Source organism: Bicyclus anynana, chromosome 6 (genome assembly GCF_947172395.1).
Source record: "Bicyclus anynana chromosome 6, ilBicAnyn1.1, whole genome shotgun sequence".
Lineage (NCBI taxonomy): Eukaryota > Metazoa > Arthropoda > Insecta > Lepidoptera > Nymphalidae > Bicyclus > Bicyclus anynana.
In genome coordinates this window covers 10,463,265-10,607,443 of record NC_069088.1, presented here as the reverse complement: position 1 = coordinate 10,607,443, position 144,179 = coordinate 10,463,265, and the positions used below count along the sequence as shown (strand labels likewise).

The window sequence follows — 144,179 nt, the reverse complement described above, 5'->3', positions numbered from 1 at the left end:
ACGTCAGTTCACGTTGTCAAAAATGTTCCGTTCCATTTTCAGTAGTGCGTTCTTCGTGTAGTGTGTTTGTACGTATTTGATAATAAAATGGATTTTTTACGTGTTTTGAAATGTAAAGTCATATTTAGCTTAAAACATATTTCAAGTAGGTATTCCGTTTTTAATTTGAAGATTTGTTTCTTCTGTAAAACGTTGAATAAAAAGTACTATTGAATTAAGCACTGCTAAGAACGGAACGACAAGGAGGGAAAAGATCGCTTGCGATCCGTCAGAAAAAAATATTTAGATTGCAGATCGATTGCAGAGTTTGAATATTGGCACGAAGATTAGAGATCGATCGTGTAATTGGCAACAATCTAAGATTGATTTAAATATTAGATTGGAGATACATTATTAATTTCGGGCGTTAGAGCTTTAAAATGCGACATATACATTTTCTTTAAGAAAAACCAACAGCCAAACAAAGAAAAATATATGAATTGTGTGTCCAATTAATATTTCTCAAATATCCCAGTGGGAAATATTTATTTATATATACATATTACAAGGCGTATGCAGATTCACTACTTTTTAAAATCGTTTACCCTCTTTCAGTAAAGTTCTTGCACTTTTCACACGAGTAAGTTCATGCTAGCAAAATTTAACGAGGAAAGTTTTAAGAGACAAATTTTTATATAGGTGTATAATTTATTTATTAACGCATATAAACTGTCTATCATAAATAAAGGTTGCTGTAACATAGTGATTGTTCATTCTCTACTTAATACAAGTTTGTTGAGAATCTGAGGGTAGTGAGTGCATTTTGCATATATTAAATGTGCCATTGATTGGTTGTATTTTAAAAGATTAATAAATTATTGTAAAAACTGATCGTGGTTGCTTCTCTAAGAAGACTAAAGGAATGAATAATGATGCAGCGAAATCTAAAATGGTTTAAGCTATATCGAAATATCGGAGTTATTGAATCCATTGAAGCGTTTACCTCTGTAAATTTCGCCATATCGAAAGTTCATTCAGGAGGCAACAGATAATCTATCTATGTACTCTATATGAGAGTATTAATTCCACTTCGATTAACGAAAAGGCATCCATCAAACCACTTACAGTTTATGATTGAATGAATCGGCTTGTACGTGCACTGTGTTGATATTGCAGTAATAAAGTAATATTTTATTGCTTTGTCAGTGAGATAGAGGAATATGTAGATTGACTAAAAAGGAGAAGAAAGGGAGAATAACTTGCAAAAGTCCCATTGTTAAATTGCGTTATTGCGCGCATTAATTTTGGATTATGTTCTCTATCAAGTCTGTGTTTTGCAGAATTGTAAACTTCGGATTTCAACATTCGATTAATTTCTAATTCTGTCGTAATTATTGTTTTTGCTTTATACATTGCCCTGAATAGCAATCTTACACCTATCCTTAAGCGATCTACAAAGAACATGGTACATGGTACCGTAGGTTAAATATGTATTTATCAAGGTCAAAGTGTTTTTTGAAATCCCAACACAATAATATGTGGACATTAAGCTCTATATTGTTTAAAAACAGTGATTATCTATGTGGCTTTGGAACTCGAGGTCCTGTTCGTTCCGAGGGTTAAAGTCCTGGGTGAAGCTATAAAAAAAATTTTCTTTGTTCCTAGAAATTCTCGGAAACAATTGTCAGCTAGGCGTTGGGCAATTGTATGATATTTTACTTCCATGCTGCACAATTTCAAGCCGTCAGTCCAAGAAGATGTGATCACTTAAAGCCTGGTAACCGCATAGGATTACCGTCTTCTATATACAAGAAGGGAAGCTAATAGTGAGCCAGAGTCATTATGAAAAATGAGAGTAAAACTATCGTTTTAAAAAAACAAATAATCATTATTTGTATCTCTATCTAGTATCTACAAAACTTTGTTAGTGATTCAATTAATATTTTCAATAGTGATTGTCGTTTTTAATAATGGAACTGTTGACATGAATTTTACCAATCTGATTGTAGTACTTTCGACCGAGGGCAATCCATACAATTTGTATTGCGATACGAATGATTGTTTCAAATAATGATGCGTCTTTTTAGACAGAGATTTCGTTTTTGTTTTACCCGTGTGATGGTATTTGATATATTCTTCTCCACCTGGAACCAATGAATATAAAATAAATATTCATCATCACTCATCAGCTCATTTTTGGTATCATTTATCATCACTCATTAGATTATTTTTGTAAATTACAAAAGTAGGCCGAGACAAGGATAGTAGCGCTATTTTTTTAATCTTTACAATTTAGCCCTTGACTATAATCTCACCTGTGTGTGAGTGATGATGTAATTTAAGATGGAAGCGGGCTAACTTGTTTAGAGTAGGATGAAAATCCATACCCTTATCGGTTTCTACACGACATCATACCGGGACTAAATCGCTTGGCGGAACGTCGTAATCGGCCCAGCCGGGGATCGAGCCCAGGACCAGCGTCTTGTAAATCCGCCGTACCACTGCGCCATGGAGTCTGTCAAAATATTGATATTTTAACAACTCAAACGTTTGAGTCTCGAATTCGTCTGTATATGTCTCTTTTTTAGAAAGTCAAATTTTTAGTAATTCCATAACATTTATTAACAATTTGTTACTAAGTATATTACAATACATGTAGATTGATAGATAAATAACTTTTACTCGTATCGTAAAATAAACACGGTTACAACTTCTCAGTCTATTTCTCCCTTCATCAGCTAGGCTAGAGTTTATCTGTGTACAATATAACCTGTAGATAGTACTGGCAGCACAATATTAAAGCTCGTAAAAAGCGCTCAGTGGTGGGCAGGTGTAGGAAGTTTATCACGGCCGGAGACAATATTGAGCTCGGCGCGGTAAATAACACCACATCCTTCACGTCCTGTGGGAGACGGTGCTGTGAGTCGAATGAAATTTTCATATAATGTATGAAGGTACAGTCAGCAGCTAGTTTTATACGCACAGCCACAATATATTCTCTCATTGTTGGTACGCGGCGCACCAGAATGTAAATCCTACTAATATTATAAGCGCGAAAGTTTGTATGGATTTTTGTTACTCTTGAACAACAACTACTGAACCGATAAGCCTGAAATTTTAAGCGAAGATAGATATTACGAGAATTAAGATTAACACATAGGCTACTTTGTATCCCGAAAAATCCATGGTTTTTGCGAGATTTGCGATGAACTGAATTCAACGCAGACAAGGTCGCGAGCATCCACTAGTTGATGATGATAGATATTCCTACAGCAATTATATCTATGCGTATGAAACCGCGGAGCAAAGCTAGTTTTTATTGATTGTATGAAAGTACAGGTAGCGGCTAGTTTTACACACACAACCATAATATTCTCTCATCGTTTGTATGCGGCGCACCGACCAGTGTGTAAATTGGTTTTACAACTGAGTTACGAATATATAGAAAGTTTAGGATTTAGTGAACAATAATTCGAAACATAAGAGCCGTGATAGCCCAGTGGATATGACCTCTGCCTCCGATTTCGGATGGTGTGGGTTCGAATCCGGTCTGGGGCATGCACCTCCAACTTTTCAGTTGTGTGCATTTTAAGTAATTAAATATCACGTGTCTCAAACGGAAAACATCGTGAGGAAACCTGCATACCAGAAAATTTTCTTAATTCTCTGCGTGTGGGAAGTCTGCCAATCCGCATTGGGCCAGCGTGGCGGACTATTGGCCTAACCCCTCTCATTCTGAGAGGAGAGTCGAGCTCTGTAGTGAGCCGAATATGGGTTGATAAATGAATGAATGAATTTCGAAACAGTATACGCAGTATAGTGTTCACGTACTCGTAAAACAGAAATTTGTACCTGACTGTTAAGCTATGAAGAAGTTGCTATGAATACATATTTGAGCCTTACAAAACGACCCTTTGAAATGTCTGAGATATAAGGAAGGGCCAATCTAACTTTTGGAATTTGAATCCGCCACAGGAAAAATAACGAATATTTTTTCAAATTTATGAATTAATTTCAACACATTTGTTTCTAGTCCTAGGACTGATCCCAGATTGGCCGACTGGAAAAAATATTATAAGAGCCCCATTGTTTTAGTAAATATTTTCGACTGCTTGGGCTTGGTTTGGGCTCCATTCGCATCACGAAGAGCAACTTTGGCCCAATCGTAGGCATAAAGTTTTAGTTCATTTGGATGAAAGAGGAATGTTGTAGTTCATATTTGAAAAACATGGCATAAAATTCTTAATTAATATAATATAATATAAATGCAAGAAATATTACATTGCCTTTAAAGTGAAAACCTAGTTTTCAAGAATATTCTCTTTCTGGGTTGTTTAAATTGCACAGTCGTACAGTATTCTGTGAACCTTACCTACTTTAAAATTGTAAAAAAGTCAAGCCGTAATAAGGCGGTCGCATCTGCCTTGCATATTAATTTATATTATGTTAACAACACTACCTTATTAGCATATCACAGGCAAGCGAAGGATAATGCAAAAATGTAAGTTTTGTAAAATAAACGCGACAAAATCTGTTAAAATTAGAGAAAAAAGGATGTTTAATAAACAAAGTTAAAACTTCAAGCATTAATATGGACCTCGTTGTGCGAAGTTAAATTGGGAAACCTATTTTTAGTATATACCTGCAACATTCCGATGTCATTTTCAAAGGGCTTTCTTTGCAAGCGTGTTCTGAATTTTTGCTGAAAAAGAAAACAGTTAATGTTTAATATTTTGTAGGTTTAAGAAATTGTTTAACCCTTAAAAGCTACAACGGGATTTTACACACAGGTGACTTAGTTCTGTGTCTATATCTTTTTTCGTCTTAAATGCTGCGTATTAAGATTTCGTATATTCTCCCGAGTCGACAATTTCCCTCGAACACGCGGAGAAAGAGGTTTAGCGCGAGCCCTGGTTTCGAGATACACTCGCAACTCGGTGTTTTTACACCCATTGTTAGGGCTATTGACTTACAGTAAGTAATGATATTTTCATGTTTTTTTTTTATTTTTTACAAGTTAGCCCTTGACTACAATCTCACCTGATGGTAAGTGATGATGCAATCTACGATGGAAGCGGGCTAACTTGTTAGGAGGAGGATGAAAATCCACACTCGTTTCGGTTTCGTACCGCCAAGCGATTTAGCGTTCCGGTACGATTTTGTGTAGAAACCGAAAGGGATGTGGATTTTCATGCTCCTCCTAACAAGTTAGCCCGCTTACATCTTAAGATTGCATCATCACTTATCATCAGATGAGATTATACTGTAAGAATTCTATCAAATAAAAGTGACACTACATTGATAACGTTATTATCATATACGAAGTTTTCTGTAAATATATGATCTACAGACCATAAATAAAAAATGACTTACTGAGATCGTACATTTTTTTTTAATTTGAAACAAAACAATTACAAACATACTTAATTACAATTAGTTAAACGAACTAACGGAAATGCACATTCAAATTGCTCCAACTCATTAACTTTTAAATACGTGTTGCAAACTGGAATTATTCAAACGTATCAAAGAATTTCAAACGTTGTATAAATGGTACCCATTAATATAATGCTTACGATCAAAGGGCCATTAATTATCCTCAAATGTTTCACAGAAACGTGTTAGGGACTGTATAGAAGTAGGCAGGTTTGCGCCCTTGCCCGAGTTTCCAGAACATCGACAGCGAGTGAACTTATTATGAACACATCGACGGCTGAGTGAGTTACTCTTACGGTCCGCCAGCCACTTTCAAACTTCGCCCCTATCACGGGAAATGTTGCATGTAAATAAACATACATTTAGAAGCGGTAAACCAACATCTATACTAATACTAGCGGATGCTCGCGACTTTGTCCTTTGACCTCTTTAATCCGGCCCTATCGCAAAATCCGTTCTTAGCGGTTACCTACTATAGTACGCGCGTTAACAACTGAGTCTTAGGGCCATAAATCATTTCTCTATATCTATCTCGCTTGCACTTATGGGTCTTATGGAGCCGTCTAGTGAAGGGTGTAACAATGAAAGACATATTATCGATAAGTAAAGTTTATTATCGTATCTTGTTCACAAAATTAAAAAAATTAACAATATTTGATTTAATATAATACATATTTCATATTATATAATTATTAACTAAATAAAATTAATCTTCATCTGAGTCTTCATCATCAGAATCTTCGTCTTCTGCCAAATTTATTATAAGCGGCGCGTGATCTCTAATTAGAGCTTTTTGTAAATCTTTGTTTTGAAGTTCTTCGGCATGCCTAACACATTTGGCCCAGTCTTCTCGTGTGACATTTTCTATGGCTCGGTGGAGGTGATTTTCGACATCTGCTATCTTGAAGGTATTATTATTCTTCGCAACTTCTCCCTTTACTTGTGCCCAAATTAATTCTATTGGGTTATATTGACAGTGATATGGAGGGAGCCTTATTACTTCATGACCTCGTTCATTTGCCAGATGGTCTAAAGCGTAGACCTTCTGCGGGTTACTGGCTTTTACTTTTCTTATTAATTCTTCAATAATTTCGTTGCTGGAATATGGAATCTTGAAATTTAGAGAAGCCACTTTATTCGGATCACTTTTCAATTCATTGAGAAACAGGAATACGTTGTGAATCAGTGTTCGAGCTTGAGGGCTAATATCGCCATGTAATTTCTTCAGATCAACGTTAGAAAATAAAGTATCCATAGTGCGCAACGAGTAACACATGAATGTATTTATTTAATTGCAGTAAACACATTTATAGCAAAAAAAATACGCAATGCAATTACATTAGAAACCGACCAATCAGAATCGTCCAAATCATTATTGACTCATCATTAGCACGTGCGCAGGTAGCCGTTTATCGATAATTAGGGTGCGCAGGTAGGCGCGCTGCACATTCCTATCTTTTTTGACTTTTATGACCGGACGACTCAGATGATAACGCGCATACTATAACTATAAGATACCTCCTTGCTAAATTTCTATTAATTATTTTTATATTAAGGATTTTTTTTTATTTTTTATTTATTTCAAGAAATATCACGTGTCTCATACGGTTAAGAAAAAACATCGTGAGGAAAGCTGCATACCTGAGAATTTTCTTAATTTTCTAGGTGTGTGAAGTCTGCCATTCCGCATTGGGCCAGTTTGGTGGACTATTGGCTTAATCCCTCTCATTTCTGAGAGGAGTCACGTGAACAAAGAACCGAACAAGGGTAGCTAACGATGATGATGATACTAATAATATGGTGAGGTTAAAGTTTGTGATTTTGTAGGGGTACCTATTCTCTGGATCTATTGAACTGATTTTAAAAATTCTTTTACTAATAGAAAGCCATAATATTTGCGAGTGTCCTAAGCTATATTTTATCTCCGTGTACTCGTGGGAACGGGAACTATGCAGATAAAACCTCGGGGCATTTGCTAGTATAGTATACACAGAAAATAGATGTATCTTTAATTATTATAACTGGTCGTTAGTATATCTAAGGTGGAGAGAGACATATCCTTAACTTATAGTTGCTATGTTCACAAAGAAAATTATACGTACTTTCTTACCTGTTACTAAATAGGTAAGTAAGTATGATTAAAATATTATTGCAACGTTATATTTTGTTATATAATAAAAGCTTTTTTAAACTGCCAGGCCAATCAATAGTGAAAAGGTACTGCAGTAAAATGAGAATAGTATAAAAATTGAAAATTTAGAGAAACCCCCGAATGACAAGAAATTATTTATTACACTCTCGATCAAGTCATCAATATTCTTTTTCATTTGAGCGCCCACTCGAGTTTATATGCAGATATTCGGTTGTTCTTCCCTACTTTCAACCCTCACAACTTTTAAACGGCTCAACTGATGTTCATTAAATATATCTAAGAACAGTCGCCAGTAAGTCACCTTTGATACAAAAAAAAAACTAAATTGAAATCGCTTCATCCGTTCGGGAGCTATGGTGCCACAGACAGCCTGACAGACAGACAAATACCTTACCTTAAACTTATAACACCCTTCTTTTTGCGTCGGGGGTTAAAAGTGGTTCGAACGTACGATGTTCGTGCCATCGAGCTTTTAAATCAAGCCGGATACCTTTGAGTGCAGTCCGCGTCGTCTATCGAGTGTGTTGTTCAGTGAGCCGAACTGCAGGCCGGTTCACACTCCGCCCATCCGTGCGGAAAACCCTAACCTAAAGTAAAGCGCTGGTAAATAACTAAATAGGTCACAACATTTTCGTAGCTTTGAGTTGAACTACGATGAGTCTCAAGGAAATAACATGTCTTTAAGTTTTGATGGAATACCAAATCTAACTTTTATTCTATTTTTTTTAGCAAGAACCCGATTTAGGGTTCCTTACGTACAGGGTAAAACGGGACCCTATACGACTCGGCTTGTCCGTTTTCCAGTCCATCTGTCACTTCCAGGTCTCATGAGCCATGTTTAAACATTTGAAAATTTCACAGATGATGTAATTATGCCGATTGCTCAATGATAATTGTATACTATAGATCGTTTACGTCCCTACAAAATCACAGCAAAGTAATCCGAATAGGCTACAAAACTGAGCGCACACATGCACAATTATGTCTTTAAATCCATTACTTATTTATATATATATATAATTATAGATAGTTTTTACACTTCCTGAACACACAACTCGACATTGTAGACGAAATTTAAGTATAGTATTCGTTTAATTAACGTTCGTAACGTTTGTTGACCATAACTAAAATTGAGATCCGGAAATTTCCTCTTTTGAGTGCCTCAGTTTTCATATCCCTTATCCCTATTTCAATATTTCTTCTCGATAATTCCTTAATCTTAGTAGGTAGAGTAAACGTCAACTTGGGGGTAGTTATGAAAAACCTGCCTTACCGCTCGAATGCAAGCATCCGGACGGATTTGTGAGACCTGTTAGCACGTCACGGGCGGGACTTGTACGCAGTATTTCGATTGAATTCCGCCAAAAAACACGGAAACCACGCGGTGCTACGTGCTTCCTAGCCTTCTTGTGATTTAATCTAGGTGTGCAAAAGACAACAATTTCTTATTATGCGCTGCGCTGTATGTTCTTTGTTTATGGGGAGCATACAGCAATATGCTGAGCTAGGACCTTTTTCTAGGTTATGCCACATATCGCAGGGTATTATTCTTAAATAATTGTGATGTGTGGCATAATGTAGTAATAAATATATTTTCTTTTTCTTTCTTTCTTTCTTTATCGAGTCCGCAGCCCAGTACAAGTGTCTGTGAAGCCATTTTCACGATGTCCTGGCAAGGAAGTTGTCTCCAGGCGGCTAGGCGGGTAGCACCGAAAAGTAGGTGGTTTACTTTTCTACTTGTTTCGGTGGTGGAAACCTGCCCTAGATAAGTAAAGTGAACTATCGAATTCCCTAACCAGCTATACAGTCCACAGAGTTATATTCCCGTGGGAACATTCCACACGAGGTAGCTTCTTAACTTAAGTCCTAACCTATCGTTTAGGTGCAAATTGTTTAACAGATAGTTTGTTTAAATTTCGCTTTTAATATTTATTTGAAGTAACTAAGCTCATCTTGATAAATGTTTTAGCGAGCTCATAATATTCCTCCATATACAATAATCTCCTATACCAAGATAAGGCTTTAAGCTGGCAGTAAACGTTTATGATATATTCAGTCTCCTGCTGTTCAAGGCGAAGTGTAATCAAAGTTGCAAGGCCGTGGATTTAGAACCACGGTATTATGTACGACACTCTGATTACAAGTATCTACCCTACGACGTGTGGGAAAATTATGAGGATAAATACTCACAACGGGCTACCCGATACCACAGTCACTGCCAGTGGCGTAAACAAAAATTTTAACTAGGGTGCACTATACACACAAATTGTACAAAATAAAAAATTGATTCTTCAATCTAGGTTTTTATTGAATCCTTACGGTACGCAGTGCATTTTTTCACTGCATAGATAAACTTTTCAGTTAAAATATACTTTGACACTGAAGGTACATACTAGTGACTTTTATGAACCGCCTAAAATCTTCTAAACAGCTTCTAAGCTAATTTGGGTGCAATATTAATTTTTAGGTAGGTGGGTTTTAAAATTGACGCACTGTAGTTTGGAAGATGACTTGTAAAGAAAAATCCACACCACCATAGTTCGCTACGTTCATATTTTTTCCGATTCGCCATGCACAAAGTTTGAACAGTATACAGGATGTCCCGTAAATATTACATTTTCAAAGTGACCGTTAAAAGTAGTAATTAGTCCCGTTTTTTGGAAAACACTCACTTTGTAGAAGGAAAAAAACTAAAGTTTCATAAACTGAAACAATTATTTAAAAATAATTACGAATTATAAAATCAACGCTAAAGTAATTTTTCAATGGGAATTTAGTCCCAATAAAAATTACAAGATTTTTGTATTTTGTACAAATATCAATATAACTTAAAAACCGTAAAATTTCGGGACATCCTGTATAAATGTTTTGTTCTAGGGTCCAAGATATACATCGAAGAGTAGATAGCAACAGATAAAAATCCGCCAGGAAAATGTTATTTATCGTTTGGTTTAAATTCTTCCGCTTAACTACACTGAACAGGAATATTAATGAAGTTATTTTCTGCAACGAGAAATAATTGCCATAATTACGGCGCTGTTGTTACAAAATTTGCGACCTATATATTATTTTTATACTGAAAAATGTGATACTATACATTTTAAACATAAGTTAAGTTACAGTGTGTACACATTGTATTTTTTACATTGTATCAAGAGCCGTGATAGTCCAATGGATTGTTTTTTTTTATTCTTTACAAGTTAGTAGTAAATTTCTTAATTCTCTTCGTTCTAAATTGATGTGAAGTCTGCCAATCCACATTGGGCTAGCGTGGTTATTAACCATCACGACTACGAGTATCAGCTTATTGGATTATATTGGAGCACCAGTCTCCTCTCATACTGAGAAAATCTGCTCCTACCCTTCGGGGTTTTGAGTGTTCTAGCAACCAGCGGTCAGTTGTTTTCCTCACAATACGCACCATCTCAAAAATTAGTGCCTTCTGTATCCGACTCACTTTCTAACAGCCAAGCGAAAGCTTCCTAAGTTTCTTCTAAAGTCTAGATTTTTAACAGATTTCACCAGTCGTCGTCAGGTTTCGTCATGTGGGACACAAATTCAATATTAGCTCATTCATATTCTTGTCTTCCGTTGAGAACTACCGAAGTGTTATTAGTTACTCAGTTAACTGCAGCATTTGCTGAGCGTTTAAATGTAGTGTTTAAATATATCCCGTAGCTTCATGGAAATGAACCGGAGATGACGATGCTGGGGATCGGATGTGGATAGTAGAATTAGCCTCGGGCTGAGTTTCAATGTTTCCGAATGCTTGTTTAAACTGGGAACTAGCTATGCAAGCAAACAATTTATTGGATGTAATGGATCTCGCAGACGTTTTCAAGCTTTAGCTACGAATATAATGCAATAGATGGCTGCAGTTTATTGGAAATAAGCTTTTTGTTTCTTTTACTGAAAGTTTTAAGGTAAGTAGGTACATCTTAGTTTCAAATCAGAACTCAAGAGTTGTATTATACTTGGTCAAAGGAAAAAAAAGAAGCTCTTGCGTATGACTGTAGAGCCTTTGCATTCCCAATATTTTATTAATAAGTACTATGTTGATAAACCATACATGCGTCAGATGACAATGGAGAGTTAGTTAGTTAGAGTTAGAGATTGTTTTTTGGCAATAAGGCCGCCACTGCATGCTAAATTTTAGTTTTAATTATTCTTTATTTTTAATTTTCAATTTGTTTATATTGTGTGCAATGTCTTGCACGTGTCTTTGACGGCGCTACATATAGCTTCACTCCTGAACGATATGAACATTTAAACGACGGACTTTTTACACTTATTGTAGCAACTTGCCAGATTGCATTGGGACTACTCGTACATTTTTCCACAGTAGGTACGTTGACTTTAAACGCTCGATATAGCTACATTAAAAATCGACACCAATAAACATGGTTTCATTCAAGTGTTCAAATCTTTAAAGCTATATGTAGCGTCGGTATTAGAGAAATGGTGGTTTAGATATAGATGTACTATCCACGTTCAATTTTGACATTATCAATTCCTCGTATCGCTTTGTGTTGATGCAATTACTGGTCCAACAATGGCGTAACAGTTCAAAATAAAATACCTAAAGCAGGCCATTGCAATCGTTGGCCCATTGTCCATAAATACGATACAAAGAAAATCGTATTCAGCAGAAACAATTTGTGTGTTAGTGATTTAAAAGCATTTTAACTTTATCCGATGCAGCTTTGAAACATTATCCTTTAATTGGACATGGACTGATTCTTTTTTTAACTTTTATTGATGCTAGTGACCGCCTTCGACTTTGTTTGCGCGATAATGAGACAAAGCCTACATGTCGTTAGTTTAAAGAAAAATAGTTGTAAGTAATAGTTTTTTGTTTTTTGGATTCGTCGATTTTTTTTAGTTTCGTATTTATATTCGATGCTTCAATACTTTGTTTGTAATGTTTTATTATGTACGTTTATTTTATTTTGTAGTGACGTATTTATCATAGAAAAAAAACATACTTACAGCCGAACGTAGAACCTCCTCCTTTTTGGAAGTCGGTTAAAAATTGTAATACCACTACGTTGTTTGGAGATAATCATACATGAAAATACATGTTAAAAATATAATATTTTCTTATTTAATTTTCTTATTTAGTAGCGGGTTCTTATTTCCCTTTTTATTTTAAATAAATTTTCATCTATTTTTATTCAGTTTTTTTTTATAAAGAAATAATATTAGTAGCATTATCCTATACCTAGATATGACAAATATTTTTCTTCTTTCTCTCCAAATTGGCGGGAATCGAACTGTTGTGCTTCTGAGACTAAAATTATAATTAACCATCAGAAATTTAACGTTTTATAAAAGAAGATTAAATTCCAATTTTAGTACTTAGCTGCGTTTAATTAATACGTATATAGGCGACCGTTAAACGTCCTAGGTCTAGAATGTAGTGGTGGTTCACTAAAGGCTGTAATAGACTTAAAGTAATTACGATCCAGGCAGATAGCTGTTGGTTATTTATTAACGTGCAAGAAATACAGTTTCATCATCTCCTATAAGCCGTGCCACCCACAGAGCATGCTTCAGGCAAATATGTATAATATTATGATGATAGTTTGTTTTAGGTATATTACGAGTATGTAACAGGTTTCTTTACCATTCGCACATGGACGAGGACGAGCAATGTTAAACGTAGTTATGTAATATAAACACGGCTAAAACTCCCGTGATATTGTTGGAGTACAGCCGATTTGTTTGGAAACCATACGGGGTCCTTAATCATGAGCTTGGTCATGCAACGCAATATGAACTAAGCAGCGGGCGGCACGCGCGGCTAACGTACTTTGGTTTGAAACTAGTCGGGCGTACTCTGATATAAATGAGTTTTAGCTGTGTTTCATCTTCATTATCAGGCTTTGTTGGAGGGGATATGGAGCTTAGACCCACCGCACTGCTTCAATAAGGGTTGGTGGTTATAGGAGGATAAGGTGAAATTCTTCAACGATCAAAGTCAAAGTGTGCCTCGACTGGTGGTTTACGACGTATATTTACATTATTATACTTTTGTATGTGGATTTTTATCCTTAATAAAGAAATTAAAAAAAAACATCAAAATTCATTTATTTCAATTAGGCTTAGTTTACAATCATTTTTGAAACGCCAGGGATCATTATCAGATGTTTATGGTAATGATCTGGACCGACGGCTTTCTGTGCTCTCCGAGGGTCGAGGGTCTAACACCACTATCTTCAAACCCTTCTTTTCCCAAGAATATTTCTTAGAACAAATAAAAGCTATTAGGGAAACCTAGGAGCTCATGGTCTATAGGCTCTAAGGCTAAGTAAGTAGGCAGATTATTAGTGTTTATATGTCATTATTATAATATAAACACTCATTATACTCATCATGACTTATTGCCATCCATCCATAACATGCATAAAGATTAATGATAAATATAAAATCCAAAGTTTGGCGGTCAGTAAGAGAAAAACTTGCTTTTTTTCTACACTGCGATTTACTTATTTGACGTTCTACGCAGTGGTATACGCGGTGGATTTAAAAGACGGAGGTCCAGGTCTGGCTGGTGGTAGGCTTCGGCGGTGGTAAGTTACCATCCTACCGGCAAAGACGGCAAGTATGTCGTGTAGAAACCGAAAGGGGTGTGGATTTTCATCCTCCTCCTAACAAGTTAGCCCGCTTCCATAGTGCATCATCACTTGCGTCAGGTGAGATTGTCAAGGGCTAACGTAAAAGAATAAAAAAAAAAGTTGTGCGTAGTAGTCTGGTCACACTCACGTTCCAATTATAAAATTTTAAACAATATAATTCTCGTTGAATGTAACACGTATACTTTCTAATTTTAAAACCTTTTTTGGGGTATAAAGGAACACGATTGTATGTTGTAAATAATTCGAGCGCTCGCTACACCATTCACGCTGGCAATAAAAGCAACAATGCAATTAAGCTGGATCTGCATTCGATGCTCCTCACTAAAAGTTGCTAGTTCCAGCCGTCCGCCGGCAACGATTACTGACACGAACATCCATATATATAAAAAAGGATTGGTTATTTGTACACTACAAATAAATTACGCATCTGAAACGAAGTGTCGAGAATATTTTTAACCTCGTGACATATCCATACTAATACGATTTACGAGTATTATAAATGACACAGTGGATAAGTCTGTCTGTCTCTTACCTTTTTACGGTTTTACCGCTGAATGAAATTTGGTATAGAGATATATAGGAACGAAAAGTAGAACATAAGCTACTGTTTGTGCCGGAAAACCCATGGTTCCCGCGAAATTTGTAAAAAACAGAAAGAAGTCGCGGGGGTCTGCTAGTAACTTTTTGTCCTTGTACTGCCATAAAGCAACCGTGAACACCGCCACGCTGCTAGTCGCGTTAGTGATTTTGTGTTGTAATTATTGATAATGTTTTATGTTGTAATTATTGATCATATTGTTTAGTGTGGGCATGGAGAACATGTCGGGCAGGGGAGGTGAGTGCATTCTAAAGGGATCCCTTAAACCTACACCCAAGGTCACAAGTCCTGGGACTTGCTCTAGGTGTTTCCTCTACCATGAAATAATGGTACAATCACTATCGCACGTCATATTTGTTCTGCGGCCTTATTATGTATCTCAGTATACCATTCAAACAATGAGTCACTACACCGATTTTTGTCGTATTTTCGTTTTTGTTTGTTTTCGCCAATTACATGTAGCCATGAGGCTTAAGTTTAACACCTATGCCTCAGAACACAGAGCGAAACTTTATAAGACGTTTTTCTTGCATGCTCTGAGCAGTTTGCTCTATTTACAGACAATGGTTGTTCACACACCTTCAAGTAAGCTATCTGGTTGGTTCATAAATCGTAACAAAAAAAATAATCTTGTATTTTAAGTTTTTAGTCTAGGTGTAGAGCTTTTTCTCTACAAACTCTGAGTAATGGTCAATGTCAATTATCAAGTCTAGTCATTCATTTATTAAACTTTGCTTTGAGACTACACATATACAGTCTTTGGGTTGCTTCTTACGTCCCTGAAACCTACCTACTATTGCGTTGATATCTTCTATCACACAATATTTGTGTTTGGTTTTGCAATGTTTTCACATTGTATTTAAAAAAACTTCTTATAAAGTTACGTATATTAGCATTAGTTACGTATTACAATAAAGATAATTTAAATTCCACAGAAACTTCATATTAGACAACAGTTACAATGTGAATCATAATAAAAATAACACAGGCAGTGAAATATTTCAAATGAAAATAGTATTCGGTTCTTTAGCGGAATTCAAAGCCGTATAAAGTAGATTCCATAAAATGCAACGATGTCCGATTTGCGAGAATAGCGCATAAAAATTTCAAAAGTCCGCGCGTACGCGTATTTTTGCACTCCGCGTTACGAATCAGTTGCGGGTGTATAAAACATGTAAATTTCAACGGCTCTGTTGCGGTTAGGTTTTACTTTATTTTTTAGTAATCGTTAGTTACAAAAAATCAAATTTCAAATTCGTTTTATTCAGTAAAAACTTGTGTGCCTAGTGGGAGTTTTCAATATTTTTATACTGTTACTATCGCGTTGACGTAAACGCGAACTTATAAGGAATCGAAACAGTTGTGCAGGAGTGACACTAGATGGTGCTGTTTCAACTCCTTAGAAGTTCGCGTTTACGTTAACGCGACAGTAACAGTATCAAACTGTGTGCCTAGTGGGAGTTTTCAATATTTTCATACTGTTACTATCACGTTGACGTAAACGGAAATTTATATGGAATTGAAACAGTCGTGCAGTAGTGCCACTAGATGGCGGTGTTTCAATTCCTTAAAAATTCACGTTTACGTTACGTGACAGTAACAGTATCAAACTGCCACTAGGCCCCCTGATACTAGGCCCTCTGATAGTTCGTTTAGAATGGTCAATATCTACATCGTACTTTGTATTGTAATTGTTTTACCTATATCATACGGTTTCATGTCATGGTGCTGATAAATTCTTCATAACAGATATCAATGAATCTAGGTAAATTAATCAGTCACCACTAGGTGGACTGAGGACATCAAGCGGGTTGCTGGGAGCCACTGGATACTCGCAGCTCGAGACCGTTTTGTTTGGAAGTCCATGCAAGAGGCCTATGTCCAGCTGTGGACGTTCATCGGTTGTTGTTAATGATGATGATGATGAATGAATCTGCGAATCTGGTCTCAGTTTAGCTCAGTCTACGAGCAATAACCACATGAAAATCGGTCCATTCCATTTCAGTCCATGTTATAAAACGTCGTGCACGTATGTCACACGCCGTTTTATAACACATTTGCGAGGAAACACAATTTGAACACACTTTCTGAAAATGAATTTGCATGTTTATAGGTGATGTTTAAAAAAATTAAAAAAAAACAAAGGTAGTTAACAACGCTTTAAATACAACTTTGGGACTAAACGTGGCGATATAAATTAGTTGTCTAATATACCATGTCATCTACTTTGCGATGCATAAAACATTTTATACACACATTTCCACTATACCAGAGCCGTTTAAAACATGTAAATTGCACTAGTTCGCTAGAGAATTTCGGTGAAGTTTTAGACGAGACTAAAATAGAGTGCCTACGTAATTGCGACGTGAACGAGATCTATTAGTCTACTCGATTTTGGTAAAGGAATAGTATCGCACTAAATCTAAAGGCGCAAAACAGCGTCTATCTCACAGATCAGGGCCTGTAGCCAAGTGGCGTCGATTCTCTTTCTACAAACGCTAACGCTTAGAAAACTAAAATGTATGAATACAGATTCGATCGACAACTTGATCTTGTGACATGTCGATATTAAATGTCATTCCTATAAATTTTTGAATTTTGGAAGCGTTTGCGATCGTAGAAAGAGAATTGACATGCCACTTGGCTACAGGTCGAGCTCCTGTAGCCAAGTTGAACGTCAATTCTTTTTCTACGATCGCAATCGCTTCGAAAACTAGAATAATGTATGGGAATGACATTTGCTATCGACAGGTCACGTGATCAAGATCTGTCATTCCCATACATTTTTCTAGTTTTCGAAGCGTTTGCGATGGTAGAAAGAGATTCGATTCTCATGGTCTCGTATCTGCATAAGTAAGTTTTATATTATAGCACATAAAACAGTTACGCCTGCGAGATTTTCAGCGAGAAAATCGAAACTATTTTTAGACAAATTGGGTATGGAAAATTATCCTTAAAATATAGATGTTGTATATGTCATGGTGCTACTTTTAGATCTAGGTATGAAATAGATGTATGTTTTTCATATAAGAGACAGCTCCCAGGGGGCTTTTTCTGACACTTCCAACAATAATCATCATATTCCCATCTTGAATTTAAACAGTCTTGAAAAAAATGTTCCTAATAAATCTCTATCTCATGTTTAAAATCGCATGAAAATCTGATCAATAGTCTTTGAGTTTATCGCGGTGGTGTTTTATAATCTCTCTCTGATATATTATATAACATTTTTCTAGCCCCAACGCGGTATTTGTTACCAAACTTCTCTAAAACGGATGGACCGATTTTCAAGAAATATTGTGTGCATGTCGGGTAGGTCTGAGAATCGGCAAATATCTATTTTTCATACCTCTAAAATGTAAACGATAGGGGCACCTAAAAATTTAATAAAGCAAAACAACGTTTAACAACCCACTAGGTGGAACGATGACCTCCGGAATGGCTGGCATTAATTGGATGCAAAAATGCGGCTGGCGCTACTAAAAAGAGGCCTATGTCTAGCAGTGGATACATGACTGATGATGATGATGAAAACAGCGTTTGCTTGGTCAGCTATGTATGAAAATAAATGCATATGAACGACGTTCTCCAATAAAACAAGCTTCAGTTAGAACTCGAAGTTGTATATAACGTAGTTCTCATAAAATACGGCGATGTCCGATTTGCGGAATAGGGTATAAAAATTTCAAAGGCCGTCGATTCACTCGCTGTCCGCACTCCGCATCACTGGCCGCTGCATAAAACATGTAAATTGGCCCACTTCGCTGTTGTGTCTAGGCACTATCACTTATATGTATACGTATTTTTTTTCTAAAAATGGTCCAATCATATTCAAAACATAACAAGGCTACATTATTTTTTACGACTTCTCCAGCGTGAAAGATTAGGTACTTCTAGACTACAAGCCTTTGAACAAAAATTACCTGTGAAATGAACCAACGTGAATAACGCTTAAAGGCTGTTATTATATCAGAAAATATCTCTGAACACTATCCCGTCATTTCTGAGCGGTTCATGGCGTGTATGGCGGATGTGTATGGCGGCGATGTCGCAAAAAACACAGTGTTTTTTTGGTCCCAGCGCTTCTTGTGTTCAAGATATTTCATTTCATTCGCACTCTTTCACACTTATGAATACACTTATCTTGTTTCGTAATGCGTTTTAATTAACGATATGGGGACACTTTGTAGGAAATAATTATTAGAGCTAACAATGGCGTCTAAACCAAAGGATGCTGCAGTTTTTATCGTGTGGAATTTCTATAGTGGCCTTTTGTACCCTAATGAGTTTAATGACGTTTGTTATTTTTGTGATGAAAAAGTTGAATAGATGATACCGGCTATGCACTTCAATAAGATAAATTCAAAATTGCAGAAGACTGGAAAATTAATTTGTTGTCTAGGTATAGATCTAGTAGGTATATATGGATAGCAGTAGCGAAGGCTGAAATCTTGTAATAGGTAACCCGATCATGTGTTTTTTAGGCGTTTATAGTGAAGATTGTAGAAATGCTAGTAATATTATATACATATTTCTAGCATATAAAATAAATTATAATTATGAATATGTACGAATATGTATAGATTTTTAAAAGGTAAGCCGCTAGGAATCGGATTGTTTAGACTGCTTAGCTTTAGAACTTATAATATTTATCACAGACAACGTTAAAAGCTAACGCTTTAATATTTGTTCTGCGGGTTGAGGTTTTCGTTACGACAAAAATATTCGAAACAGTGACAGTCGCGACAATAAGTGTTAACTGCTTTGGTATTACTTATAGTATCATGACATTACGAGTACTTTGGTAGAAGCACCAGGCTATACATATCTGTGCTAAGAGTCCTGGGTTATCGAAATAAGCTAACCGTTGAAACAACAAGGATCAAGTATGCATAGAGTTTTCAATTAACTAGTGAAGTGAAAAGACTTATATATATTTTTTTAAATGAACTAGGCCGCTATTTTAGAAAAAAATTAAAATACATTTGTACAATTTCACGTAGTGATAACTTGTAGTTCAGCTGCTGTCAGAGGTGTCCGTCGTGGGCAACCGCGAGTTCTCACGTCGGTTTCATCAATTACCCCTGTCTCGTTCTGAGCTCTGACCGCCCCGAGGCTTGTACCGCGATCGCCTGCGGTGTACCGTTCGAATGACTCAAATGATACAAAGAGCGCAGAGTGTAGAGTGGCGTTTGATCCCTGTATTTTATTGAAGCGTATAAAATGTCTGTAGGTCGAAGAAAATCGAGATTATTTGAAGAAGTTATTTTACTTTACACGTAACTCATTTTATTTTACACGTAAAGGTAGATTTTTGAGTTAAGTTGGTTTTTTTCTTTGGCAAGGTCAAACAACGTCAGAACTGATACCCGAAAAACCTCATCGGTCTGAATGTCCTTCTAAGTTAAGATACGATTGTCATAGACGACGGGGAGAGCTACGAGTATAGCACTCGCCGAAACCATATTTTTAATTTTTAATAATTTGTTTATTTAAATTGCAATAATTATATTTCACTTCTCTTATCAGTTTTATTTTTTCAGATTTGTAATCATATGTTTAGTTAAATTATTTTACAAAATTTAACTGGTAATAAAAGTCTAAATATTACCAGTTAAATTTCGTAAATATATCATTTGTTTTGACTGGAAAACACAATTATATTGTTTTCTTGACGTTACATATTTATCAGTACTAGCGGACGGCCGCGACTTCGTCCGCGTGGAATTTAGTTTTTTACAAATCCTTTGGGAACCATGGAATTTTAATCAAGGCTATAATATACCTCAATACAGAATTTCAGGTAATTCGGTTTAGTAGTCGAGGCGTGAAAGAGTAACATTCATTCCTATTAGCAAAATCATCAGTTATCGCAAATCTCGAGAAACCATGTATTTTTCGGAATAAAAAGTAGTTTATGTGTTAATCCAGAGTAAAATCTATTTCCATTCCAAATTTCAGCCAAATCGCTTCAGTAGTAGCGGCGTTAAAGAGTAACAAACATCCAAACAAACATCCAAACATACATCTAAACATCCATACAAAGTTTCGCGTTTATATATGTAAAAAGAAAACCTCTTTAATATTATTTCTTTTTGGTAATTTACTTTTTTTTTCATGACATTGTCACATTTGAAATATTCGATAAATTGACTTAACAGCAAAACATTAAAATTTTTATTAAAATATAAAGTAAATGTAAATAATAGCTTTGAATGTTGTTTTTATATTTTATTTATAGGTAAGTTTTAGTTTAGTATTTAATTTAATAATTTAATGTAAAATATTGTAAATAACAATTATATTTTATTTATAGAAACACAAACAAGCTTTTATTACTACTATCACATTCATGTGAAATAATTATCATTATAAAACAACATTTATGCAACTATTTTACGAAAAATGGAGACTCTGAGGTTTGATTTTGAAGTAAAACCAACAAGTGATGGAAAATCAAACGCAATATGTGTAACTTCGATTGCCACACCTGATGGTAAGACTTTCAGTATACCAAAGGAATATCAGCCGGTAAATCTCCACCAAACAATTTATAATACTCCAAACTTTATTAAGGTAAAAAAATCCTTGAATAAAAGATACCAAACGAGAAAAGTCTGGATAACCTTAACTAAGGAAATAAAAGATATTTATTTGGATGCGGAGCAAAATGTACAATTTTATGATTTTTATCTCGAAGAAATGCTAAACTATTCCGAAATTATACCTAGTGGTTCACATGGAGTACTAGAAAAATTGTTAGAAAAAATGCTTGAAGAAAGACAAAACAAACCTGAAAATCAAAATTTAGGGAATATTGCAAAAGATTTCATGATTGAAAAATTCAATGGTAGAAACTCAAATGCTTATCAATGGCTAAAGGATTTTAATAAAGAATGTGAACGTTTTGACATAAAAGAAGATATAAAGAAAATTAAAGTTTTAAAAAATTTTATGGAGCAATCTAGTGTCGATTGGTATAGTTGTATGATAATGAAACATACAATAGAATCAAAATGGGACAAATGGGAAAAAAGTTTTTGTGAAACATTTGCAAACAAAGGATTGTCACCCATTAGATATGCTCTGTCCTTTAAATATCAAACAGGTTCATTACTTGCATATGGTTTAAAAAAAGAAAAACTTTTACTGGAAGTAAGGAAATCAATTGATACCGAAACACTTATTGACCTTATAGCGGTTGGATTACCGAATTATGTGGGGGATCAGATTGATCGAGCAGCTTTAAAAAGTACTGAGGATCTTTATTATGAAATTGGAAAATTGGAACACCTTGTAAGAATTAATAAATATGATAATAAAAACAGTATTTGCTCTGACACTGGAACAAACAAAACCATGCCCCATATGTGTGAAAGAAAAAAAGGGGAAACGTTACCATTTAATAGAAAATTGTTGGTTTAAGGATAAAGATAAAACAGGAGTTGTTAAAACTGTAAATAACTCTGAATTGGAAGTTGAACTGAATGAAGAGAGTCCAAAAAACTAGATGTGCCACCATTAATAAAAGTAAAGTTACTATTGAATGATACGTTAGATATTTCTGGAATTTATGATTCAGGTTCAAATGTATCATTGATTAATGCAAAATTGTTAAAAATACAGAAAAATGAAAATTCAAAGAATACACAAATAGTAAGCTTGAAAACTATTAATGGTGAGAAGAAAACAAAAGGTATAATAAAACTTAAAATAAAAATATACAATATTGAAAGAGTTATGGATATCTTCATAATAGATAATGAAAATTTTAATTATGACTTTTTGATTGGACTAGATTGTATTAAAAACTTTAAGTTGATGCAAAATGAACAACTAAAAATCGTACAATTTAATGATCCAAAAGAAAATGAAGACATAAATAAATATGAAGTGAATTTCAATGAACATATTGACACGGCAAATTTTGAAATATTGGTAAATCATCTTGATTTATCCCAACAATCAGAAATTGATAAGTTGGTAGAAAAATATAAACAAGTGTTTGCTAAGGATAAATATGATATCGGCACTGTACGGGATTATGAAGCACATATTGATTTAAGTGTAGATAAATATTGTTGCAAACGTCCTTACAGATGTACAGCTGAAGACAGAATTGAAATAGAAAGCCAGATATCAAAACTATTAAAAAATAATTTAATTGAGGAATCTTATAGCCCATTTGCTGCCCCAGTTACTTTAGCATATAAAAAGGAAGATGGTAAGAGAACAAGGCTATGTATAGATTTTAGAGAATTGAACAAAATTGTTATTCCCCAATCACAACCATTTCCGTTGATTGAAGATTTAATGATCAAAGCTGTGAATTGCGAATATTTTTCTACTTTTGACATAAATTCAGCCTTTTGGTCAATTCCTTTGAAAATAGAAGACAGGTACAAAACTGGCTTTGTTACACAAGAAGGACTTTTTCAATGGACGTGTCTTCCGTTTGGATTAAAGACTGCGTCAGCCATTTTCCAAAGAATATTGGGAAATATTATAAGAAAATACGAACTTTCTGGTTTTGCAGTAAACTTTATAGATGACATTTTAATTTTTTCTAAAACTTTTGGAGAACATATATTACATATATCTAAGTTACTTGAGGCAATACTAAAGGAAGGCTTAAAACTGAAATTTTCAAAATGTACTTTTGCGGAAAAATACGCAAAATATTTGGGTCACATAATAGAAAATAATTCAGTAAGGCCTTTGAAAGATTATTTGTCTGCTGTAAAAAACTTTCCACTTCCAAAAACAAAAAAAAATATACGCCAATTCTTAGGAAAAGTTAATTTTCATCATAAATTCATACCACACAGTGCAATTATTTTAGATCCATTACACAATTTATTAAGAAAAGATGTGAAATTCATATGGACTGCAGAATGTCAAGAAGCATTTGATAAAATAAAAACATTATTATGTTCAAAACCAGTTCTAAATATTTTTGACCCAGAACTACCAATATACATTTATACAGACGCTAGTATAAAGGGTGTAGGAGCGGTTTTGAAACAAAAAGATAAAAATGAGGATATAAGACCAGTTGCTTATTTCTCAAAAAAGTTAACTGAAACTCAAAAAAAGAAGAAAGCTATATATCTAGAGTGCCTAGCAATAAAAGAATCTATAAAATATTGGCAACACTGGCTTATGGGAAAAGAATTTATTGTATATTCAGATCATAAACCATTAGAAAACATGAACATTAAATCAAGGACTGATGAGGAACTAGGAGATTTGATGTATTATTTATCTCAATATAACTTCAAGATAAAATATAACCCAGGAAGCCGACTGCTTAAGCAGAAACCCAGTTTTAGAACCACACGAAAACAGAGATGATTGTTTAAAAGTTGTAAATTTAATAAGTCTACAAGATATAAAGAATGACCAATATAGAAATCAAGACCTACAAAAACAAAAACTTATTAACAAAAATGGAATTTACTACACAAAGAATAAAAGACGGGAAAAGATTATATTATCAGAAGAGATGAGCATAAATCTTATAAAAGATGTTCACGTTAGTTATTGTCACATTGGGAGGACCCAGATGATAAATAAATTAACACCATTTTATACAGCAAAAAATTTCATCAAAAACATTAAAGAAATGTGTGATGAATGTGAAACTTGTATTAAAAACAAATCAAGGAAGAAATCAAAATATGGTTTAATGTCTCATTTAGGTCCTGCAACACAACCTTTTCACATTGTATCAATTGATACCATTGGCGGTTTTGGAGGGTCACGATCAACAAAAAAATACTTACATCTTTTAGTTGATCATTTCACAAGATATGCTTATATTTCTACATCAAAGACACAAAGCTCCACAGATTTTATTAAACTAATGAAAAATGTTACAGAAACTTACAAAGTAGATATGGTATTAACAGACCAGTACCCTGGTATCAATTCCAAGGAATTCAAAGAATTTCTGAACCAGGAAAATATAAAAATGATTTTCACTGCTGTGGATACACCTTTTTCAAATGGACTTAATGAAAGGCTAAATCAAACATTAGTCAATAAAATAAGGTGTAAGATTAATGAAAATCAGAATAAAACAGCATGGAGTACAATTGCGCAAAAATGTGTAGAAAAATATAATGAAACAGAACACACTGTTACGAAATTTGCTCCAAAATACCTTTTAGAAGGAGAAAATGTGAATATTTTGCCAAATGAACTGAAATCAAGATACACTAAAGACGATCTAGAAAGAGACAGAAAACTAGCTCTGGAAAACACACTAAAATCTCACAATTATAATAAAAAATATTCGACCAGAATAGGCAAGAATATAGATTGAAAATAGGAGATTGAAAGTAGGAGTATATGTAGAAAACGGAAATCGTTTAAATAGAAAGAAAACCGATGAATTAAGAATTGGACCGTTCAAAATTGTACAAAGGATTTCCAATTCAATCTATGAAGTTGATACCGGCCACAAAAAAGCGGAATCAAACTTTTATCATATCACAAAACTGTATCCTGTTCTTAATGAGAGAACAATTATAAATTAGAGAACATTATTTAGATAAAGTTCTTTTTTAAGGGGGGAGATGTAAAAAGAAAACCTCTTTAATATTATTTCTTTTTGGTAATTTACTTTTTTTTTCATGACATTGTCACATTTGAAATATTCGATAAATTGACTTAACAGCAAAACATTAAAATTTTTATTAAAATATAAAGTAAATGTAAATAATAGCTTTGAATGTTGTTTTTATATTTTATTTATAGGTAAGTTTTAGTTTAGTATTTAATTTAATAATTTAATGTAAAATATTGTAAATAACAATTATATTTTATTTATAGAAACACAAACAAGCTTTTATTACTACTATCACATTCATGTGAAATAATTATCATTATATATATATTAGTAGGATGGAAAATCAGTCATCATCATTATCAACCCATATTCGGCTCACTGCTGAGCTCGAGTCTCCTCTCAGAATGAGAGGGGTTAGGCCAATAGTCAACCACGCTGGCCCAATGCGGATTGGCAGACTTCACAACCGAACCGGATTCGAACCCAAACCCTCCGGAATCGGAGGCAGAGGTCATATCCACGCGGATATCACGGCTCTCAGAAAATCAGTACCTGCACGGCTATTCTCTAACGATGTTTTGTAAAACTCGCAAGTGCGAGTTTCGAATTCACCACTATCTTTCTCATTTTATAGTATCGTGTTAAATAGTGACAGATAGAGGTGAATTCGAAATTCGCACTTGCGAGTTATAAAAATATCGTTACAGAATAGCCTAGCTGAACTAAAACGTAGGTAGGTGCAACGTTGTATCATCGGTGAATGTGCTCCTCTATAAGAACTTGTAAAAAGTCAGCAGCATTTATATCTAAACGTAAAAGATTCGATTGCCCTCAGAAGTGTCCGGGGCGGCGAACCGCGGGGTCACGTAGTTTTCATCAATTACCCGCCGCTCTGTGACTGCCCGATGCGCCTCGGGCGACCGCGGTCTCCTGGGGGCAAACGTTTAACTTAAAACTCACAAGAGATGGCAATACAACTATTTATTTTTGCTTACAAACTTAAATGAAGCATCACTGATATCACTGTTCAAAGTTATACCTGTTCAAGTTTTCTAGTAGATAAATATTCGTAGTAGTTGACTGGTATACAATATTATATTATTAAGCTTGTGTTTTAATTTTAATGATTTTCACCAACTTTCTGGCAACATTTTTATTTATTACTATAGGAGAAATTAAACTTAAAAGCTCGCAAAAATATCACTACTTTTATTTTGCTTACAAACTTATCTGAACTTGAGTGAAGCGTCGCTCTTATGTACCTACATAGAAATACTAAATTAATAAATAATCGTTTATAACTACTAATACTAGTATTTATCTCTAATTCTAGAATTTATAGTATCTTTCATCATTATGAATATCTTTCGCATGAAAATCCGTTTTGTACTTTCGGAGATTACAATAATCGCTGATAGATAGATACAAAAAAGTACTGTAGTAGACAAACAAGCTAGTTACTCAGGTGTGTTGTGTTGTAAAACTATAACATGTGTGCTTAATTTAATACAAATTTGTTCAGACATTTTGCGTGATTTAGTAAAAAGTAAGCCCGAGTTAAAAATCTTGCATATTTATATTTTTAAAAGTCAAAAGTCAAAATTTATTTATTTCAATTAGGCTTAGTTTACAAGCACTTTTGAAAGGTCCAGATGTCATAGTTTAATTAAATCTAATAGTGGTAATAATAGTCGAAAACATAAAACAAAAGTTACGAGGGTTCCAAACGTGCCTTGGTCCGAGAAGAGCCCACAACAAACTCAGCCAAGGTTTTTTTTTGTTTACCACCATTTTACAAACTTATTTAAAACTAAGCACACAGTCGTAAATTACAGTTTAATGCCAAGCTTTTTTATCATTAATATAATCATTAACACTATAATAAGCCTTTCCCAAAAGCTTGCGTTTAATAAACACTTTGAACTTTTTGAAAGTAATTCGAGTAGCTTCATGTGGTAGTTTATTATAAAAACGTATGCAATTGCCCTTTTTTGTTATCTATTTACCTCTGAATATATCTGCTAAATGATGGAATATAATATTGCAGAATAATTGGCATCTGCGATTGTGTGGAAAGACACTGAACTAAATAAACATTGCGATATAAGCGTGACTACTGGGAACTGTAAGCAACGTTTGCAGATGCAAAAGCAATTTTATTACAGATCATTGTTTACCATTCGCCCATCCAATCATAATAAAGCCTGATAAAGCCCCGTTCCAACGCTACTTATTTGATTTGTGCACTATCCTTTGCACGAAGTAGTTTTAACCTTGTTTGTTTTGTTTATAATACGCAGATCTTCTACTAGGTCGCCATCACTTATTTTATTAGAAATAGTTGTATACTTTTCGTAAACGTAGAGATTCAGTTTCGAGTATTTGAATTTTCTTAGCTAACCAATATTAGCTAGCGCAAATCTTAGCCTGGCTGTCCACCATACCACGAATAAATGTTTTGTGGTAGTTATAAAGAAGGTTAGCTTAAGTTCCCTAATGTATTCTTACTCAATAAAAAAAAAGATGTAAATCTAAATATAAATTACGCAAATTTCATTATATGTAAGTATCTAGAATATTTTAACTTGGCATAATATGCTACTTATAAAATAATAAATAATTTGTACATGGAATAAAGTATTAGTAATTGCTTATAATAGGTACTTATTTACTATTTATTTATCTCAATAAACATGTATAGGTATTAGTTAATTGAAAACCGCATACAGTAGAGAAATACAGAAAGCATACTTTTATACTTATTAATAAATATTTATGAGCGTAATTGCCGGCAAAATATAACGTAGAAATAATTTGCGGTAAATACTAACAGGGAAATGCTTAGTATTGTATGCAGTGGTAATGCAGTAAGTTTACGAAGTGCAGCAGCGATCATTGTTGCATTGTTTATCATTGCACTATTATGTCGAGGTTATGGAGCCGGCGCGCAAAGTCACTGAAAACAAATTGAATGTATTAAGCTCCGTAGAACTTTATATTCCATTTATATTGTGCGCTTTACGACTGAACGTGCGTGTTATTTTGTTTTACGGTGGAATTATTGTACTCCACTGGTACTAAAACGAATACGACACTGCAACGCCGAAAGAAAATTACGGTCGATGCAGGCCAAGGGTTATGTAAAGATGGGTAGAAGGCGGACGTAAAAAGACTCCTACTATATTCAGTCACGAGCATCGAGTCCGCTAATGTTGGCTATTGAATTTCAAACAGTGCTATTGGCTTGAACAAACCGTCACGACATTTAAAACAAGTTCATCTGTTCTATATTTGATATCTATGTGCAGCGCCGGACCGAGGTAAATTTTAGAATGGAGCGAGATCCAATTATGGCGCCTTTCCTGTTTGCTCCTAACATTATATACTAAGGACGTTTGAAAAGTTCGTAGCCTAACGTATATCGGAATGTCAAGAAAAAAGAAATATAGCCCCCTAGGATTTGGTGCCTGGAGCGACCGCTCTGTTCGCCGTATGGACGGTCCGGCCCTGTCTATGAGTCTCAGATCCCAGTACATATGGCAACCTTCAATGAGCTGGTTATTTAATGTAAAGTATTTTGTGTCATTTTAAATATGTTTATTGATATATTTCATTTCATATAAAAAGCTTTTCTAATAAAAGACGACCTTCATCGAGCTTTTCATTCATAATATAACCATAATATTAGATGAAAAGCTCGGTGGAGGTCGTCTTAAATTGGGATCCTCTACCGTAAGAGTCTATTCTTGCAATAAAGCCAACAGTATACGCTGTGGTAAAATGTACTGTCTACCCTCAGAAATCATTGTGAACCTATATAGAGAAGGATATTTTGATTTATTTATATTTCGCGGGCTACCTTAGTTAAGAGCCGTATAGTGGCTACCTTAGTTAAGAGCCGTATTCACGCCACTGAGTATACGCCAGACTTCTGACTTCTTCAGACTTCTGATTTCTGACTGAGAATTTTCTCTGATTTAGTAACACGCCAAGTCCTTAAAAAATACATGGGTTCCGTAGGATTTGTGAAAAATTGAATTTTACGCGTACGAAGATGCGGGCGTTCTTATATACATACAAGAAGGTGTAAGTAATATAAGTTAAAAAGTATTTTATTTTCATCTTAAATGAGAAAAGTTTAATAGTAATTTCTCCATTATTGGAAAACATCTTGTGATCCAACAAAACTGACGAATAAAATATTAAAACTCGAGTGGTGGATGGGCCGCCGGTGCCGACTCGACGAATGAGCTACGACCTTTTTCTTAAAAACATTCTCGGTTCCACCTGAAAAATCCTCTTACTTGTTGTAAGAGTAGAAAGGTCATGTCTGTTCATTTTTATAAAGGCGATTGGATATGTTTTTATGAAGCGAATTTTTTTCTAAGCGAAGGTCAATCAATGAACTTTCTAAAATTGATCAGAAAGAATTGAATTTTCAGTTCAAATTTTTAACGTTAGTAGGTACACGTACCTTGTACTATGTTTATTATTTATAACCCCTGATGGCAGATCTCTTTTAGGAAGTACCTCCTCGATGTTTGTTTGTGTCAATTACAGGTAAATACTATAAAAGTCAAAGTCAAAGTCAAGATTCATTGATTTCAATTAGGCTTATTTTACAAGTATTGTCAAAAAGTCAGGTAATGTTATTAGATAATGATAATAATTAATCGAATGCTTAAAATTAAAGTTACGAGGGTTCCAAAAGCGCCTTGGTCCGAGAAGAGACCACAACAAACTCAGTCAGGTTTTTTTTTAAATTATTTAACAATATTTAATTATACACATGGCCTAGTCTAGTATAGAGATTGATAGACACAGCAGTGTCTTACAGAAACTGTTCCGCTGTTATAGGCAATAGCTTTCCACTAACACCACGTTTACGATCTGTTTGTTCCGTTAAATATTCTTTAAAAAAACAAAAACTCATAGAAGAAGTTATTTGAGATCGTATAATACTTACACAATGTAGAAATATAGAAATGCAAGTAAAATCGCGCGAAACTGTTAGATTGTAAAATAAATGAATCCATACCGTATGTAAATCGCATCGTCGTAAGTTTTTATTGAAAAACTTGAAAGCTGATGAAAATGGAATGCGATGGCAAAGATCCCACCGTTATCTTAAAAATGTGATATGATATTGGAATTTCTCTGTTTGTATACCTACAAAAATATTTTTTTAAAGAAAATTTGTCATATCTTTTTAGAAATTACCAATATTCCCGTTTCAACAAGTCGGAAAAAGCTGTGTTAGGAGTGGGCACGATAATAGAACCGACCTCTTGGCGTGGAGTCCGACCCATTTACCGTTGAGCTATGAAAGCTCAATAAGCTTTAATAGCTTAACGATCAAAATATTACGAATTATATGAGTATTAACGAGAACCATTATTATCAGCCTATTTTAACGTCCCATTTGCCAAGGCCAGGCCTCCCTCTTTATAGGAGGGGATATGGAACTTAGACCCATCACGGTGGTCCAGTGGTTAGCCCAGTCAGTCAAGACCCTAAAATGGAAGCGGACTAACTTGTTAGGAGGAGAATGAAAATCCACACCACTTTCGGTTTCTACACGATATCGTATTGGAACGCTAAATTTTGGCGGTACGTATTTGTCGGTAGGGTGGTAACTAGCCACTACCGAAGCCTCCCACCAGCCAGACCGGGACCAATTAAGAAAACCTGAACCCGCCAGGGATCGCACCCAGGACCTCCATTTTATAAATCCATGGCGCATACCACTGCGCCACGGAGGCCGTCGATTAATTCAAAGATATTTATATTATCATAAGAATTAAAGGAGAAAGAGAACTATTGTTATGTAAGTAAATCTAATAACAGTTTATTTTTAATTTAACGTTGTATTGGAAGATCGCTTCAAGTGATAAGAGCACCCTAACCCTCAACACTATTTTTTGTTTGATCTTTGTTTTGTTAGTAGCAATAAGGGTTTTCTATCTATTCACGACGGAACTGAGTGGGTTTATTTATGCGTTTGGGGTAAGTTGTTTGTATGTTATAAATTTTCAACGCCTTGCTGTATGCATCGATTTTGATTTTTTTGATAAGTGCCGATGGTTCCATGTGGGTCCACTACGGCGACACCGGGGGTTTGGGCGAGCGCAGAAGCATCGCCTGATGAGACCCGAAGGCTGAAATAAAGATAGAGGACGGAATGACTCTCTAGGGGCGTCTCCTATGAGACTCGGACCTCGGCTTAGAGGGCCATTTGGGAAGGGTTAATCGTGAACTGAGTGAATCAGTCCGGACGCCCCCAAGATCGTGAGTTAGAATACCCACGTCCGGGTGACGTTAGATATTGGGGACCTCGTCTTCGCCGGCGAAGACGCTTTTGTAGCTTGTGATTGTGTTGCCCGGGAAGAATTCTCGGTCGTCATGTCATCGTCTAGATGGTAAAGGACGTTTTTGGAACGCCTCTGCTTGAAGTTAGCGTTAAGGTTGGGAGTGTAGTTGCAGGCTACAACCACTAGTTGGTTGGGATGTCGATTTTGATGCAGTTTCTTGCACTACCACACGGAAGGAATTTTTTATTGCCCGTAATCATTGCAAGTATTACAGATTTTATACCGTCTAGAAAACTTTATAAACAAGAGACTTTATGAGAAGGTTATCAATTTGATGGACTTTATGTGTAACAATATAAACAAGTACCTACAATTAAAATTAATCAACTATATAAATATAGTGATCCAGGAAATTATCACTCCAACACTTTGTTTTGAAATTAGTTTTACAATTTCTGTCATGGTCATGATTTTCATGACCATTCTACTGCATCCAAATATGTCAAGTGGCTTATTATATAGGCATTCTTAAAACGTCAAGATTTATTGGTTAGGTTTAGAGAACCGATTCTAAAAGCGAAAAATATATTCATAATTTTTTGAAATCCGCTCATTCAACGTTGATCAAGTTCCAACATCTCAGTATCGTTATAATGATATGTCAGATCAATTTACAACAAGCGGATAATTTTACAGGCTGCAAATGTGGGCCACTGTAAGCCTTTCAAAAATTACCCTGACCTGGTCAAGGTAATGTACCTTATGTACGATATACCCAGGCTGTTAAATAATGTACTGTTAGAACTAGAGCGTGCTGATAAGCATGTGATAGCCAGACAAATCACATTATTATGATGGCTAAAGGATGTCAGCTAATGTTCCTATTATAATTCATTGGTCCCGTGGTTAGCTGGTTCAGCTATTGTCCAAGGTTCAAATCCCGGGTCAGGCCAATAAAAAATACGTTACCTATTAGGATTTTTCTTACAAGTCAATTCAAAACTCAAATCAATATTTCAATTAGACTTAGATTAGGTACAAGCACTTTCGAAACGTCATCATATTATAAGATAATGGTGATAATAATATGTCAAAAACTTAAAATCAAAGTTATGAGGGTTCCAAACGCTTGGTCCAAGAAAAATCTTAATAGCAGAATGCAGTTGGGAAGTTGGCGGTGTTGATGCACCCCCGAGCCTTAGAGAGCGCGTAAACCGTCAGACCTGCGCCTGATCTTTCACCGGTCGTGTCGGTCTACCGTTCCATCGGACTATGAGACATTTGTGCGCTACTATGGACACTTGTGCGCAATAATATATCCTGCGTACATGGTTAATCTCAATATGAGATTAGCCGCCGTGGACGGAAAATACCATTCGTCCGGGAGCATACAGCCTATATTTATTATTAGGGAAATTTGATCCGTGGTGGCTTTGGAAGATAGCAGGTTTCTCATCTTCATTTCTCCACTTAAAGTTGATGCTGAGTTAATTCAACTTTTCTTTGAAGCTTGGTAAGAGTCACAGGACGCATTAGGCGCTTTTTGTGATTTATCCAAGGCATATGAGTGTCTGCAACATGAAATGTTGGTCAGGTCATTACTACGGAATTACTGATAAATCCCTAAACTGGCTTAGTTCTTATTTGATGAATAGAATTCAGAAAGTAGATATCAATGAAAAGCGGTCTACCAGATCTGTTGTAAAAATGGGGGTTCCTCAAGGATCTGTACTAGGGCCATTTCTTTTTCTCATTTATATTAATAACCTTTCTTATGTTGATAAAGATAATCATGAGATAGTTTTATTTGCAGATGATATAAACATACTTACCTAAGTAACGTACCTATGTACGGTAGGAGCAAAGCATGAATAATTATGAATATTTTAATTCTTTATAATTTAGCTCTTGACTACAATCTCATCTGATTGTAAGTGATGATGCAATCTAAGATGGAAGCGGGCTAATTTGTTAGGAGTAAGATGAAAATATTATATTATAAAATAAGGTATGTCTGGTCCTCTCAGGCTCTTTGTTCATGTCTAGTTATAATGAAGTTATTTAAGATTAAGGATAATTAAGCGGATATTCGCAGGGTCAGAGGCCGAGGGTTCACTCCAGGGAGAGAGAACGACTCATTGACGATAATGCGTTCCCTACTATGTCTAATCTCGGACAGTTTAATATTAAATGGGCGAAGGTAAAATTTATTTTCCTTAATAAGATAAAAGGTAAATAATTCGCGAGATTTTTCTCTACGCTACACCACGGAGTAGAACACTTAAGATGTTCTTGCCAAGAACAAAATAATCTCGGAACAAGCGCAAAATGTTATATTGAAATAAATTGGACTTACCATTACATAATACCAATTATTATTATACTTGTGTGTTTAAGAGTATTACAACTTAAAATATTTAGATAAGATATTTTCTAGTTTACTATAGATACTATGGCCAGTTTTCCTAGTAATTGATAACTATATAGATTTCCAAAATGGTTCCATAGAAACGTATTTCGTAAAATTTTACTAACTCTACTAGTATTAGAAAACTCCAAGTATACTACTAAACAACTGTTGACACACTACTGTAAGTAGAAAATAATCGGAAACCTGGAAGCTGTAATTAAAAACGTGAACCGTTTTTGATTTGTAGCAATTTATCATGAGCATACTGATGGATATAGTTGTTAACATTAGTAATAGTTAGAAATAGACTAAGTCATTGGAAACACTGAACAACCACATCCTAATCTTTCGTTCAAGCTTCGTTCGCTTATCCTAGCGAATAAGATTCAAACAGCGGTATTCAGTCTTTAATTAATAACATGATCACAAGCCACGACGACAGATTTAGTGACAAGTCATTTACTCCATATTATCTTGTCCACAGTAAATTGTAACATTAGACAAATAAATTAGGCGGCGCTATGCCGTCGATGACGTTGCAACGACCTGTTTTGAATTCCCTCGGTAATTTACGGTACACACATGTCTAGCCTCGTGACTCATACATTCTAGCCCGCTTATTAATAAACATATATAAAGGAAAAAATAAACTGCTTACTTCCTTTTGCGTGCCTACGGACATAAAACTTTTTCGTGCGTATCCTAACGAAAACATAAATTAGGTAAATTTACTACGCTTTATAGAGAAGCATCCCCTTCGTTACAATATGTTCGTAACGACACCGAGGGTCACTGGGTAGTCAAATCTCCCCTACACGAATTCGGCTGGATCGGCGAAATTATCAAAACTTTTTAACTTCCAACTTTTCCTTAAACGCATAAGGCTAGCTAGTCGATTCTTTCCGCCAGTGTGTGCCTTCCTTGTCCCACGTTAAGGATGGGACACACGGGACTGAAGCGAGGCCGGTGAGAGCGTTGTCTCGATCAGCCGGTGTACACTGTGCTTGTGCTGGTTTCGGGGCAGACGCGACGTTTTAGTTCTCGTTGTTGCGATGACGGCGGCGCACGTCACCTCGCCTGCCCCGCTCCGCTACGTACCGACGATCGCGATACACAACTAATAAATCACGGGGACTGAACAAAGTAAAATCCTGACGGAGAGATTATAACTCGATATGAGATAACAACGCACGACTACGGTGATTAATTGCCAAAAGTCCGTTCAACTCCGATGATTCGAATTTCGAACGGAAGCGTAATCTCGCCGGGACTAGATTTAGATGCGTAATGTAAACAGATAAACATTGTTGAAGATTTCCGGAGATGATTGTTTGATTTAACGCATACTGTACAGATAGAGTTAGGTAGTGTGTGTGTGGATGTGAGCGGGTAGGTAGGACTGGTCAGGATGACCGGGCAGGGGCAGTGGATTTCGGGGCTGGTATGGGTTGTGCTGGCGACGGCACTGGCTGACTCCTGGACAGCTTACCAGGAGCAACCCTGCTGCAGACCGGTGTCGCACCACCGCATCCGACACCATAGAGGTGAGAAACTATTTATCAAATACTTATTAGTTATCTAATTAGGTCCTGCCTAGTTGATTAGATTCTTGCAAGACGTTTCATTGTAGGTAGATAACCATTGAATATTTTTAAAGTAAGTATAAAGGAGGTAGTCTTAAATTTTTACCGTTACAAAACTTTTTAGTTTAGAGTTATGTGTGACTTTGTTATGATTGACACTTGACTGATGACTCATGTTAGTATTTTTTCATCACAAATAAAAAATTGGGATTTGTTAAAGAACTCACATGTGATTCATCATCATAAGCCATGGATCTCCAATCATAAGCAGCGAATTTTTCATGAACCTGAAGGGTACGTTCTCTTTCCCTTAATTTGTAGGTACCCGCAAAATATATGATTTAGTGGGTACAAATTATTCTTTTGCGGTTGTAAATAAAATACAATATTCCAAATACAAACTGGGAAAATATTCGCTCGTAGATATTCACAACTTTAAGTCAACATTTAGAACTTATTTGGTTCAGATAAGACCGCACAACGGTGCTCAGTTCGTTATCATATAAGGCCACTCGAGGGAGGTGTTCAGTCGTTCGTAACACGTTATCTGGCGTCCATTAGTCATAGGTAAATATTTATTTTGAGAAACGAAAGCAAAGGCGATGTACTTAGGACTTATGTATTAAATGCATATGCAAGATAAGAAACTAAGATACCTATATAAAGACTAATTGATAAGTAAAAACTGTAAATTAATTGAAAATAAATTCTATTATCATCTTTGAAAAGCCAGGCAAAAATGGCAATTCTTCTTAGCTTCCTATATCTGAATAAAAGTTCGCAAAAATACCTACCTACGGTCTACATCATTATATAATTTTGATGTATGTTTCTAATGTTTATAAAAATGACAAAACTGATTAGGTAAGTACCGAATTATATATGTAAAATTGGGGTTTTCTAAGGTTTTCATCAATCTGAAAGTCTGACCTGAATAAGTTACTAAACGACTCTACGGATTTTGATTTAAATTTATTTGAGTAAAAGAAGAAATTTAGTGTAAGTAAATACTGTGATGTTGATTTAGAATATAATATTTCTAATAAACGCTTATAAAGCTTAAGAAGATTAGACCCGTAAAAACTTAAGCTTATTAGTATTACTGACATTTTGTGGGTATTATGACCAAGATGCGCATATGGAATTAGATTTTAACCTTACGGGAGAAGTAATGGAAACGAAGTAACGTAACCCAAGCCCGCGGTTCACTTACAAAATAATATATTCGAGGTTCTGACGATCTCTTTAGGAAATCATAAATGTACAAATAATTTGTGTTGGGTAGAAAAGTTTTACTAAAGCAAACTACTTTACCCATTTCATTTCAAAGGAACAAAAGTGGGAGTTTGGTTTTTGTTAGGGCAACATGTTTCAGTGTTTAGTTAAATATAGAACACCTGCGGGTAGGACTTAACCCACGTTTAGTGATTGTTCCAAATGTGCTGTTTATTCTATTTAAATGTGTAATATTTAAGTGGGATTTCTTTAATCTATTTGTTTTATAAAGAGGTAAAGTTTGTGGGGTAATTTCTGTATCTACTGAACAGATTTTGAAAATTCTTTTACCATTAAAAAGCCACGTTATTTGGCATATTATTTCAGCGTCATAGGCTATATTTTATCCCTCTATTCTCACCTTCCAAACAACAAAAAAAAATCCCAATTTTGCAAATATACCTAATAATAGGACTTTTTTTATTTGTCGCATTAACTATCAGAGATTAATGATATATTAATTATTATTAGAATTCCAGCAAATCAATCCAGCGTTTCGCTGGACGCTGGCTCAGTATCGTGATGTTTGGAAGTCCCTACAAAAGGCCTATGTCTTGCTGTGGACGTCCATCGGCTGATATGATGATGATAATGATGTTGAACTTGCCTAAATATTTATTGCACTTAGGTAATTATAGACCGATAGATATAGGTGTTTATGTAAAACCTGCAGGCTGTTCGTATAAATTGTTGACTAATACTCTTAATTATTTTATTGCAGTAAGCAAGTAAGTAATTATAATTTATGTTGTTCATAATTAGTAAATGCCCGTGCGTCATTTCGTTTCATTACTGCCTAATAAATAATTGCGTGTAGTTCTGTGTTAGTAGAGAACCTCGTAATGTTTCTTACTTTTATGAAGTTATTATAAAAATAATAATCATCAGCTTATATATTTCAAACATTATAATATGAAGAATAGCATTACTTTTAGAATAAAATAAAATAAATAAATTTCTCATTCTTGTTTTCACAATTTTCTCCAAATGGGTATCAAATAATAGTTTTTGTTACTAGTAGAACAAACATACATCATACATTACATATTCTAAAAAAAATGAAAAAATTACAAACGATAGATCAAAATTAACAATTCAATTGCTAATTATACCTATGTATGGGAATTGCCGCTACAGTACGTCTAGATGTAAAGTTATGTAAGTTTAATGACTTAGCTCATCTATTAATAACAATGAAATGTATTGTTATATATATTTAAAATAAAACATGTTACAAAATGTGCATACATTAAATTACTTTACAATAAAATTAAATTATGAGACCTTACCTAATATAATTTTACCACTATTTTCCTTATTGACAATTGATATAAAACTTGGAAAATTAATAAGATTGGGGTGGATTAGAAGTTCGCCTACTATGTTAATCACTAAAACGTTTAATTATACACATTTAACTATATTAATGCAATTAATTTAATGTAGTAGGTAGGTACAATATACTTACATAAAAACAAAATTTAATTATACTTATAAAATTATTACAAGCTATATGACATTATAAAAGATCCGGAAGCTAATTATTCATTATAACATTTCTCCCCTAACATAAAAACGGTAATCAAATAATATTTGAGGACGCTTTTACTAGCTATAATAAAGCATGCGGTAAGGCCTCACGCAAACTGCGTGTTCGTCCACTGTCGGGCCGGCAGTCTGCGGGGGGCCTGCACGAAACTGCTAAACGAATACTAGATCGCTTGTACCTAAATTGGGTTACTAACATTTTTTGGAAAAAAATAGTGTATTGACTACTAATCTAACTAATTTATAGTTACCTTGAATTTCTGGTTTTCAGTAGATGATTATATAATGATTTATTTATTTTGCTATCATCCGCGAAAAGTCGACGAACCCATGCGACAACGTCACCCAGGTCCGACAAAACACTCTCTACGTACGTACGTGCTACGTACGTGCAATTGCAAAGTACTTTGCAATTGCACGTTGTAGAGTCAACATCTCCTGAGGATGCTCCGGTTTCGGGGTGAAACGTACGTAGAGAGTGTTTTGTCGGACCTGGGTGACGTTGTCGCATGGGTTCGTCGACTTTTCGCGGATGATAGCGAAATAAATAAATCATTATATAATCATGATGAACTTCCGCAAAGTAACGCCTGCTTCTATCCAATATTCAGTAGATGAGGTATAAGTTAGAACGCCCTAGAAAATGCCGATTGACTCTTGCCAATGTAATTAACGATGAGCAATAATAAAATAATGGTAATAGGATACTAGGTGGACTGTATGGATCGAGGACATCAAGCGAATTACAGGGAGCTGCTGGAATCTGATTGCTTGCGGCTTGAGACCGTGGTGTTTGAAAGTCCATGCAAGAGGCCTATGTCCAGCAGTGGTCGTCCATCAGCTGTTAATGATCATGATGATAAGGAAGGGAATTCTGTAAATCAGCTGTTCGAGTTGAAATTCTTGAAAAAAAATAGGGTTTGCTTTATGGCCATATGTGTGTGTAAAACAGAAGTTTTAAAGTAAAACGACTAAGCAGAAAATACGTTTTTGTCACCATCATCATTACTATCATTATATCAGCCGTTGGACGTCCACTGCAGGATATAAGCTTTATAAAAGGACTTCCAAACATCATGATCCTAAGCCGCCTGCATCCAGCGAATCCCTGCAACTCGACCTTTTAAGTTTAGCTTATAACAAAAATTATAATTTATTTAGTTAGTATAGAATTTAATTCATTAATATTAGAAGCGGGAAAAGTTAGAAAAAAGTTACCAGAGGATAAATCGAATATCACGCGCATGAAGTCGTCTAGTTCACTGTAAACTAGAAACTATTTAGAATTCGTTACGGATATTTATTAGGTGATCATAGATAATAAAAACTGCTTGAAAAACTATAAACTGTTCTTACATCGCTGTACGTAAATATTTTAGTAGTTTCAACCAGATTAAATGCTATCATTTACTTAGTCGTAAAAGAGGATTGCCTCTATTAGCCGCGCTTGCTTCTAGTGATTTGTTGTTTTATTTCTATGGAATATCCCGAGCCACTGTCATATAGATTGGAGTAATTTTTCGTGCGACATTAAACGCATTTTTATGTCGCTGTAATGTTTAATTTAAGCGACGCATAGCCCGGCCCGAATTCTTTTCGGACATCTATAGGCGAGACGGGAACAATTTTCCATCATTAGCAAGTAACAGGCATTCTCGTGCCTGTAGCGTCCGGACAAAAAACGTTCCATATTAAAATATCTTCCGCCGAGTCAGTCTGGTAATCATTTTTCATATCTAGCTCCAATTTTATTACTTTTATTATAATAACAAGTTGACAAGAGACATTCCAAGGTACGTTATTTAAGTTAAGGTAATTTCCAGTTTTATTCGCATATTTACAAGCATCGTTCTTTATTTGCTTAAGTAGGTATTTTTATTAGCTCTACTTTCTTTAGACTTGTGACATATTGTGTGTATTTTGTATAAGCTCGCAACTACTTAGAAAGTAATGATTTATTATTTTTATTGGGATCACTGATACATAATATCATTTATTGAATTAAGATTACATGATTGTTTCGTAATAAGCTTCTAATAATTAAAGTTTCTTCGTTCGGAAGATGAATAGTCCTTTGACGTAAAAACATCTTCCTTTGATTTGAATATTTTTGCAGGTGTTAAATTATATTCATATAATCTTTGATCCATGTTTTTATTTTTAAAACTTCAGTTCATTAAACATAATTTAATTCTACATTGTAAATGTTGTCTACGTTTGTCTTACTTAAAAACAAAACAATGAATCTCGTCGAGTCACACTCTTCACCTTATTCTAACAAGGATTCGTTAAGGAGTCGGTTTGTAAGAAGTCACGAGGAAGAAAAAAAAGGCTTTGAATGCCCGATCGGTTCCAGTTGCCGGGGCAAGCGGTTAGGGGAGAAGGGGGGGGGGGGGAGAGGATCATGCAAACCGGATTCGTGCTCTCGCGCAGGTAATTGACTCCGAGCCGGCGCGGCGGCTAAATTAAGCCATAACAGAGCTAGACATATACTTAATCGAACTATAAACGATGTATAGTTTTATTATGATGTTAACGCTACATCATTAATAATGGAATTCCCATTATGGATGTTTCCCAACACAATGTTGAGATGTGTTAGATATTGTACGTTACTTTTATTTATTGTAATTTTATTTACGGCTTAGATAATTACAGCTTAATTTTCTATAACTCAAGTTGTATTTGATACAACGTTTTGAAAATATGTAAATGTTTATTTTAATTACTCAAACTTTTAGTAGGAGAAAGTTTTTGAGTAATCTACAGCTTTGATATAGGCACCAAATGTCTACAGTTTTGTGGGAAAGTTATTGCATCGATAGAGAGATCAATTTTAGAAATCTCTTGTAATATAAGACATTACTTGTATAAAGCAGCTTTTAATACAAAGGTATAAAATGTTACGCATTTAGTTTCATAGTACCTCGTGATGTGCTCATATATTTAATTAATTTGAGCAAACAAATTGTTCAAATAATTAATCTAATTAAGTAGCTTGCGGACAGAGGCTGCCCATGTCAGAGTGGTAATTTAGGCGATTACCACATGTCACCGACGGGCGACGTGATAGGTTAATCGCGACCAAGCAGTGATTCAGACCCCTAGTTACTACACGTATGGCCCGTTTGTTTATTTTTATAAAACCGGCGCTACATATTATAGCGTCAAACAATGATGTTAAAAAAAAGAGGTAAGTAGGTTACATAAACCACATTCGATGTTTACAACTGGCACGCAAAAAATATTTCACCGGCGTTGTCAACGGTGCGGTGACAGTGCTGCGACTGAGCTCAAGTTTGCTAATTAGCATAGTTTTAATGTGCCTTTTGCGGTCCACGTATCTACCTCTATAATATCTACCTCTTCTTAAATAAGGATAATTCTTTCGACCGTATATTTTATTTTTTTATGTGTGTGTTTATGGACCAATTCTGACAATTCTTTTGTACACTTATTGAAGCAACTGCTTTGTAACCACATCTTTCCAAAGTACCTACCTTGATTTTGAACGCTTTGACATACGCTAAAAAATTCTATTGGTAAAAGATTTTTCAAATCTGTTCAGTAGATCCAGAGATTACCCCCTAAAGTCACCAACTTTACCTCTAATATCTATAGATATTTACGTAGCATAGAAGTATAGATTACATTCATCTACGAATATGTAGTCTAGAAGCAACAAAAGCGTACGAAGCGTGTGGTCCGCTTATACAGACTGACCAATCGATCTGACACTACGACCACTCGATCTTATCTCATGTGGACTATGTGAGCTGCCAGTTGCTATAAGATGCCACAATTTAAAAAACAACGTACAAAACGATACGTTTACAACGTACATTCCATGCTTCATTCAAAGATAAGCAAAAAATAACAAAAACCGGATAAGTGCGAGTTGAATCCCGCTATAAAAATATAGACCCCCTGTTTTCTAAGATTTAATTAAGTACAAATGTATTTGTGGTCTTAATAACGATGTTACTCGTCAAATTTCATAGTTTTAGAGTATCATGCTACGAGCAACAGAAGTGGATCAATGAAAAGTATGACAAAAACGGGAAAAAATATTCCTTTTAAAAGCTTCCGTTGCGTTCACTGCGTAAACGGCTTAAAAACTTTCGGGAAAAAGTAAACGTAATTTTAATTTTTTCTAAAAGTTCTTAAAAAAAAATGTTGATGTTGCAGGCGTTCGAGTATGAACCTATTACTATCAAGATTCACAATAATAATGTAATGTTCATGAGTAACCAACCTACGGAACACTTTTTGTTGACTTCAATCAGGTTTGAAGCATTATACAAACAATAATAATAACACATCATTAAGTTAAAATGTACGCGGGTGGCGCAGCGTTTCATAATAATTCTTATGTGCATTTAACATTTACTTTAACTGTACACTAAATTGGTACCTAACAATTTAAATAAATGTTAAAAGCACTCGTATTCCACTTTCGAGCGAGAAGCTCGTAAATGAAGAGTTCTGTTGCCCGCAATAATTTTAAAGGAGGCGTCAGAATTTCCACATTTCCCCGCAGCAAAAAACGTCCACTTTTTCGTGATACAGAATGTTACATGAATATTATGCTTATGAAATGCAATTGTAACAAACGGAGAGATGTTCTGGAATAACCGTAACAAGCACCGGGCGCATTAAGCATTACAAATCATGTCACAATCTTTGCATTGTTGTTCCATCTATTCATTTGCTTTTCTGTGCTCCGTCATCGTTAATCAAGCGGCTTTAGAACTGTTGAACGGGAACTTTAACAATTACATTGATGTACTAGTACATAGGTCTATTATGATCTTGTGGGGATATTTACCGGCCTCTTCGGTGTAGTGGTTACATTATGTGGCTTCGGATTACGAAGTTCTGGGTTCTGGGTTCAGGTTTATTGGGCTATAGAACAGTTTTTCTTACTTCTTATGAAAGTTTCACAATTTTTTTAGCCCAGAAATGGGTAGTTGATGGTGTTACACCCCATGCTTCGGAGAGCACGGTAAGATAATATAATAGATAGGTATGTACTAAGCAGAAACTTTCATATGATTTTATTATAATAATAATAAAAAAAAGAAATACCGGCCGAATTGAGAACCGAGAGAGAAAGAAGAATTTTTGAAGTCGGTTAAAAATAAGAGTTTAATAATGATTCTACTACTCTCTCTACTATCTCTATATATATCTACTTGTACAAGTACTTGTAATTAACCTAATAAACGTTAAAAATAATATGAATGTTCCAAGAAAATATGATCAAAGAAAATTGCCCAAGATGAGTAATTTTTATATTATTTTATTATTACAAAAAGCTTTTTATTTATTTTATACTAAAGTTACCCTTACGTTTGATGTACATATGTAACTAACTACTTATCTATTTCAATACTAGTTAATGTTTTTTAGAAATTAAAATTTGATAGTCACAGAATCACATATTATCACTTATTACTCTATCCGCCAACATGCATTTGAACAGCTTATACTATGTGCGCTGTAGCATGGTGCGGGTGACAGTTGCCTTATGACGTTCATAATATGTACTATTATCGTGAATCGCGACAAACTTTCAAGAGTGAAACGAACTGTCACCCGCACCATGCTATAGCGCATGAACTGTAGTGGATCTATGCTCCATATCCCCTTATCTATAAAGAAGGCTGGCCCTTAAAATATGCGGTTAATGATGTCATTAAACACTGAAACAGAAAAGTGACTAGTCATTTTGAAATGAAAATCATACTAACAACTATCAACTGTGTTTTGTTTCAAAGGGCTATGTCGAAAGTTCAATTTAAACGCCTTAGTTTGAAAGCCGTGTTACAATTTCCAGAGTTAGAGGCTCTATATTGGGCGTGTAGCTTAGCTCACAACCAGTCTCACTGTCTGTAAATCGAACTGACAGACATGCACCTCAGAGTGACAGACGCGCTTGAACCCTACCATCAGAGATAAATCACCCGTAGGTGTAGGTCGCGGCCTGTAACGTGAACCTTGCGCAGTACCTAACTCGTTTTTGGGTGTTGACTGCTGATACGTAATGATACACGACTCGACTTTGATGCCATTACGATTACGTATAATTATTTAGACATTCTATTTCTCTAAATTTCATTAAATTTTAATTTCAAGAAAATCAAACTATTTTAAATAAAGCAAGAAGAACAATGTTTAATTTTTTTTAAAGAAAATAATATAACTGATTTTTTAATAAAACATAGAAAGCTACAAAAAAGTCTCTAACAACTGTTAACATAATTGTAAAACAAAGTAGGTAATCGTATTGAAAAGATGATTAAAGTCCCAGCAAAGTCATCAGTGTTATTCCAAATCACCGAATCTCAATACAATCAATCAATACAATCAAGAACATGTACGTAACCTCTATTATATGCTATATTATAACGTTTTTCATTATAATATAGCACGTCACTGTTATTTAAGTATGTACTTAATAGCTTTAATTTATTTTTACTCATAGCATACTTTAACACTTGTCTACAAAATTGTACCTGCGCAGATGACCGCCATTTTTGTTCAACTTACTTGCCGGGACCTATACGAAGACTATGTAATTTGAAACACGTGCGCCTCAAAACAAGAATAAAATTAGACTATGCTTTCTAAAGTTGAAAGTCACATTTAGTTTAATTGGAGATGACATTAAAACTGTGTTTACAAAGAGAAACATGATAGCTGCTATTGTGACAACAAAATCGAAACATTACTGTCTCGGTGGCGGTTTTATGTGTTTATTTCTATAGGAGTTAAATTAAACTACAGATTTATATCTTTAAAAAATTTATTACTTTATTTTTAATTTTGTCTGTCTTATTTAATTTATTTGTAGGTACAGAATAAAGACAATACCATTTCTGACAAAAAATTGAATACATTAGTGTCGACGTGGGGTTTTTATTCGATTTTTAATGAGTTAAATCAAACGAATTAAACTTAACATGAACATATGTTTTATATTTTTAATATACTCATTACTTAACAGTTTTCAAAGTGGTTTCTTCTTAGAATCCGTGTATTTTCAATATTAAGTCAGCCACTGACGATCAAGTAAGCTCACATGCCTGCACCGCTAACGGCTTGACAGCCGATAAAACTGATCGTGTGGCCAACACACGATCAGTTTTATCGTACGGAGTTTATCGGATGGTGAGTGACTAGCATTAGGTAGTATTATTACTGATTAAGAAGATGCTCCACGTTTTTCATGTGAGAGTTAAGTACGATACTTCAACACTTTTAACCGCTAATGATCTGTACGACATGGGATGTTGAGGATCGTCGAGGATTGTTAAAATGCTGAGTAAAAAGTTATTGTATCAGCCGATGGATGTCCATTGTCCACTGCAGGACAAAGGCCTTTTGTAGGGACTTCCAGACACCACGATTCTGAATCCCTGAATCACTGCGACTTGCTGGATGTCGTCAGTCCACCTGGCGGGTGGTTGGTCAACACTGCGTTTTCTAGTGCGGGGTCGCCAATTCAGCACCTTGGGAACCCAACGTCCATCGAACTATGTGCCCCGTTCATTGCCACTTCTTCGCGACTCGTTGAGCTATGTCGGTGACTTTGGTTCTTCTGCGGAATGAAATGAGAAAAAGAAGTTGCGATGTAGTTGCGAAGGTACATATGAAATGATTGGATCAAAGAGCATTAATTGTGAATTGAACTGGATCCTCTGTAGAAAATTGAACTACTATGAAATGCCAAGTTATCTAGTAGGTGCTATGATTTATATGTATAAAGCTGGTAGGTATAACCAAATCGTAATCAGTGTCAGTATGTTAACAATAAAGGCTGTGGTTTGTTGAACTGGCGTGAATCGTGTTATTTGTGGGATTTGGCAGTTCTTCAAAATAGTTTCCAGTCATTGAAGCAGACTTTTTTCATTACAAAAGCTATAAGTAGATTTATTTCAATGATGTTTGTTATTTTACTATTGAATAATATTGTTCAGCAATTAAACGGATGCGGTATTAACGACGACTAATAACTATTGTAAAGGATTTACAAAGTTAGTAGAAAAAACCAGATTTTTTGGGCTAGATGTCATTGTGGTTTTTGGCCTTAAATTGGAGTATTCAAGGTTACACAAAATCTTAGGGCTCCCACACACGGGCCACCGGCCACAACCACAAAACGCCGGCACATTTCCTCTAGTTTTCATACATTTTATATAGACTCGCCGCACACGGTTGACGTCGGTGCCCGCCACAAGCTAAAATCGTCGCTGCTCGCTTCTTGTTGCCCGCACCGGCCACTAAACGCTAAACGAAGAGCTCTGAATTGTTTGTGTCGAACACCGGCCACAAATGGCTGTCGCACGCTTCAGCTACTTTTGTAGTCCCTTCTTGCTTCTTGTAGCGGTGTTTGTGGTTGTCGCGTGTGGCCCGTGTGCGGAGACACTTAGTCTGAATATCTTACGCGCCGTATGATAGGTAAATCGCATTCAACACAAAAGGTTCAATGTTAAGTTGTCATAACAGTACATAACTTATCATACTCGTATTTGTTAGGTATCTACTTAAAACACGACCCAGGAATAATCTATACATCCTGCTTACATCGTTAGCAATAGAATAGGTATGTGTATTATGTAAGCTTCATAAATGACTAGGTATTGTCTTCAGCGAACATTAGCCCGGTGCCTGTCGATAAGACCCGCAACATGACACTCATTCAAGTATATGACCTAGGCTCCGATATCTGAGAACAACTGGAGGAAATGTCAAAGATACCCTTGTACTTGGTTATATCTAACGTTGGAAATGTTTAGTGAACATTACAGTCCTTGTGTATTGTCAATGAAACTATAATATTGTACCAATTGATAGCTTTTATAAAGTTTTGGCTTTGAGAACCGGGTTGGGCTGGGAAAAGTTGGGCTTCGTCAAAATTGTAAAATTTCTTGGAATTACAATACAATTCCAAGAAATTCGTAGTATTCACCTGGTTTTGGGCAGTTCTTGGTTTTACATCGTGCCTTGGTTCATATGTTAAACCAGTTTGTCACGGTTCTGAAATCAGTCTTTTTAAAAACTATCAGTTTTTGATAATTCTCGTGTAATTGATAATGCTGAAAGCTCGATGACCTTTAAGCATCTTGTCGTAGGGAAATTCATCAATCGTATAGTAACCTCTACTTAATAAATTAACATATTGTTTGAACTTACACTTATTTGAAAACCTCAAAATTCAATCCATCGAAAGTGTCCATGATAGATATATACGAGTATAAGGTACGTAATTCCGGAAGAAATATGCATTTTAAGTCCATTTTTACGATGTCTAATAGTTTACCCCTTTATTTGTTTATAGAAGCTAATAAATAAATTGACTTACAGAGACAATACTTAAACGTATTGTTAAAATAAGTACATACTACAATGGGCATTTACAACACGTTAATGTACCCGTAACATTTAATATCACAAGAGATGATTCACACCCATAGTTACAGTGTTTTGTCTATAATTTTACGGCACAGTCGTTTATCCTAAAGACAAGCCTATAATTTGGTAATAAATTATAATACTGTTTATGAAGTACTTCTAAACTGTTTTGTAATTATTTATAGGTAACTTGGCAAGGAGATTGTAAAGGCGTAATCTGAAAGGAATTTCCGTTGAACGAAAAATGTTTTCAAAACATTTTGTAGATGTATATTAGAGATTTGTTAGAGTGAATTTGCTGTGTGTGTTGTAGTTGCTTTTTGTATAAACCATCTACCATACTTGACTCAACCGGTACAAAGATGCTAGTTGGAGCTTATTTGGAGTTGATTTTATAATCTACTAGCTGACGCCGCGCGGTTTCACCCGCGTGGTTCCCGTTCCCGTAAGTATACGGGGATAATATATAGTCTATAGCCTTCCTCGATATATGGGCTATCTAACAGTTGAAGAATTTTTCAAATCGGACCAGTAGTTCCTGAGATTAGCGCGTTCAATCAAACAAACAAACAAACAAACTCTTTAGCTTTATAATATTAGTATAGATTGTAGCAACATATAATTTTGCGATAACTGAAACTTGCTGCTGAAGTACTACGCCAGAATAGTTCAGCAAAAATTGGCTCAAGTCTAGTCTGTTCTGGTCGTGGTTATTTGCCATCCTGCCGGACAAGAGATTTTAAGCTTTTCTGTACGATGCCGAGCATAAACTACAGGTATGTGTAGATTGCATTGTCACTTAACATCAGGTGATGTCGCAGTCAAGGGCTATCATGCCATATTTTTTAATTAAGTAAAAAAAAAATTAAACAGCATAAACAACTCAACTTACGAGTTACCGGCTGTCGCACAAAACAAGGGACAAAGGAAAAACACTATTGGCAGCTTTTTTTTTTAATAAAATAAGCTTGCACTTGCCTACGGTCTTATCGGATGGTAAGTAACTTATTATATGTGGAGTAAAATAGAACACAATTGTTACAAAATATCCCTATTTTTAAGAATTCAGGAAAATCAAGGTCTATCTTGGAAATTTCATCAGTTCTATGGGAAAAACATACATCAGAAAGACAGGCACGCAAAGCTAGACCTCGCCCCATTGACCTCTTATAATAAAAGGATGCACAATCATGTTGAAAATTTCACATAAAATCTGGCCAATTTTGCTATGACAGTTATAGAATTATTGGTAAAGAAAATTATACCTAAAGGCCTTTAAATATAATCCAATATTCAATAAAATCTCAAATTCAGAGTAGATTCAACCTTTAAGGGATTGAGTTTAAGGTTAAATTTGCAAATGCGACTTGTTGAATTGAGTGCCAAGAAATTGTGTTTGGCACTCATTGAATGGGGACGTTTTTTGGTCGCTGATTGTGCATCCACTTTTTAATAGGAGATCAATGCCAAGCACTAACAAAAGATGACATAACATTTTATACTTCAAGTCAAAGAATCCAATGTCAATCGTGACCGCTTTAAACTTGCTTGCATCAATTCATCAACTTCCAAACGGTTGGCCCGATGTCAGTATCTCCCATCAATGTTTCGATTCAATGCGCTGAATCAAAAGTTGATACGACTAAAAAGCAACCTGATACAGCGTCGGGCCAATTACTTACTCTGATTTTTTTCGCGACTCATACATGCCGCGCTGTGTTTATGGCTACGCTTAGTCGAGTGGAATGATTTTGTAAAACCGTTGGACAGACTCCAAAAGTCTCGAGAGAACAAACGATACAAATAAAGTCAAATGAGTGAATCTACTTCAGCGGGCGGAAATCAAATTATGCTGCCTAATCCTGAAACAGACACGACTGTGTATCTATTTAACTGAAATTCAGATTTTAATGCATCATTTCACGCCTATAATTTGTATTATTATCATACTTACCTATGATTATAGCAACGCTTAGTCGAGGGGAATGATTTTGTAAAACCGTTTGTAAAAGCGTCAGACCAAAAGCCCACCACGATGGTCCAATGCGGACTGGCAGACTTCACACACCTTATTTTACACACAGAATTAAGAAAATTCTCAGGTTTACTCACGAAGTTTTCCTTCACCGTTTGAGACACGTGATATTTAATTTCTTAAAATGCACATAACTGAAAAGTTGGAGATGCATGCCCCGGACCGGATTCGAACCTACGCCCTCCGAATCGAAGGCAGACATGATATCCACTGTGCTATCACGGCTCTCTTAGCTTACAACCGTTAAAATAAACTGATAATGATGACGTGATTATCACCTACGTAAAGTTACATACTTTCTATGTATGTATTCCACGATATGTAGATAGATTCAATGAAATAGACAATAGTCCATAGTTGTTGTTGGTCTATACTCTATAGGATCAGTATAGAGTTGAAACTATGTTTGGGAAAGTGCTAAATAACATCGGCGTTCTATTGTTATCGTTTGCGAGTATTTTGTATTGAATTTCCTCGAGGCGGGTCCGCGGTAATCTAACGGAAGTGATTTAAACTGAACCCGAAGATATTTTGTGTTTGACAACCGTATATTTTTAGCCCTCATTCGCACTAGAGTTTTTTTAACGGACGTTGAAAAAGCGTTCAAATTAGCATGAAGTTAAATGAAGATTTATATCCAACGCCCAAAATTGAAAATGCAACACTGCACGAAAAAAAGCGTTGTGTTTTAAAAACGCTGTCGTGTGAATATATACTTGGGAATGCATTTGTTGTATTTGAATGGTTTTTTAACATCCTTTAAAAAAACTTAGTCTTTTATTTACATCATAGAAAATACGAGTAAACTTTATTTAATTTGATTTATTTTGTGTTTATTTCTAAGCAATCCGACGCGCCGTGGTTTGATCCGCTTAGATCCCGTTTCCTTTAGAATACGGGGATAAAATATAGTCTATAACACTCACAAATAACATGGCTTTCTATTGATAAAAGAAATTTCAAATACGGTTCAGTAGATCTAGAGATTACTCCCCCACAATACCACAAACTTTACCTCTTTAAAATATTAGTACAGAAGTAGGTATGTATATGATAAATTGTACACAAATATACGTTTAAATACCACTAATACATGTTAAATTAATGTCAAATTAACATCAGATTCAAAAGTCAGATATAACAAACGAACAACAAATCAAAGTTAAGCAAAAAAACATAACGAAACTTTTATTATGCCATTTCCCTGCTTTTACAGTGCCTAATTTTACGCCTTAATAGAATACCGACAATAGTAAATTACGTGTTGGCTGTGGGCTGGCAGTGCTCCAGTCGTTTCAATTTTATCCCGCGGGACGCTGTTTTGTAAACATCCCTAAATGATAAACGCATAATTTAACGCCCCAAAACATGAAAAATTGTTCACCCATTTATTTTCTCGATCATAAGACCGTGAAGACGTTCATTCTAGTAATTTATGAGTTCACATATAGCTCGATATTCTCGCTATGAAAATGTATCGGTCTTAAATTTATGTTCGTATAAAATTTATTGTGTGAAACGCCTTATTGCTGTTGCTCTCGAGGCTTTATTGAAATGTTGCATGTAGGGAACTGAGAGTGCATGGAATTTATCACACGTTTTCTAACACACTAAAGTAGTTTACTCGCTGAAAGCACGGAAAGGTACAATATTTATATTAGGTATTACGAATTTAATATTAGGCATATTATTAGAGCCATGACATGACCTCTGTCTCCAATTCCGGAGGGTGTAGGTTCGAATGCGGTGCGTGTGTGAAGACTGCTAATGCGCATTGGGATGCGTGGTGGACTAAGACCTAACTCCTCTCATTCTGAGAGGAGACTCGAGCTCGGCAGTGAGCCGAGTATGGGTTTATTTGCTATTGCATAGCATTTTTTATCATCTTAAGCAATCATAATTATTTATTTAAGCAGTATTTTTTTTCTTTAGAAAAGAATAAAAAAGAAATAAAAAAAATGTGTTTACGTTGATCTGTAATCGAACTCTGGCTTAATAAGTTTTGCCCTTTAGTTTCACACCACTTGTCCAGTCGAGTCGATATGATAACGTCGAAATGTGTTAACTTGATGCACGGCTTGGGTGTTAGGTTTATTTTTGTTATAGAATTTCTAGATTCGGTCGCCGGGTTCAAAGCCCGCAATAAAATAGCTTAAAAAATACGAGAGATATTTTATTAATAATATTTACTAGTTTGAATCAGCATTTAGCGTAACGATCCTAGGGGTACTGACTGAGAGACTGAGAAGAAAATCTTACTGTTCTGTGTACTTACTTAACAACCACACCACACAATAAAGAACAAAGGGTACAAAAATAACCTCAAAGATACTTATGTCTATTTCAAATAATAAAAACAAAATATTTTTAAACACATTGGTAGCCCCATACCATTTTCTTATACACAATACAGACCGGTTAGTGGGCCGATACTCCCGAGATTTTTGTTTTTAAATTTCTATCTCACAATACGATCTAATTCCTGTACTTTCGAGCGTGAAAATATACAATACAATGAGGCGTTCCCGCAGCTATGTTGTTGTCAGATTTGACATGTCGAGGCACAAAATCCAATTCCCACGGAGCAACAATACATGAGAGCAGAATTCGCGATAGCATCGCAGCCTTCGTCGCCGCTGCACATAAATCTGGCTTTGATACATTTTGGTAGGAAGCCAAGTGAGGCGCATCGTACCGCACACGCCTCACATTTCGTTCCCGGCTCTGAAAAATAATATTTAATAAGTTTTTATAAATACATATTTCCTGCAGGTGTTTTGATACTGTACACTTACAATTTGACGGCCTCCGCCAGACTCAGTCTGTTCGATTTTTTTTATTAATTGATAATATTTTACTTAGGGTTTAATTTATAAAATTTTACATGCAAACAAATCATGAGTGTCGAATAGAAGCAGGCGTGTTATTGCAGAAGTTGCATTAAAGATGAATTGATTTACTTTTCTATTATCCGCATATCTGCGAGAAACCGACGAATCTAAGCAACAAAGTCATCCAGATCTGACAGAAAATCTTCTACGCACGTTTCATATCGAAAACCGAAAACAAGAGATGTTGACTCTTCGACGTTCACGTCCAATCGTTTGCGTACCTTCTAGCAAAATAATAAGTGTACTAGCAATAAAACAAACAACATACAAAATAATAAAAGAACTTTTAAAGATTTTAACTATTGTAAATTATAAAAATGTATGATTTTTAAAAGAGCTACTGCCGAGTCTCTTGCCGGCTCTTTTCAATAGAATATTTACTAATTACTTGAAATATTTATTAAAATAATTTTCACCCCCGAGAAGGGGTGACACCCCCACGCAAGTGTGCACTAGGTCACTTTTGTTTCTTATCCCTACATATCCCTACCTACTCACCAATTTTCATTAAAATCGATGGATGTTTAACGAAATCTGAGGTGAAAACCTTCAATAACTGTACTTGAAATAAATGAATTTTGATTTTGAAGTCACGATTTACTCATTTTTGCGCTTTCCGGTGCGGGGTCTCCATTCCAGCACCTTGGGACCCCAACGTTCATCGGATCTTCGAACTATGTGGCCGGCCCATTGCAACTTCAGCTTCACGACTCGCTGAGCTATGTCAGTGATTTAAGACTTTGGTTCGTCTGCGGATCTCCTCATTCCTGATTCGATCACACAGAGAAACTCCAAGCATAGCTCGCTCCATCGCCCGCTGAGAGACTTTGAGCCTTCTTATGAGGCCCGTAGTCCATAGCCCATGAGGGGACTTATTTTTGTTTAAAGCTTATAAAATATTTTATTAAAAACATTGAGAAATATCTGTGAAACCATATTTTTTAAACATCAATTGCAACAGACCAACTGCCAGAAAGTTATTGTAAGATTATTATAATAATAATAGTCATTGATCTCTTGGCATTGCGTCATAAATTTTAGGTCATTTCAACAGAGATGTTTTGTGTACGAATCGCTGAGCAAAGTAACTCAGCGGTCTTTATTATGCAAATCCCATTGAATCATTTATCTTATGCAACAGCTATTGTCTTGGGGGTCTTACTGGTATCGATTCAGTGTGATTTGACAACGTCTGGGATTGACGATGGGAACGGTCTGAGACCGCATTATAAATGGATTAGGTCATCTTTTACAGTTGAATAACATCTATCTAGGCTAGAGCTCTTCACTTTGTTTGAACAGATGTTTCGAGTACTACTACTAATATTATAAACCCATGTGAATATATTTAACACACATTTACAGCAGTTACGAATTGCAATCGATCCGAATCCGTGAAAAGAGGGTTTCGATCTCTTATTTATATCCAAGTTATTCAAGAAACATCTTTAGGTATCCGCCCTGTTGTCAAGCTGCGTCGATATATCCGAATCCGAAATATTTAAAATATTAAAACACATCGGGAGTATTCTCACGGATGATGGAAGTCGGATCTAGTGCGTAAGCTACCAAACAAGCAGTTTTTTTTTTAACTTTTTTTCTATAACTACGAGTACTTTCGAACGTATGTTCACGGATTTGCATCGAATGCAGTGCGTTACCGCTTTTACTTATATTGAAATTTTGTAAGTAAGTAGGTATATGTTGTATTTGAAACAGAGAAGTTCTTCTAAAATAATCCGTGGTATTAGTAATATTATGTTAAAATAAATCATGACATAACTTGACGCTTGAAAACTAAGCCTAATTGAAATAAATGGATTTTGATTTCGTTTTGATTTTTATGTAAATAAAATAAAAGTTCTATGTCTCACTGGTACCGTGGCAAGTCAGAGATAGCCTTTAGTTATACAATATAACTAAAGGCTATACCGATTTTTTGTTTCCCTAGCCTGTGTAGTCCTGTATAACTTGCGAAATATAAATTTAACCGCGAATTCCATCCATACGTCTTACCCATTCATTCAGATATACATCGTAATTTTTTTACCATTCAACAAAGAAAACTGAAGCGTTTTGTTGGATTGTAAAAGCATTTGGCTTTCTAAATAGTCTTTACATAGTTCGTCTGCGCGCGACGGCGAGCAAGCGGCGTGGTCAGCGCAAAAACTACTTTGAAATGTTAATGGTCAAGGGGTTTGAAGCGTATAATGAATGGGTAGTATTACGTCATTGCAAATCCGCCCGACGTAGAACTATGAGATCGCTTCGATGTGAAACGGATTTTCTATGCAAAGATTACAGTGTATTATTGGAAATTGTTTGTTTCTATGCTCCTAGTTTGATTTTCGTTATACTAGTGCAATCTACGCCTTTATCTCTATCAATCTCTGAACTATTTATTTACCTATACATTTTATTTATTTTAAGAATGTTGATATTTAAAAAACTATTATTTTTTTTGACGTGATAACGTCTTATAATTCGATGAAGCCGGCCGATCCGAAAAAAGATGACGTCATGCGTTGTTACTCTTAGGGTTGACAACTTTTTTTACAAGAAATAAAGTATATTCTGGTGTATGAAGATTATTAAACAGTAATTTAGAAAAAGGAACATTTTCTTTTGAAAAATGCAGTATTCGATAAAAACTTTTTTCTTCGCTTGCGGGGCTTTTGAATGCTGAAGCAACAAGCGGTCAGGGCTCAGGAGTGGGGAGCTTCCTGATAAAGTTTCAGGGACTGTTGCCTTCTGTATCCGATATATGCCAGCCCAGTAGCCAAGTGAAAGCTTCTTAAGCCATTAACCAAAAAAACATTATTAGTTGTTAGTTTCTTTATACTTTCGCTTATTACCTGATAATCCAAAACTGACTTTTCCATATATGTAATAAAAAATTAAAGTTTAAAATCTATCACCTGACTACGTAAAAAAGAGTTATAAAAAGGACGAAGGAAAGGACGAACAAGAAAGTATCACACTATGACACTAATATTATAAAGGCGAAAGTTTGTGTGTTTGTTCCTCTTTTACGCTGCGTCTACTGAAGTGATTTGGCTGAAATTTGGAATGTAAATAGATTTTACTCTGGATTAACACATAGGCTACTTATAATCCTCGAAAAATCCATGGTTCCCGCGAGATTTGTGAAAAACTGAATTCCACGCGGACGAAGTCGCGGGCGTCCGCTAGTTTCAGATAAAAGCACAGGTACCAAATGGCCAAGTTAGAGTCGCACCCATTATAATATTTACAATGTATTTATTAAATGGAGGCGTTCCTGGCATAATCACAGTAGGTATGCAGTAGGTGCGACCACGGCATTTCTAGAGAATGTTATACGGAAAGCACTTGCAGTTGTTTCAGTCCGACGTTGATATATCAGTCAATCGGGACATCAGTCTATCTGTATAGAAGGAGCCACATAAAGGATAGACAGCGTTACGTTAGTGTGGATATTTCTATCGGCCGCCATCACAAGTAATCACTGACATCAATCTACGCTATACCTTCATCGCTCCACTGTGGAACATAGTGCCTGCCTAGTTAGTGAACTTGCTTCTTCTCGTAATACGATATAAGCTGTTTTTAGGTTTTTTTTTCTGATTGTGTAAGTGCTGTAGGTAGTGCTCCTTATGGGACTTCAGCGGCATCACCGGGGGGTTTGGGCGAGCGCAGAAGCATCGCCTGATGGGGCCCGAAGGCAGAAGCAGAGTAGATGGTGGAACGACTTTCTAAGGGCGTCTCCTCTGAGACTCGGACCTCGGCTTAGAGGGCCATTCGGGAAGGGTGTTAGTTAAAAAGTCCACGTCTGGGTGACGTCAGATATCGTTGACCTCGTCTTGGGTACAGTACCAGAATGTTTAGGTACATGATCACATCGTTGTCCGTTCGTCTGTCTTTTATTTATCATCATTAGCATCCCATATTCGGCTCACTCATTGAGCACGAGTTTCCTCTCAGACTGAGAAGGGTTGGGCCTGTCCACCACGCTGGCCCAATGCGGATTGGCAGACTTAAATTATCAGGTGTGCAGGTTTCTTCACGATGTTTTTCCCGCATCGTTTGAGACAAGTGATATTTACTTTCGTATAATAAATTTTATATTATTTTTATATTATTTTAAAAGTACAATGTTTGCACTAGTAGGTTAATTTTTCGGACCAAGGAATTCATAATCTATAGCCACCAAGGATATTAAATAAAATATAGGCTATATTAATTTACCCACGTATTCTCACAGGAACGGGAACTACGCAGATGAAACCGCGGGGCATCCACTAGTAAGAGATATCATAATTATACTAGCTGACGCCACGCGGTTTCACCCGCGTAGTTCCCGTTCCTGTGAGAATACGTGGGTAAATTAATATAGCCTATATTTTATTTAATATCCTTGGTGGCTATAGATTATGAATTCCTTGGTCCGAAAAATTAACCTACTAGTGCAAACATTGTACTTTTTGGTTTCCGTTCCCGTAAGAATAGGGGAATAATATATAGCCTATAGCCTTCCTCGATAAATGGGCTATCTAACACTGAAAAAATTTTTCAAATCGGACCAGTAGTTCCTGAGATTAGCGCGTTCAATCAAACAAACAAACAAACTTTTCAGCTTTATATTATTAGTCTAGTATAGATTGTTATAATTATATTGTAAAATTAATATAGCTTATCATACCCTATCTGTAAGCGCTTTCGTTCGCCACCGTCCGGAAAAGCAGTTCGTAGTGATTGTTTTTGATATGATAAACAGGGAAAGATTAAGCCAGGAGCCACATCATTTTTCATCAGCGTGTATTAATCATACTGTTTAGAACGTTATTTTTTGAAAGGAATAACCAATATTAATGTAACTCATTAATTTTCTTACTGATTAGGTACGAGTAGGTGCTAGGTGGAGGTGCCTAATACTTTACTATGAATATTTAAGCTTGCAATTATTTATTAGTTTTTAGAGATCCATAAATCCATACCTCAAAAGGGAAACGCTTATAGGATCGCTCTGTTGTCTGTCTGCGTGTCTCTCAGTCTGTCTAGACCATTTATCTCGGAAACGCGTGAAAGTAGCGTGAATGTGAAATGAAAGGGCATTGGCGCAAAGTTAAATATATTATTAATTATTATTTTTATGAACTACTTTTCGCTTTATGATGAATCTGTACGGAACTCTCAGTGGGCGAGGCCCGACACCGGTATTTTAGTTACGATTTATTAATAATGACAATTTTGTTTAAATATCCATGATTTCACAGAGTTCTTGTAAAAAAAATCGCAGCTCGCAGTGAAAACAAAATTAATAATGTCACAAACCATTTCCCGTTATGATATTGATATTGAAAAATGAGCCACTAAGGTAAATTTTGGCTAGCGTGGGCAAATAATACACTAAAGCATTTTGATTGAAATAAATCGAGTAATATTCATTTATCATATTTGCGAGTACGAACGCATTTATCATTACAATTATAATTATTTGTTTGACATGTCAATTGAAATACAAAATAATTGGAATTAATTAAGAATTCGTTTTAATTACGGTCAACGTCGAATTGTTCGATTATTTTAATTAATAGATACGCTTCGCCCGGAGCGGAGCTTACACCGGTTTGGGATACGAGGCCGAGATATGACTGATATGGTAAGTTTAACGGTTCGTCGAGCACAGCTTGATATTAATTTAGATTTAAGGCTGACGGCGAGAGAACACGCTCTGTATCGACGTATTTGCGATGCGGCGACTTGTATTCATAAGCACATCCCAGGCCGACGCACCGCCTAGCCGGAATTGATCTGTAAAATTGATTTCCATTCACCACCGACGAGCAAAGGCCCGGGCGACAGCCTTCAGGCGAACGCTCTGCCGTTCAAACGGTTTTCGATTGTGTTAGCCACTCGACAAATTAGGTGGCGGACAAAACATAAAGTGCGTTTAGCCGAACGATCTCATTTAATCGGCATTAAATTGCCTATCTGAGTCCTTTTGTTTGGCATTTTTTTCCCTAAAATAAGGAAACGACAAATGGAAATTTCCCGTCTATATATATTTCGAGGGTCCTCACTAGAATCGTTTTTATTTCTTTGTGATCTTGTTTAGTATATATTTCATAAGGCCGACGGCTGTGGAATACAGGCAAATTGAATTTCATAGGAATATTTTCGCCGATACATATTTGAAAGTCTGTGAAGCAAATTGTCATAGAAAAATTGGATGTTGAATGGAGTGCGACGCAATTTTAGAACAATGAGCTGGGAAATTGTATTTGGACCAATGTAAGGGCAACCGTGCTCGAAAGTAATTTTAAATCTCTTCTTGGTAAACACAAAATATTTTTATCCGACTGCGTTAGAAGATGGGAATGTTTTTCTTACCTATATGTATATTTGTAAGTTTTTATGTACCTATATGTATTGTCCTTCCTTCTTTGTCACGCCCAAACGGCTGGACGGTTTTTGACATACTTACTTACTTACGTGTTGTTAAATTCATCACAATGATGGTAATCATAGGTTATATATAAATTTTCTAAATGGCGCCCACAAATGTTTCATTTCGGTTTTAAGCTGTCGGGTTATTTGTTTTTATAATAATATATTTTTTAAGTAGGTATCTATAAGAAACACTGTATTTATCAGAAACTAGTTAGCTATTAAATCCATATAAATTAGAGCTTTGAATTTTATTGACACGATTGTACAAACCGCATGCAATCGCATTTACCTAATCATTACGTTATCAAACGGCATGCACGTTCATTACCTACCTGGGAATAAACATTGGAACTTGAGTCAACTATTCTTTGATTAATTATGAACTAAGCTTAACTAACTAGGTATTTATATTATTTTACCTATCGATAGAATTATATTACCTTAATTAATTTCCTTTCATTAAGCATTTATGTAATCCAATCAAAATAGATGGATTTTATTACTATTATTATTTATAAAAAAAACTGGACAAGTGCGAGCGAACTAGCTCACCGAGGGTTCCGTACGTAGGAATCATCTTCTATATAATATTGTTAGTTACAAGAACGGCTTTTTGTTTATAAATCAAAAACGGCTAGACCGATTTTGGGCGTCTGCTAGTTATAAATAGTTCAGGAATATAATCGCACAGATTTTGCCGAGCTATTCGCGAATTTAAAAGATCTCTTGCTTTTTTTAGGATTTAATTAAAAATGTGAATTTTGAGTTTTATTTTTGTTTTTGTGGGTTATAACGATGTTACTTGTATTTCATAATTGTCAAAGTCAACGGGAAGCACCCTAGAAGTTTTAATTCCATTGAGAGTGTCGAAATGCGTTTCATGCTAAATAAACGGCAGTATCTTTTTTTACGTAAACTTGTAAGTTTGATTTTCACAAACTTTTCGGGACCGTAGTCCTGAGTAAACAGTTTAAATTTCAACTTGAATCCTCCATACATTCCCGAAATAAAGGGGCAGACAGACAAGAAGGACAACAAAGTAATCATATATCATCATCATCATCATTATCAATCTATATTCGGCTCACTACTGAGCTCGAGTCTCCTCTCACAATGAGAGGGGTTAGGCCAAATAGTCCACCACGCTGGCCCAATGCGGATTGTCAGACTTCGCACACCTAAAGAATTAAAAAAAAATCTCAGGTATGCAGGTTTCCTTACGATGTTTACATTTACCGTTTGAGACACGTGACATTTAATTATTTAACAAGCTGTCAAAGCCCGGTGGATATGACCTCTGTCTCCGATTCCGGATGGTGTAGGTTTAAATCCGGTCCGGGGCAAGCACCTCCAACTTTACAGTATTTTAAGAAATTAAATATCACATGTCTCAAACGGTGATCTTATATGGGTTCCGTTTTTTTTTGAAGTACGAAACCCTAAAAAAGTAACTTTGTATCTCCATAAATAATTTAAAACCTGTTTATCTACTCAGCTCAATCAGGAGATAGAACCAAAACAACAAGTAACAGTTTGTCTACATGATAAACTAATTAGCCGCAGCAAGCGACGACAAGGTGCAGCATACTTGTAACAACATTATGATGGATCGATGTTGATCAAAGACGTTACATACAAATTAGTAAATTAACAGCCCATTAATTCTCTACTGCTGAGTAATATAAACCTTTTAGTTAAGTACCGTACGAGTTTCCAACTCGCTGACAGCCTGCACTGAAACCGAAAGTCTCTCATCATCATCATCATATCAGCCGATGGACGTCTACTGCAGGACGTAGGCCTTTTGTAGGGACTTCCGAAAATCACGATCCTGGCCAGCCTGCATCCAGCAAATCCCTGCGACTCGCTTGATGTCGTCAGTCCACCTGGTGGTGAGTTGACCAACACTGCGGTTTCTAGTGCGGGGTCCCCATTCCAGCACCTTGGGACTTCAACGTCCATCGGCCAAGAGCCGAGCCCATTGCCACATAAGCATTGCGACTCGTTGAGCTATGTCGGTGACTTTGGTTCTTCTGCCGTTGAAAGTTTCTAGGGAGAAATAAATGCTTAGTATGTAATTCATTACCCCACTCAGAACTTGAACCCATTATCTCGTTATCCAAAGCAGCATAGGCTAACCACTCGATCAAAGAGGCAGTATATTTGTACATTGAATAAAATTTTTGTTTGTCTATTGAATGGATGTCGATGAGGTTTTCGCAGAGTAAGCATAACTTGTAGTTACGAGCTATGATGCTTTATATCTACATTAGTTAACGCCCCACGGTTTCACCCGCGTAGTGCCCGTTCCCTTGTAAATAAATATAGCCTATGACATTTACAAATAACGTGGATTTCTAGTGGTAAAAGAATTTTTAAAATCGGTTAAAATACAAAAAACTTTACCTCTTTATAATATTAGTATAAATTAGTTTAGATTAGATAATGGTTACCAAAATGTACCTACATAATGTGAATTATGTTTTATATTTACTGTTAAAAGTGTGGTACAATAGCACTTACAGCTATATGCTTTGGGATTTGGGACAAGCTTGCCAAGCTACAACACAAAACATAGCTAAGCTAAGCTTAACCAATAGTGAAATCACTGTGAAATGTCTGGTCAACCAACTTTACATAGTAATGTCTTTAGTGGGTGGTCACTTAATTTATGTTTTTAGTGACAATGTACCTAATAAAGCCATGTCGAAGCCATTGAAGCCACAATAACTACACGGTAAAGGTGTCGGCCTCAACACCGAAAGATTTGGGTTTGAGCCCCGCCCGTGTGAGTCATTACTAGTTGCATGGGAAAAAAAAATGTTCTTATTAAAAAAATCACCATCACATTTCTACGATGGGTAGTATAAAAAAATATGTTATCGCAAAATGCATGCTCGGCTTATACGACATTACATATTCCCATTCTAAATGTATTTACATAAGAAAATCTTATATAACCCGGTAACATGTTTGTTTGTCGGGACTTAGGACCGCAAAAGTAATCGTATTCGAAAGGGGCACCATCGTAAATCTGCCCGGAGCGGAACGGGTTACAGGAACGCAACCATAAATTGACCATCCATACTTTATGATGCACTTCGAAAGGAAACAGGGTCCCGTGTTCTCATACAGATACTTGAACCTCAGACGAATTATACAGGGACATGCCTCGCTAGACGTTTCCCCTCTGTCAAAGTATAAGATCAACGATCTTAACGCGTTTAAAAACCGTTTCTATAGAATTGATGTTTCATTGAATCAATTGTTCATCGGGTACAAAACATCGATCAAGTAGCTTGTAAACTGAGCCTACTTGAAATAAATGATTTTTGTAAGTAATCGAATTAACTATGTACGAGTGTGTATAAAAATTACACGCGTGTGTATTGCGAATCAAATTTAATACTTAGTTGTGTGTGTTTGTAAAGACACAAAATATATTTATTGGTGTTAAATATTTTTAATGTGTGAGTTTACCTCGCCACCCTCAAAGAACGACAGACAATTTTGTTGGTGTATTTGGGTGCGATGCATCTCCATAGTTAATCACTCTATGACTTGAACTTTGCCAGCTCGTCCGATATTTATTTACCCAGGTATTCCGATTTGTGGTAACGCGAAAAGCTCTCAACCGTAAAAGGCTTTGATCGAAGCTGCGATTCAATTCAAATGAAGAGTTCAGAGTTGTATCTTATTCGTGAATAACTTTTAGGTTGAGAGTAGGATGCCTTGTATACGTTTGTTACACTGGTTATGTTTACGTATTGTATTGATATCTTAAGGCATATGTGTGATAGGAAGTGGCTTGACATTGCATTGCAAATATCTCCCTACCGTAATATCGGCACCGCGGCCGACGACATTCCAATCCAGATGTACAGAGAGGATGGAACAACGCGATGACAGGTTGATTTTTGCAAAACGAGATGCAATCTGTCGTCCTCTCTTATCTCGATTAAACTCCGCGCCACGAAACAAGTCCCGCGGCTAAAACCAGAACTAAAATCGACAGCGCCTTACACAACTGATAATAAGACCACCATTACCAAATGATATTGAGAGCCATTGAGACATTAGCGCCGCGTCTACGTAACTTGTTTCGTCGCGGGGAGTATACGTTTATTCTAGCAAAGCATGCTGCAAAAATATGATTAATAATGTATTTATCTATACTAATAGGGGAAAGAGGAAAGATGTGATTGTTTGTTTGTTTATCTGCAATGAATAGGCTGAAAACTATTGAAATTGAAAACTTTCTGAAACTATTGGACCAATTTGAAAAATTCTTTCACTAATGGAAAGCTACAATAACAGGGATAACATAGGCTATATTTTTTTGACGTATTTCCACGGAAAGGGAAACTATGCGGTTAAAACCGCGAGGTTAGTTAAAAATACATAAAAACCTGCATCATAATGTACAAATTCTAGCTGTGATTAATTTATTAAATTTAAAAAAAATACTGAACTTAAGGACCTACCTAATATTATATTTCAATCTACTTTAAATAAATTCTTTAATGACAAATCTAGAATGATATATATTTTAATAATGTAGTTTTCTACGTTATTTCTTATAATTTACGATGCAGTCCACGAAATATTATAACCAGTGCTATAAATTTTGATAGCATTAGGTACCAAATGTTCTACTTTAGTTATTAGAGTAATTTGTAGAATGCCGCGGAGGCGCCTGCGTTGTATTCGCTAATTAAAACACACCAGAGTTATGTTCATTTCGTGGTTATGGCTGTCACGTTGGTCGACTTAAGATCTTTGTTTTGAAACAATAGTATTGTTACGTCTTGCTGTTTTATGTTGTCGAAGTTTTTACGAGTAGCGATATACAATAGGTACAACATTCTATAGTTATACAACCTAACATTATACATCTTTGGTAAATCTACTAATGAATTTTCAGATTCGTTTGTTAGACTTCGCCGTAAAGTTATTTATTTATTTTATAGTTATAGTTATAAGTAGTAAACCTGGTTTATTATAGAATTAAGTTGGTACATAACTACAATCTATGACTGATTAAGGTGACTAATGCCCAGTTCGGACTAGTTTAGTATTTTAGTCGAGTACGAAAGATTTTTGGGCGGTAAATTCAAAAATCGTTCGTCTCGACTAAAATACTACTACTACTACTACTAAACTAGGGTTTAATGTTTATCGAATTTGTGCAATATTTGCCTTGGTTTTAATTAACGAATGTACTTTTTTCTAAGAATTAATTAATTAAAGATGAATTTGATTTAATCATCTACAAACTAAAACTTAATTAGTACAAACAAAAGTATCTAAACAACTTGGAGATGGCAAAAAAGTCATTATTTCTTATCAATTCTACGTACTCACTTCGAGTAAAGTAATCACATACATAGAGCCATTTTCATGAAAGAAGTCCCGCGGATAAAACCTGAACTAAAATTTACAGCGCCTTACACAAATGACAATAAGACCGCCATTATCAATGAGTGCCAATAAGACATTAGCGCCGCGTCTGGGGGACTTCTTTCATGAAAAGGACTTTACATTCGTATTTATGGTGGACCAATAAGACTGCCTTACGGAGCGACATAGTTTAAAATGAACTCAGCTCCTAAAACTAAAAATAAAAAAGTGTGTAGCTCTAGATTTCATCGGTACAGTACGATCGCTTTGGTGTTCAAGTCTAGCATTAATAACGACATTTCTCGTGAAATTTTTATTATCTACGTTTGACTCGCTTCCCACCCTATATATTGAAATACCTAGCAAACGGCACGCAAAAGAAAATTCGTTGGAAAAGTAAACGGCAAGAATGAGAGACCCCCGGCAGAATCCCAAACAGGTAGAAATTATTTCCGTGAGTCTAAATCAATCACAGTTAGATGCGTCTTGAAGGCTCATTGAAATGCAAGAGATCCATTTATTACTTCGCATTCAATTTACGGACCCTCTGTTTTCTTTCGATGAATTGCTAATGAAAAGGCCTATTAGACTTTGTATTTGTGGATAGCTTCAATATAATGACTGTGGTACTGTAATAATTATTTTATTGTTTACTAGCTGACGCCGCGCGGTTTCACCCGCGTGGTTCCCGTTCCCGTAGGAATATGGGGATAATAAATAGTCTATGAGCCGTGATAGCCCGGTGGATTTGACCTCTGCCTCCGATTCCGGAGGGCGTGGGTTCGAATCCGGTCTGGGGCTTGCACTTCCAACTTTTCAATTGTGTGCATTTTAAGAAATATATCACGTGTCTCAAACGGTGAAGGAAAACATCGTGAGGAAACCTGCACGCACACCAGAGAATTTTCTTAATTCGTGTGTGAAGTCTGCCAATCCGCACTGGGCCAGCGTGGTGGATTATTGGCCTAACCCCTCTCATTCTGAGAGGAGACTCGAGCTCAGCAGTGAGCCGAAAATGGGTTGACAACGATATAGTCTATAGCCTTCTTCGATGAATGGGCTATCTAACACTGAAAGAATTATTCAAATCGGACTAGTAGTTCCTGAGATTAGCGCGTTCAATCAAACAAACAAACAAACTCTTCAGCTTTTTAATATTAGTATAGATGTGCTTTTTCTGCTTTATTTTCTGAATCTCAACCAGTGTATAAACAATTTAGCACCTTATTACACCAATATTATTTTATTTCTCATTTATTTATGAATATTTACATTGACTGTGAACTTTTCTTTCTTACAGGTAATTCTGAAAATCGCCATTAGGTATGGTTTAAACGAGACTAACGAACAACATACGTTTATATAATTACTGCGAGCAAAATACATTTTTATAATTACTGCTGTAGTTACTGTTACTGTCAATTGACGATTGTTAATTCTAGGCCGGAGTGAATCCGTCGGTCCATCTGAAATTGGGTTAGTTTGGAATAAACCATGTATTAATAAGCCGTGTGATTCTATTTGAGACGAATTGAATGATCTCACGTGTCCCGGCACAAATGCCACTCACGGTTAGATACCATGACATCTATTTCTGCTCACAATCCGCGATTACATCTGAATCGTCCCACATTTGTAATGAAATACGAGTATGTGCTAGTATACGAACTATGAAAATTTTGCCTAAAATTTAACAAAGGGGATCGTACTCGTAGTTGTAGTATATATTTTGGATGCGCTGGTATTCTGAAGCGAAATATATTTAGCGTTTGCTTTCAGGATTTGCAGTGATACACGGAATGGTTGTTGTTTATTTATTTGGAAGGATTAAACATTCAGAGCTTGAATAGCGGAGCGTGTATGGCGTCCGCGCCCGTACTTAAACTTTGCTAAACGGCCAGCTCCACTGAAAGCCTTCGAAAGTTGGCCAGCGCTCCGCTTTTTGTGGGCTGGAAATAATATTACTTTATTTAGTACTTACTTTTGAGCAACATTAAAGTTAGTTCACTTTAAGTTGATGTTTATATAACATTTTAATTATGCATTTTATGGTACTTCGTATGTGCAAGTTTTTTAGTTAAATATTGTGGGTAAGAATGGAAATGAATTGCCTGTATACTCGCCAAATATGCTAAATCGTTCAGTGCTACGTTTTGTCCTCTCCTTCTACTGACTGATTGACTGACTGTCATACGTTAAGTTACCAAAAACTCCTTTTACGTAGCATGGCTCCTCTTTTATACACTCGATCTCTTCTGTTCACTTTTGTGAGTATGTTCTTGATCCATATTTATGATACAATTATTATTTTAAGGAAAAACGTAGGTAGCGTCTTCTATTTCTATAGTGAATTTTTCTCAGGAAAATATGCATTTAAAAACATTCTTACCACTATTCCACGTGGGCATGATTTGTAGTTATTAGGATAAGTTAGATTAAGTTCCTTATTGTATTCTTCCTCATTAAAAAGAAAAATAGGATTTAAAAACAAAATATCCAAATCTGATCAATAAGCCGAAGAAATCATCAAGGATTTTATAATATAATAGGTCCATGGAAGAATTAGACTTAAGTAGGTATGTCGAAAAAATAACGTCCTAATTTGAAGTAAGTAATTTTAAAAATAATGTCTCAAACACAAACCTACAAGATGCGGTAGGTAGTTGTCCATGTCTGCCTGTCAATATTTTTTCGTCCAATTTCCGTGGTCGCTTCCAAAATATTCCGTCCGACGGAGGATTACTACCTCGTCGTTGGTCACCGGTTTTATTGGTCGGCCTATAAATTTTACCCACGACTTCTTTACTCGTACATGTTTTTACCCAAGAAACCACTAAAGTCGCAATAAATACTTTTCACGTACACGGTTATATTACTCGTATGTATATAAATTATACGTGATAAGTATGATACGATTTATAATATGGGGTTGATAGCCCTTTATTATTATATAAATTAAGCTGAATCACATAAATACCTAAATTTTAAACGATAATTAAATAATTTATATATTCAAGTTACATTAAAAAATAAGTATAATAGGTCTCTTAGTCTAAAAAAATCTTACGTATTTTTGTTTTAAGTTTTACCTAAAGAGATGAACGGAAAAGCGGAAAATCTCGTTTGTTTTAAATTTCAGTTTTTATTTTAATGTTACCTAAATTTAGTAAATTGTTTTCAAGGAAAAACGAACGGATCTAAATAAAACCTTTAATAAAACGAAGATATAGAAAAATAATTCGTAGAAACGCGTAGATTTGCGTATAAAAAGCTAGTTCTTTGTATTACCAACATTTATATCTCGCTCGGTGTCAGTTATGTCGTTACGATGCCAACGTCGAAGGTATTCCCGGTACTGTCAAAAGTTACAGGAACGATTTCCATGCATTTACCTCTCCCAGGCATTCTATTTGCGCCCAGGCTGCCATGTCGACACGCCGGTCACCGTTATAGGACAGGCAATAAATTTTACCTACGCTCTCTCCACTAGTACAACATGTTTTAACCAAGGGAACACTTCTGTAAATCTAATCGCAATAAATACTTGTCTGGAACACTGGTTTTGCTGTGTACTCGTGTACAATACAGCGGTTGGTTGGTTTAACTAAATTGCCTGAGATGATACCTGGCTTACAGTCAATTGAGCACTTATTAGAATTAATTAAATGTTATTTAATAAAATGTTATTTACTAAAATGTTATTTAAACATGCGATATTCTTTTCTCTACTACTCTTTTTTTTCTCTCCAACCAAGTGAAAAAATCTTGATTTTTTTTCTAATTGTGTAAGTGCTGGAGGTTCCTTATTGGGACCTCAGCGGCGTCGCCTGATGGGGATCGAAGGCAAAAGCATCTGCTTACCATCAGGTGAGATTGTAGTCAAGGGCTAACTTGTAAAAAATATAAAAAAAATCACGAAGCACCTGTGGTATGTCGCATGAATTGGTTCTGAAGAATCTCAAGGGGTTTTAGAGTCGCCTTTGGGCGGTGGGCAAACGCTAAGAAAATCTTATGCTAATTCAATTCAATACTGCAAAGCTGTGATCTCTCTGATATCATTCCTTCCTCAAACTATTGTCTTAATATATTTTTGTTGGCTACATAGTTAAATAGTATTAAGTAGTATAGTAATTTTACTAGTAGGAAAACACGAGTCCTACTCGTGTAAAATATCAATATAACCAAATATTATAATGCTTACAATATTGTGTATAATAAATTTTTATTAAAGTTACTATCTACGGCTAGAAGAAGTATATTCTTCTTCTATTAATATTTAACTGAATAAGATCGTAAACAAATATTTTGTTTCAATATTACTCACTTTTGTATGGGGACTTTCTATTAAGTCCAAGTTAAAAGCTGGAAACTTAAATAAAATAAATTCTGGAGTTTAGTATTTGAATACAGACTAACTTCGATTTATTAAATGAACAGTTTAGTTTCGAACAATCTGAATATTATTATAATCTCCAAGATTTCTAGATTACTAGACTTAAACTAAAATTAAGTAATGGAGCGGAGAGTTGTGAAGATATTTATAATCTTCAAATATTCCAATTATTCCATTTTGAGATAAACAGTTGTTAATTATTTCAGAAAATTTTTGGTTGTCGCAGTAAATTAAAAATAATAATTCAACACTGCACTGAAGAGACGTGTGTGATTAAAATTTTTGAAATACTCCTTCCAATTAATGCTTTTATAATAAAGCTGCAAAAGCTTTTTGTTATTTCTCCCAAATGAGTCGTGTTTGCCTTCGGGAGTCGCTTGTCGGATTCAGCCAATATATCAGATTACAATGAATGACAAACGTGTTCATTTAAACTGTTAAAGTCAAGATGGAGATTATTTGTTTAATTCTTGATGAATTAGCTTTTTTCAGATCTAATGGCTTTTTATATATCGATGCCAAACATCAAATAAAATTAATATAAATAATTATTGTCTTTTCTCTTACTCTTTTGTAAATTTTGTGCAATTGCCGCCATTGCTATATTTTTTTGATTAGTTAATCGTATACATTATACTACTATTATAACGGAATTATTTTTTATTGTTTCTAACAAGCCGGGAATTTCTTTTTTTATGTGTATTTATTGACATTTAATTAAATACTTATGTACCTAATATGTGATATTTAATGATAATAAAAGGTCATAACGGATTGGCTACTTAATGAAAACTGGTCAAGTGAGTCTTTGTTAACCACGGAATTATTAAATACACTGGAAAACGCATCTGTCATTTTTAGTTGAAAACTCCGTACCCGGAGCGTGGTCTGAACGAACACACATAAAGTATAAAAATATAGCACACTAACAAAACCCTTACATAATTGGAATTTATGATGTTGACTGAAAATAAGAAATACAATATTATTCATCATTATTTGAAAAAAAAAAACTTAATTTAGAGTTGAAAGTGATTTATTCTTTACAACTACTTATTATTTTTATTGACACAGATAAAAGAAAAGAAAATTGACATTAGCTGTTTTCTTTTATTCTTTTATATATATTGTCTTCGTACATGACAATACGCGAACCCCACTCCCTTTATATAGCTAAGGCGTTAACTTTAGTTCTATTTTCTGTGCTTAAAACCAAATCTCATAGACTTCCGATCAAGAGAGTATTATTTTGAGACAAACAATCAAGAGAGTAGTGTTTCGCTTAGTTGGTGGGAAAGGGGTATTAGAAGCAGCTTAGTCAGCTGTCTTCGTTAGTCACATTGTGTGGCGAGCTCACAAATCACACAATGAGTGACGTAGAGGCGCAGTAATTGTGTGGACAGAGGCCAAGGCGCCAGCTACCGATGTTTCTTCACCGCTTCCATTAAAGATACATTACTCCTTTTATTCTTGTTTAGATTGCAAATTTTCTCCAGAGTTCTTTGTCTCATTTAACATTTATTTACGGCGTATTCAATTTAAATAGCGCTCCTTTTACATTTTATCGCTGGAGAAATTGCCCGAGTTGGATCTCGGCCCTGTCCTATTTAAATTTGTCAGTTTTGCTCTTTTTGCCCGTTGGAAAGATTCAGTTTAATTACCGAGATTTTAGCCGCTTATAAATAACTTTATTTAAATATTGGTGCCCGAAAACGAAAATGCTTTATTACGTTCACAAGAAGGTATAGATTTACAAAGTCTGGTTTTGCTGCTATTTGTTTTTATAATGGAAAGAAATTGAGTCATTTAACTTTGGAATTCGGATTTTTTAAAATTTAAAATACATTAAGTTATTTGCTGTTAAGGTGCTTGATTCTCAAAAATAATTTTGTAAAGCTTACCGCTAAAAATATCGTGATTTTAATCAGTCTGTCCATATCGTTCGGTTAAACGGAGGCTTTAAACTGTAATAGCAACCAAATAATACTAATAAAAAATTGGCTAGATTTAGAGTTAGACACAAAAATGAAGATGAAAATTACCCCCATAAGTAGTCTAATTGGATTAGTTCAGCACGCTATTGTGGGTTATTATCGCCTTCACGACCACTTTCGCGTACAACGTCGGTACAACGTTTCCGTTATACGTACGATTACGACGTTAAGTTTGAAGAGACGTAATTAAAAGTTAAAATTTCTATTACGGGTAGGAGCGCGGCGGCATGGGTAACCGTGCCAAGTGTCGGATTTCGGACGTGCCTCGGGTCCGCAATGCGCTTTGACTTCGTCTTCGCACAAACTATGGATTTACCTAATTTTCCCACTACTTTGAAGTTTTCTTATAAACTAAAAATCAATAATTTATTTATTTTGCTATCATCCGCGAATAGCCGACGAACCCATGCGATAACGTCACCCAGTTCCGACAAAATACTCTCTACGTACGTTTCAACCCGGTTTCGACTCTACAACTTGCAACATCAACAACATCTCCTGAGGATGCTCTAGTTTCGGGGTGAAACGTACGTAGAGAGTATTTTGTCGGATATAGGTGACGTTGTCACATAGGTTCGTCGGTTTTTCGCGGAAGATAGCAAAATAAATAAATTATTATATATTCATGATGAACTTCCGCAAAGTAACGCCTGCTTCTATCCAATATTTAAAAACCAATCAAAATGTATATAATAATAACCAATCAAATAGGATAAGACTTCGTTCACACGCCAATGTTCTGCACTTTCGCAGTCTCTTATCTACGTGTGAACGCTTCTGTGTACATACAACGTATATGACACTATTTATTCGTTTACGCGTATACTGTAAAATATGAATCTAGCCTTAGCTTACAAGCACTTGAAACGTTTGACTATTCGTAAAGGCTCTACCACCGGTAAGCAGGTTCTGCTGATAAAAACTTCCAATGAACTCAACAGTTGCACTTTCATCATTATCATTCTTTATAATATCATCATTACATAAAATAATTATTTTTTTACTATTACTTTCATACAGAAAGTAATAGTAAAAAAATAATTATTTTAGTTTTTGTTAGATGAAGCATATGATGGCAGCATACGATCTTGATAACCTCAGACTCTATGTTCAGCTGGCCTATTTACTATTTTGGTCTTGAATATCAATCTATTAAAATAAACATCAAATCAATTGACAAAATGTCATCTACCTACTGATGATATTCACCACTAAGCACAGGATGACATTTGTTCATATAATCTCAATTTCGTATACGTCAACTCGCATACGTCAAAGATAATGCCTGTAAAAGCCTGCTGATCAAGTTCTGACATAGAGATTGTCAATTTAAATTTGTTTAAATTAAATATTATTTTTTTTAATTAAATTAATATTATTGCAATCTTAAAATAATACTGTTGCGTCTGTGATTGTGTTCAACTTTTTGTCCAATATAAATCCAGGGTCCCAGGGCGTGCTAGAAAATATGAACATTAACTGTCGTGATCGGTGATTGGTAGATGCAAACATATACGCAAATGCCAGCGCAACAGTGTATTAACAGTATCCTACGCGGGAAGGCCACACCAATGTTTACTAAAACGCAGTACCTACCCAAACATGTACGTCCGTGATTGCGTTAATATTTGCGTCCTGCGTTTACAGGACTTGCACAAACCAGTGTTTACTTATCTAAAACAGAACTGTCAGCTATTTTTCTTAAATGCATTATTCCTGGTTTTCCTGTTCAGGGCGCAAATTCTGTCTCTTGTCTCATTTATTATTTATTTGCAGCGTTTTCAATTTAAACGCCGTCCCTCTTTATTTTATCGTCGAAGAAGTTGCAGCATTTACAAAGGTTTGAATTTGTTAAACGTTTTTTTGAGAATATTTTCTTTACTTTGATCTTTAATTTCATTGGTTGCTTTATAGCCTCAGTTATTATAAAGGCTAGCTTGTTGGGAACTTGTACTATAATGACCACTAGGTTTGGTAGATGAGTGTGACTTACTTCGAATAAAACATTTCAAACAATGCTGTGTATAAAATACACTTCATATTGCTCTATATCTTTAGCGTTTTTTATGTTCTGTGCTTCATACGGCTTCACGGGCTTTTAAATCTTTTGCTACTTTTACAGTTTTCAATAATCTATCGTTAAGTTTAAGCCTCAAGAGTTTAACGTTTAAAGGTTTGCTTAAATCTAAAAAGTCACAAGAAACGAACACAGGATTTTCACTACTTCCAGAATACTAGCTACTTGTTTCTATATAAATGACCAGCGGCGCTAACATGCGCCCAACGAGACAATCTCGTGAAGAGAAATAGACAAATTACAACCAATGGCGGCGCGGAAATATCGTATTAGCGCCACTGTGCATCTAATAATAGAAAATACATAATTTATTTATTTATTTATTTTATACACATATATATATATATAAACATTACAGGCTTAACCTAATGTGTTTATATAAACTATCTATAATTCCTGAATTACTTGAACGTATCTGCTGAAAGTTCTGTGAAATTCAGCAGGCGAGGAGAAAAACAAATCTAAATCCGGGTCCCACTCCAATACCCCGCTTAGCAATGCCAACGCGCGAACAAGAGGTGACTCGCGGGTTTGCACCAACCTACATGCAATGCACAGTATCGTTTTGTTAAAGTTCCTTTAAATTATTTTCTTAGGTATTGGATAGAAGCAGGCGTTACTTTGTGGAAGTTCATCATGAATATATAATAATTTATTTATTTTGCTATCATCCGCGAAAAGCCGACGAACCCATGCGACAACGTGACTCTACAACGTGCAATTGCAGTCAACATATCCTGAGGATGCTCCGGTTTCGGGATGAAACGTACGTAGAGAGTATTTTGTCGGACCTGGGTGACGTTGTCCCATGGGTTCGTCGGCTTCGCGGATGATAGCAAATTAAATAAATTATTATAGTATATTCTTAGGTATTGTATAATAAGATAAAATATCAACGATACCAAGAATTGAATTATAGTCGATGGACAGTTAGATTTTTTAATATTTACGCTGCATTCTTAGAAGAAGACCCTCTTGGAAAAGCACCTAACATGACGATGGATACCGAGGGACTGTAATGTATGTAGGTAGAAATCCCACACAAAATGAACAAGATTCCCCGGTCAACATTATTTTTTATTTTATTAAGAAAATGCTTTCATTAGCGGATATAGTCAAACAAAATTAAGAGTTTTACGTCCTTATTAATTAATTGCAGTATTAAATAGCATCCTATACAAATTAATTTACGTCTTGGGAGCTAAAAAGAGAGCTGTACAAAAAAGGGCTAATTAAAAGCCAGGTACGCGACACTGGCAATCGTTCCCGACCTGCCCCGGGGATGTTTACCCTCGTTGCCTTTTACATTTCACTTCAAAAGTACCTATCTGTCTTTATTTATTAAGTATTCATTTTACTCAGTTAGACAAGTCCTTGTAGTTGGTAGCTTAATTTTTCTTTAAAAAAGTAGAGGTTTCTTTTTTACTTATTACTTAGGTAGGAACTACGGTTTCCATTTATAAACGCCAGCTCTTGTAGTATAAGTTAGGCCTTCGACAGTAACGATTAAGCTACAATAAATTTTCAAGTCAATAGACAGAGAGTTTAGTAAAATTTTTAACTTTAAACGCATAAATGCTAGCCAAAAATTAAAGTTTAGCGAATGGGCTACTGTAGGCATCTATAAAAGTAGAGATAAATTGTACGAGTTGTACGAGGAAAAACAATATAATCAAACGCGAACTTATTTAGATTACGTAAAAAGTTACTCAAAAATTTTTAAACGTGTTTGTATTCTTGCGAAATCGTTACACATCAAACAGAAAATAATTGAGTCTGAGAACAAGATACAAACCACCTGGAACATAATTAATAGAGAATCAGGAAAAATCAAACCGCGGGATATGAGTTTTGAATTAATTGTCAATGACAAAAAGGTAAACACTGATATCGAGGTTGTTAATGCCTTTGAAGATTTTTTCCAGAATGTTCCTATCTTGTTAACTGATTCACTAGATTCGTCTGCTACGGAAGCCCAGAGACTATTAAGAGGCAATGTTAAAGAGTGCAACGTTCTTTTTGAATTTCACCACATAACTGTATCAGACATTAAAAGATCTTTCAATTTATTAAAATTAAAAAGAACCGGAGATCTGTGGGGCATGTCAGTGAAAGTAATATCTAATATAATTGATATCATTGCTCCCCACTTAGCTATTATTTTTAATGAATGTGTGGACTTAGGTATTTTTCCGAACCTAATGAAGCATGGCAAATTGATACCACTTTTTAAATCAGGAGACAAATCAGATCTTAATAATTATAGACCGATTACAATATTGCCAACACTTAGCAAGGTCTTTGAAAAAATCATATTAAATCAACTTTTATGTCATTTTAATTTAAATAACTTGCTTCATCCTGAACAGTATGGTTTTACAAAAGGTCGCAATACAACTGATGCAGGGGCTAAACTTTTAAAACATATTTATGAAGCATGGGAAGGTTCTAAGAATGCAATTGGTGTGTTCTGTGATCTGTCCAAGGCGTTCGATTGTGTTGACCATAACACGCTTCTACTCAAGTTAAGCCACTATGGCATCAAAAGTGTTGCACTCGATCTCATTGCCTCTTATCTCAGTGATAGAACACAGAAGGTATGCATAAATGATATAAAGTCGCACGGTTCCACTACCATAATGGGCGTCCCACAGGGTTCAATTCTGGGTCCTTTTCTATTTTTAGTGTACATAAACGATTTACCATACCATGTCAGCGGCATATGTGAGATTGTACTGTTTGCTGATGATACATCCTTAATTTTTAAGTCCGACAGAAATAAAGATAACTCTGACGACGTAAACTGTGCCATATCGCATGTGTCGCATTGGTTCACTGCAAATAATCTACTTTTGAATGCTAAGAAAACAAAATGTATTGAGTTTTCATTGCCAAATGTTATAAAACTAGATAAGTCTATAATGATCGATGGTGAAACACTAGAAATGGAGAGTTCCACAGTTTTCCTGGGAGTGACCTTGGATTGTAAACTTCAGTGGGGTGCTCATATAGAAAAACTGTCTGGTAAACTTAGCTCAGCGGCATTTGCCGTGAGAAAAATAAGACAGTTTACTGATGTCGATACAGCTAGGCTTGTTTATTTTGCGTACTTTCACAGCGTAATGTCTTACGGTATTTTATTGTGGGGCAAGGCTGCCGATATACAATCTATATTTGTACTTCAAAAAAGAGCAATTCGAGCAATATATCAATTAAAATCACGCGAGTCCCTTCGTCAAAAGTTTAAAGAAATAGGTATACTAACAGTAGCCTGTATATATAACTGTATAATATATGTAAGACAAAATATTAATTTGTACAAACGAAAAGGAGATCTAAACCCACGTCTTACTAGACACGGGCATAAGTTAGTTATTTCTGCATATCGTCTCCAAAGAGTAAAAAAATCTTTTGTAGGTTTGGGTGTACTCTTCTATAATAAGATCCCCAAGACTGTGATGGACCTGCCAATGCATAGCTTTAAGCAATGTGTTAAAAAACATTTACTTCGAGGGTCGAGGTCGAGGGTACTATAACATTGATGAGTTCCTTAATGATAAAAATGCTTGGAGGCCGTTGGATCAGCTTCCACCTTCACACAGGAAGTAAAACTATAACAAATGTAAACAGTAATTGTTATCAATTGTAAATTATAATACTGTATGACTTTTTCAAAAGAGCAACTGTTGAGTTTCTTGCCGGTATCTTCTCAGCAGGACCTGCCTTCCGAACCGGTGGTAGAATCTTTACAAATAGTCAACTGACGTGTCAAAAGTGCTTGTAAACTGAGCCTACTTGAAATAAATGATTTTTGATTTTGATTTTGATTTTGATAATTCAAAATGCACTGATTCCGGAGGGTGTGGGTTCGAATCCGGTTTGGGGCATGCACATCCAGCATTCGTTAAACTATTCTAGGTAATATTATAGAGAGGAAATATTTGATTGTTTGTGTGTTTGCATACATTGAATAGGCTATAAAAGTACTGTACCGATTAAAAAAAAACATTACACTGTTGGGAAGCTACACTATTCATAGTGCTATAAGCTATATTTTATCCTCGTATTTCTACGGGAACGGGAATCTGTCTGTCTACCTTTTTTTGACCGCGCATCACGCTGAAACCACTAAATGAATTTAAATAAAACTTTGCCAAGTTTTTTTTGAGACTATAATACGAAGAATAATACGAAAATAAAATCAGAAACGGATGAAGTAGGGGTAGAAAGTTTGTATGGAAAGTCCTTTATTTTTCTAGGTACATTTGTAAATGTAAAATGACTAGTGGACTATTTATTAGGTATACGTTATTAAGCTTGCAAAAATATAAATAGAAGGATGTGAAATAAGGGTTGGAAGTTGACCTCGATTTTTACGCGGACGAAGTCACGGACGTCCGCTAGTTAATAATAAGTACAAAAATCATCAATAGCATTATTATTTTCTGTCTAATTCCCATGAAATAAGCGTCCCTCGGGCACGCACTAGGGCATCAACTTCTAACAAAATAAATATTTTGCTGATTCGACGAGAAATTTGCAAGTCTGCCAAGAATATTCGTACCAAATCGTTTTCCTATAATTGGAGTAGGTAGTAGGTACATATGAATTTTGTATTCAGTAGCGCATCCACGGCGAATGGAATTTCACCATTTCGCGGGAACCCCGTCCTCTATCATGCGTGCTTATTGAAGTAATTTATGGACTTTCAGAGGGTATATTCTTAGAACATTCTGAAGCGTAGTACTTATGGCAAAATATTTAAAATCAACTACATAGTGATTAGCAGAATACATAAAATATAATTATAGTGGTAATTTTGGCATATATAACAAAAATATAAGCAGATATGGACCTCTCACCGGTAAGAGCGGTCAGACTCATCACCGAGGTGGTGGTTCGTTCTCCGCCCTGTTGCTCTATTGTCGTACCCACTTCTAGCACAGTCTTTCCCAACTAGTTGAAGGGGAATGGGAATATTGGTCATATTCTAAAAAAGAATATGTCAAATATTCTTTTTTTTTTTTTAAATATACTCATAATATATCTGTTGGGAATATACTAGTAGTAGTAGTAGTAGTAGTAGTAGTAGTAGTAGTAGTAGTAGTAGTACAGAATTGATAGTTTTTAGTTTACGTCTTTGATGACGAAAACATAGAGAAAGGCTTCTTGCAAACATTAAGCAACTTTAAGGTTAGGCTGTTAAAATAAACATAAGGAGAGTTTGCTCTAAACAATATTTCTATTGGATACCTACCTATTATTCAGAGACATTACCTCCATAATTTACCATGTTAAAAAATTAAAATAAATAAAAGTGTGTATTAAAAATGCTTTATTCTTATTGCGACTATAGACTTTTTGGAACTCCAGCGTTCATAAAATTCAACGAAAGCGTTCACTTTTCCGTAACTTCATAAATTATTAAGCCGACCCTCAAGAGAATTTGTCAGTCGCCGTCTTTTATAGACAGGTCCGCCTATAAAACAAATTGATCCGCTGTGGCCGGTCGAGCTTTATCAGTATTTTACTGAAGGGAAAAACGTAAAATATGTTAATAGTCTATTAAACAAACAATTTAAAAAATTTACGTATTTCAGTAAATAAATAAATATTATATTTTGTACAATATGATGGCTTAGGGATTCGGAACTTGGTAGCTAACTGTGAGCTTCATGAAGGCTCAAAGTCACTCAGTGAGCGATAGAGCGAGCTACTCGTATGCTTGCAATTTCTCTGCGTGATCGAATCAGAAATTAGAATATTCACAGAAGAATCAAAGTCCGATGGACGTAGGGTCCCAAGGTATTGAAATGGTGACCTTGCACTGTAAAGCTGTTGGTTCGGCGGGTTCCAGGGAGCCGCTGGAAGCTTGAGGATTGCTTGAGACCTTTACGTCTGGAAGTCCACGCAAGATGCCTTAGTCCAGGAGTGGACGTCTATCGGTTCGTAATGATGATGGTGATGATGTGCAATATAATTTCAATGGATGGTTGACACTATATACGCATTCATTGTATCAGCTAGGTAAAGGAAGTGAGAGGCAGATGAGGGACAGCTATCAGTTAGTATAAAATTTCATGACGACCTCTCTTTCGTTAAGTTGATAATGCTGTAGTTTTCATAATAAGTTCCTGGGTTCGATTCTTCTCGGGTTTATTTAGGATTTTATTTTTTTTAGCTCGGGTATCGGTCGTGCTCGACTGACAGTGGAATTCATAGGCGTTGCAGGGGAACCCCCAGGGGGTGAACCATCCTCTGGGGACACCCCCACAACGTCTATGCTATATTCTACTGTAAGACGTATCTTCAGGTGGTTTATCGTAGAGTTTCTAGAAACCTACAGAAGTATGGTTATAAAAAACATTTAATCCCATCTAATAAGATGTTTATTAACTGTTTCGTCACCTATGAAATAAGATCGCAGTCATGGACTAAATTCGGCTTAAGATTTTTATTTCTCCAAAAAAGAACGTACTGTTTACTTAAGTTAGAGTTAACATATCGTCATTTTTATATAATAATATATAATATAATAATAATAATAATTTATTTATTTGCTTTAAACATGGGTTACACTTGTTATAAAATTAAATATACAATTAATTATTCGATCCAAACATGTCTTGCCTATAGGCGTGCAAAATATTTATGAAATGTGTCGATGGAACAATACCTAAATTACAAAAGCTACAAAATTACAAAACAAAAAAAAAAACAATATAAGAGAAAATTATGTCAATTTAAAAAAAAAAAAATGTCAATTATTACAATTAGTCAAAATTTCAGTTGAAAATAGTCTTTGTAGTTATATATATTTGCATTAATTAATTTATTAAAAATATAATTTTTGAATTCATTCAATGTCATATCTTTCGCCTTTTCGGGTAAATAGACAATTTTGCAAACAACATGTAACAAAATTTTAATTGGCATTGAAAAGTCCGCTTCTATTAATATGAATTTGTCTGTCAAAGGGTTGTAGTGAACTTTTCTTGACAAGTTGAGTAAATTCCCAACTTAGTGAAATATAACTTACAACGACATCTAAGTAAGTGTGCTTAATTAAATAGAATAAAACAAGGTCTGAAAATTTTAAATGAGTACCTAATTTGCACAGTTTCTCTAGAGACAATGAAAGTAAATGTATAGTCGGCTGCTGACTGCCTGAATTGAGTTAATTATAAAAGCATTATCTTAATTAATACTAAAAACAAGCTTTTATTTTTTTTCTCTGAAAAGAAGAAAATAAACTTTGAATCATTCGAAAGCGAAAATAATGATATCAAATTGATATTATTATTTCTATCCTCACTATGTCAAATTGATATCATTACGGCAAATTTTAAAGATTTTCTTTGTTATCTTTTTTTAGATTTGCTAAACTAATTTTTTTTTTTGTTTTTAATATAGTTGTAAAATGTTTCCTTTTCTTGTTATAAATGTATTTTTTTTTCTTATGTAAACTGATTTAATGTAATCGTCAATTTATTTTAATATTACGGAAATGTGCATGCCGTGTCTACCTTCATTTGATTGTGCAGAGCCTTGTGTTTGTGTTTTTTTTTAGATTGTATTTGTGTAAATGCTGCGACAGTCACTGGTGGACCAAATAAATAAATAAATAAATAAATCTTCAGTAATTGTTGAGCTGAGTAGATAACAAAGTGCTCTGTGTCATAGCCTATCATTACTACGAGTAGTAACAAGTTTGTTTAACAATATCCCAGTACTAACTATTATATTTTATTTTTTATTACATGTCAAGATAGTCAAGTAACGACACAGTCTAAGATGGTAGTTGTATTACTTAGAAGAGGTAAAAGTGGATTATACCCTTACTCTTGGCAGTTTCTGTTACATGCCGTTACGCTAAATCGCTTGATGGTACGTCTTTGGTGTTAGGTTAGGGTGATAACTAGACACGGCCTATGCCTACAATTAGACCAAATTTGAACCGATTTAGAAATTACTAGCCAATGCCTCGCGGGGATAAAATATGGCCTATGACACTCACAAATAACGCGGCTTTAATGGAATTTTCAAAATTTGCTTACTAGATTTAGATTTTACAACCTACAACATACTTACCACAAACTTTACCTCTTTATAATACCTATTAGTATAAATAATATCCTAAATTTATTCGATTTGGGAATCGTACCCTGGACTTCTCTGTTGAAAACCACAGCATTATAAACTGCGCCACATACCTATATCGTAAAAATAAATGAAAAGTATGTCAAGGCAATCTGTTCAAAGTAATATGTGCATCCAGAATTAGGACTTATCTTCTGTTTAAATTACGCAGAACGCCGCATCTAACGATGGATATAAATTGCGTGTATTGTTTTACAAAGAATCCACTTATACAGTCGAGCACAAATAAAGTACCTCGTTCATGTTGAGAGTACCTACATACTCCTGGTTATATTGTAGAGTATGTACTCCTGGGTATATTGTTTCATACTTTTAATGGATGCAATTTCGCATCGGGTATTTCGATTTGTTTGTGTTGCATAAAATCGGTGTATAGTGTAAATATTAAGGTCGTAAGCCATTTACGATATAGCAAAGTGGTATGAAATTTAAAACGTTCAACGTATTTTTTAATATCACACAACATATCAACTTCAGGACATCAAACGGGTTGCAAAGCGCTGTATGCTGGCGGTCCAAGACCGTGGTGTTTGGAAGTCTATACAAGAGGCGCATGTCCAGCAGTGGACGTCCATCGGCTGATAATGATGATGATACGGCCTACCATGAGACCTACAGATCTGAGATTTGGAACTTTATAAGAAAACGGCTTTATTAGAAGGCTCAGTAACTCAGCGGGCGATGAAGCGAGTACCTTTCACTAATCAAATCAGAAATGAGGACAACCGAAGAAGAACCAAAGCCACTAACATAGTTCAACGAGTCACTAAGTTGAATTGGCGTTGGCGCGGTACGTAGTTCTAATAGCCGATGGATGATGGGGTCCCAAGATGTTGAAAAGGCGACCCCGCACTAGCAAGCGCAGTGTTGTCTGACTCTCCTACTAGGTGGACAGAAAGCGTCGCGGGTAATAGGGAGGGGGTATCTGCCCCGGGACCGTGGGCTTTTAAAGTCCTAAAAAGAGGCAATGGACGTCCATCGGCTCAAAATAATGATGATGGTTATTGCAAACGGAGAGGAGAGGAGGAACGCCGAGGAGAACAAAATAAACGTGTGCGTCTCGGGACGCTCGACAGAAGTGATAACTTAAACCTGTCGTATGCGTAATACATGGGAAGCCAGACAGGCCGTAACGCGTAACGTTACGAAGCGGTTTACCCTCCCATAAGAAGTTATCACTTCGAAAATAAACTTTATACTTATGGTATGAGCATGGCTTCTTTTATAAAACGAAAAAGGCCTGGCTGTCACAAGCTCTCGTCCTATTACCAAGTATACAAATTAGTGCCTTATAAAACTTCCGAGGTTGTTCATAAATTACAGGTATTGTTTAACAAGACACTCACTTAAACAAACGAGTACAGAGTGTATCACGTAGGCGTTGACGGTAGGTAGATATTTTACCAAATTAATAGCTGCAATTTCGCATCGCACTCTCTAATTTGTGAGCGGTGTATGCGGTGTCTATTTGTTTAGCCATATTCGAGTTACATGTCATAAGCATTGTGGGTAACAAATGGTTCTATTTGTAATATCAGGTGTTTATGTTTTGTACGGAATACATACTTTTACTTGTTAAGCTGGCTGGACTCGTAGAAGTATTCCGTTTGGAGAAGATCACATACTTTTTCTCCAGTCTAAAAGTGCCCAACTGCCCAATATTCCTAAAGAAGTTGTTATGTACTTCATAAACGTACGCCGTTTGGAAAAGATCACATACTTTTTCTCCAGTCTAAAAGTGCCCAACTGCCCAATATTCCTAAAGAAGTTGTTATGTACTTCATAAACGTACGCCGTTTGGAAAAGATCACATACTTTTTCTCCAGTCTAAAAGTGCCCAACTGCCCAATTACTAAAGAAGTTGTTACTTCATAAATTAGGTTTTATACGTGTTCCTTACGTAAGCGACTTTGATATTAAGCTGACTGTACTCGTAGATATATTTCTTTTGGAAAAGATCACATTCCTTTTCTAGAGTTTAAAGTGCCCTATCTGCCTAAAAAGCCGCTACTTCATAAAGTAGATTATATACGTCTCCCTCACCATCTAAAACGCATAATTGAGTTCGGTGTTAGAGTTAGCTGGCTGTTAGTTGTATTTTGTTTAGAGGAGGACTCATTCCTTTACTCCATTCCAAAAGTGCCCCATTGCCCATTGTGTCTAAAGCAGTTGTTATACTTCGTAAAGTGGATTCTATACGTGTTCCTTACCATCTATACAAGCTAAAATGCGGTGTACGCCAAGGAGGGCTGACCTCTCCTGACCTCTTCAGCCTGTATGTGAATGATCTGATCGAGGAACTGAGAAGAGCCAAGGTGGGTTGTCATATCGGGCCCACCTGCATGAATAATTTTAGCTATGCGGACGATGTGGTTCTTCTCAGTCCCTCAATCAGTGGACTTCGTAAACTAGTTGCAATCTGCGAACGTTACGCCTTAGATTATGGCTTAAAATATAACGTCAAGAAAACAGTTACGATGGTGTTCCGTGCAGGCAGAGGTCCAGAGAGGATCCCTGGGGTGTTCCTTGAAGGAAATTTACTTGAAAGGGTTGAGCGGTTCAGATATCTCGGACACGTTGTGACTGAGGATCTCAATGACAATGAAGATATAGAGAGGGAGCGACGTGCTCTGTCTGTCAGATGCAAGATGCTCGCACGTCGGTTTGCAAAGTGCAGCGAACAGGTCAAAATTTTTGGTACCGTTTGCGATCCTCAAAAAATGAGATTCTCACCACGCTGGCTGAGTGTCTGGACTGCTCAATCTATAAACATTGGCTTTCAGTGCACCAAGAGCCTAATAGAAAGTAGCAGAACATACGAATATGTATAGATAATACCTATACTAGTTAGACAATTAAATTAGTGTAATGTCAATTTTAATTAATATTTTTACTATTTTTGTATTGTTAATATTATTGTTTGTTTTACACTGGGTTTTTACCTTTAAATAAACTATTATTATTATTATTATTATAACGCTGAAGCGAAGTTGATGTTAAGCTGTCTGGTGTACTCGTAGATGTATTTCGTTTGGAGGAGGTACAAGGCAATATACGGAATGTTATTTGAGCAGGGCTCGGTGACACGCCTGGGTTATCACGGACACGCTTGGCTGCACGCTCCGCCCGCACCGTCATTATTACTTCACTTTACAATCAACTAGGAGACTAAATTACCCAGGCTTTAGATAAATACCTAACTAGCAAATTTTTTTATAAGTAGTCATTATAGCTACAGGATGTATAAAAGATGCTTGGAGGCAATCGGATTAGTTTTAGTTTTCACATTCCACAGGAAGAAAATAATGGAATTGATGTTTTTTGTATTTTGTGTGCAGTATTTCTTCTTCTTCTTTATTTATACATTTATTGTGAATTTTAATAACGTTTTATTTGACGTAGGTTTTAATATTTTTTTACAAGAGTTGGTGTTTTGATGTTAAGTAATAGCAGACTTCATTCGCGTTATGCATTCTAATAAAATTTTTCTATTCGTTTTTTTTTAATTTACCCTTAGGGGTTCAATATTTTTTTTTTGGTAAATTAAAAACTCCATGCTAACCTACTATGTAGATAAAACTATGTATGCAAATATTCATGAGCACACTGTGTTTGATATGTCAACCAACCAGTTACGAGTTTAGCCTAAAGTTGTTTTGCTTGTAAGACATTTCGTGCTAAGATCGTTAAGTATACACGAAATAATTAACGAATAATCACGAAACTTATACGATAAGATATACTTGAAAATAGATGTAACAAAGATCTTGTTAGTTTAATTAATAAGACCAATTGCTCTTAGAGCCATATTTGTATTTAGAAATATCTGTGCTAATTGTTCAATCAGATTCTTCTCTCACGTTTTTATTTTACGTACAACCGCAACAAAAACCAAGCATTTTTGAACTAAAATGTCGACGGCCTCCGTGGTGCAGTGGTATGCGCGGTGGATTTACAAGACGGAGGTCCTGGGTTCGATCCCCGGCTGGGCAGATTGAGATTTTCTTAATTTGTCCAGGTCTGGCTGGTGGGAGGCTTCGGCCGTGGCTAGTTACCACCCTACCGGCAAAGACGTACCGCCAAGCGATTTAGCGTTCCGGTACGATGCCGTGTAGAAACCGAAAGGGGTGTGGATTTTCACCCTCCTCCTAACAAGTTAGCCCGCTTCCATCTTAGACTGCATCATCACTTACCATCAGGTGAGATTGTAGTCAAGGGCTAACTTGTAAAGAATAAAAAAAAAAATCATTTTACTCAAGCTGGCTTTTCTATAATATAGGATTTGAAGGCAATGCAATTAAACTACACTTAAAAAACTGCATTAGTAACTCAAAAATTTAATTGATCTTGTAAAATTCCAGTTTAGGAATTTGTAGTTAAAACACGTAATTTATAAAAGAAATAGCATAAAAAATTATTGCAGAGTAAAACATTTTAATCCGTTACAACATAATTAAAAAAAAATGCTTTTATAAAGTGCGCCTTAGTAAGGATATGTATGTCTAAAAACTTCTATCATTATTAATATCATCTAGGAGACTATCACTAATTTAATAAAAATATAATTTCAAGATATTTGTAAGGTGTTAAGAATGTCTCTCTTTAAATAAAAATCAAAGTGTTATATTTCGCCAAGTCTGCCGCTAGTTTGGAGTACCTAGCATATAGATCTAAGAATTCACTATTATACTTTGGTCTCCTTTTACTTTTTGATAAAAAATCTGTTATGTAAGTACAATTTGTACAAAAAATGTTTACCCTACGTAAAAATCCTGTGCACTGAAGGCAATTATTAACATGTTCCATCCGACTCAGCGAATTGTAGATATTATTGTTGCCAGCCTAAATTTATTATAATTGTACTATTTCCTCTGTGTATAATAAAAACGCTGTTGTGATAACTTAAATAAAAAGCAATTATATTCTCATAAAGCATGCTACGTTATTTAAATGGAACGGTGATGAGTAACTTTTATAATGTGAAATAACGCTCCTCATTCTTTGTTCAACCTCACTGACATGCACACATAATACGGTATATATAGTAGTATTACAATTAGGGTCACCAAGTCTCCTGTGTAGCTAGGAGTTTTCTTTTAACTGACAATATCTTTTGATTGTCTTTTGTCGTACTATTGTCGTAGGTACATACTCCTACGCAGATTTTCCGACTATACTAATAGCATTAACAACTGAGTCTTAGGGCCATAAATCATTTCTCTATATCTATCTCGCTTGCACTTATGGGTCTTATGGAGCCGTCTAGTGAAGGGTGTAACAATGAAAGACATATTATCGATAAGTAAAGTTTATTATCGTATCTTGTTCACAAAATTAAAAAAATTAACAATATTTGATTTAATATAATACATATTTCATATTATATAATTATTAACTAAATAAAATTAATCTTCATCTGAGTCTTCATCATCAGAATCTTCGTCTTCTGCCAAATTTATTATATATTAGTATCCATAGTGCGCAACGAGTAACACATGAATGTATTTATTTAATTGCAGTAAACACATTTATAGCAAAAAAAATACGCAATGCAATTACATTAGAAACCGACCAATCAGAATCGTCCAAATCATTATTGACTCATCATTAGCACGTGCGCAGGTAGCCGTTTATCGATAATTAGGGTGCGCAGGTAGGCGCGCTGCACATTCCTATCTTTTTTGACTTTTATGACCGGACGACTCAGATGATAATGCGCATACTATAGTGAAGGGTGTAACAATGAAAGACATATTATCGATAAGTAAAGTTTATTATCGTATCTTGTTCACAAAATTAAAAAAATTAACAATATTTGATTTAATATAATACATATTTCATATTATATAATTATTAACTAAATAAAATTAATCTTCATCTGAGTCTTCATCATCAGAATCTTCGTCTTCTGCCAAATTTATTATATATTAGTATCCATAGTGCGCAACGAGTAACACATGAATGTATTTATTTAATTGCAGTAAACACATTTATAGCAAAAAAAATACGCAATGCAATTACATTAGAAACCGACCAATCAGAATCGTCCAAATCATTATTGACTCATCATTAGCACGTGCGCAGGTAGCCGTTTATCGATAATTAGGGTGCGCAGGTAGGCGCGCTGCACATTCCTATCTTTTTTGACTTTTATGACCGGACGACTCAGATGATAATGCGCATACTATAGTTGGATGGGAACAAATAAACAATAATGATCTTTCTCCATCATCCATATATCCATATATCAATATGAAACCAAAATTACCGTTCTTTAGTCTCGCCAAAGCAAACATATTTATATATTTTTTATTTTGTTCGTTGCAATACGGTTTAGGGAAAACGAAAACCAGGAATATCCCAAAAGTGACAACTGATATTTTAGACGGAGCAAAGTTCACCGGGTCGTCTAGTATAAATATACAAGGGGCTTTTAATAGATATCCCAGCATTAATGTTTACTTATTTTATTTTGGTTGTGTTTATTTCTGCAAAATCTATAAATAGGTATATTTTTTGCAGTTATTCGAATAATGTACTATTCTTAGTGAAACTAAGATTTGATAACTTTAATTTATAATAATGAGCATGGTTTTCTTAGATGTGACGACCTATAAAACAAAAATGAATAAATATTTTATATTAAGGTTCATCTTAATATATAAATGCGAAAATTCACTCGTCACAGAATCTCGAAAACTGCTAGACGTACAAAGATGAAATTTGGCAGGCAGGTAGTTCATAGATAATAGGTGTCAGCTAAGAACGGATTTTGCGATAGGGCTGGATTAAGGAGGTCTAAAGCTGGACGAAGTCGCGGGCGTCCGCTAGTAATTTATAACTGTAGAATGGCTGAATAGATCTGGATGAAGTTAAGCGCATAGATAACTTTTAGTTTGGAGTAACACGGGATTTATACAGGCACAGGTTCAAAACATCTTTAGTAAATCTAAATGGAGCTAATTACACTTTATTTGAGTTTCAACGAATCGCTTCGTTAAAACCAGTCGCCAAGAAACATTTTTAGTCTGTGTCAGCTGTCACGCGGAGCTTGAACTTTAGCGTTGAGAGATATTATACCAATTTTTGGAATCCAACGTAATTTATTTAAATCTACGTAAATTTAAAGAGTAGTAAATAATAAGCATAAAACCATCGGACTAAAACCCAAGGGTGGTGGTTCAATCTTCGGTCTATATTCCCTTTGGTATATTGTCGTACCCGCTTCTAATACATCCTTACCCGACTAGTTGGAGGGAAATCGGAATATTAGTCATATTTAAAAGATATGGCAAATATTCTAAAAAAAAATTTAAGATTTACATATCTTCTTTTTTAGATTAAAGCATAGTTTTACTCAGCAGAGTTATACTCTCTTTAACCACGAACTGCTAGATAAACAAAAAAAAAATAACGAACCTTTTGCAGCTTCCATATGTCCCGTGCTTTGTATAAAACGCATGGTAAGCATAAACGTAATAGGTAGAAGGTGTGCAGGTAAATTGTACTCAAACGCCTCGCAACAAAGAATATATACGCTTACAGAGTACAAGGTAGTTGGCAGTGAGGGTATTTTCGAGAGTGTAAAATATGAGTGCGGCTGCCGTGAAATGAGCTTTCGGGCTTCCTGTCAGCTTGAGCTGTGGTGCATTCTTCTTTAGCCTGCTGCTTCGCGTAATATACTGTCGAGTTGGTAATATATTTCGGTTAAACAGAAGTCTTTCCCATATTTCGGGCATTTAAATTAGCGGGTTAAAAAAAAAGTATTGAAAATCCTATTAATATTATGAACGCGAAAGTTTGTATGTTTGTTACTCTTAAAAAAAAATAGTAATCCGATTTGGCTGAAATTTAGAATGGAGATAGATTATCTTACCATGGATTTATATGTAAGTATGACTTCAGTCCCGCAGATTCGTAAAAGACTACTTGTTATGATTTGTTATTATATAGGTATACTTTTGTCCCGGAAAAAAACATAGTTACCGCTGAATTTACGAAAAACTGTATTTCTATACTAATATTATAAAGAAGAAAACTTTGTTTGTATGTTTGTTGGTTTGATTGTAATAAATAGGCACAAAAACTACTGGACCGATTTTAAAAATTCTTTCACCATTCGAAAGCCACATTATCCACATGTAACATAGGCTAAATTTTATTTTGGAAAAAAATAGGGTTCTGTAAGATATTTAGGTTTTTCGGACACAAGGTGTAAAAAATCAACCAGAAAAGTAGGCTGGGGGTAGGGTAGGGGTAGGATAGGGGTAGTTGAAAGTTTACATCGGGTTTCACACGGACGAAGTCGCGGGCGTCGGCTAGTTACAGATAAAGCCGCAGGCATCAGTTAGTTGATATGTATAATGTTATTCAAGAAGCGACTCTTTTTACGAAAATTAGGGGTCTGAAGAGTATGAAATTGGACTAATCTAATAGGTATCATAGAGCACGTAGAGTCCGAGGTGGCACTTCGGACTGTCTCAAGCGGAGTTTGCGGTTGTATGCTAAAGCGTTCCCATGTCTCCACCGCCAAACGGTGAGTGGGACACCATAAAGTCGCTAATGTGTCTAATGTGTTGCTATGTTCAAAGATTTTTTTACTATTAGATATGTCCCTAGTGCGTCAAAACTGAGGCGAATAAGGGTGGCAATTTGTCCTAATTTAATTTAATCACATAGTAAACAACGAAAGTTATTTATACAAATCATCATAATCATTATCTTTATCAACCCATATTGGGCTCACTGTTGTCTACGCAGCTTGGACTCTGTGGCTCAGTGGAGTAGCTAAATTCGGATCACTTTTTCATTCTGACTTCTTTCATGAAAATGACTCTAACTACATGCCTTGCAAGGTACCACTTTGTCACTTGCTTGTTCTTTTTTTTTTTTTTTTTTTTATTCTTTACAAGTTAGCCCTTGACTACAATCTCACCTGATGGTAAGTGATGATGCAGTCTAAGATGGAAACGGGCTAACTTGTTAGGAGGAGGATGAAAATCCTCACCCCTTTCGGTTTCTACACGGCATCGTACCGGAACGCTAAATCGCTTGGCGGTACGTCTTTGCCGGTAGGGTGGTAACTAGCCACGGCCGAAGCCTCCCACCAGCCAGACCTGAACAAATTAAGAAAATCTCAATCTGCCCAGCCGGGGATCGAACCCAGGACCTCCGTTTTGTAAATCCACCGCGCATACCACTGCGCCATGGAGGCCGTCAAAATCCGTCAAATCCGTTAATATTGTAAAGTTTTATTATTTTAAAATATCATCAGTTTTGTGTTTTCGTTTGCTCTTCTCAGCAGAAACTGTATTTCGAATCGGTGGTAGAGTTTCTACAACTAGTCAAACTTAAAGTTAAAACCTATATAAACTTATACTAGTTGAAATAGGTAAACGAATTTTGGATTTAAATTTACGATTGCATGACATAAAGTGCATGATGTCTATTTAAATGTGTGGCCCTCATATATGATTATTTTTTTATTTAGAAAATAATAAAAAATAAAAGAACAAATAAATAAAAAAATGTCTTTCCGTTGAGCTGGAATCGAACTCTGGTTTCGCCCCTTAGCTTTACGCCACATGTCCAGTTGACTCGATATGATAACGTCGAAATGTGTTAGTTAACTTGATGTATGGCTTGGGTGTTAGGTTTATTTTAATTAAGGAATTTGTTGATTCGGTCGCCGCGCTCAAAGTCCGCAATACTCTACAAATATCTTTGTAATAGTAAAAAATCTTTCAACTTCAGATTTAAAATTAAAGGGTGAAATCTAACCTTTTAGTGGTGGACTTAATAAACCTGTATAGTGGTTAAAAGAAATTAAAGAAAAGTATCACTTCACGATACTTCCCTTTTTCGTTCCAAACTTCCTTCATTACCTGTTATTAATAAGTAGATAAGGTAGAATGTAATTCAATTTAATGGATCCAACGACACCTTGACGATGTTTTTGTTAGGTAGATTTAAATTTAAGTGCCTTCAAATTAATTAAAACTTGTTTGAAATACATCTTTACCCGATTATTGTTTATGTACATATGAAGTTTAATTTAAATTTGTGGTATTGTGAATGCCACGAGTACAAGTATGAGTACAGTAATAATAAAATTAATGTCTATTAAAATCAATATAATACCTATAAGAAAACCTCAATCGGCCCAACCGGGGATCGGACCAAGGACCTTTGTCTTGTAAATCAAATTGATATATTTGAAACTGTAGTTATATAGAGAAACCTATGTTGTATAATATGTGAGAATTTTAATAATTTTTGTCCATTAATTAGTTTCACTTCATCTAGCAAATATTGCCTGATAAAGATTTGTCGAGTTGAGTCTTAAAACTTAATATTTTAATAGCAATTGATTTCATTTCAGTATATCATGAAGCTTGTAACGCGTATCCTATTAGAGGGCGTTAAGCCTCCTTATCTCCCCTATTTATTTAGATAGCAGCTCTCTGCTTCGCGTTCTAAGGAACTGAAAATATGGCGCTTAATAAATAATCTGTTGCGTTGGTAAAATATATTTAGCGGTATTCTATCTTTATTTATTTACTTCGGTATTTTTATTAACTGCCGCGGTTGTCCAGTGATTAGTGGTTAAAGGTCCAGAGTCGGTTCGAGTCCTGGCTTCAGGGTGGTTAGTCTGAGTCTGAGTGGTAAGAGGTCCAGAGTTGGTTCGAGTCCTGGCTTCAGGGTGGTTAGTCTGAGTCTGATTGGTTAGCGGTCCAGAGTTGATTCGAGTCGAGTCTGGGTCCAGTTGTAAAATACTAAGCTTTTATTTCATTTAAGAAGTGTGTATGTGGAAGGTGGTGTTACACCCCGGTGTCTTGGAGATCATGTTAAACCACAATTCATTATCATTAACATCTATTAGTGATCGTTAAAGAGTAAAACGTTATATGGTGCAGATTGGTGGGTTAAGGCTCCATATCCCCTTTCCTATAAGGCGGAAGGCCTTGAAATAGGCTGATAGTGAATAGTGATATATAAAAAGTTTAACAAAATAACTTTTCATTTTATACTTACCAAGGTAAAATTATTTCTCCCACCGAAAGCAGTGTTAATTATAACATCGAGAACAGAAACAGCTACATTGTGGATTTATTTGGTCCTTTGCCAAATTGGAGTAACAGCGTCATTAAAATTTTATAAAATAATTTGTCTCATTTAGAGTTTAAATGAGATAGTGTTTTAATTTGCGAACATCGCATCGATTGATCGCATTCATTCGTACGGGAAACTTGGGACTTGGGAAACATTTTGGCAGGCTTCGAACATTGTTTACGATATGTTGAGGGGGCTCAATTATGACAGACATTTACATGTGATCATGAGCGAGAGAGCTGCCAAGTGGGCAGGGCGGATCGGCGGAGCGTTCCACGGCGAGGCACCTCAGCGGTCCACTCGGTACACTGACCTATATCCGCTTTGGCACCGCTCACAATCGCCGCTTCAACTTAATTGTCCCGACACTCCGAGCTCCTAACGACTGTGCCGCAATCCGCCGATTTAAGGGGGAACTCCCGACACTGACAGCTACTGTTTTCGAGTATCTTTTAGCCAGATATCCGGGCGAGTCAATCGGGGCCGCGACAGAGTAACTTTATTTAAAAGCTTAAATTCAGAATTTGTTGGCTGCTCAAACAGGCTACGGAAAATGTGGAATAGAATAAAAACGACACACAGTCTGGGCGCTGTGTTACGGACATATATAATGAAAGAGGGGGATTACAATTTGCCTTTGTGACGCCGTCGTCCAATTACATTAATCTGGCGTACTCGTGCCGTGGTGCCGCCGCAAGCTATTTGATTAAAAATTCTATTAGTTGAAAGGTACAGATACCGTCTTAATAGGTTAGGTAGCTAAGTAAAGAAACTCTAAGTGGATATGAAGATATCTTAGATTAATATAAACCCATAGAGCCGCAACACCTAACAATTTTTCACTCTAAACGTAAGCCACTTCTTTGACTATATGTGAGCGCAAGAAAGCTAAGCTAAGCTTAATATCCTCGCCGACACGCACACAAGCGCACTTATCGTCGCGTAGCAATGCGTCAAGAGCTCCGATTTCGGGGCACATAACACGGCTTACGAATCAGGCGACTACATACTATCTATGTGTAATAAATCTATGGGAGATATGAAATACTAATTAGGTGAAAACGACTATTAATGTTATTTATTAGATTGGATTTGTAGTAAATATTGCTTAATTGTCAGGTAAAGTTTTTTTTTATTTTTTTTTATTCTTTACAAGTTAGCCCTTGACTACAATCTCACCTGATGGTAAGTGATAATGTAATCTAAGATGGAAGCGGGCTAACTTATTAGGAGGAGGATGAAAATCTACACTCCTTTCGGTTTCTACACGACATCGTACCGGAACGCTAAATCTTTTGGCGGTACGTCTTTGTCGGTAGGATGGTAACTAGCCACGGCCGAAGCCTCCTACCAGCTAGACCTGGACCAATTAAGAAAACCTCAATCGGCCCAGTCGGGGATCGAACCCAGGACCTCCGTCATTAAATCCACCGCGCATACCACTGCGCCACTCAGGCCGTCAAGTAGGCCTGTTTATACCAGAAAACGGGCCTCAACTAGTAAGATCACGTTAAGAAAAAGAAAATTCTTCTCCTATCAACTTAGCAAGCTTGCATCTTAGATTGTATTTTCACTTACCATCAGGTGAGATTGTAGTCAAGGGCTAACTTGTAGACAATAAAAAAAAATTGCTTCGTAGTCCGGTAAAACTGCTACATTTATAACTGCTACTGCTACATCATATTAAGAACATATAATAATAAGAAGTAAGTTACCACATATAAAATAACTTACTTCTAGCTTCAAACAATGAAACGGAGTGAAGAAGACGAGGTCACATATTACTTATAGACTACGTACATACACGTATAGCTTATGCTTTCATTTGTCTTTTACTTAAACGAGTACACATCTACAGCGGCGCTGAGACAATGGGTAGAAACTTTCTTTTCAAAACAGTAAGACAGATTTAGACTTACTCCAATATAATATGTATAACTTACTGTGATAGTCTGAGGTAGAGTGATTATTGTCATTCAAATGAATATAGTAGATTTTTTTATTTTTAACGCATGTAGATACGAGTATACAACATATATTGTTACCGGAAAACAACACGTAGAGGAATCTTCGCTACATAGCAATAAGGCAATTTTTTGGGTTACCCTGTTTGTTGTTTCAAACAGTACTGCAGTCAATGATTACTTTATACTATAGATATGTTACGTGCCTACAAAAATTTTGACAATTAGGTAGTCAAAGATACAATCAAAATTTAACAAATGTCCGCCTCAGTTTTGATGCGCTAGTGCCCTGTCTCTCGTATAAAATATCGTTGACTGCAGTACAGAACAAGGGATTTTCTCTATATTATTATTGGGTATCTATAATATACTTTTCTTCTCTTCTCGTTCTTCGTTTTCGTCGTGTGAATCATGCCAAAAACACTCAAAGTAAGGTCTAACGTGCCTACTCAGAATGCTGACTGTTATTACTTTTATCTTGATAATTAATTTCCAAAGCTTTCACATAAAGATTTTAAGATTATCTACAATTTCTGGATTTCATTACAAATTTACAATTTACAATTTTATCAACGTAAACAATGTATCTTATAATATTAATTAAGGATACCTAACAGAAAGTCGAAAATCGATTAAATTTTCAACAGAGATTCTAAACGATAGCCAAATAGTAAAACGGACATAATTTATTATCAAAACGAAATATTTCATTAGTGTATCAAAGTTATTAATCATCATCATCATCATCGTCATCCATTTTCTGCTCACTGTTGATAACGAGTGTCCTCTCAGAGTGAGATGGATTAGGCCCAGTAGTTCACCACGCTGGCCCAATGCGGATTGGCAGACTTCACACTCGTTCGGAATTAAGAAAATTCTCAGACCAATGCATACAACTGAAAGGTTGAAGGTGCATGACCCGGACCGGATTCGAACCTCGAATCGGAGGCAGAGGTCACTCGGCTATCACGGCTCTTAATGCCATTCTAAAATGCAAAAAGTTCAAAGGGATAAATGAAACGTGTTATTTATTGAAAGCGTTTGCGCGACGCGACGGTCAAAATAAAGATACGCGCAAAGAGAAGAGACTCGTTAAAAAGACGCAAATGTCTGGTTACAATAAATCAATGTGAGCGCTGTAAAAGGAAGAAAAAGCGGACCGCAGAACAGTTCCGCCCCGCAGTTTCTATCTATGGAGCCGGTGGCCACTCGGTTAGATTTACGCGAAGACTGTGCCGGTATCTCCTGACCTATCTGCGGTTGCACGAAAACAACAGCTAAAACACCACGGAAAATATATTTTTAGCGAGTAAATCTAGCGACGGTGACTTATGAGATGTATTTGTTTTATGTTCTTGTAAAATATTTATATTTTACACTCGCGGATTTAACCCGCTTTTAGTTTGCGTGACATAAATACGAGATTGAGGTTTGTTTTTTAATTAAAGCTATTTATTTACAAATAGTTTTACGATTCTGTCTATAAACTGTCTCGAGCCGCCAGCATCCAGCGGCTTCCTGCAACCCGCTTGATTTTCTCGGTCCACCTAGTGAGGGGTCGACCAACACTGCGCTTTCCGGTGCGAGGTCGCCATTCCAGCACCTTGAGATCCCAACGTCCCGATGGACGTTGGGATCTCAAGGGTCAGGCTCTTCGAACTATGTGGCCTGCCCACAACCACTTCAGCTTCGCGACTCGCTGTCGATGTGTGCTATGTCAGTAACTTTGATTCTTCTCCGAATATACTTATTTCTGATTCGATCACGCAGAGAAACTCGAAAGGCGTAGCTCGCTCCATCGCCCACTGAGTGAATTTGAGCCTTTTTCAGGTTTTTTTACTAAAACGTCTGGCAATTACTAATTCGCTTTGCAATCTTCCATTAAATAGCATTTTCGTTGAAACAGATGTTTAAAATATTACGAAAGTGCAAGTAAACAAACAACCTCTAAAGAATAAAGAGATCGGGTCTTAAAATAAGTCGGAATAATCTTTTGGGCCAACCCTGGTTAAACGACTTTTGCTGACTTTGTTTTTCATGTATACAGACAACTTCCTGTGCAAGTCAGGATCCAATACAAGTTGCGAGTACCAAATTATAGCTATTGGTATATTTTAGGTTGACAATTAGGTTTTAAATTTAAAACGCATAAAGATTTAGCACAATTTGTTGTCTTTTTTTGTAGTTTGATGCTATAATTTAATTGTTTTCTTTTACTCATATGTGCATTGTTATTAAATAAGATACAGTAGATTATGAAACAGAACGTAAGTTAAATTTATAACTCTCATGTGTTTATAAAAGTTACATCGTTCGTTTTGTAAAATGCGCTCTAATTTTAAAACCCCCTATTATTGTACAACCGTTTTATAATGTTGTAAATGTGTATGTAATTATGTATATTGTGGTTTGTTTTCTCAGTGCCACAAATTTTACAGCGAGTGTTGAATGTATGAAAATTTCAAAATACGGTATGTGATTGTGTTGTATTTTTTATTGTGATGCAAGTTTTCATAACCAACTACGTTGTTAGCTCGAAATATAAACGAAACTCGGCGCGTGTCCCTAAACACATTTTTTAACAACGCTGTAAAGTTTTAGAGTGTGAAATTACCAGCATCAAAAGAATGTTACGGCCCGCTGGGAACGTTATATTTTTTGGACAAAAACAAAAAAAAAAAACTCAACTAAAATGTTGGTAAATAGAGTTGTTAATTGACTCGGAATCCGGGTTGCGGCGGGCTCGCGAGCCGGGACCGAATGAGAAACAAAACAAATAAGGTTTTTAAAACAGCTGCCGCATGTGCAGTGTGCACCAAGTATAAAGTTGACTAACATGTACGTTGTCGTTTTGGAATGTTCAGACATACCAGTTCAACTGGAAAGCACTTGTCGCTATTGTTCGCTGTTCCCATTCGAAACATTCAAGTTTTTTTAACAATTTGTTAAAATAATATTCGCTGGAGGATCCTCTGACATGTTTGTATCGTTTTTTGTCAAATAGACATTTCCATGATAGATTAAATTGGAAATAGTTATTTATTTCTAAAAATGAAGCTTTTGTACATAAATTGTACAGTTAAAATTGAATCACCGTCAGATATATTGCATTTAATTATTATTAAAGTCCTGCTTAAAAATATTACACGCGTTCTTAACTCACTTTTCGACTTTTCTGCACCGTCACGTCGTTTGCTAATACCACTTGCCATAGAATATAACAAGAGGAATGAAAATAGAATAAAATAGAGTGAAGAATTCAACAATTAGTAGTTTGTTTAAAATTCGGTATATTTTTTTTTTTAATTCTGATATTTGAAAAAAAAATTGGACCAACTATTGAACACCGTGCTGTTCTTGTAAATATCTTGGAAGCAAGAAAACCTAATTAATTCAAGCTTGTCCCAGGAACATAGTCCTTACAAAAGGCCTATGTCCTGCAGTGGACGTCCATCGGCTGATATGATGATGATGATGATGTCCCAGGAATCGAATCCAGAACCTTATGATCCTCAAGACTAACCACTGCACCAATTAGGCAGTTAGGGTTAGTTAGCACAAAAACTAATTCGTTGTTTTAGAGCGTGATCAAATTAAAACAGCCTAGATAAAAGGTATTCTATTAGCCCAATCTCAAGACCGTGGTATCTGGAAGTCCTTTCAAGAGGCCTATGTCCTGCAGTGGACGTCCATTGTCAAAAGATGATAATGATAACAGGTTCTAAAGTTTCGACTGTCTGTAAGTCCAATTTCATAGATAGGCTGTAAGTAGATCACGTTACAATGGTCAGAATGTCACGCAAACAGTTTCAGGCCTATAGATAGTCTGCGATAGCTAGACATACCTTTTTAGGTAGGCTGAAGTTGTCAGTCAATGGTTCTATTTAATTTGGATGGCGGATGTTTTGCAAAGTAGCAATTTTCAAGGCTCCAGAAGAAATCATGTCTTAAGTTGCTACACCGTTAGCTTCATGGCACGCCTTCGCTAGAGACCGATAAATTGTTCTTTAAAAAAATGTTTAACGTTGTCTTTCGAAGTATTGCCGTGAAGTATTTTATTTAAGTATTTTGATTAACCATTTTAACTAGCTGTGATGTCACCCAGGTCTTAGATGAAAATCAGCGCTGGGCGTTGCTTTTTTGTAATGAATGGCTTAAACCCTTCTGAGCTGTAAACCCTTTTTGTTAAGTGTCACAGATAGTCATATCTAAAATATTAGATGTACTGTTTCTGACACTAAAAATGAATATTCGTTTTCTTCTTTCTTCTTTTTTTCTTTCTGAAGCTAAGTAACTGGTGCCATGATTTCTCATATGCCGAGGATATTACTTATTACAAAAAATTGCGTTATACTAGGACCTATTTGCAAAGCAAGGGTCTGGATACTTGAAATCTGCTGTATTGCAAAGCCACCGCAGCCCAGACTCTGTAATTGGCTACCGTACTTAGATACATATGGTAGGAGAATAGGCTGATAAAGATTTAGCCTAAAATAAGGTATGTCTGGCTCTCGCAGGCTCCTTTCGAACTTGTTGCGAAATTCATTGAACCGATGTTATCTGCATAATGCGGTGACTGCTGCGAGCGCACTTCAGGTCATTATTATAGATTTACATTTACCACCGCTGTCGTGTTGCTTGTTCGCTCCAAATTAATTTACTCGCCAATCGATAGCCGTTGACTTCATGCGGACTTTAAAATTGATTGATTCGCCTCTGTAATTAATATTGTCACAATATAATGACTTACCTCTCAGTATATTTTTATTAAAAAATATTTGTCGTATTTTTTAAATGTGACCCATATTTCTGTGTATAAAGTCTGTGTTAGGAGTGGGTATGACAATAGACCAAGCGGTGACTGAACCAACCTCTGAGTGTTGAGTTGAGGCGAATAATGAAGTAAAATAAAACAAATAACTTTATTTATTCTACTGAATATAAAAGAACCTGGTAACGATATTATGCATCTTATCCTACTAACAAGACATTTACATGTATACTAACATTATTTATAGAGGTAATGTTTGTGGTGCTGGTAATCTCTGAATCTACTGAACCCATTTTAACAGTAACTCCAACGGTTTTGTCCGTAAGACTTCTCATTTTGGATTGGTTTTTGTGTTTTATGTCATTATCAACCCATATTCGGCTCACTGTTGAGCTTTAGTCTCCTCTCAGAATGAGAGGGGTTAGGCCAAATAGCCCACCACGCTGGCCCATTGCGGATTGGCAGACTTCACACACGCAGAGAATTAAGAAAATTCTTAGATACGCAGATTTCTTCTTGATGTTTACTTCATCGTCTAAATATTTATTTTCTTAAAATGTTTCGTTTCGGATTTGAACGTACACCCTCCGGAATCAGAAGAAATAATCCACTGGGCTATCACGGCTCTTCGTGTTAGGCGTGGTTAGGACCCTACGTTGTGTTTAATGTAGAGACTCATATCAGTTAATAATATAAATTGGTAAACGTTTCTTCTGTAATGCACAAATATTACATTAACAAATTATCCAGCAACCCACAAGTGTTTTAAAGCAAATACACGCTCTTATTAAACGCATTATGCCCGACACGTACCGATTTCTGCTCGTATAAATCGCTGTACAACAGTTCGTTAGGTATTCAAACAATGACTTCATTAGCTCGGTAATCGCCTACAGCTACGTTTATTCTATGACACAAATTGTAATACAAATGTCAGCCTGATTTTCATACCGTTGTCGAGTATCCTACTTTAATACTCTCCCTAAATATGAACCAAATATTCAGAAATCCGTAAAAGTTAATATACATTTGTAAAAAAATTAAATGCCCATGGCATCGTGGTCGAAATCTTTATAATTCTATTTTGTATCCGTTTGCCTTTGTATCACCAAAGTTCTTCTACTTGTAACGGTATTATCATCATCATGTTGATCATCCACTGCCAATAAATACGCCAGTACAGGGTTCCGACATTCTTTAGTGTAGTCTACGCTTTGTAAGGGAGATTTGGAGAAACCCACTATGTTCCTTTGGGCATTAAAGGTTCATAAGGTAATGGTAAAGGTAAGGTAAGATTGAGGCGCTTGAATTGAGTGTATTTACAATTGTCAACTTTTGGAAATCTGTGTGGCATTGGATGGAGTGGTATGATTAGTGGTAGGCGTCCACAGGAAAAAATCCGTTGGACGCGATCCGTACGCTGCGGATCAGTGGACGCGCTTGTATGACTTTCTATACTAAGAATACTAAAATCCGTTTGATGCGAAGCGTTCGATGCGTAATACTGACAGCGCATTGGTGTGTAAAACTGAAGGTACTTCTTTCTTCTTCTTCTTAGGCTGCCTCTCCGGCTAGCGAAGGTTGACAGTCAGTTTCTTGAACTCGTCTCCATCCTTCGCGAGGTGAAATAATTGTGCGGCGCTTGCGATCCCTGCCCACTCTCTTATGTTTTTCAGCCAAGACTTCTTCCTGCGACCAACGCCTCTTCTACCAGTAACCTTTCCCATCAAGATCGTAGCACGTGCCCTAGATACGCGACTTTTCTCGTCTTGACGGTCTGCAAAAGTTCACGCTTCTGATTGACGCGTCGCAGAACTTCGGTACTTCTTTAACGAACTTTTTTTATACACAAAAACGAGCTTGGTCTTTTATCTTTCAGCTATATCCAAAGCCTAACAGACGTCCCCCGATACAAGAATCTTCTTATAATAAAAAATATCTAAAGTAAAACACGATTTTTCAAATAGAAACCCAAAAGCTCGGCGGTCAGATATTCAAAACTAAATCGTAACAACGTCAATTATATAGAGTGGTATTTCTAGCAATTATTACTGGCACGTTTCGATAAAAAACATCGATATGGAATACAATAAATGACACAACTTTTAAAGGCATATGATATTCAGTTTAATATGTTTAAGTAGCGGCTGTGTAACCGTGTGGTAGTCACGGCAGCTTGCGTGTTGCACTGCCAATAGGGCGATGTAGTCTGGGTTCATAATTAGCCGTTGAAATTGCGACTACCCAGTATTTTAGTGGGGTTTCGTGCGAAAAAACTAATTGTACTATTATTTAAAATGTTCTGTGTTATTGTGTTACGTTTGTGAACACACGTTCAGTACTTTATCTATGATGCGCGCTCTACACTCGCGGCGCGGTAGAAGCGTTCGCGGCTTCACATTCACGCGTTGCGCGGTTCGCGGTTTTTATACGGCGCCGGCGCGCGGCGCTCGAATGCGAATGCATCCTCACTTATTCGCCATGTCACATGGCGAGAATGTAGAGCGGTATAAGCAAAAAAGTAATGCATTAAATACTCAATAACTATAGCAGCGATGGCCACCAACAGAAGCCGATGGAAGGCGTGGACCCGCAGGAGGCTGGGATCTTACCAGGACCACGATCTTCAGTAATGCAAGAACGACTACAGAGAGAGAGAAAATACTCAATATCCAATCGGTGCCTTATCTTATCATTCCGGAATACATCAGCCAATTTGAATGGCCCTCTACAGATCTTGGATTGGTAGGATAAATTACATATGAATCTAACAATCATAATAATAAGATCAGAAAGAATGGCTTCTAGAGAAAATTTCTTGGCAGAAAAAATAGCTTAAACTCAATATTTTACAGCCCGAATCAGGACTCGAACCTAGTATAATCCGGCGTACACATTAAAATAAAAAGGCAGTTCAGTTACCGATACCGATTTTCATGGTCTTTGGTTTGTTGAATTTGTTTCTGCCTCGAATAACAGAATAAATACTAAAACATATATTATGTAAATTCAAGAAAAACAACGAAGATTTATCATTTTCTTATACATTTTGTATTTTCGATGCTATCTCGGGAACTTTCATTGCATACAATCAAGTAAACGTACTGCATAGGTCTGTCGAGTACGGTAGCATAATATAAATATTGTATACCGCCCATAATGTTATTATAATAAGCTAGAAATCAAGAATACTGTCTACGATATCTTTCATCCCAATTTTTAACCCCGACGCAAAAAGAGGCGTGTTATAAGTTTGACATGTCTGTCTGTCTGTCTATCAGTCTGTCTGTGACACCATAGCTCCCGAAGAGATGAAGCTATTTCAATTAAGTTTATTTTTTGTATTAAAGGTGACTGATGTCACCTTTTCTTAGACATTTTTGTTTGTTTTTTGTTTTTCTTGTGATTCTTAGACATTTTTGTTGAAAATCGGTTTAGCCGTTTAAAAGTTGTGGGGGGAGAAAGTGGGGAAGAATAACCGAAATAAACTCGAATGGGGTCTCAAATAAAAGCGCACTGAAAGAGAATATTGATGACTTGATCGAGAGTGTAATTAATAATTTCATGACATTCGGAGGTTTTCAAAATTTTCAGTTTTATTATTAGTGACTAGCAGATGCCAGCGACTTCGTCCGCATGGAAATATGTTGCTCAATTTCCTTCTCTATCTTCCAGTTAAAGTCCCATTAAAATAGTTTCAACCATTCCATAAGATTAGTCTGGACAAAAGACAAACAAATAAAAATTACAAAAAAGTTTATTTGTGTTTATCGTATTAACAACTATTTATAATCTCTTGATAAAACATAGTTTTTGAAATCACAGACAGACACTTCGGTTTTATTTATATGTAATGTATTGATGTAATGAAGTATTGATGTAATGATGTATTTATGTAATGATGTAACATGTATTAATACAGGCGTAGACATAGATAAATTCATTTAGTGTTAAACAATTCTTAATAGGTGTCTATTACCATTAATTTCTGTTAAGGCACGTAATCCGGTCATAATACCAATAAATTGTAATATAACAGCTGTGTTTGTAAAAATGATAGTCGATTACTGACTGTCACCACGTCGTAAATCAAACTGATTATAACTGATTATATTTTATATTATTTCACCCTCAATAATAACCATTTAGTTGGTCTTTTTAACTGAGTGACGGAATAAACAGATAATAATTCACCTGATTATATCAATTACTGCAGGCCTAATGAGAGCCATAATAGCTTAGTGGATATGAACTCTGCCTTCGATTTGATAGGCGTAGGTTCGAATCCGGTCCGGGGCATGCACCTCCAACTTTTCGGTTATGTGCATTTAAAAAAATTAAATATCACTTGTCTCAAACGGTGATGGTCAAACATCGTGTGTAAACCTGCATACCTGAGAATTTATTCAATTCTCTAGATGTGTGAAGTCTGCCAATTCGCATTGGGCCAGCTTGGTGAACTATTAGCCTAATTCCTCTCATTCTTAGAAGAGACTTGTGCTCAACATTTTGCCGAAAATGGGTGCGATGATGAATGATAGTATAACTAATTGGCTGTAAATCTCCCTGTATCGTTGGTCCAGCGGTTTGCCTAAAGTTTTGGATAACGAGGTCCTGGGTTCGAATTTTGGGTCGGTCTATGAGATAACGAGATTTCTTTCTTCTAAGAAATGTTTTGTTCAATTCTCAGCCCGGAATTGGGAAGATGGTGGTGGTATACCCCAGTGCATCGGAGAGCACGTTAATGGTAATCGTCCACTGATCCGCATCGAATGGATTCTATCTACCGTAAAATTAAAAATCCGTTTGATGCGATGCGTCTGATACGTACGATGTGGATCAGTGAATGACTACCATGAGCCGTCGGTCCCGGTCACTATCTTAAGCCCTCATTCGTTCAAATACAACAAATGCATTCCGAAGTATATGTTTACACGACGGCGTTTTTAAAACACTACACTTTTTTATCGAGCAGTGTTGCATTTTCAATTTTAGGCGTTGGACCTTCATTTAATTTCATATTATATTTGATAGTTTTTTCAACGTACGTTAAACGAACTCTCGTGCGAATTAGGGCTAGCAAAAGAGATGCCGTCAGACGTCTGACTTTTGAATTTCGCCTTTAATCTGACGATATTAAGACCGATGCAAAAAGCCAAATCATTAATAATTTCAGATCACATACGCGAGTTTTCCTGCGGCAACCTTTTCTATCGAACGCTGTATATGAATGAAGAAAGAAATACGCTTTATGTCGGTGCTATGTAAGTAAACTGTCATCATAATAGTTATTTTTAACTTCCAGTTAAAAAGTGTGATATTATAACAAAATCTGACGTGTCAGTTTGTGACATCGTGTAGCTTCTTAACGAATGGACCGATTGTGATGTGCTTTTTTTGTTAGAAAACTGACGTAAATAAAGTTCTTAGCAAAATATGATGAAGATTTAATAGTGTATTTGCCGAAGACATCGGCGTCTTCCCAATATAAAGAATTGTCATGAAATTCGTTATTTTTGATATAATAGGGATATTAAAATTGGTACAATTATTTCTCAATTTTAGATTTTGACTTCAATTTGACATTGTTATGCTTAACTAAAGTACCCACTAAAGCAGTTTCAACGCAGTATCGTATCTGTACGCTAAAAAAAAAATTGCTTGTCGGCTCGTCAATCTAGAGCCTTATAAACTTAAATATCTCGTTTGACTAAAAATGTAAAAATACGCATAACTTCGCCAGAGAGACAGTGGAAAGAGCTTTTTGAAATGAAAAGCTTGTTGTTTCGAAATAAACTATTTGAGTAAATGTATCCGTTTTTGTTTCAGGGATCGAATATTTAAATTAAATATGACTGATATTAGTCAGTCACATTGTGAGGTTAGTATGTTTACATTAAATACCCTGCCTACCCTACCCTGCTCTCCCCTATGATTCGCTACTACGATATTATGAACTGGTTGGGTAAGAAGCTTTGCAATAAGCTACATTTCAGTAGTACGTTTGCAATAAGGTTCATTTCCGCTTGACAGATATTTTTTAACTGAAAAGTTAAAAAATATTTATCATTTAACAAAAGCTTGGCTACGAAATGTTACAAGAGCTTAACGTAACTTTTATAAGCTATGTCAACAGTGATTGTTTTTAATTTTATTGTTTTGTCTGCCTCTTGTATGTATTTACTCGTATTATTAGATTCTTATTTTTCCAAACTCCACCCGTATATACAAAATCAATAGTTATAGCCTAGGGGATATGACCTCTGCCATTAATTCGGAGGGCGTAGGTTTTAATCCGGTCTGGGGCATGCACCTCCAATTTTTCAGTTATGTGTATTTAAAAAAAAAATATATAACATGTCTCAAACGGTGTACGAAAAACATCGTGAGGTAACCTGCATACCTGAGAATTTTCCTACTACTCTACGTTTGTAATTTTAAATTATACACAAATTTGTAATTCGCCTAATTAAAGCCTCAATAGCTCAATGGTAAGAGCGGTTGGACTCATCACCGAGGGGTGGTGGTTCAATCCCCGCCCCTTTGGTCTATTGTCGTACCCACTCCTAGCAGTCTTTCCCAGTCTATTTGGAGAGGAATGGGAATATTGGTCATATTATAAAAGATATGGCAAACATTCTTTTTAATTAAATAAAAAAATTCGCCCACTTTGAGAGGAAATTCGTGCTCAACATCGACCCGAATATGGGGTGGTACTGATGATGATGATGATACATCCATATTCCTACCCAGGAGTAGCATCTATGACCCCGTGATCCAAAACCATATATAGGCTACGCTAACGGTTACATACGAGTACATACATAGGTTATCTCGTAGCAAAGAGCTACAAATTCGTAGATTAACGTAACAGGTAACAATTTGTGACATTCTGATTATGTTGCAGAGGGATGCGTTGCTGTTGGAAGCGAGCAATGTGGCTCGATGTGTAAGCAAAGGCAAATCAGAGCCGTTTGAGTGCAGGAACCACATTCGAGTGCTTCAGCCACTCGGCGACGGGGACCGCTTGTATGTGTGCGGGACCAACGCACACAGCCCCAAGGACTTGGTCGTGTATGTGAGTATCACATAATTGTATCTTGATGAAGTTCACTTGGAGTTATGGAATTGCACCTCCATACAGGCACAAAAGACCCGATTGAAACTGAATATTTTAATTAACATCATTATCAATCAGCCTTTTAATGTTCTACTACTTTCTACTCATTATTTACCTATAGAAGGCGGGATTTAGAAGTCTTTAAACCAGCACGCTGCTCCAAAACTAGTTTTTTTTTATTCATTACAAGTTAGCCCTTGATTTCATTCGCACCTGATAGTAAGTGATGATGCAATCTAAGATGGAAGGATGAAAATCCACTCTCCTTTCGATTCGCCAAGCGATTTAACGTTTCGCATCGGATCGCTAAATCGCTTGGCGGTACACCTTTGCCGGTAGGGTGGTAACTAGCCACGGCCGAAGCCTCCCACCAGCCAGACTTGGACCAATTAAGAAAACCTCAATCGTCCCAGCCGGGGATCGAACTCAGGACCTCCGTCTTGTAAATCCACCGCGCTCACCACTGCGCCACGGAGGCCGTAAAAAGCTGATGGGCTTTAGTAATAATGTTTTTTCTAATGATCTTATTGTAATGATAAATGGCTTCACTTGCTTTCCGGAGAAAGGGGGTGTCACATCACCTTTAAACCTCCAGTTTACTACTGTGAATTTCTTGAAGTAAAGCTCATATAACCATTGGTTAGGTGGTCTATGGGCCATTAGGAAAGTTATATTATAGACAGCAACTTGCACTTCATAGATACATTCAGCATTGCCTACTGTACGACTCTATGAACCTGTATTGAAGAATCAATTTTCCATTTTGTACAATTTCTACGAGCCTACCCTAGTTAAAATCCTTGTGGACGTCATTTATTATATAATAGATATATTATGCTAGAAAGTATAGGTTATGTTCCGTACACAGCTGTATAGAGTGGGTGGTCTGTGTTTATACTCTGAACAACTTTTATAGCGCACCCTCATTGCGGTCAGTATAATAGCTTATGCTTATTCAACTGCGGTGAAGCCTGTATTTAAAATACCTGCTCTCCATATATAGGTGCTTCACTTTATAGAGTTGTTGGAGTAATCCAATAAAGTGGTGATCTCTGGAAACACGGTGAAGTTTTTAATTATTAATAGTGTAGGTATTTAATGGATTTCCAAGTTAATTTTTAACAGAGAACAAGTTTAATGGCTCTTGAAATGAGTTCTGAAAACATTTCATTCTTTATTATCATACGTTTTTAAGTTCATTATAAAAGTTATTTCAACTTTTACCTATTTAGTTTTAAGTGGTACATTAAAATTTTTAAATTACTTCAGCATGACTCTATTTGTGTTTGTTAGGCTGAAATACTGCAAACGAGTTTTTATAAGTTATGCTGGCCTTTTGTTTTCGACTTTGCTTTAAGTTTAGTTCAGATATACCATAACAAGAGGGAAAACATAAATATAAGTAGTTGTAATCTTGGTTCGGTTTCGGCTGAGGTTACTCACACTGTATTGACAAAGATATCGAAGTGCTTTATGAAATTTATCATATAAATTTAATTTATATGATATTGTTAATGTTTTATGTATTTATATCCATTAGATTGGCAATTTTGTTAATCTGTATTTATATTACACATTAATTATGGATACAGTCGTATGCGTAACCAATACTTTAGAGAAGATAGCTTTGATTATTTGTTTGCACTGAATATACTCTCAAGCTTCTAGACCGATTTGGAAATCTCTTTACACCAATGGCAAGCTACATTATCAAGGAGTAACATAAGCGATATTTTATCCCCGTATTTTCACGGGAACGGCAACTATGTAGTTAAAGCTGCGAGGTTCTGAAGTTAATAAATATAGGGTTTGACAATTTTCAAAATCTCTTACAGCTTATTTACATAATACCTATACTACAGCCCAAGTCGAAGTGTGCTATTTATTATTTATCAACATATAAATTAAAAATGAGTCAGTGAGTAGTCATTTCGCAGCTAATACTAATAAATTTAAGAACAAGTTAATTATAATTAACTTGTTCTTAAATTTATGAAAATAAAATCGATTAATAAGCTTAGAACAATTAGATATAGTAAATATATTTTGAATAACATTTTAATAACATAATTTAATATAAAAAAGTTATGAAATGACGTAAATGACGATGGCGTTTTCTACCTTCACTTCTAATTTGGTATACGGTAAACATCGAGCGGGGCTGTAGTATATATAATGATTTGCCAAAGTGCCTTGCCGTGCCTTAGTTTTTTTTAGGTGATTATAGACTATATTATGAGTAATAATGATATTGCATCATGCAGTCAAATCCTAATATTTATTTTTTTAGTTGACTTTGTAAGTAAGTAAATGACCAATTTTATCTTCCAAACAGCTAAACCTAACTCACCTGCCCCGGCACGAGTACGGCCCAGGCGTGGGTCTCGGGGTGGCGAAGTGTCCCTACGACAATAGCATGGCGGTGTGGGTTTTAGTTGACTTTGTAATGAATAATTAAATGACCAATTTTATCTTCCAAACAGCTAAACCTAACTCACCTGCCCCGACACGAGTACGTCCCAGGCGTGGGTCTCGGGGTCGCAAAGTGTCCCTACGACCCGGCGGACAATAGCACGGCGGTGTGGGTCACGCGGGGCAACCCCGGCGGCCTGCCAGCTCTCTACGCCGGCACCAATGCGGAGTTCACTAAAGCGGACCCGGTCATATTCCGCAACGACCTATTTGATTTTCGAACAGGTCAAAAGAGGTTCAATTTCAAACGGACGCTCAAGTACGACTCCAAATGGTTGGACAGTGAGTGTTATGTCATTTGACTTATTGATTTTGATATAGACGAGAGACTGTAGTTATTTTACCGACGCAAAAAGACGGGTGTTATAAGTTTGACGTGTCTGTCTGTCTGTGGCACCATAGCTTCCAAACGGATGAAGCGATTTCAAATTAGTTTTTTTTTGTATCAAAGCTGACTTACGTGTAAGTGTTCTTAGACATGTTTGGAAAAAATCGGTTGAGCCGTTTAAAAGTTGTGAAGGGTAAAAGTGGAAAAAAACAACCGAATGTCTGCAAATATACTCGAGTGCGGTCTGCGAACTGAAAAAGATTATTCATGACTTGATCGGGCGTGTAATAAATAATTTCATGGCATTCGGGGGGTTTTCAAATATTTATAATTGAAGTAGGCGTTACTTGGAAGTTCATTGTGGACATTGAACAAGTGATTCTCCAAGAGATAGCGTCACGCAGTCCCAGTCACAGTATCCTTTAAATGTTCAATTGGGATTTCGCTTAATTTCGTCGGTTTTACGCGGACAACTACTACTACTAAACTAAATTAATTATATTTTTCTAAGTGAATATATAAAAAATATTACCCAAATCTAAAATAATACGTGACTGAACTAAAACTAAATTTGTGTTTAATTATGGTTTAAACGAGAATTATTTCGTTTAAACCATAATTAAACACAAATTGGATTACTCACTCAATTGAATTATGTATTACAATTTATTATAAATATTTGAATTTTATGCTCGATATAATGCACAATTTCACACAGTTGTTAGACACGATAATTTGGAAATTTATTAAAAGTGGTTTTGATATTTTCACAATAACTACAAGTCAATGTTTTTTATAATATTTTTGTGACTTATTTCCGTGATTAAACATTGTTACAAATGATTACAAAGGAAACGGAAAAGTTTTGTGTGATATTTAATCGAATCATTAGCGTTTACGTAGCAGTTAGCTACGTAATTTATCACGTAAATTGACTATTTTCCTGAGTTTGTATTATAACTAGCTACTCCCAGTTTTGATTAAGTTAATATGTCATCAACCCATATTCGGCTCACTGCTGAGCTCGAGTCTCCTCTCAGAATGAGAGGGGTTAGGCCAATAGTCCACCACGCTGGCCCAATGCGGATTGGCAGACTTCACACACGCAGAGAATTAAGATAATTCTCTGGTATGCAGGTTTCCTCACGATGTTTTCCTTCACCGATTGAGACACGTGATATTTAATTTCTTAAAATGCACACAACTGAAAAGTTGGAGGTGCATGCCCCGACCGGATTCGAACCCACACCCTCCGGAATCAGAGGCAGAGGTCATATCCACTGGGCTATCACGGCATGTAATATGTAGGTAATATGTAGGTAGCTGTGAATGTTTTTGATTCCGTCTACTTTCTTGATTAAAGTTACATTGCATTTTAACAAGTTATGGTGGCACACATTCAATGATGTCTCGAAATCAATTTACAGCTTTTGTGATTCGGTCACATTGGGCCTCACTAAGTTTCCAATTTGTTTCAGAAACCAATTTTGTGGGGTCATTCGACGTCGGGGAATATGTCCTATTCTTTTTTCGGGAAACAGCAGTGGAGTTCATGAACTGTGGCAAAGCAGTGTACTCTCGTGTTGCCAGGGTATGCAAACAAGACACAGGCGGCAAGCACATACTGAGCCAAAACTGGGCTACTTATTTGAAAGCCAGACTCAACTGTAGTATACCGGGAGAATTCCCCTTCTATTTCGACGAAATACGTAAGTCTTAAATGTAATCACACTAATATTATAAAGGCGAAAGTTTGTGTGTAAGTGTATATGTGAATAAATCTAACTGAATAAAAAGAAATAAATAAAATAAAAACCCAAGTTTTGATTTACATCAAGATGCCGCCCATGACTATGACATGACAATTGACAGCAAACGTCAAACCGATTACTGCATTGAAAACGTCATCTATCCGCCATTATTACTTATCCTTATTAATGTTGCATTTCTTGGGAGATAATGAATATTATTTCGAAAGAATTAAAGTAAATTCGTATTTGTGTAATCAAAAATATCCTCTTTTATTTCCGCTAGGGTACAATGACTGATCCTGGACTCCATACAATTTTGGACCATCTCCATTGAAACAGAAATAGATTTAAAAAAAAAAAAAAATCGTTTATTTCACTTTCTAAATTGGCTCTGTATTAACACATGCTTTTCATCCCGGAAAAAATAATGGTTTCCCGCGGTCTTAATGAAAAACTGAATTCCACGCAGACGAAGTCGCAGGCGTCCTCTAGTTGCAGAATAAATTTAAATACGCAAATGACTAAAACTTTTTATGAAACCGAGCATTAGTATTTCATTGTATCAAATTGGATTTCTTAGGCTTAGCCGTAAAGGGCATCTTTTAAGTACTTTGCGTAGAGCCTTAAAAATTACGAGTTTTTCATTGCTCTCAGTGGGAATATTCGCTTAAAAAGCTTCTAGCTTTAGCATGAGGAATGGCTTTTAATTAAGCGACCAAAGGAGAATGGCGAGATTGCATGTATTTTGGGACTAGCAGATAGAAGTTGCGTACATAATAGAAACCCAATAATAGTTGTTAATCGTGATTAAACTAAGAAAAATGCAAATGGTAACCAATCTTGAAAAGCAGGGAGAAAAAAGATATACTTTAAAATTAGAAGGTATCCTATCTATGTATACAAATAAATGTAAATTGTATACTGAAAAACACCGCCACTGACATACAACTGCGTGATTGCTTTATAAATACGACAAGGCAAACAATTTTACTATGCTAAGTTTAGAAGTAATCTTGATTCCCGTTCTGTAAAATCTCAATATTTTTTTTTCAAGTATCTTATAAAATAATAGTTTTAATTAATACAAATGCATGAGTGTACTACACTTTTGAGTGTGACTCCCACTTTCGCCATCCTCCTTTAATTATTTAGCTATTTTATTTCTTAGCTTACATAACGTATAAGTTTCCATGTATTTCTGTTGTGGAATAGAGAGCGTGTATCAAATGCCGGGCGACCCGAGTCGGTTCTATGCTGCATTCACTACCGGGGCCAGCGACGGGCTAATCGGCTCCGCAATTTGTACGTATACTATGGACGACATTCAAGAGGCATTTGCCGGCCGATTCAAAGAGCAAGTACGTTTGATGTAATTTATATTCTATACTAATAGTCTAAGAGCCTGTGGCAATCAGACCTTCGTCATTTTATATCGGCTGATAATTTGCAATTCCTACTATAATTAAATAAGTTAAGCAACTATAGCGTTTGAAACATGAATTCTGGGAGGTAGCAAGATTTAAAAATCCGGAATAGACCAAGCATACCGCTAGAGCCATGGGCTAACAAACTTATAAACATTTACATGAATTTAATGAAAAATTGTTATTCGAATTCTAATTGTTAACAATTATTATTTATGTTATTGTGGAGGGGAGGTATCAGTGTTAGTATAAATAAGAGGGTATTTGATGATTTGAGCTCAGTTGTTTGTTAGGCAGCGTGGACACCGTCACTCTGCCAGTCTCGTTTGTGTCTTGCGTTGTAATTATTGATCATAAATTGTTTATTAATGTGGGCATGAAGATCATGTCGAGCAGAAAAGATGAGTTTATGCATTCTAAAAGAATCCTTTAAACATACTCTCAAGGTAACAAGTCCTGGGACCTACACTGTCGCTGCTACTCGTCACGTCACATTCTCTTTAAATTTACGAAATCCCGATATATTATCATAATAATAATAATAATTGACATAATAATATTTTTTTTTTTTTATACAGGCGACTTCAAGTTCGGCGTGGCTGCCTGTACTCAGAGCACGAGTGCCCGAGCCCAGGCCTGGGACGTGTGTCAACAGTACAGAAGCATTACCTGATAGCGTACTTAATTTCATAAGGTATGTTGAATAATATACGAGTAGTTGAGGCCATTAACTAAGACGTTGCGCAAACTTAAATTTAGTTATTGATGTACTTAACTAAAAGCGTCTTTGATGTACACTGCTTGAATGTTCTGCGGTCTTATTATGTATCTCAGTGTACCATTGAAACAATCAGTCACTACATGGATTTTCGTCGTATTTTCGTTTTTGTGATCATCTAATATAGTTATTTCTACGAAATTACCTTGACTACGCCATTTTACATCAAGTGGCAATGATGTTTTGTTGTAACAATCGTCTGACATAGATATTTCAACAAAATAACGTAAATATCAATTATCATCATGTTAAAACAACGTTACTACCTGTTACTACCATACTAGACTAATGTTTCTTTTGTTTTTGAAGACCTCCGTGGCGCAGTGGTATGCGCGGTGGATTTACAAGACGGAGGTCCTGGGTTCGATCCCCGGCTGGGCCGATTGAGATTTTTTTAATTGGTCCAGGTCTGGCTGGTGTGAGGCTTCGGCCGTTGCTAGTTACCACCCGACCGGCAAAGACGTACCGTCAAGCGATTAAGCGTTCCAGTACGATGTCGTGTAGAAACCGAAAAGGGGTGTGGATCTTCATCTTCCTCCTAATTAGTTAGCCTTCTTCCATCTTAGACTGCATCCTCACTTACCATCAGGTGAGATTGTAGTCAACGGCTAACTTGTAAAGAATAAAAATAAAAAAATTTTTACGTAAAATGACGATTATTGTGTCATTTCGTTAAAAACACTATGTTAGATGATTGCAAAAACGAAAATACGATGAAAAATGATGAAGTGACTTGAAATACATAACCTGCTGACCCTGCTGGTCAAAATTTTTTTTTTTCAGAACGCCGTTTTTTAAACTTAAAAAATCTTAAATTTTGAATGAACAATGAATTTACGATGTTATTCTCGTATAATACGTGATTTTATTGAGTTAATTTTCATAACATTAGCCCTGATTCCGCCCAAAATTAAAAATACAACTGCTTGAAAAAAAGCGTCGTGTTTGAGCGGAAAAGAGGCACTGACCCTGAAGTGACGATAATAACGAATACAGCTCTGTCATGTCGTCCCTAGTCGACAACTAACACAATGACATGGGTCTAGATTTGCGCAGTAGGTAACTAAATAGTCAACTGGTCTCTAGAGCTTTAATGGGGACTTTTGTTTGTTAATCGCTCTTCAAAGGTATATAATAGCACAGATTTGACGGAATCGAATAAGGTTAATGGATAACCAGAACATTTCCCCTGAGACTAATCAACCCAAGGTTAGATCTACCATTAGTTCAACGAAGCACAAGTCCCTAATTGGGTCACGTATGGGACTTAAGATTATATTGCTTATAGTTAATCGATTAATATGTAATAATAAAATAAATTATTAATATTAATACTGTAACTAATAAGTGGATAAGAGACTTAATAGATTAATTAGTCGAGCTCTATATTATGGTTTTATAGGTAACAAGCAAAGCAAACGCCCCGCGGATTCACCCGCGTAGTTCTCGTTTCCGTGAGAATACGGGGATAAAATATGGCCTACGCCACCCGTAAAGAATGTGGCTTTCTATTGGTAAAAGATTTTGTAAAATCGGTTCAGTGAATCCAGATTTACCCCCTACAACCTCACAAAATTTACCACTTCATTAAATTATTAAGTATAGGAAATGAAATAAAAGTAACTAAGGCAGTTTCTGATTACATGTATTTGCTAATTTTGTATCTATATGTAGGATTTTGAATTATTTTACGCCAATTTATATGAATTTTTTTTTGGGCTTTATCCTATTTTGATCGTTAAACAATTCAAAACTTTGCAATTCCTGTGAGAAGACATCTTCGAAGAACGAAAGGGACGCCACAAAATGTATGCTTCTAATGCATTTAGTAGCTACAGTGTTTGGCCGATGTATTTCCATATGGAGAGTGTTTGAGCATGTGTTATTACAGGCACCGGAGACTTACAGTAACACCTTAGTGCCTCAAATTATTCAGCACTGTTCCAATTTCAAGTAGCTACCCGATACAAACAGTGACGCCTTGAGGCTGTATGTTTGTACAGCAGGGTAAATCTACACGTCTTGGGAGAATGGTCCATACCAAGGGACCAATCTATACTATTAATATAAACAAGTAAAGATTGTGGTGTTGTAGGGGGTAATCTCTCGATCTACTGAACCGATTTAGAATTCTTTTTTACCACTAGAAAGCCACGTTATTTGTAAGTGTCTTAAGCCATATTCTCACAGGAACGGGAGCTACGCGGGTGAAATAGCGGGTCGTCGGCTAGCTCATAGAATTGCAAATCATCTTAGAATAGGTAGGATGGTGAAGATAATCTATGTGTTTGTTGTTACATATACCTGTTTTTGAATATCCATTATAGTTAAAGACAACTTAAATGGCAAAGACTTAAAATTAACATTCGCACGATAGTTTTTTAACGGTCGTTAAAAACTTTTAAATATAGTAAGAAGTTAAATGAACTTCTGTTTCCAACGCCCAAAATTGAAAATGCAACACTGCTCGAAAAAAGGCGTCGTGTTTTAAAAACGCTGACTTGTGAACACCTACTCCATCTATTTTTTGTATTTTAGTACTTTCAGTGTTAGATAGCCCATTTATCGAGGAAGGCTATAGGCTATATTTTATCCTCGTATTCCAACGGGAACGAGAACCACGCGGGTGAAACCGCGTGGCGTCTACTAGTATGATGATATACGTAAAAAGAATTTCTGGCATATAAGGCTTTATTGTAGATTATTTCATAACCTTCCGGGGTTTTACAAAATTTAAAATTTTATGTTTTTAGTTCTTTTTTTAGTTTTTTTGTGAAGTGGCGAGATTTTTTACGTTTGTGTAAAGGTGACGTTTTGTTCGTAGATCCCATCCGCTAATGGACTCGGCCGTGAGACAAGAGGGCGACGCGCCGGCCTTCTACAAACGGGATCTAGTTCTCACCACTCTGGTAGTGGATCGACAGTTTGTTGACATGCTCGGGGACGACATTACTTATACAGTCATCTATGCTGGCACCAGTAAGTACTTTTTGTTACTACCTCATTTATTGAATAACTTTTTTTTATCAATAAAAATAATTAAAAAAATATTTTTTGCGTAGCTTCAAGAAATTCATCCAACGCGCTCTCCATTACGATTTTTTATTCTCTCTTGCGTTTTTCTAACCAGATATATTGTGAAAGTTATCATCAGAATATTCTTAGATATAGGTTTTTCGTCATTACACTATAAAAAACGCATATCTATAAAAAAGCTCAAAACATTTCCTTCCTAATAATGTACTAAATTATTCGTATACCTCAGGGTTCGGACGTCCTAACTTTTTTAACACCCGCGTAGTTCTCGTTCCCGTATTCCCGTAGGATATATTATAACACTTACAAATTATGCGGCTTCATAGTAGTAAAAGAATTTTCAAAATCGGTTTAGTAGATCCAGAGATTACCCCTACAATACTACAAACTTTACCTCTTTATTAATAAAAACAAAATAAAGGCAATCGAGTATAGAGCTTAGCTTGCTCGAAAGAACAATAAAAGAAATGTCTCAATAGTTTCATTTTACCAGGTTTATTTTATGGCAATGACTATTCAAATTAGATTGTATTCATTACTTTATGAGACAATGTCCTTTTTTTAGGGCTCCTGCGTAGTCCACAAGGAACCCTTATAGCTTCGCCGTGTTTGTTTATCCCATAGCGTGGGGTACCGTTGGATAGGTCTTTCAATTATTAAGTATTAATGTTCTAAGAGCTAATTTTTGTCATATTAGAGTGTAAAATTGCATATAAATTCCGTTGTCAATTAATTAGATTAAGTTGTCAGTAAGATAATTCAGAGTCTAGAAATAGAAAGCTAAAATTTGGTATGGGTATGTACTTATATAAATTACGTTTTTATAGTAAATAGAAAATTTGAAAAGACAATATTATTAGGGTTCCTTTCCTACATGCCAAATGAGGATGATTATTTATCGTCTATTCCATGGTTGCGGGGTATCGTTATCGGTATTTCTGTGTGCTAAATAACGGTTTCAAGAGATAATCTGCGGGACCCCACACATGGCCCGATACGCACCTGACCGGTTTTATTTCATTTTACATTTTGGAATAAAAATACCGTACAAGTCTCGACAGATAAAGCAATTAACGTCTCGTTTGATTAAAAACGCCTCTACTTTCGTTTCGACGTTTTAAAATCACTTGGGAAGGTTCATCATTTAATATTCGTCCTTACTTAAAAACATTAAATATTTTTCGCCTGTGAATTACTTTTCTGGCTTTTCGACGGTTCTATAATTATCTGTTCTATTATATAAATATTTTTCTACAAAATATATATTAAAATTAAGCTTAACCATGATGCAACACAAAACACAGTTGGTTTTACTGTGCACTGGTTATTATTACATTTAACAAAATTGAAAAACAAACAAAAAGAGAAAATAAAAAAACGAACAATCATTAGCGGGTTTAGTAAAATAAACAACATAATCATTGTGTGAGTGTATCGCTACTGCAACGCTATACAGGCTGTCCCAAAAAGTATTCCTTCAAGTATTCCTATAATAGCATTTCTGCCTTTTTTTTTTATTCTTTACAAGTTAGCCCTTGACTACAATCTCACCTGATGGTAAGTGATGATGCAGTCTAAGATGGAAGCGGGCTAAATTGTTAGGAGGAGGATGAAAATCCACACCCCTTTCGGTTTCTACACGGCATCGTACTGGAACGCTAAATCGCTTGGCGGTACGTCTTTGCCTATGCACGTTCGTAAATATAGTTGTATCTCTTAGAAGATTTTTGATTATTAATAACTATATTATATTTTAGCCCAAGTTATAATAGCGTGCATAAAGATTTCGGCTAGGGTAGGCACTGTACGTAGAAATTGTTTAAAATGTAATATTCCTTCTCCAATGCAGGTTCCTAATAAGACGTCAGAGTAGGCAGAGCATTTCTGGTTCTATGAAGTGCACTCCACTGATAGTAGTTATTAACGTTATTATAAAACCGTTTTTAGCTATACTAACAGTCATATATTTGCATGGGTACAGGGTACAAAAATAATGTCAGAAGAAAAAAGATGTAGTACGTTACTTAGACCACATAAAAAATAGTATTTCAGAGGCGTTGTCAATGGCGCGATGACAGTGCGACGATTGATCCTAGGTTTGCTAATTAGCATAGTTTTAATGTACCATTTTCGTATAACCTATCTACCTCTTTTTTCTTCTAACATCATTGGGGTACAACTTTAAACGTGTCACGTTGTATCCATAAATAGAGAATACAAAGCTTTTAAGCTCAGTTAAAGTGAATAACTTATACAAGAGTAGGTAGCTTTTACCTTTTATTGAGATAAAGTTTTCATAAACTGAAAAGCCGTGTAGGAAGATGAAGAAATGCCGCTCATTCCAAAGCTTTGAGAGTTTTTCTGTAAATAGAACTAGTTGGCACGGTTTGTGTATGATGAGCTCTTACTTAAAACCTAGTGCCTTTTTCATGAGTAAGTGCTAATGAGGGACAGGTTTAATTTAATGATATCGAACAAAGTGAGCCAGGTTTTTTCCCCAAGTATTTTAAACTGAATCATGTTCCCATAAGTACATGTGGGAACTACCCCTTGTTGACACATAGTACTAACCCATAATTCTTAGTGTCATATGTAGGTATTTTAATTTAATTAGGTCAAGGCGAAGTGTACAAAATAGTGCAGTGGACGGGAGGCGGATCTCGAGTGGCGGACATTTGGCGCGCGGCGGGCGACGAGCCGGTGCGCGCGCTCGCGCTGTCTCGCCAGATGCACGCGCTTTACCTCGCCACGGACAACCGCTTGAGACAACTGCCATTGCGAGCTTGTGCTCACCGGTTAGTGGACTCACAATACTTTGTCATCATAATCAGTACAAAATAGTGCAGTGGACGGGAGGAAGATCTCGAGTGGCGGACATTTGGCGCGCACTCGCGCTGTCTCGCCAGATGCACGCGCTTTACCTCGCCACAGACAATCGCTTGAGACAACTGCCATTGCGAGCGTGTGCTCACCAGTTAGTGGACTTACACTTCAACATCATCATTATCAGTACAAAATAGTGCAGTGGACGGGAGGCGGATCTCGAGTGGCGGATATTTGGCGCGCGGCGGGCGACGAGCCTACCCAAACTAAACCTATTGATTGAAATTAAACTGTAAAGTCTGAGTTTGAAAGCATTTACACGAACTGATTTACGCATTAGGCATTAATTTACGCATTACGCATTAATAAGTACTGATGTTTAATTAAAACAGATACGACAGTTGCGTGCGCTGCGTCCTCGATCCGTACTGCGGGTGGGACAAGGAAGTGGGCGCGTGTAGGCCGTACGCCCCCGGCCTCCTCCACGATGCGACCAACTCCACACCATCAATCTGCGAGGCCAGCGCTCCTCTCCGCACCGTACGGGCGGGCTACGGCCAGAGTGTGCACCTGGCGACGTTTGGAAAAACGCCAGAAGCGCTAAAAGATCAGATTGTGGCTTGGTACCACCATTCCAGGGAAAGAGGTCGCTACAAAATCAGTTATAAGTGAGTGGATTTTGATTACCTGCATCTTTGTTATCAACTTCATCTTCTATATGATTTTGACTTTTCATGAAGTAGTTATTTTTGCACATAATCATATTATCCGTGTAACTGCATTATTGTATTAGCAAAATAAATATAATCTTATCTAGATATCTTCTTATCAAAACGACGTACCTCTAAGTAACTTCGGGATATACCGTTTTACCGAAGCATAGATGCACTGAACTTTAGTTAGCGCTTCTGAAACCGATAAAGTTGGATAACCTGTCACACATTTAGTAAACTATAATACTTCCTGATCTTAGGCCATAAATATAAAGTTATATATAGACTGCGTTATCATTGATATAAATTTAAATATAGTAGGTATGTATTGGATATATTCAAATGTATCTTGCTATGTAAATTAAAGCAATATACATTAAACTTACTTTAACAATAAAATCGGATACTTTAGTCAGAAATACTTAACGTTGTCTAAAATATTCAAACGTGTAATGTAAAAGCCTAGTTTCAACCACAAATTTCAACACGAAGGTAAGGTATTAGTTTTCACGTCGCTCAATATTGAGAAATCTTTGTTAGAAACACTGCCGATGTTGAGTATGTTGAGCTAAGTACCTTAACATACTCGTAGAAGTTTGAGAATTTCCCATAAAATTGGTAATCTTTTGGATTCAATAACCACAAACAATAGATCAATGTTGTATTAATAAAGATCATGTTGAAGTAACCACTTAGATTTCTAAACGTATTGGAAAGGTTCAAGTTAAGTAAATACTGAAAATATAGAGTTAGACCTACGAGTGCATTAATTTACATCAATAAGTCAGACAGAGAAACATTTAATACTGTAGAGTTGTTACTGTTTTTCCATTTAGTTTTAAATACATATAAAATAATAGTTTTACAATTTATAGATTTTTCCCAATGGAGTTATTAGTATATAGATACCTTATAAATTGGATTCGTATTTTAACTGGTTTTACGTTTTAGGTAATAAATTGCGTACTAAAAATTTTAATGCACGATATATTTATATTAATCCTTTGGGTAGGTTAGTTTGTTGTAATTTTTCGTGACGTTTATTGTATTTTTTTCGTAGTTGGGACAGAGTGCTGCAGACTTCAGAAAGGGGGTTAGTTTTGCTGTCGGTGACTGAATCAGACCGTGGGCGTTATGAGTGCTACTATGGACCCACTCTCGTCGCTTCCTATAACCTGGACATTGACATCCACAGGTAAGATAACATTATTCATTTTATCTAGAGGGACTTTAAAATAAAGGATTATATTTGCTTACTACCCGTGAAATCTTGGAACCGTGGGAACCATGGAATTTTTCCGGGATAAAAAACTATATAGCTCTATATTATAGCCTATATGTTGCTCCACAGCCTCTTCTATCTTTTAGTGAAAATCCCATTAATATGCGTTCAGCCGTTCCAAAGATTAGCCCGGGACAAAAAAAAAGGCAGACGACAATTTTAAAAAAGTTTGATTATGTTTTAGTATCATGTAAATCGTGATAATAAGCACTTGAAAAAACACAGTTATTTAAAAATGACAGACAGACACTTCAATTTTATTTATATATTGATGATTAGATTATATAGATAGACTTACGCCACTCGTAATTAAAAATTATAAACTGATGTTTTGAGATCATTTTTCTATTAACTTTAATGTTAGCCTACATCCTGGATCACGGAATTTAGTTGCCATTGGAATTTTATGAGATATTGGTGATATTCATATGAGGAGGTATATGTCTAAACTAGTGAACATCCGCGACGTCGATTACCCTGATACTTACTTAATCCGGCTATATCACAATATCCGTTTTCATATCTTAAATATTAGGATGTGATGTTCATTCATGCATTCTACTTGTCGTAGGTGTACGCAGCCCAACAAATCCCAGGAGTACAGGCAAGTGTACTCTGATTGGTGTCACGAGTTTGAAAAGTACAAGAGCGCCATGAAAGCTTGGGAGACTCGGCAAATGGTGAGACAATTCTTCTACACAACATTATCATCATAAGCAGAAACTGTCACTTCACGCTATTCAAATACAGGTTATTTAGAGCCGCCCAAAACGCTGGTAACTTACGCGTTTGCAGTCTAATGATTCTATCATCATCATCATAGACATAGGCCTTTTGTAGGGACTTAACAATATATAATTTTGTGCATTTTCTTATGTAAGTTAAGAAGCAAACGTCTTATAATTCAAACGTCTACCACTAGACCCATAAGTCAAGGACATTAATTCTTGGTTATAATATAATTTATAGGTTATAAAACCAATGTCTAATAAGTAGTTTAACTACCAGTAGTATATTGATGGCAGTCTTTTGAACAGAAATTATCGTCAATTTCATAAAAACGTACCAAACGTAATTGCCAGTAATCATGGATTTGAAATGGGATTAATTACGGTTAATTGGGAAGCTAATAACTGTAAATTATAAATCATTCCCTAATTCACAGCCAGTGACAGACCTGCGGTCAAAATTAATTAGCACTCTTGTGTTTAATTATAATCTAACATTGAAATCCTGTGAATCACAAAATTGCCGCTAGTTAATTTAATTTTCAAATTTAATTTGCTCATTAAATGGTTCATTACTAATAATTATCGATATATTACGTTGGTTAGTCCCTTATATTGTGCTCCTAACGTGTAGTTTTTCGTTATATTTTCCAAAAAAACAACTTAGTCTTAATATTTTCGTATTGTTTCAAACATACCTTTCATTCGGTTTAATTTTCGCCATTGACAATAATGATCTATTATTTTACGATAGGGCATTAATTTAGATTAAATAAACACATTATAAACGTAAATACAGTCACAATCGATTACTGCCACAGATATTTGGAATACTGTAAATATTAGACATAGTAAAATACAATTACCAGTTAATGAAATTTAAACAGTTTTCGGTTATTTAAACATTAAATTGATGAACGTTATTATTTTATGCACTTAATAATTTTGCAATAGATGTTTTAAGTTCTCTATATACCAAAGTTTATATTAAAAGTACTCATACTTTTCTTTTACGAGTAATTTGTCTACCTATATATTAAATATACTATATACATTACCTATTATAAAAATAATTGCTTCATTAGACGAAGAAGAAGAAGAGTATACCTTCAAAAATATCACGTGGGAATGGTGATATTTCTTCAATGTTCCTATCACAATTACTAGACGAATCGAATTGATTTAGCTATTTTATTTTAGCTATTTCGTGCAACACCAAAGCTACCACTTGAGCACAAATATTGCATTTCTTGTTCTTCCTGTCTTATAAAGTTAATGTTTAAAGTAATTCGTGATGGAGACTAACAAACTACATAATATATTACGATCCAGCAAGTATTGTACCTATTTGAAACTGATTTCAACAAATAACATATAATTTAATTTAAGTATTTAAATTTAATTTCAAAATTCATTCATTAATTAGCACCTAAAACCTATCTTCTTACTATATCTTTATATTACTCTTAACTATTTTAACATTAATGCCAATTACTCGTAACTTTATTGCATTTGTGTTTGTTGGGATATACCTAGAATTTAATAATTTACGAAAAATCCGATTTATGATTCAATTTATTCTTACAAATAATAATGTTTCTTTTATTTTGGCTCTATGTGTACCTGTTAATAAATTTGAGCCTATTCTAGAATCAAATATCAATGTTTGTTTACAACTACGTATTGTGGCGATGTACGTTAATTTGTAGCACTACGTAATATAATATTTAACATGGCAAACATTTATTTGTATATATCTACTATATATTTCAATAGTTCACCGTTATTTAAATGCAATGTGTGGAGAGTATTAAACAATTCGGCAACACAATATGTTATTTGGATCGTACAATTTCAGCAATGCTCCAAAACTATGAATGCATCGAGCCAGCAAAACAGCATGAGCAACGAGATCGTCGCGTCGCTGCGGTGATAGAGTACATCCTGTAGATTAATGAGTGATTACACCCGAGCCGACGTCAGCTATCCGATATTGCGCCTAGACCGCCTCTGGGCCTCACGTTTCAATCACGTTACCTATGAGTATCTTTATTACGTCCATGGCTACTTTACACTGATCTAATACCGTGAAGCATCTGTTAGTTCAGAACTGGAGATTGCCTTTCAAAGTTTGTATTGAGAGCAATTGTTAGATACAATTCTCCAATAGCTATGCTCGATTTTATAAAAAGAGAAAGATAATTACGTTGGTAACTATGGTATGATATGGTTTTAATTAAATAATAAAATAATGATTTTAGGTGTAGAGCACCTAACGTCCGGAAGCGTTTGTTTTTCGTGAAGTGTTTTTAATTAATAGAAAGAAATTTAAACGTAAAAACCATTCAAATACTGTTTTAAAGTAATAATTAGTGACTGTATTGTATTTGATGTATGAGAATTGACATAGACTTGTTTTTATAATCATTTCGTTCGGTAATAATACAAAAGAGAACATCAAACTAAACAACCCATCAACAATACCATACAATAAAAGGTTTCGAAAACTTTTTCAATATATTATTGCGTACCAGTAAATGATTATTACAATGTTGTGCGGTGATTGACATGAACATAAATGATGAAGACAGCGTGAGTCGGCCATTTGTAAACTTATGGTTACAGAGCTAGGGGAAATATAATTCGGTAAAGGAATGATCTGCGAAAATAGATATGTCGGTTACGCAGACTGCGTTTGTTGATTGATGGCCAGCATTTGTTTGACTTGTGCTGCAACTCTGTGTTTCCTCTCCGGAATTAAACTGGCTTTGTATTTTATCACATTCAGTTCTGTAGGCTTTTAATGTAACTCGGTGTACCATTGAGTTAATGAGTCACTGCAACGTTTTTCATCATATTTTTCTTTATGCAAGAGACGAATATCTTAGCATTCCATCTAACATCGTATTTTCAACGAAATTACATAAGTATATTCATTTTACGTAAAGTGGTAGTAAGAAGTAGTAAGATTATTTCAATGATAAACCGTTATTTACGTAATTTCGTTGAAATAATCAGCCCAGTGGATATGACCTCTGCCTCCGATTCCGGAGGATGTGGGTTCGAATCCGGTCCGAGGCATGCACCTTTAACTTTTCAGTTGTGTGCATTTTAAGAAATTAAATATCATGTGTCTCAATCGGTGAAGGAAAACATCGTAAGGAAACCTGCATACCAGAGAATTACCTTAATTCTCTGCGTGTGTGAAGTCTGCCAATCCGCATTGGGCAGCGTGGTGGACTATGGGCCTAAAAAATCATGTCACTTGATGTAAAATGATGATGATGATGAGATCATTTCGTTGAAATAATTACATTAGATGATCACAATTACGAAAATACGATAAAAAACGATGTAGTGACTTACTATTTCAATGGTACATCGAGTTACATAATAACCCTGCTGGAGTTCATATGACACAAATAACTGTATGTAATGTTGATTGGCACAATTAAAGATTTATGATCGTTCTGCGAGGGAGGATTGAGTTTCACAGATCGATTTGCCGTAATCACTATTAGCAAATTACTCTCAAGTGATTCTGCTTTTGAACTAGTAGTGAAATTATATCAAGTCGTGGATTTCGATTGTTTAGTAATGCTTTTGATAACTATTATGAGAACGCTGTTTGTTAGAAGTTATCGAATAAGTACTTCTTTTTGTACTTGTACCAATAATAGTTAGACGCAAAGCATATATCGTAATATCGGATAGCTGGTTTTTCGAAATAGTTGTAATTATAATCAAAAGTACGATTGTTGAAAGCGACTGAGTAAAAAAGTAGAATAAGCTTATCACCGACTACTTACCTGAAAGTTCAACTTATTGAATGATTTGTGTAAATATTTCGTAAAATGGGGATGGTGATAATCCATGAAATACAAAATGCTGTGATATCAGTTTGCGTTGAAGTGTTCCAATAATGGATTGTGTATGAAATATTTATTTAGGACGTTTGTAAAAAAAATAAACTTTTTTTTCTATTATCGTTTATAAAATGTGATAAAAGTTATTATGGATTTTAGTTGATTTAAGTTTAATTACTATCTATGTTTTTTGTCGATAAATATCTAGTTTATAAGCCTACGTTTCACTCACGTCCATTCAGAGTTTCTTCTATAATTCTATAGCGATGAGCAATACAAACGCCAATTTAGGTTAGGTTATAGGGTTAGGTTAATGAATATAAAAGCTTATTTATATAGAATCCGAGAGCATGACTGCTACAGCATTTACGTACAGCTCGTGCGGATTAACTTGACACCTGGGACCTTAGCCATGTCGATTTCTACAAACGCTAACGCTTCGTAAATTAACAAAATGTATGGGAATGACAGATCCAATCGACAACTTGATCACGTGACTTTTCGAAAGTGAATGTCATTCCCATATATTTTTAAATTTTCGAAGCGTTACCGTGGCTACAGGCCCTGGCTCGAATGATGTTTGTACTGTGTTCGTATGGATGTATTAGGTACCCAGGTCTCAAGTTAACGCGCACGGGTTATATCTAGTTATAGTTTTGTTAAAAAGAGTTTACATGGTTGCGTGCTAGATGTTCTGTGTTACCGGAGTAGGCACATGTTTTTGCTTTGTTTCTACTTTGCGTTATAAATACCATGTTGATTTATATTGCCATAAAATGTAATTTTAGGCCCATTTCGGAGTTCCAAACCGAATTTAATAGTAATTGTTCGAATTGTTTCCGTTTTGTTACTAGGTAATCTCGCTAGAATAGTGCCTTGAGAAGCATGCTTATAGAATATTTAAAATTAAAAATGTAATGAGATAAATTGACTAATATTTTTGTGCGTTGTGTAAAGACATTTTGCGTAGTTCGTAAGTATTTCACTTAGTAAGTCGAAAATAAAGCAATAACCTTCCATGAATAGAGTCGCCAGTATTAAATAATTTGCATCGGAATAATAAATTAATGTTAAAGTTATTGTTGGAATGCAGTGAATGCTTAAACTTTTTTGTAATATTGTTATTAACTTTTTAAAGCTACCTTGTTATACAGTCGATTTATGGAAGAAGAAAAATTATTATTGTAAGTTAATTAATGTAATTAATTAATGATTTTGTAATTTGTAACTGTAGCACAAATTATTTGACTTTTTTTTTTAATTTAGTATACTTACCGCACAAAACTTGATTTGTTAAATAATTCGTTTAAAAATGTATTTTGTTTCATCTTTAAAGCTAATTAATATTTTACATTATTACTTGAGTATAGAACTTTAAGATACTCGTAGTAAGGAACTGCTTACTCACTAGTATAAGTACCTATATATTAAGGCAGCATATATGCTTAAACATAAATACCGACCATTGTTTTTGTACTTACAAATAAATACAACAGTACAGTTCTCACAAAAAATATTGTACCTAATGTTAAATCAGTAAATCAATATATCAATACAAAATAAATAGTACTCACAAAGATGAATTTGGCAGGGAGGTACCGCTGTAGTGGCAAAGAACCCAAATCTAAACTTTACTGCTAACTCTTGAACCACAATGTAAAATGATTAAAATTTTTGTTGTAACATATTACACACAATGTAATACATAATTTTTGGATTCGATTGCCGGAAAATAAGTACACCAATGAGCCGTGATAGCCCAGTGGATGTGACCTCTGCCTCCAATTCCGGAGAGTGTGGGCTCGAATCCGGTCCGGGGCATGCACCTCCAACTTTTCAGTTGTGTGCATTTTAAGAAATTAAATATCACGTGTCTCAAACGGTGAAGGAAAACATCGTGAGGAAACCTGCATAACAGAGAATTTTCTTAATTCTCTGCGTTTGTGAAGTCTGCCAATTCGCATTGGGCCAGCGTGGTGGATTATTAGCCAAACCCCTCTCAGAGGAGACTCGACCTCAGGAGTGAGACGAATATGGGTTGATAACAAAAAAGTACACCAATGCATGTTGTTTCGAACATGCACCATTTTCTATTTTTTATATGATAATTATGTTTACTTCTCATTCCACGCAAAATTAGGTACTTACTTGAAGTATTTTCTAATGAAATTTAAAATCGAAATATCGAGTACGACCAGAGATATCATGATATCAAGTCAAAATTTTATTAAATTTGACAATTTTAAATTAAGACATTTTCATTGTTTATTTCAATGTCCGACACTCAAATCCAATAAAACTGTATTACATCGTGTGTGAAATGTTACAACAATCATTTAGGTACTATACATTGTGGTAGACATCTTCGCTAAGCGCAATCCTATAGTAAATACAGCCCCTCTAGCCAAGTGGCATGTCAACTCTCTTTCTACGATCGCCAACGCTTCGCAAACTAGTAAGATGTATGGGAATGACATTTGCTATCGACAGGTCACGTGATCAAGATCTGTCATACGTTTTTCTAGTTTTCGAAGCGTTAGCGATCGTAGAAAGAGAATCGACGTGCCACTTGGCTAGGGGGGCTGTATCGAGATGGAAGTCCTAATATACTACAATAGCGACACAACACACGCATCTTGTGTGTAAGCAGCTCCTAACTATGGATTCCTATTATGATTACAACTCGCATTAAGATTAAATGAAATTGTATTCGATTATTATACGAGAGAGCGCATATTTAACAAGTTCAATTTATTTTCATATTGCAAGAAAAATATATAATTATTATGGTCTGTGTAAAAAAAATATTATGTAGGTACCTATTGTATATAAAATTGATTTGTTTTGGTAGACAGATCCCAATTATATAGGTAAAATACATTTATTGTAAAGATTTACTATAAGCTAGTTTGAGCAGTATTGTTTTATAAAAAGGAACACAAAATAAATTATTTTAGATCTAAAATTGTGTTTTTGTTTAATAAATCATACCTACAGTAAAATATTTACCTGAGTGTACATGACAGTAAAATCCGCATGTCTATGTGCATCTACCTACTTAAAACTTTAATCAAGAAATAATTGAGTCTATAAAAGAAGAGGAGTAGAACAAAACAAAAACCCATTTGTAAGACTCTTTAATGGTAGTCTAATCACGCTAATATCACAAAACTTCTCAACCGATTTTCAAGCGGTTTTCATTTAAGGACCAATGATGTTAGAAAAAAAAGAGGTAGTAGGTACACGGACCGCAAGTGGCACGTAATTAAAACTATGCTAATTAGCAAACCTTTCCTTGTAGCCAAGTGGCACGTCGATTTTTATCACGTGACCTGTCGATATCAAATGTCATTCCCATACATTTTTCTAATTATCGAAGCGTTTGCGATCGTAGAAAGAGAACCGACGTGCCACTTGGCTACAGGGCTTGAACTCTGTCGGCACACTGTCATCGCGCCGTTAATAACGCCGCTGAAATATTTTTGTGTGACAGTTGTAAACATCGAATGTGGTTTAGGTAACATATCTACATCTGTTTTTTTCCATCATCATGGTTAAGGTCCGTATTAATAGACGTTAACTGAACTGAATAGCAGGTACTTGAGTGCAGTGTAGAGTTCCTCACAATATAAATAAACATAACAATCATGATCTCAAGTAGCTTGGACTTCAAGTGCGATATTGAGAAATGTCTACGTAATGTCTACGTAAGGGCCCACATTCGAGATGGGATCTAAGGAAAAATAGGTATCCTGAAAATAAACGAGAGTGCCTTAGTACACACGACTGACGTGCCTTAGTACAAACTTCTGTAACTCAACGTCCGTTCGCCTCGCCCGATTACACTTTTTGTAACGTTTTAGCAGCTCAAGCGTGCGTTTGCTTGTTCTGTTTTCTCTTCAAAAACAGAATTACACCTGAATGGTGTCGCGGGAGTCTCTGATGTAGAAAACATATAGCCAAATACCTACACTGTTATCTGGCAAAACATTAAATATTCAGAAAAAAAATTTATGGTAAGTTTTGAAACATGTTTATATGAAGGATTAGTATAAAATTATTGTAAGATAATTCAGGACTCCTATGTCACAGTATACTTAATGTTTAGCATGCATTACATATTGTGCACGAACGTCTTAGCTCGATTTTCCTGAATAAACTATTATGGTGGGTGTCCACAGATCCGCATCAAACGGATTTTAATATTGTATAGAAAGTACAAGTGCGTCCACTGGTCCGCAGTGTGCGGATTGCATCGAGCGGTTTCTAACTACCGTAAAATTAAAAATCCATTAGATGCGATGCGTTAGATACGTACGATGCGGATAAGTGGACGCCTTCGTTTGAACATACGTTATAGCTAAAATTAGATTCTATATTTGAGAGAGCGAGATGATATTTTTATTTCAAATTTAGTGAAGCTATTTCGTTCTAAATCATTTAACGATGTGTAAAAAAATTATGAAGGTCTGGCAATAATTATTATATATAGGCTCTTAGGGGATGAGATGTCTAAAGAATAAAAGTTATCCATAAAAATTCAAAATGCGTAATTGCAGGCGTCTATTACTCATCAAATAAAAAAGAGAAAACTATAACACAGCAGATAAAATGTGAAAATGAAAAGTCTACGTGCTCATTTTGAAAATCTTCACAGAGCATTTCGGTCTTTTTACGGCTAATGAAATCGTAATTTGAGTATCGTAAACGGCGCCTGTCTTAGATTGGCGAACATCAAAGGATTTAATTGCTGAGGGAACTGAATAATGGCTACGTTTTACGGCCAAATTAATAGAATCTACTGTGACCCCGATGAACTTCATTTTGATATTAATGGTATCTACAAGATGGCGCGATACGATGGTAAGTAATGAAGTTATATCATTAAGGACAAAATATATTTAGACACCAACGTGCATTTTAAGAAATTAAATATCACGTATCTCAAACTGTAAAGGAAATAAGTAGTCGTAGTAGAAATAAGGAAATAGTAGTAATAAAAAAAAGGAAACTGCAAACCTGAGAATTTTCTTAATTCTCTAGTAGTAGTAATGAGTCGTCATCAACCCATATTCGGCTCACTGCTGAGTTAGAGTCTCCTCTCAGAATGAGAGGGGTTAGGCCAATAGTCCACCACCACGCTGGCCCAATGCGGATTGGCAGACTTCACACACGCAGAGACTTAAGATAATTCTTTGGTATGCAGGTTTCCTCACAATGTTTTCCTTCACCGATTGAGAAACGTGATTTTTAATTTCTTAAAATGCACACAACTGAAAAGTTGGAGGTGCATGCGCCGGACCGGGTTCGAACGCACACCCTCCGGAATCGGAGGCAGAGGTCATATCCACTAGACTATCACGGCTCGTAATAGTAATGAGTGAAGTCTGCCAATCTGCATTGTGCCAGCTTATTGAACTAAGGCCTAACCCCTTTCATCCTGAGAGGAGATTCGTGCTCAAAAGTGAGACGAATATGGGTTGTTAATGATAATGATGATGAACGCTGACTAAAGGTTTACTAACAATAAGTTTAACTGGTTTTATGTAGGTATAGAGTCCTTTAATTTGTATTAAAATAAATGGGAAAATTATCAGGGCGTTATTACTGAGTCGTGGGCCTTGATTTGTTTATTTGGCCTAATCAGGCTCACAATCTGCATTGGAGTAGTTGCTACTTATTTTCTATTAAAGAAGGAAGGCCTGCTCTCGTAGTTTGTGCTAGGTCTTCAAATTGTATGTATATGATGGCCCGATAATTCTGATAATATAATATACTTGCTTATTATAATGCTACACTAACCTTCTACACAACTTGTTTTAAACAAAAATAGCCTTTCCGAAATCCAATGTACCTATCATCAGAATTAATTTGGCAAAATTTCAGAAAAAGTAACTAATATAATTATGACCCTAATTCAATTGTGGAAAATAAAATGAAAAGCCCCAACTACTAAGTTTATACAATTTTCCCAGAGCCCATTCTCTTTGGTTAATGAAATTGTAATTAGACTATCGTGCACGGCGTCTGTCTTATTTTGGCGAGTATCACGGGTTTAATTGCTGAGGGGTCTGAATAATTGCCGAAACGGCAACGTTTTACGACCAAATTAATAGATTATCACTACGACCCTACTGAAACTTCTTTTGATAGACCTGAATTAGTGATTTATGTGACCGAAGGTCTGAAGGATCCGATTAAACTTGAATTTTAATAAAAATTCTAAGCAATATAGATCAATGTCCATAGGAGATAAGGTGTAAGGGTCTGGACTTAAATTTTGTTCATCTGTCGTTTGTTTTTTCGATTGTTGCCGAAAGTAAAGGCTTTTATGATTGGAGGGGGAAGTAAATATTGGTAATTTTTATTTAAAATCTATAATTTGAATAATATAACTTTAAATAGTTAAAAAAATTAAAAAACACGCTCTTAGCACGTACTACAAATATTAGATTTAAGTCACCTGGCTATTTGGATTTGTAATAACGTTTCTTAGCTAGTCATGTATTGTCATCAGAACTCAGAGCGTGTGCAAAATTTCATCCTAATCAAAGACCGGGAATTGGGTCAAATTATTCCTCTCGCTTTATATTAGCTTCATTTGTAACTATGTATGTGGCGGGATATAGAGACAGTACCCTTTAGTGTGCCGTTATTTTTTTATTCTTTACAAGTTAGCTACAATCGCATCTGGTGGTAAGAGATGATGCAATCTAAGACGGAAGCGGGCTAACTTGTTAGGAGTAGGATGAAAATCCACACTCCTTACGGTTTCTACACGACATCGTACCGGAACGCTTACTCGCTTGGTACGTCTTTGCCGGCAGGGTTGTAGCTAGCCACGGCCGAAGCCTCCCACCAACAAGACCTGGACCAATCAAGAAAATCTCAATCGGCCCAGCCGGGGCTCCAACCCAGGACCTCAGTTTTGTAAATCCACCGCGCATGTCACTGCGCCACGGAGGCCGTCAATACAAGCAGACGGTTCAACTGATGTTAAGTGGAAAACCAACGCCTGTATCGTAGTAGGCACTCACACACCCGTAACTCCTTGCAGGACACACTCACTACGAATTTAGGTAGGTATGTCCTGCCTTGCTTAATAATTTATTAAGCAGGGCATTGTATTTAATAAAGAAAAAAATATTAGGTAAGAAATTTTTAATTATTCATGAAATCATTACAAAAAATGAGCACCCTATTCACAGTCCATTTCGCTCTTTTAAAGGAAAATTGAATCGTAATTCGAGTATACTAAACGTCTTCTGCCTTGTATTGGCGAACAGGCGAACAACAAAAGGTTTAATTGCTGAGGGGGTCTGAATAATTGCCGAAACGGCCACGCTTTGCGAACAAATTAATAGATTCACACTATGACCCTATTTGAATTTATTTTAATAGTAATTGCTAACTTGATTTCACAGATGATCGTTTATGGATGAAACAAGGAATACAAATCTGTCAGATTTATACTTGAAAAAAAATTCTGCTGCCTTTTTAAAAATATTGCACTCGTTTTAGTGTGAAACAACACCCAAATGTACATAAGTAAATACAAGTGCTAATCATCATCGTCGTCATCGTATGGTATACCTATATATAACATTAATTATTTTAGCAGACTCAAAAGTGATTACAAAAATAAGAAAACTAATGTCGAACAAAGGTTTGTAACCTTTGTTCTATTCACAACATTTGTCAGGACAACTTAATTAAGAAATCAAACTGTAACCAAAATAAGACCCTGGAATGGTAGAGAATGACCTTGAGTGAAGTTACGCACTTGTGAACGTTGTGTATAGGGCTAAAGGATCCTTTGACTGTTAACAAACACTCCCCTTTTCCACTCAAGTCACTCTCCTTGCCTATCAACGCGGCGATAACAATTACGCATGTAGATATCACAAATACATTATATTAAACAATAAAGTAAATTGAAAAATAAAAATCTCGACTGCCTAACCTGCTCGCACCTAGTCTTCAGCCTCGCGTATTTAGTATAGGTAACGATTAATGAATAACGTTTTTCTAATTTTTTTTTTTTTAACATTGCCATATTATATATCATTTTGAAATTCTCTTGATGAGCGCTTGAATTGATACCCATATCGCAATATTCGAAAAAAAAAGATTTTTCTAGTCTCACAGTAGTCACGTTGGTTTTTTTTAACTACCTACCTACCTAAGAACACTTGGGTTAATAAGACGAATCTAACAATATCTTACTTGCGTAAATCCGATCGGTGGTTTGGGAGATAATGAGGTAATAAAAAATATTACATGCAAATGTAATTAATTAGGTTTAGACAGTATTTTAGAATAGCCACGATTAATGTACTGGACTTAACACTGATAGATCATTGAGGCGTCGTCATTTTTTAACCGATGTACAAAAAACCTTATATACTTGAACTTTCCTCATGAATCACCTATTGGTGAAAATCGCATGGAAATCCGTTCAGTAGTTTTCGAGCTTATCGTGAACAGTTACACAGACATACGTGGCAGAAGACTTTGTTTTATAATATGTATATAGATACACATGTCTACTAATATTTTAAAGAGGAAAGATTTGATTGTGTGTTTGTTTGTTTGCATTGGCTCTGAAACTATTGGACCGATTTAAAGGATTCTTTCGCCATGGCGAATATCATTCGCGAATGGAACTACATTATCAGGGGCTAATACTCGTAGGCTATATTTTATCCGTATTCTCACTGTAACAGGATTCTGCTAGTTATTTAATATTAAAAAGAAGAAATTTCACATAAAAATTAAAAGCCAGATTATGATCCAGGTTCTGGAACGCCGCTCATTCATTTATCTGGCTAATCGTTACCCAAAGAGCATTAACAAAAAATTAATTTGATCAAATTAGAAGCCGATCATATCGGCATCTCGATTCAAAGTAAATCGCTTGTCAAATTGAAAGAGGAGGGACGATTTATAATCTAATTTGGCGGTCAATTTTCAAAATCACCTCAATTTAACGAAAATATAAAACTCTTGTAGAGCAATGTTATACGAGTAGCTTATCTTGTAGTTAAATATTAAAAACTTTATTTATCTATCGTATAACTTTCGTAGGTTGTTAGACTATTCCAAGCTTTAAGTTGTATACTTCTTTTCCATAAAATTATAAGCTTTTTGTTTCCATTAAACTTATTATCACTCCATTCGTCGCGGTCGTCCTACTGAAATGCCTAAATTATTTACCTACTAGAGTTTAGCACCATGACGCTTAGAAATAAATTCTTTTTTACACTGAAAGTTAGTATTAGATTTTTTAACATTTGAGGTATAAATTAATCAAAAATCAAAAAATCAAAATCAATAATCATTTATTTCAAGTAGGCTCAGTTTACAAGCATTTTTGACACGTCAGTTGACTATTTATAAAGATTCTACCACCGGTTCGGAAGGCTGGTTCTGCTGAGAAGAAAACGGCAAAAAACTCAACAGTTGCTCTTACAATTTGATGACAACATTACAATTTCTTATAGTTTTACTTGCTGTGTGAAGGTGGAAGCTGATCCAATGGCCTCTAAGCGCCTTTATTTAAGGAACTCATCGATAGTGTAGTAACCTTTAAACTTTATTCGCGTAGTTTCCCTTTCCGCAGAAATAAGAGGATAAAATATAGCCTATAACAGTCGGGGATAGTGTGACTTCAAAACAGTGAAAGAATTTTTCAAATCGGTTCAGTAGTTTCGGAGCCTATTCAACGCAAACAAACAGTCAAATCTTTCCTCTTTATTGAAGTTCACGCTTAGTTTAAAAGAACTATTGAAATGTCAAGTTTCTTTCTTTCTTTCTGCTGAGTAACGAATTACGTTATATTTTGTATAATGTTTCGTGTTTTTATTGAAAAAATTACCAATTGTGGTTAAAGTAACTCCAGTTATTAGTGCTTTAATAATAGATACGTGTAGGTAAATAATATTCTTTAATTATGATTTAATGGGACTACAGTTATTGAAATTATACTGGCAGTGGGCTGAATATTTAATTGGCGGAAAAACCACGTTTTACTGCCAAATTATTAGATTTCACTACGACTGCGCCGAACCTCATTTTGGTATTAATTGCTGATTTAATGCTGTTTTAGGTGAGTCCATGAAATTAAACTGTAAAGGGATACCGGGTTACAGAAATATTTTAGAAAATAAGCACTTTATTTGTAACGGCTTGGCATTGCTCGGGTAATCAAAAGTGCCTTTCTTTCTTTAAATATACCTAACATTTAATACTATTTTTTTATATTTACTTTTTCACAAATCCCGCGGAAATCATGGATTTTTCCGGGTCGAAAAGTAGTTTGTGTTAATCCAGAGCAAAATCTATTTCCATTTTAAATCGCTTTACTAGCCGCAGCGTAAAGGAGGAACAAACATACTTATACACACACACACACACACACACTCACAAATTTTCGGCTTTATAATATTAGTGTGAAGTGTGATAAGTACAAAGCGCTTATTCACACCCCACTAAATACTCACCCTTTACCAGGCTCAAATTAGAACTTGTGTAATGCCTTGTGCCTATGCTTACCCTGGTCAAACCCCTTGTGCACTCCACTGAGTATAGGTATGCATTTAATAGTGAGAATATAATTATGAAATTTTCCTTTTAATGTATTTTAATTAATGCATAAAGTCGAAGCACTTTGGAATGCCGCTCTTTCCAACTACAACATAGACTAAGAGCATGTGGTAGCCAGACCTCATTTTATGAAGGCTGTAATGCTAGCCACCCACCATCCAATAAACCCACATGCCTGTAGCGCTAACGGCTTGACATCCGACTGATCGTGTGTTGGTCGTGATCTGAATGATGTCATGCAGATCGCGACCAGTTCAGATCACCATCATCAGCATTATTATGTATCTCGGTGTACCATTCAAATAATCTGTCACTACAACGTTTTTCATCATATTTTCGTTTATACAATCATCTAACATCGTATTTTCAACGAAATGACATACGTATCTTCATTTTACGTATTGTGGCCGTAATAGTGGTAGTAGCAAGTAATACGATTATTTCAACTAAAAACTTACGTAATTCCGTTGAAATAATCATGTAAAATGACGTAGTAAAGATGATTTTGTTGAAATAACTATGTTAGATGAACACAATTACGAAAAATACAATGAAAAACGATGGTAGTGACTTATTATTTGAATGGTACACCGAGTTACATATTAACCCTGCTGAGCTCATTGGATTGGATTGGCGTGGGTGGCTAGCATAACTTCGTCTACCTATGGTAAAGGTTAGTACGATAGCCAATTATGGCAGGTTTCAAGGGTCCAGACCCTCAATGAACCAAGTATAAAGCGTATTTGTTTTAATTATTTTCTTCGGCATTATATGAGAAATCATGTCCTTAGTCACTAGTCACGTAAGTTTCACGGCAACCCTTCGAAAAATACTTTGTTTAAAATTTGTTTTTGGTTTCTTTTTTTTTATTACTTAAAAAAAAAAACAACATATTTTCTTCCTTAAAATTATCTTCTTTCTGATTTTATAATTAAAAATCTGGACACCGGCTATCTTCCAAAGCCACCACGATCACAGAAAAATGTACAAGTCACGGTCCAATCTCCATTATTTACTATAATATAACTTACCTATGGTAGGAGCATTAGCAGACACACATTCAACCTTCATAAAATGACTGTCTGAAAAAGGTATGTCTGGGTATAACAGGCTACATATACTCGTACCTACCTAGTTACTTAGGATAGGATAGACTAGGGAATACGATAAACGTCATAATATTTTCTATTATACATCTAGATTATGCTCGACGACAACTATGTAAAACTTTAGCACACGCTGTATAGTTTACAATACGGGGTGTGACAACGAGAACTTTAGTTAGAGAATTACTTGAGTTTCATAAAAGCTTTCTTTATGGAAGAAATAAATCACATAGTAGACAAAAGTATTTACTTAATACGTACAATCAGTAATACTGAACGTATTTTTCACTAAGCTCACTTTTGAGCACGCGTCACCTCCCAGAATTCCAGAATTATACGAGTAGCGGTTAGGATAATAGCCTTTACCCTTCACCTTTTTTCCTTCACCGTTTGAAGCACGTGATATTTACTTGAAAAGTTGGAGGTGCATGCCCCAGGCCGAATTCGAACCTACGCCCTCCGTATCGAAGGCAGAGGTCATATCCACTGGGCTATCACAGCTTTACTTATAAGTACTAATAACTTTTTAATATTAATATACCTTCGTTTGAGCCGTTGTTACGAAAGCTATACTGTAATTGATGAGATGAAGTAGGCATCGAGTTGAAACGCAGGAACATAATGATCGATTAACAGGCAACGTGGGTACGTTTGTTGTTTTGCTTGTAATCAATCATTAGCTATGTTCCCCTAGCGGTGAAACAATTAAGCCGAAGACAAAAAGCTTTTTAACTTGTGATTTATTATTTCAATGCAATGAGCTATTAATATATTTTAAACTTGCAATTGAAAAACAAAACAAGCGAATGTGAAGAATCATGCATACTTACTAGTACTTTGTAATGTCTGCATGTGTGGAAAACCATTTCCAGTAAAAATAATGTTTACATTGAAGCCACAGTAAGCCGAGAAAAAGGAGTAAGGTCTCAAGTTGATCGGTGTTTTTTTTTTTTTTTTATGTACGTACATCGATTACTTGAAGACGCATGAACTCATGACGTATGTTTCAAAGGGTATACTCCCCATGTGGTTCCATAGTCATCATGTCAGGATCTGATGATAGGATCCTGGAGAAATCGAGGGAAACGTTCAAAAATTATATGGGTGACTAGGGTGTTCGTAAATTTTACATTAAATATTTTAAATCACTACAATTTCATGAAGATTTGAAATCGATCTGATGATGGATCCAAAATACAGACGAGGGAACTCCTCAACGATTTACAGCAGTTACCGTGTGTTTGTCCTTGATTAATTTGTATTGATAAAATCTTTCCACCTAGATGGGTAGTGACTATGATTAGGGATGTGTTGATAAATACCAAGAACAATTAAGGGAACTGCTTAACGGTTTACAGTAGCTACCTTGTGTTTGGGCTTGATTTATTTGTATTGATGAGAACCAACACGCTGGTCATAATAATATTACGTTGTTATTTTTCATTTTTTAGCCTTGGGTATGTTTTTAGATTTTGAAATCGGTTGTATTTTTTTATTTTTTAAAACATCACAGAGATACCATCCATGCAATAGTTTTTAATTATGGTTGTTTTTTATTCAAAGTACACTTAGACTTTGGTAATGTCACCCTTGGCAAGAGATTTTCGATAGTTTGAAAATTGTCAAGGTACAAACCGGTCAGGAAAAACCATTCCAAGTTAGCTGAACTTGGCAAAAAAGTGTAGAAACGGAACTAACTTTTTTCCCCTCTTACAACACTATTCAACTTGTCAATTGTTAGTGCCTATACTGTCAAAAGTGATTATTCTGTCGGCTTTGAAGGTTATGTTGATATGGTTACGTTTACGTTTCTCGTATTCGTGTTTCCATTATGGCAATAGTGGCGCCTCTACTAATTTCTACTCTTATTTGCCTGGCTATAATTATTAAAAAAAAAAATTGTCAAAACGTTATAAAAAGCTCCCACATATTTCACAGCGCACATAAATAACAGCCGAGTCAATGAGTCAAGTATATTTACGGTTTTTCTGGATAATGGCCGCGTTTAATTTATTGGCTAATAGAATGCAAACTACGCGAATTCCATTTGCGTTGTTTCCACAGACAAAACGGTAGAGTCGTATTTGAATTAATCTTTAACAAAGCCGTGTTAGTGGTTGGGGCTTAAAGGCTATGTTGTTATAATAAAATGTAAATTGCCATAGATTATATCCGGAATTACGAAGACAAGTTATAAGATATACTATTGTTTTTGCTCGAAAGGGGAGGACTGCAGCTGTAATTGTGCCTACCTTTGATTGTCGGTGAAGTCGGTCGGTCGGCAATGAATGGATTTTTCGGGATAAAAAGTATGTAGACTATTTATTAATCGAGAATATAATATATTTCTATTACAAATTTCAGCCACATCGGTTCAGTAGTTGCGGCTTGAATGAGTAACACACATACACTTTTCGTACCAAATTTCGTCATTAGAATATTAGTGTGATATTACGTGCTAGACCTAAATGAAGAATAAAGAAATAAGGCGTGCTTGGGCCAGGCCAAATCGCAATTGGGCTAGCTGCAGCGTGGTGGATTAAGCCGACTTATTCTGAAAGGAGACTCGTGCTTAATAGTGAGCCAAATATGGATGATGATGATGATCACGTGCTATATAACATAAGAGGACATGTGTATAAAAGGAGTAAATGATAAGTTGACGAGTATCATCTTAGTTGCATCTATCATGCAAATGGAAAAGAATGATATAATTTGCCGACCCCATTTAAGTGTGCTAAGGTAAAGGAGATGATGATGATGATGATGATGATGATGATGATCACGAACTATATAAATTGCACATTTTGCCATTGACTTACATGTATAATTTCGCTGAGAAGATTGGGTCGTGTGGAATCCTGAACACCTGTATACTTAATGTGAAAACGCTGGAAAACTAATGTTCTGTTTCGTAATTCTATGTCTGCTCATTACTAACGCCCGCGGGGCCTATTCTCATGATTACGGCCTACACCTTCTAGTCGTAGATGTATTGAGATTTGAGATGTAATTTCTATTAACCTATTTACCTTAATGTTACTGAATGAGTACTTTAAAGATTGTAAGTCTTAATAGTTAATTAGATTAAGGGCTGGATTCGGTTCCTATCAGTTTGATTACTGCACTTCAACCCACTTCTAACGCAGTCTTGGACCCTTGAAAATGAATTGGACTCTTTAATCTGAAAAATATAACGCAAAATCTACAATATACGATTTTGACAGTCTCCTTCGCGCAGTGGTATGCGCGGTGGATTTAAAAGACGGAGGTCCTGGGCAGCGCCGGACCGAGGTAAATTTTAGAATGGAGCGAGATCCAATTATGGCGCCTTTTCTGTTTGCTCCTAACATTATATACTAGGGACGTTTGAAAAGTTCGTAGCCTAACGTATATCGGAATGTCATATATTTTTAACCGACTTCAAAAAAAGGAGGAGGTTTCTCAATTCGACCATTCGATTTCGATTCGATTCAAGCCGTTTAAATCATAAAGATTTTAACTGGATTTTCAGACACTTCTTTCAGATACGGCTTTAATTAACACAGCACTAACTTGGTACCGCCTTTAAACTGATCAGAAGATAGCACATACGATGTTATGTTTCGCTTTTAATTTAATGAAAACTTTTTTTATGATATAGTAGTATATTATAAAGTGCGCGGCCGAAGGCCGCGCGTTTTTTTGCGCTTAGGTAAAATGCCCAGCCATAGCCACAGTCGAAAGCCCTATTTCAAACCCCCGGCCGAAGGCCGGTGCAGAATAAAGTTCGCGGCCAAAGGCCGCGCGTTTTTTGCGCCTGGGTAAAATGCCCAGCCATAGTCACAGTCAGAAGCCCTATTTCAAACCCCCGGCCGAAGGGCGGTTCACAACAAAGTTCGCGGCCGAAGGCCGCGCTTTTTTTGCGCTTGGGTAAAATGCCCAGCCATAGCCATGGTCGAAAGCCCTATTACAAAGCCCCGGCCGAAGGCCGGTGTACAATAAAGTTCGCGGCCAAAGGCCGCGCGTTTTTTGCTAATGCGGTCTTAATGAAACAAAGACTATATGTTGCCCTGGACTATGCTTAATCTATTTGTGAAATCCGCATCAAAATCCGTCCAGTAGAACCAGAGAATAGCACGAACATACAGACAGAAGGACAGACAGACAGACAGACAGACAGACAAGAAAATTAAAAAAAATGTTTTCGTACTCAATTGCTAATTTCTAATTGCCCTAACTTGATTTTAGTTAAATTTGGGCAAAGTACAGACACTCGATTTCTACTCTTTTATTATAGTATAGTATAGTATAGATAGATAGATAGATTGACTTTTAGGAAGATAGCTGACATTATTGGCATCTCAACAGAAGGCAAACATGACATAATCGCCTTGGCTTCTTTGAGTTGAACAAATACGCGATCGACTGACGAATTTTCGCAACTGCTTGGAGTTGTTTGAGGCAGATACTTTTTTGTATGTTTTGTGACCATGGTTAAAACCTGAGTATATTACTTTAACTCCAGAAACAAAAGTACAGTCTAAAAAGTGGACACGACCAGGATCCAATGTTCCAAAAAGGCAGAAGCGGTTTTGCGTGTTGCAAAAGTGGCCTTAGTTTTTTGAGATTCGCGGGATGTAATTACGGTGGATTACTATAAAAAGGCGTAAATATAAACTCTGCTTAATAGTGGAATCTGCTGCGATGTTTCAGAGGACAAATTAAAGAAAAATGGCCATGATCATTGAGTAGAAAAGTTTTGTTTCATCAGGATAATTTGCGAGTTTCTGCTTTGCTTTCAACAAACGTGTGAAATGTTTGTTAAAAGCATAGCAGAAATTCATCAGTATAATTTAGAATTCTTACCTTACCACCATATTCATATGATCTAGTCTCGTCTCCATCAGACTTTTATCTATTTCCGAAGCTAGAAAAAGCACTTATCGAGTTCAAAATTTTTATGAAAGTGGTCTATGCATTTTCTAAGAGTTTAAAGAAAAAAAATAGCTGGTGTAGAAATGTTTCCAGGCCAACAAAATAAGTGTATTGAGCTCTTAAAAATAAATTAACTAAAAAAGGCTACGAACTTATTGAACGCGAAGATTTTGACCATACTCAGGCCAATTGAAAATCAGGCACAATACCGTCTCTCGATCACGTAGTGCCCGGGTGCAATCATCACCCTAGCGCCCCCTAGTACCTATAGAACCCGCGTGGCGAGTGGCGCTTGGGCGCACCTGAAATCGCGGTACCCGGGTGTAACGCACCCCATGCACTACAGGTAAAGACTCTAGCTCACGTAGCGCCCGGGTGCAATCATCACCGTAGCGCCCCATAGTACCTATAAAACCCGCGCGGCGAGTGGCGCTTGGGCGCCCCTGAGATCGCGACACCCGGGTGTTGCGTTACACCCGGGTGTCGCGATCTCAGGGGCCCCCTGCACTATAAGTAAAGACTCTCTAGCTCACGCAGCGCCCGGGTGCAATCATCACCCTAGCGCCCTCTATTACCTGTATATACCCGGGTTAAAATCAACGCACTCCCTGCACCATAGGTAAAGAAAGACGCCTCTATTAGATGTAAATTCACGCACGTCGCGTTCAATTCGCTTTAAATATAGACGATCGAAAAGAAATTTATTTCTTTTCGATCGTCTTGTCTTTACCATTTCGGCGCCCCCTAGGATTTGGCGCCTGGAGCGACCGCGCCGTTCGCCGTATGGACGGTCCGGCCCTGGTCCTGGGTTCGATACCCGGGAGGCTTCAGCCGTGACTAGTTATCACCCTACCGGCAAAAACGTACTGCCAAGCGATTTAGCGTTCCGGTACGATGTTGTGTAGAAGCCAAAAGGGGTGCAGATTTCATCTTGCTAACAAGTTAGCCCGCTTCCATCTTAGATTGCATCATCACGTATCAGTCGAGATTGTAGTCAAGGGATAACTTCTAAAGAATAAAAAACAGACAGACCTTAAAATGTGCGCGAGTGAGATTATAAGGGCTCCGTTTTTGTACTACGTACGTTCGGAACTCTAAAAAATATCCCACATTGGCTCAAATTCGGTAAAATATCTCGTGTGATTTTATTATGCATATCAGCTACGAGTACCTAGGTATTTTTAGAAAACAAGAACCTTCCAATAAAGGTATAAAAATGCTGCCTGTATAAGCAACGAATATCCAATATCATAACTTTTGAGTAAATTACGTTCTTATTTATTATTGAAATAACTCTGACCAAATAAATCGTATTGAATTAACAGAAACCCCGAACGGATAAGAAAAGACTGTAATTAAACTTTTTAAATCCAAGCAGTGAAGCCAAGGTGTCGACGCTCGAGGTCGCGCCGCTCATCGAGATAGCTCTTTCTCAATTTAAGGATCTCAGTCGAGCCCTCTGATAAGCTCCAGATTTAGGGCTGAGCGAATTTGTCCGGGTAATTTACTTTCCGAGTTGTGAAGACAATAAAACTTGCTGATGGTTTTACTTTTGAGCGGATTTATTTTGTTTTGTGTAATGAAGACTTGTGTTACAAGTCAACTGGTGTTCGCTGTATCTTTTTGTTGTATCATAATATTATTAGAGTTGTCAGGATTCCGATCATAAAAACTTCTTGATTGTTTCATCATCTTCTTTATTTCAAATACTGTTATAATCTTTCTGTTAATGGTGATGCTACTTTTGATTCGGAAAAGCAGACTTTGCAGAGAAGAATCGATAAGAAACTCAAAAATTGTTCAAGCTCTTTTCAAAAAATGTTGGTTACAAATTGTTTACTTCCACTATTGACTTAACTCGTGATTAGCTCAAAGTGAATGATCGACTGCGTAAGTACCCGAGTTTTTACGAAGGAAAAATATAATACTCAATTGACATTTTGTTTGTTATTAGGCATAATTGAGCTAATCACAATTAAAATTTATTTAAACTCTCTAAAAAGAAGAAAATTATTTTTAAATAAAAGCTTGTTTAAATTTTTTTTTAATTTTTTTCTACATTAATTTTAATATTGCAATAT

General features: G+C 35.7%; 1 protein-coding gene across 1 annotated transcript; it reads left to right on the top strand.

Annotated features, from left to right (window-relative positions):
- Positions 1-35,125: 35,125 nt before the first annotated feature.
- LOC112051046 (semaphorin-2A) lies at positions 35,126-128,435 on the top strand. Its single transcript, XM_024089508.2, has 14 exons — positions 35,126-35,641; positions 104,326-104,413; positions 104,979-105,030; positions 106,057-106,227; positions 108,753-109,023; positions 110,548-110,778; positions 112,033-112,178; positions 112,823-112,938; positions 115,847-116,001; positions 118,673-118,853; positions 119,274-119,549; positions 120,655-120,789; positions 121,448-121,556; positions 123,463-128,435. The coding sequence occupies exons 1-14, from the start codon at positions 35,506-35,508 to the stop codon at positions 123,535-123,537; spliced, it is 2,142 nt and encodes a 713-aa protein (XP_023945276.2). The 5' UTR covers positions 35,126-35,505; the 3' UTR covers positions 123,538-128,435.
- Positions 128,436-144,179: the final 15,744 nt, after the last annotated feature.

What these genes read in the sequence shown, in the direction of transcription:
- LOC112051046 (XM_024089508.2), top strand. Translation starts at nt 35,506, where the DNA reads ATGACCGGGCAGGGGCAGTGGATTTCGGGGCTGGTATGGGTTGTGCTG. An exon ending in CGACTCCAAATGGTTGGACA is followed by an intron (nt 109,024 to 110,547) that starts GTGAGTGTTATG and finishes AATTTGTTTCAG; the next exon opens with AAACCAATTTTGTGGGGTCA. An exon ending in AGCGTACTTAATTTCATAAG is followed by an intron (nt 112,939 to 115,846) that starts GTATGTTGAATA and finishes TTTTGTTCGTAG; the next exon opens with ATCCCATCCGCTAATGGACT.